Raw genomic sequence first — 112,500 nt, forward strand, 5'->3', positions numbered from 1 at the left:
CAGAGCAGTCCGATGGGCCACTTCTTGAGGCACTGATTCCATGGATGTATATGGCACAATTTGGAGAGGTAGCAGCGTCCAAGGTGGAATGTTTCGCGGCATAATACATGACACCTGAGCAGGAATCGAGGTCTAGGTGCTTCTGACGGCCTGCTCAAAGCGAGATCCTGCAAGGGTTTTTGAAATGTGTTTCAAAAAGTTGGTCTTCACATGAAGGACGTGTCGGAGATGAAACCCAAGTGTTTCTTGCGAGAACAGCACGTAGAGAGACGGGCATCGGCTACTGCTACTGAGGCGAGATCACTATACTTCTGAATTCCAAGGCATACCTGAAGACATGTCCGCATATTATATGTAGCGATTTTAACGCACATATTTTTTTAGTCTTTCCGTCCCATTTTTCCTTTCCCCAGTGTAGGGTAGCCAACCGGGCTCAGTCCTGGTTAACCTCCCTACCTTTCATTTATAATTTGCTCTCTCTCTTAACGCACATCATGAGACCTAGTGCTGTTCATAAATATGTGCTTCTGGTACGAATATTCTTGTGATATACGATAGGGATTGCCAAACGATACATGATAGGGATCGCCGATAGGGATCGCTTGAACGATGGTGGGATCGTCAGGGCTAAAGTAATTTATCGGTGTGTGTTTGAAAGTGATCGTACTACTACATGTCATATAGATACACTAAAATATTGCTCCAAAAACTCCAAGGAACCTCCAGAATCTCAACAGGAATGGAAAGGTGGGCGAGAGTAATTGAATTTATATTATCACCGCAACGAAACGGGACTCAGTGCGCAAAGACAGCGTTTGCTTGTGTACTTCAAAGTAAGCTTTGTTGCGGCGATAGCGTCGACTTGAAAAAAAAAATCAATGAAAAAAATAAGAAAAAAAGAAAGAAAAAGAAAGGGCGAGGGGGTATGAGTAACGCGGGGAGCTCTGGAATTGTTGATTGACTCGAACGAAAATTTTTCTTCGAGTGATAATCTATTGAGTGGATTTTCAATGTATAGTGTTGCCACCGAAATTAACCGAACTGCATGCCTTGTCTCTCTCTCGAGAACGCTGTCATGTATACAAACTATACACATTTGAAACAATCCTAATGGCCGGAAAATGTCTTCTAGTTACAGACCGCCCACTTATCGAGGGTAGCGTTCTTAAAAATTGCAGTTATTCGCTTTAATGGGGGACAAGCGAGAGGCTGAATTTGTATGCACAGTTTAAATCAAAAGTTTCAAGACCATTGCGTAGGTTACCGCAGCAGTTCAGACCTCATATGACCTATATAGGCAGTCTCCTGTGGGCGTTTCGTTCCTCCAGGGCTTTACAAATTGCTATAGGTGGATTCCTCCTTGCTCCCTTAGACGTTAGAGGAGTGGTGCAGAAGCACCGCCACCGTGTTTGGCTGTAGCATTTATCACACCTGCAAGGACTTCAAAACATTCATCAGAGGCTGTACGTGTCACTGGTAGGGGATATAAAGGTGAAACACTGCTGTATCTGCTTCTATGGTTTGCGCTCGGCCTTTATAACCGCAAGTCCCTACATATGTCTTAATTTTTGGCTTTCACGCTTTCTTTTTCCCCGGGATGTTTTTGTTCACTACAAAAGCCACGCCATGCATCAGTTAGCCATTTTTCCTTGTTCAAAAAGCTTCATCTTTCTTTTTCTACAGGGCATGAGAAGCCACCAAACAAAGACACCAAGGAAAACATAGGGGAAATTACTTGTACTTACAAATTGAATTAAAGAAATAATAAATTAATGACAAGGAAAGTGGATGAAGAAACAACTTGCCGCAGGTGTGCAACGATCCCACGTCCTCGCATTACGCGTGCGATTACGCACGCGTAATACGTAATCGCACAGGGCGTAATTTTTTACCATACGCGGTGTTTCAGCGGATATGTGACGTTCTGCTGCGGGGTCACGTGGTCTCGATCTCGCATCTGAACAGCGCTTGCTGCTTAGAAATCAGGTCGGAATAAAAAAACGCTCGTTTCCTTTGGATCTAGACAGCGTTAAAGAGCTCTGCGTAGTAAAAACAATGCAAATATTCTATTGGAGCGTTAACCACAGCCCACTGTGAAGCCTTCAGACATGAAACCACATATTTATTTATTCCCCCCCCCCTTTTTTTTTCCCCTCTGATTTAGCTTAAAGGCCCGTACTGGCATTGCATTGGAATAGGGGGTCGGGGGGGGGGGGGGGGGGTCAGAGAAAGGGAACTATACAAAAGACAATTTATTTCTAAACAATAGTCGAAGATTTTCATGATTTGCAGAAAGAACGAGGTCCATTCAAACAAATTTCTTTGGATAAGGCAATGAAAATAACTCACAACCAATGGTGAACGTCTCGGAAAGAATATTGCGAAACAGCACAATGCCAACACAGCACATCTTTCGCCACGAGTACGTGGCGAAAGATGTGTAGATATGTATATATATATATATATATATATATATATATATATATATATATATATATATATATATATATATATATATATATATATGTGTGTATAAGCAAGCTGTCGCAATTTGCCTATGCTACTCATTGCGCTTAACATTATCTAGCCTTTTTCTCACTTTCCTGAATTTTTGTTGGGGTAATGTCACTTGGTATTCACACTTTCGAACCTGTTTGGATATGTACTCGTTGACAGCCGAGTCATAAGCACTTTCTTTAAGCGAAACACATACGGTGCGAAATCACTGTGAGCAAGATACGTTGAGCTCGACACCGACGTGACCGAATAAATTTCTTGAACAGATGCACAGTAGGCTGCACGTAACCATACCATACGCTTCAGACATGTTCGACGCCAAATAATTTTAACGACCAGATACTACGATTTGCTAAAAACATTCTGAACGTTTTGCATCATATTTATACTTTCTCCCACGCCAATAAGATGCAAGCGCCCATCTGCCTCACCTTTCAAGGATATACGCCTAAAAGTGGTGTTTCTGAAAGAGCAGTACACGCCCCAGTGAACGTTTCTCTCGCGAGCGGAAACAGACTGGAGCTGGAAAGCAGCAACAAAGGCAAACCTTAAAACGCTGACAATCATTATTTTGTCGCGGCGCGCACGCTTTCTCCGCCGCCAACAACAACAAAAAAATATACTCCGGGGGGGGGGGGGGGGGTGGGGGTGGAAGCACCGGCAGCGGTATGGTGCGCGAAGCCGCGCTTGGCCGATGGCGCCCCCTGTGTTTCCACTTGTCGCTGTTTGTGGAAGCGGCGTGGCGCGCACTTTTTGTTTCAGAGGCTGCGTCGCACGTAATCTAGCCGGCAGCGGAGAAGACCGGCCCCAGATATATTGCCTCGCACTCGCCCTCTTTTCTTTCGCGGCGAGCGTCTCTCGATAGCGATGTTGATGACTCGACAGACGGGAGCACCCTCTTCATACATTTAACGCTCAGTCAGCAATCGACGAGGGCCCGAGCTGCCACCGTGCGGGGAGGGCCTGAATCTGAAGCAGCTTCCCCGTGTTTGCTCAGACGTAAAAACGAAGCCTGACACTCGGCCGAGCAGGCACGAGTGAGACGTTATACCGCGCCTGCCTCCCCACCGGTCTCGCGCGCCGCCGCCAAAGCGTGATATCTTGAGGGGATGGGGGAGGCGTCGCGGCGAGTATATATATATATATATATATATATATATATATATATATATATATATATATATATATATATATATATATTCATATCCCTGGTGGTTGATAACGTCCCTGGCGCTCCCTTTTCGCGGTCCCAAATTAAGCCTAACTTTCACTCTCGGCCGGTATCGCTGCGGCGAAGGGGAAGCCCTCCCTTGCGATCCCACGGCTTTTTGAGGTTGCCTCGTGAGCCGTGTAGGCAACGCTGCTGCTCGGATGCTCCGCAGGGAAGGTTCCCGCGCCCTGCTCCCCCCGCTCCCTTCTGCGGTCGCATGCGCCGCGCGACGCCCTGTTTCGGCTGCTGCTGCTGCTGCTCGCCCTCTTTGTCATTGTGAGCCGGGTTTGTTTGCCCGGCCTCTCTGCCAACAGGCGCGCACGCTGTCTAAATCAACGTCGTCCGGATTACTGTCGCCGCCACTGCAACGAGACGGCTTGCCGTCCGCGCCTGGTTATTGGTGTTCGTCCTCACGGCTACACGAATTCACAATGCCATGGTTTAGCCACATCTAGACTGAGTTTCTTTATTATTTTTTTTTCTCTAGCCCGACGGTCGCTGCAGCACAACATATTTGTCGCTTTCTCGTGCAGCAGATGGGTGCAAGCACTGTTCGTGTTGTTGACTTGGGTCATTTCGAAAGTGCGCTCGCATTTGCAGTCGCTAACACTTCGGAGGTAGTAGTCAAAACTAATTCTCTAGAAATAGGCCGTAAGGCATCTTTCGTCCACTCGTTTTCAACGCTCTTTGTGTATACTACGAATCAATACTGCTAGTGCGGTGCATGTTCGTGCGCTTGCGTTTTCGTGCCATAACCTTGCCTACTTTATAACGCAAGATCATTTCTGCAACCTTAACATGTGTAATTTCCTCTCCATTGTACATATCTATGTTATTTGTAGTGCATGCGTGGGTTTAGAGCACGATTAGATGAAAACAGCTCTATCACATGGGACGGAACTAAGCGGCGTGTCTGTGTGCTTTTTGTTTCATCCCGTCTGCAGCAGCCCTGTTTTCTTCTTATCATGCATCAACTATAGCCCGACACACAATCCTCGCTTTAGAGCACAAATTCCTGTAACCCCCACGACTCCTCAAAGTTCAAGAGAGAAAGAGAGAGAGCAAAGAGAGGAGAGACAGCGAGGTCAAACAGACGAGCGTCCGGTTTGCTACCTTACACAGGGAGAAGGGAAAAGGGAATAGAAAGAGAATTCGAAGTTCAAACTGCGTACATTTCAATACAGCTGCTACTGACACACTCTTGCAGGCAACGTGTAGGTTCTTGCTAATGGCGTTATGTGCACGAACGCTTTGCAGCATTTTTAACGCTCGGTGGCCCGCATGCACACTGCTGTTTCGGCTCCATTTCCTCGAGTCAGACTCTCACTCGTGCATGCTGTTTCTCTCTGGACAGGCGAACTTATCGAGGCGGTATCTGGTGCGCTGTTAATCGAATGCTCGCTCGAATGAGCCGCCGAGATTGGGAACGGCCCGAGCGGGCGTCACGCGCGAGGCCATGATCTGTCGATCAAATGCTCAGCCGCGTGATTTGAGGTGAGAAGGCGTGCCGGCTTCCTAATTAACGCGCGCGCCACTCCGGACACGCGTGCAGTCCTCGGGTGTCTCCCGGTGCGAATGACCGGGGCGACCGCCGATGCGCGAGTCCCTTTGTGTGCGGTGAGGTGTGAGGATGGACGCCTGGAGCGTCCGACAAACTTTCGCCGGCCTTCCCCGTGATGCCTCACGACGCTTTGTCTCGCTACACGCGCACCGTGTAAACGTCACCGGCAGAACGTCGGTGCGCGTTCGAGAAGTCGCGGCTATATACTCGCCGAAATCACCTGTTCGGTGGCAACACTATCGGCCTAACTCCGAGTGAGGGCGTGGAAAGAAGCCGGAGAAAAATAATATCCGGAGCGCCTCCAGTACAATGTCTTTCTTAGCTCATAAGCTGATCTGGGACATTGGTTCTTCATCAGTCTTTCCATGTGGCGTATACTACCATTTTGCTCACTCACTCACTCACTCACTCACCATCTATCTATCTATCTATCTATCTATCTATTGCCGACTATAAACCTGAAAGAGAGACAGATAAACGGGATGGGAAAGGCAGGGAGGTTAACCTGATGAGATTCTGGTTTGCTACCCTGCATTGGGGGAGGGGTAAAGCTTGCTTAGAAAGTAAGGACCTAAAGGCTAACTGGACATTGTCTGACAGCCTCAACAGATATTTTCAGTATCAAATGAAAATGGGCCACTGTGTAGTTAAAGTGCCCCTCATCAGGTCTGGCCATATTGAGCTGGCAAGCGCAGAGCATACACTGCGCAATAACCATCGTGTCTGCAAAGTATTACATCGCTACGCGCTGCGGAAATATCGGAAATTTCAAACCGAACGCTGTTTTTTTCCTTCTCCTCGCAGCCGCCGCGCTCCAAGCCGGAGGATGACGTACTCGTGTGCCTGCGAATACGTACTGGTATCCGTGATGTGACGTCGCTCGTGGTGACACGTGACTTCGAGAATTATTTAAGACAACATCTGTTATCTGTGCGATCTGTTGCTTGAATTGACGAATTGAAGTTTAGAGAAATTTTAAAAAGAAGTAAATTATGGGGTTTTACGTGCCAAAACCACTTTCTGATGATGAGGCACGCCGTAGTGGGGGACTCCGGAAATTTCGACCACCTGGGGTTCTTTAACGTGCACCTAAATCTAAGTACACGGGTGTTTTCGCATTTCGCCCCCATCGAAATGCGGCCGCCGTGGCCGGGATTCGATCCCGCGACCTCGTGCTCAGCAGCCTAACACCATAGCGACTGAGCAACCACGGCGGGTAAAGTTAAGAGAAATAATAAAACATGCAAACGGTATGTCTGCGTTTTTTTTTTTTTTGAATTCGTGCCGAAGCAAGAGAGATGTACTTCTGATTCGTCTGCTTGTTCCCGCGGTCGTGTGGTCACGTGCGCAGGTACCGAAACTATGCCATTTTCTACCGTGTTGCAGCGCGTGATCATGCTCTGCGATCCGCTTGTTCTGCTTCAGTATTCGTTTAGGACTGAATTATACCGCTAGTCATGTTTCATTGTGCACAGCGCGCAAAATCGTGCGCTGCGCGAACGAGACAACAGCTCGCGCGCGACGCCGTCAGCACAAGTGCGTACGCTGAAAAAAAAAAAAGAAAGCGAAGAGAAAAAAAAATGGAGGTGGGGCCTGTGACGTATGCGTCACGCGATCCTCGAGGTCTGGTATGGGAGAACGCAGAGAAGGAATTTCGCTTGCGGAGGCTAGACGGGGCGAGTGGAGAGAGCGTCTTGCTTGGCAGTGGAGCCCGCCTGCTGAAATCATGGGTTCGCGGCACTGAAGTATTTCTACCTCGGCTATTAATGAACCGATTTGGAAAACATTTGCGGCAGAACACTCCCTAGAGGACACGTAACAACGTCCAGCGTATAAACAAAATTTGTTATGGGGCCTGGCGAGGGGCCCTTTAAGAGGAAGCTTTAGCTCGGGCCGAGCTCCGACGCGGCTTATTCAAATACATGTAAAACGCGAAAACGGTTTCGTGATATAACCCCTGGACCGATTTTACTGAAATTTGTTGCATTTGAGAGAGAAAGTTAAATTCTAGTGACTGTTGGAAGTGCATTTTTGATTTATGGCCTGAATTTTATTCAAAGAATTTTCAAAAATTTGAAACATCGCAAGAAATAGAAGCACAAAGTTTACAAATTAGTAGCTCTCCATCAAGAGCAGATATCGCGATTCTGTAAACGGTGTCGATTAGATCATTCAAAGCGGACAAATTCAGTATGTGAATTTATACATTACGTGCATTTTTACGTTGTCTACAGGGGTTCTGCACAAGCTGTATTTCCATATTACTAAATATTTTGAGATTCATGCGTAACATATGATTTTATTTTGCGCTTTAGATATACTGTTAGACGCAATTCACAGAACTGTGGTATCATTCTTTATTGCAGACTTGATAGTTTCGTTTTCTAAAGACTTTCGATCTTAGCCAATTTTCGGTAAAAGACTGACGACCGAAATAAATAATTCGAAACAAACAGACGCTGGATTTGAAGGTTTTCTTTTAAATGCAACAAACCTCGTCAAGTTTGGTGGAGTGGTTGTGGAGAAAAACGAATTCTCCTTTTACATGCATTTAAATAGGACCATCCGAGCTAAAGCTTCCTCTTAACACGCGTTCGGAAGAGCTGAATGTGTCGCTCGCAACCCTGGTAGTACAGCATTGCTCAGAACGGAACCTCCATATTATCACTGGACTGCACCACAGCTAATTTCGCATGCATCGCTTTCTCCATGACTGGTCGAACGTAGACCTGTCTGCCTTGCAAGCAGTTTGCAAGCCCTCTTTTCAACAAACAGCCAGTTACACCGAACAATGAAAGGCCATAGAGAGCGCACAGGTCGTTGAACGGGTCGAATGCCTTGTTGATAAATATGCGCACAGCGTCTGCAATGCTTTCACCTTCCATTTCGTGCTCCGTGAACAACACCAAGTCAAAAATGACATCCATGTCTCATGCATGCAGCTTGACTTTCGAAAAGCAGCCAGTGCATTATTACCCAACAGCTACAGGGCGATTTCGACCATACATCTGCAATCAATGACCCTGTTTATTCCTTTCTGTATCGACGAACAAAGGTGCACATGAAGATACCCAGCTATACACGGCGTTGGAATCAGCAATACGAGAATTTCGGAGCCGTGTCAGAGGCCTGTCGCGTAAACCTCAGGTGCATATGCAGAGCTCCCCACGTCGCGTCAAGCCCTTTGCTCCAGCGCTTTTTCAAGCGTTCCCACGTAATTAACTGTTTACTGCCCGCCGACCTGGCATGACCTCGCGGGTCTTCGCGTACCGCCCAAACGACGCAAGTCCCCCACCTCCATAGACGCTCGGACATCGGCGGGTGCAACTGCACGTTGGCAGCGACGAACAAGTATAGTGACGCAACAGATAAGAGGTCGCCGCGACGGCACCATCAGCCCCATCCGTAGAACACACATTTACTGCTCGGCTTATGAGACCAGTAGCGGCGATCCTTTCCGCGACCCGGCAAGCGCGCTCGCAGGTCCAGCGGCCCACACAGGGAGCCAGCCCCGGCAGCGTCATCTTTCGGCGCGCGTAATTACGCCCTTCTGCCTTTCCCATGCTTAGCCCCTTCTTTGTGTTTGCTTTCCAACGCAACGCCAGCAGAGAGGCATAGCGCCTCCGACCTCAGCCCCTCTCCCCCCACTTGCTGCCTTCGCGCCACCGACCCATATTCCTACGTCTCTTCTATCTTTTTTTTTTCCTTCTTTTTTTCATTCTTCGTTCATTCCTCCTCTGGCATCCCGCACCGCGAGCAGCAGCAGTATACTAGCCTCTCTGTGGCGGTCATGTGTACGCCAGGGGCCACAGCGCGGGAGCCCCCATTGCGCAACGGCTTCTTAGCGGCACCCTGGTCGTGGTTCCCCCCTTGGCGGGGACCTCTCTGTTCACAGATGTTGACTACGTGTCACTCACGCGATATTGCGATGAATCCCGCGCGTGGGCCTGCGCTTCTTCCTCTGGCGCGTCCGCTGCGCGATGACAGCCGGCTTAACTCGGCGGCACTGGCCACGCACGCGCGCACGCGTACTGATCACGCGCCTGGGCACACATGCTCGCGCGCGCCAGTTGGAATCCTGATCCCGGCGCTAATCCGATTAAATTAATTAAGTTGCGTAAAGAGAAGGCTATAGCTATCCCGTCTTTTTTTTTCCTTTCCTTTTCTTTTTTTCCTGTTGGGGTCTTTTCCTTCTTGGGCGTCGCCTCTCTTGACTCTTTGTCCTCGTTTTCTCCTCGCAATATTTTTTTTCTGCCAGTTTCTGTCGACAGCAACAGCTTGTTGAGTTGAAAGGTCGTGTTTAGATTCTTTGCAGTTTCACAGAGTCATATGCAAAAGGGTTCAGCGATTGAGAATATAAAAAGGTGCAGGTATATTCTTGGCCCATCCATCAATCCATCCATCCATCCATGCGTCCGTCCGTCCGTCCGTCCGTCCGTCCCTCTGTATGCATACATACATACATACATACATACATACATACATACATACATACATACATACATACATACATACATACATACATACATACATACATACACACATACATACGTACGTACATACATACATACATACATACATACATACATACATACATACATACATACATACATACATACATACAATCATACATACATACATACATACATACATACATACATACATACATACATACATACATACATACATACATACATACATACATACATACATACATACATACATACATACATACATACATACATACATACATACATAGCTTTCTAAACCTAAGTTATCAAAGGCAGACCATCGTACTTACTTTTTGAAGGGATTAACCGGTCACCCCAGCATCTATAATATCTCACGCTCGGCCATTATGATGCCTCACCGCTTGGAAAAGCAGGCTCGACTTACACTATAGTGCATCCTACCTAACTATGAATTTGTGCTACCACGAGGGATAACCTGTTCCGCACTAGCTATGTCGAGTGTTTTAAGAATAAGTTGAAGTTGAAGTTTATTTGCATCATAACAATGCTGGAATGCTCGGGCAAAAGGAGACAAATCAATTCCCTTGAGAAGCGACGGAGCCCCCATATACAAGGCATACAAAAAGGGCTACAATATACATTAACAAGGCATTTTTTTTATCATTGCAGGTCAACCTCTAGTGTTATACGCTGTAATATAATACGAACAGATTGACAATAACTATAAATACATAAATATAGTAACAGCAGTGGTAAAATAGTTCTGACATCATGGAATCAGAAACTCTCGTATGTTACGTATGCTACACATTTCCACTTCTATGTCTTGGAAAATTAGTCCGTTCAACAGAACTGCAAGTGCATGACGTAAAATTTGCCGGCCATGCTCAGTACGATAAAATCGCGCTTGCCAATACTCGTTACTGCGGAATGGATATACAATGGTATTCGTTTTCAGCGACTGCAAACAAATAAATCGTACTATAGGACTTGCGTATATTGCCTTACTGATTCGGCCAGGAAAGAATGGTTCAGCGAAAGAATTCCGGCAGAATCCATCTCACGGTGAATGTCGACGTTAATACGATTAGCATTGAAAGAATGTAGCGACACACCGTATTGGCACCGCCGAAACGCGTCACGTACGAGGCGCGTATGCAGCCGGGCTCCTTTCTCGCGCGTTCCTCTGCACACGCTGCGCCGTCCAGCTGCGCCAACCTGAAGCCCGCGCGTAGCCCATGTCAGAATATATATTCAGACAAGATTGTGTGAATGTACATGACGTGGGTTCGATTCCGTCTAGCGCAGGAGCAATATTAAAATACTTTTTTTGTCATTCTAAGAGGTGGCACATATCCAGCGACCCAAAAGTACATGATCCATTAGCATATAATCCACCATTTATATACTGAAATGTTTGAACTAAGCAAACGCTTCGATGGCCAATATGAAATGAAGAACGCGTGCCCGTGTAGGGATTATGAGATTTGCACTGTGATCTGTATAGTATACTTGACGGCCCGTTCATTTTTATTTCCTTCAATACCCCTTGCGTGGCGTGAGGAGTGCAAGGTCAACGCAGGACGAGCCACGGATTTCCCGCAGCCGTGAAGACAGCAGTTTGAACACAACGCCACGCAACATTCTGTGGTAACATGACTGTAGCGCGGTTGCTAGGCAACCGCTGGGGCATCGACTATGCTGGCCGAAAGACAAAGTGACATCGAGGCGCGTCGGGAGCTCCTCCCACGGTGCGACACTCGGGACCCACAGCCGCGCGCTGAGCCAGAAAGTGGGGCGTCGCGAAAATGGCGCTCGGTGTCGTGAGGCAGTGACACATTGTTTGGTTTGCATCACTGTTTGCAGGTGGGCTTGGCCCGATCCCGGGAAGAGAGCAGCAGCATCCGCAGGCGCACGCTCCGCGTCGACGCGGTATGCAAATGCAGCGAGCGCGGCGCCCCCTGCCGTCGGATGGAGCCGCGTCCCGCCAAGAGGCCTCTTGATCCGCGCACTTTTCGAGAGCCGCTCCGCGACGTGCTGGCAGCAGAAAGTTGCCGGCCGAATCGCTGCCGCTTGCCCCGCACTTAAGAGCTGCTCTTCCGGAGTTATCTGGCACGCACTCGAGCCGATGCCCGGCTCTCGAATCGCGCTCCCCGTTTGTCCACAGTGAGCGCTTCGGGCGCGCGCATCGTGTTTGCCTTAGCCACTAAACGTTGTCGCGAGGCGAGTAATAAGTGTTTTAGGCGCGCGCTTAAAACGGCAGCCTACTCGACGGAGGCGGCGGGTATACTCTGCGCGCGCCAAGGGCCGCACCGCAAGAATGCCAAGTGCAGAGGCACGGGGGCGCCCGTGACGCACCGAGCTCGAGGCGGAGCTGCGGTCGCTCGTCAATCGGTGCCTGCCTATTTATCGACTACGAAACGCGAGTACCTGTTGTTTGTCGTTTCGCGCAAAACCTCTGCGTCATCTCTTATTTGAGGCCTTTCACAGCATTACGAATGCGTGACTTTATATTACGATCCACTCATGATATATGTCCCGGTGCGATCTCCGATTGTGGGACCCTCTTCTCTTTATGTCCCTGTACGTTTAAAATTTTCTGTGCTAATCAAACAAATATATAGATTTCAACAAAAAAATATTTGACAACAGCTATGCGTTGCCGCTGCATGCCTCTGCAGTATTCCCATAAATGTGTTTATTCTGAGGACGCAGCACGTACTCACGCCGGCACTTCAATAGACTTTCCTGCCACTTTCCCTTTCTCTCGCCCTCTATCTTCTTTTTTTTTTGGGGGGGGGGGGGGCTATTGTCTATCATATAACATAACTTGCAGGAGCAAGGGCTCAGCATGGATAGCTTCCATCTGCGTACAGAATATAACTTCGAAGTCGTGAGGCTTCCTCATTGTACAGTCAGATAAAATGTTTTTCAATTGGTTTGGCTGTGGTAACCGTGGAAAAGTAGCATTGTTCTAAACTTTTAGTATTGAATCTAGACTCTCATTTATGCTTGCAAAATCGTGAAGTCCCGGTCTTCAGAAGGCGCAATTGCCACTGTCATTCTGATAATACAGGAAGTTCCAATCCAAGCGCCCTGCAATATGACTGTAACGACCACAGTCCTTGCAGGTATCTCACTGCCACCGAGGACTTGCATGCTGCAGGACCTGGCGTCAAGAAAGTTATAACGACTAGCCGGTTGCTGTATGTGAGTGCGTCAACGTTGGAGCCCTAAGAACGACAAGTTGTACCGAAATGCACACGCAAACAAGAGTTTTGAAACAAGTATTTTGCCTCACGAGTACGCGTTTTTCGCATGCAAGTGACGGTTGTCATATTATAAGAGGTATATACGGAAGCTCGTGCGAACGTCCTAGGACTCTCATATATGAGGCTCTCTACGCGACATCATGCGAAGTGCGGTCTCTTGGCTCTTGGCCTTTTAATGGCTTATAGCGTTTTTGTGCATGGAATTTCCAAATTGGAACGGCCGACAACACTGCATGTGGCGAACCGTGCTTCAAGGAAACCCCCGCGGGCACCTGGTGAGCCAGTATTCGCTCACTTCCGCCCTACGAAGTGTCGTCCTTCGATGGCACTCTATAGGACAAGGCCCATTGCGGAAAAACATACACCGCTGACTTCTGCTCCGATATAGCGTCGCTCGTAACAGCGGCGAAAATGCAGCAGAACTGATATAGTTGGGCGAGTTGGTACAAATGCATAGTGAAGTATTTAGCGCGCACAATCGGCAAGGACACAGTCGTGTGTCCTCCTTCACTGTATCTTTAATTGTCGATTGTGCGCGCTAAATATTTCACTATGAAGCGGCGAAAATGTATCGGCATATATGTTGTGAAACATGCACGTCTGAATGTATGCACCGCGAGGCGCAAGATCGCACACACGCGGCGAGTGACGCCTTTGTCCTTCCTTGGTGAGAGTTGTCTTATTGCGGGGAGCAGAGTAATCAGCAGGATTGCATTCGGGATGTCTCCTGCAGATGGTGCGTGAGCGCGCACGCACACGAGCGCGTACATGCACGCAACACACGTATGCACACACGCAAACAAACAAACAAACAAACAAACAAACACATGCACGCACAAGCACGCACGTATATGCACATTATACCCACATGCATAAACACACACACAAACACGTGCATAATGTGCGCTTCATGTCCTCTCTGTCAATTTAATTTTGAAAACGTTGCATAAACGTTCCATGTTTCATGGAAAGGAAGCGTATCGCTCAGCTCGTTTACGACAAAGGTAATCACTGTCGACGGGTCAGAGAAGATAGCCGAATGTGTCTGACACCAAACAGGGGGGCAGATAGCCTTGCACCGAGGAGCGCCTTTGAAAATGAGAACACGCGGGACAGATAGAAACATCACAAGTGCTTTTTTTCCTCGTGCGTGAACGTTTAGTGAACTGCGCGTCCTCTCAAGTTTCCGCTTCAGTGCCTGGGATCCCCTGAGTACAGTAATTGGCGGGTGTGTCGCACAATGCTCGCTTCATGCATCGTTCTCTCTTTTCTCACTCCCCAATCATTAAACCTGCTGTGAACTCGACGGGGGGGGGGGGGGGGGGGGGGCTGAATTTTGTTATCGTTGTTTGCATAATTGTGACCAGGGATAACATCGAGGAAGACACGACGCGTGCGCAATGTAAGCGTGCGATTGTAACAGAGGTGGAACTGAAATTTAATTGAATTCTAGGATATTATGTGCCAAAACCATGATTTTATTATGAGGCACGACGTAGTGGTGGAGTGCGGATTAATTTTGACCACGAGGGGATATCTTTAACGTGCCCCCAATGCACGGGACACGGGCTTTTTTGCGTTTCGCCCCCATCGATATGCGGCCGCCGTGGCCGGGATTTGATCCCGCGACCTCGTCCGTAGCAGGGCAACACCACAGCAGCTAAGCCATCGCGGCGGGTAACGGAGATGGATATGAATTCAAAAGAAAGGAGGACAATTGTTGTTCTTCATGTCACTATTTCCGCTCGCTTATTTTAGCACCTGAATAAAGCTGCCAGAGTAGTTGATGTCATGACAGGCGGCGTATTTCCTGCATATTGTATTTAAGTGTACGTCAAAACATCAGCAAGAATACAACTGAAAGGCTGATAACCAGTGGTTATCAAAAGGCCACAAACTCTTTTGTAGTCCATAACCTCATTTAGGAGCCACTATGGGGATCCTTTTTTTGTTGCACAATGTCAGGCGTAGAATAAGAGGTGCCAAGACAAGTAGATGACCAATAAAAACAAGCTATATTGTCAGCCGTCAGGCTCGTGCATGTTTGAGATATTACGTGCTAAGGGCGTTGAAATTGTGAAATTTTAAAGTCGAATCGGATACAAATATTCGAAACCAGGAAAGCGGGCTTCGAATGTCAAACTGCGTGCCAAAATATTTGTCAATGCCTCAGACAAAGGAAAGGAATATACCGTGCAAGGTCACCATTCACACTAGCAGGGGAATTGCCCCTTGTTGCGGTTTTCCTTACTGCACTGAAGCGTTGAAGCACTTTATCTGCAACGGTTGTTGCTTTACGATAAAGATAAGGGAGCTTTAGAAAGTTCTACTTCGCTTGATATCCTATACGCTGCTGACCCTTTATCTATATATTGCAAATCGAAGGTGCGTCCTAATGGAACGGCTTGAAGCGGTGCTCTTTGCGACCAGCACGATGCCACGTGCTGCATGCCGTGTTATTGCTCCTTACTGTGTACTTTTTTAACCTTCCATTACTGCTGCCTCAGAAGTAAAAAAAAAGAAAGACAGAAAACAAAAACCAAAAAGCCGCGGCGCTCCTGCAAACTGCATCTTCGCAGCCAAAGCGAGGCGCCCCCCTCAGGGCGCTGTAAGAAGTCCCTGCAAACGGGACCGTTGATGCGGCCGGTGTTTGTCAGGCGCGGTGCATCAATTTCTCTTACAGAGTCATTGGTCTTCGCCATTATGACACCATTAGCTAGCCTCGGAATGTGCTGCAGCCGTATAAAAAGCACAGAAACCGTTAGCAGGGGTCAAACTTTCCCAAACAAGCATCCGGACCGGAGCAAGTGGCGAAACTTGACCGTCGTAATAAATGGTTCCACAAGGTGATTCCAGCTCATTCCCTGTGTCCACCGACAGACCCCAGCCTCTTTCTCGGTGCGATTTCTTTCTTTCTTCTGGCGCGCGGTTCGCGCCCGTAGAGCTCATCGACAGAGGCAACAACTTGCCCCGGCTTTTCAGCGGAGGTATATAGGAGGGGTCTCCGCCTGCGGAGGCCTCGGTTTAAATCGGCATGAACAGACAGGAACAAAAGATAAATCAATAGCCACTCGGAGGGGAAACCTGGAGAGCACGTCCAGCGTGTGCGCGATGTGCAGATAGAAAGCGTGCGAAGCAACAAGACGGCGCAAAGAAAACGAGGCGCGGCCAGGAGCGCAAAAATCCTGGCCGCTGGCCGAAACAGGAGGCGCTCGAAACAAGCAAGAAGAGCTCGGCCTCTGCGAAGGTGCCGCGAGGTAAAGTACGGCCGCGCCAAAATGACCAACTGAAGACAGGAACCATTTTGGGAAGAGTGATGAACTTCTCGCGCGGACACCGGCTCGGCGTCGCTCTCCCTCGGTTATACGGGTGTAGGCGAGCTTCGTACTTCATTCTCGTATCTGCCAGCAGCCCCGAGTGGTGGGAGGAGCGGGCGGATAGGTTCCGACGACAATGTGTTTCACAGTCTTTGGGGCGGTCGCTTTCTTTCTTTTCTCTTCTCGCGCTGGCGGCCTCGTGCCGGTGTGCTTGTTCGGGAGCTGCGCGGAGATCATCTACGGGAAGTGACGAATGACAAAAGAGATAAAAGCGGGCGATCAATTTAATTCTTTCTCCCTTCTGGCCATCCCGCCCGGCCTCTCGCGAGCGCCTCTATATCTGTCGAGGGTCGAGATATACGCTGGACCGCATACCGGATGCCGGGAAAAACAAAGCGACGGGCTCCGCTCCTTCCGAAAGCCGGGCTCGCAGGAGGCCTCCGGTAGCGCCGAGCGAGTCCACTGTTTATGTATACACCCGAGCGGCCGCTGGCGGACTTGTAGAACATCATTTTTCTGCGAGGATTGAGGATCTCGCGCTGTGCGATCCTCGGCCGAGGCGACAGATTTTGCGCTTGTGTTTTGGCCCTGAAGAGAGCGCAGGGGGGCCCGCTGCGCTGGAGCTGGTCAACACGACCACTTCACATGGCCCTCTCCGCTGGCCGCCGTGCGAGACATTTGCATCGCTCGAGATTTCCTGCGCGGCCCGCGCGACAGCGATGCTCCTCGAGGATAGAAAGAAGGCCGCCTTCAATTTAAAAAATAAATAAAAAGAAATTAAAAAGTCTGTTTGTTTGTTTGTTTGTTTGTTTGTTTGTTTGTTTGTTTGTTTGTTTGTTTGGTTTCTTTGAAATACTCTGCGCAGTTCCTGCTTTGTCGTCGTCTTTCTGCGGTAGCACTTGAGCAAAAGAAGGAGCGCTGACTTGAACGATGGATTGTCACACACAGGAGTAAAAGGACGTGGAGAAGGCTAGTTAAAGAACTCTGTACTGCACCGGCTATTCAAAATGACTATTCATGTTGAAAGTGACTGCCGGAATAAAAGGAAATCAGTCTTTTATTTCCGTGCTTTCAAGGATAACAGCAACGCTATGTTCACCTGTACAGCTTTCCGTCGGCATTGCAGCACACGGCAAAAGGCACGTCTCTGAGTATAGATGGCACAGGCAAATTTCCGGTTCAGTATAACTCGAGCATTCTGAAAAAGAAAAAAGAAATTCGAGCAGGATTTGATCTCAATTTCGTGTTGCATCCGTGTCAGCAAATCGCGATATTCTTATGTCATCATCTGGAATGTGTCATATTACACCTGTACACCTGAGCAAAAGTAATTGCTCTCACATTCACTGCACAAACATAAGAAAATGGAAAACAAAAGAAAAATACAGAGAAAGAAACAAAGAGGCGGAAATGGCAAAATGAATCATAGATAAAAATGCAGAGGCCTCTTGCCCGGCCCGATGAACTTGCATATCCCGCAGACAGCATCTGTTGTACTAATTGCAAACGCTGATGCTATTATTTTTTATTTCACATTTCGCTTTACCATATATGCTTCCTTTTCACTGTATTGACCTTGTGACTGAGGGCATGAATGTCTTCAAGTTTTGCTAAATACAGATAAAAAAGGCATCATAAGGAAGCCTTGCTTGTATGGACAGTGAAAATAATTTGTGGCCTACGAGCATTCTTGAGCTATTTTTATTATTGTTAGAGATTAGCATCAACCACTTAATAACGCTATGAACTTTGCATTTTTGCTTTCAGTAAGTGCGTATTTCCCTGTGCCCGGGCTGATGAGAACGAATGGGTCCTCTAGGCCCCCGGAGTGCACGGCGTCCTTGTCTCCTGGTTTCTATTCGACTGACTGCTGCAGGCTCCTATTTTCTTGCATGCAGAGTTTATGAAGAATGCTTTGGTGGATATTTTTCCGATAACTACTTTACGTCCGAATCGAGGCGGGGGATCGAAAAATGTTGGGCGTCATTTGGGAATCTTCGAACGCCTCAAGGTAATCCGAGCGCACCAAGCTACAAAAAACACGATGGTTCAAACATGTGCCAACGGTGGCATGAGTTCCGCGCGTTGCAGTTACTGACGTGTAGGTGGCGGTACTCGTAACCGCACAGTAGTAGGTGTTCCTGTATATGGCTACGGGAGCCATATTCAGGGACACCACTACTAAGTGCGCCTACGTCACTACAAGTGCCCAGCATAAAAACGGGCATTATAGAGAACGAGGGCGAACTCGACAGGCGGGCAACTCGTGAGGCGGCGAAGAAAAAGGCGAAGATTTATGGAGATATCATCCTCAAATTTCTCCAAAAAGTTGGCTTGGTTGGCACCGTGGAAATGGCAGTCAAAGTTGTAGATGGCTTAGAAGCGTACCTGACCTGTCTTTTTGAAATCTGCAACGCTGATTTAACTGAGCGCCTGTGACGGGCATAAATTCCGTTACATATTTCAAAAGAAAGTTGGATAGAGACCCATGTTCTGCCTTATATATGCCATCGCTCCATCCTGCATTTACTATATCGCATTATACTTCGTGTCTTAGTGTTTACCATAACTGAACAACCTGACAATAATTTCACGCTCGCCTTACCTCCCCTTCGCCAGTTTTCTTTATTGTAAAGAAATGGGGCAGTGTCGCCCCTTTCTGTAAAAAAAAAAGAAGAAGAGAGAAAGACAGAAACATAAAAGAAACAGACATCATGTTCATTAAAACATGTTCGTTAGGTTATTTGGTTTATTCATTTTATTTGTTACTGTTGGCAACATTGGTAACCTTGCAAGGAACGAACTACACCATGCACGATAATCACTACAATAAGAACAGACCTCATTTCCGTGTTATCAAGGTGAAGGGATTTCATTTTTCGTAAGCTTAGCTTGCTTCATTTAAACCATCATACAATACTCGCTGATCCCGAACATACTAATGCATATCATGACAAACTTTCATTTTAACCACTCACCTCATTAAAGAACCCCATGCGGAAACACGCTCTTGCAGAAGCGTCCATGCGTCAGGTCGGCCCATCGGGTCTCTCCTCATGCGCCTCCACGAAATGGCCTATAGGGTGTGCACGTGGCATATGGCATGCATTGTATCTGGCGTGCATTGTATGCATTGTATGGCGTGCATTGTATCAATTTGTATCTCGCACCGTGTTTATTTAATCTTTTTCTTTTCCTTGAACAGCTTGGCTAACTTTAGCTGGCACACTATATATACGCGCCATGTTGGCTGTAATGTGTACGTGATTGCGCCCAGATCCACATATTTCAGTGTTTCTCACTGTATATATCGTAATCATCACCCAGCGCCTGCAGTAGCATGTCAGGTAAACAGCCAGGCCAACATCTTCAGCATATCATTGAAGCTTGTTTCCCTCTTTCTCTTCGCGACTCTCAGGGAACGATTTTAAGGAAGATATCTGCTACGAACGATTTCGTTTTCACGGGGAACTAATTATTGCGAATTTTTCACATGGCCGCACACACACACACACACACACACACGCACACACACACACACACACACACACACACACACACACACACACACACACACACACACACACACACACACACACACACACACACGCGCGCGCGCGCGCGCACGCACGCACGCACGCACGCACACGCACACGCGCACACACACACACACACACACACACACACACACACACACACATATTTCTTTTTGTAAAGAGCTGAAAGAGAAAAATACGTTAACACTGCTTCGGCAAAACTTACATTCAACATTGAAAAAATATCGATATGGAGTATCTATTTTTTTAACGTTACCATACAAGGCTCATTTTTTAAAACGCTGTGCTGAAGCTTCGAGTGTTAAATTAAACATGTTCTGGGGTTTTACGTGCCACAACCACCATATGATTAGATGAGGGACGCCGTAGTGGAGGTATTGCGCGGCTGGGATTCCATCTCGCGCCCTCGCGCTTCGCAGCGCAACCCCGAAGCCATTACACCATCACTGCGGGGGCCTACAAGCGCTGTCGCGTCACTATATACCGGGTGCTTCAGCGAACACCTTGAAATTATTTATTGCCTGTGGCAGATAGCATAATTCTAGTCCATAAGCAGGTCTACTCGAAGATGCGGACATTACCTGCGCAAAAGGCTGAAATGCATAATTTACTAATTAACAAAAATCACTAATAAAGTTGCTTATCTAATTACTTTATGGCACATATTTCGATTAGCAAATTCTAGCCGTGGAATTTGCAAGGCGGATCCACTTGGAACAAATTCACAGGATGACATCTAAATATTAATTCCTGAACTTCGCGAAGAAATGCATTGGCATTCCTGTTACTTTTGTGCTTCAGTGCATAAAACGACGGTGTGTGAAGAAAGGAAGTTTAACAACAGGGCATTTTTACCGCAAGTTTGAGGGCGCATATCTCTTAAGTTGTCTCTTCCACACAATTCTTTTCAAGTGGATGTGCCTTGCGTGCAGTCTCAACCGCTAGAATTTGTAAATTGCAATATGTGCCATAATGCAATTAGTTAAAAGCTGAACTGCTGAATTTTTGCTGATTGGTTGAATATGCATTTCAATTTTCGGTGCAAATAATGTCTACCTCTTCGAGTAGACCGGCTCACAGACTAGACCTGTGTTCTGCCACAGGCGATTAAAAAAGAAATTGAAAATATTTGCTGAAACATCCTGCATAGGGCGAATCAGAAAGTCTTCGCCCCTATTTTTTTTAGCCAAATTACGGCTGTAAATGCGAAGTCAACATATCCAGCGGTGGGCCTTTCTTGGACCAGCCCGGCATCATCTGCCGGTAGCTCAGCGGCACGGAACTGCGTGTCAGTTGTTGAAGATAGTGGTTGTGCTTCGCACGTCCACGGCGAATACGAGCAACGAAGTGTGGCAGTCAGAACCACCGATAAGCTCCGGTCATTTCACTGGGAGAATCTGGACCATCTACCATACAGTCCGAACCTCGCGCCTGGTGATTTCCACGTTTTCGGCCCGCGGAAGAAGTTCCTCGCAGGACAGCGATTCACGTGCAACGATGAAGCCAAGACAGCAGTCTGGTGGTGGTTCCACAGTCAGCCGGACGCATATTACCACAGGGGAATCTCAAATTTAGTGCTGCGATGTGACAAATGTCTGAACCGGTGTGGGAAATATGCGGAAAAATAGTGTAAGGTACGTAGAACAGCACGTTATATTTGTAATTACCTCTATGTACCTCATTTTGGCTAATAAATAATAGGGCAAATACTTTCTTATTCACCCTTATATACATGTTGCCTTTAGGACACATCTTATGAGGAAGCCCATGACATATTAGCTCACATTGCAGACAGCATAAGTGATAAGAAAACACGCTTCCGTTCTCAACGCAGCGTTTACAGGAGCACGAAATTTCAGCGCCCTGGCTACACTCGCAAGATTGTTCAATGGAAAGGTATATTAAGTTCACTTATCGAAACAGCAATACAAAGTCTGCGCTGTGCTTCAAATTCCATAGTTGTCTTGTGGCCCTCTCGGCGTATCCCCTTACAAGTTGTCTCAACTGATTCTTACGTCGACACTTGTCCCATAGTGTGGTGTAACACTTCTTCGCTTTCTGTGCAGGTGCTGCTGGAACACCGCCCCCATCGCCCGTCGGCCCATAAAGCGGTGAAGGCACTTTTGTGTTTCTTAAGGACTACGGGTTTGTGCGACCATCTGTGACTATTAAGGCAATTTCTGTAAAACCACACGCGTCAGCGAACTTGCCGCAATTTCCTTCTTTCCTTCCCTCCTCTCTCTCCCTGTGATCTTTGCTTTCCCCTTTCCCATTTCCCCGGTGTAGGGTAGCCAACCGGACGTTATTCTGGTTAACCTCCCTGCCTTCTTCTTTTCTCTTTCCTCCCTCCTTCCTCCCTCCTCTTCGTACATGGAAGCTCTTCTGTAAGCACAGTTTTACCTTTGCAATATGCCTTCTTTCTTCAACAAGTTTATGGATCAAAGCTTTCTGCATGTGTGCAGAATATGCAGATTCCGAACAGGAAGGAACATTGAAACATCCCAACTTGATCAAGTGCATGGCGATCCGAAAGATGCGCCACGCAACTGTAGTAAGGGATTTTAGAGAACCGCTGCTCCCTCAATAATATATAGTGTGCATGCGTGCATGTGCGTGCGCATGTGTTTCTGTCTGTGTGTGTGTGGGGGGGGGGGGGGAGGAGGCAGGCGTGTGTGGGCGTGTGTGTGTGTGTGCGTCTAAAACATACAAACAAAAAAATTACCCGCGGCGGTGTCAGAACTCGCCTATACTCTTCACCTGCGCACCAGGAACCAAATTCAGAAATATTTTTTCTCCGAAGGCCCGGCCGCCTTCGCTAATATTATAAACTAATGCGACGATTTACTCTCACATACGCTAATAAATAGCTCTGGCGTAAGAACTTTTGTCAATAAGAACCCGGGTGTTCTGACCACTGCACCGTATATATACGGCAGTTTGATAGAAGTGACAGAACTGGAGCACGTTATTATTATAGCTATTTTTTATCCTTGAGGTACCGCCTGTAAACCAAACAAGCACCGCTGTAATATGCTGCTGATAACGATGAGGTATAATGGTGTACGTGGCAGTTACTATACCTTTTCTAGGTAGTAAATGTTACTAACCCTATGATTATTACCTGTAGTTGCTAACATTTAATGTTGTAAAGTGAAAATTCGGACAAATGGTTACTACCATAAAGGTAGTAGCTAAACGACCTTTTCCACTAAGATTGAATGTGGGGCAAACTTTCTAAATTACATAAAACGTTGGGGAGAGCTTTTTGCAATGGCATTTATCAGATGAAGCGTGGGTGCCCCGCGGCTATCGCAAGTACATTTCGCTCGCTCTGAAAACCGACAAGTGTCGCAGTTTTATATAATTTTGCTTTTATTTGTCCTTATACTAGCGCGACGCAGGGCAATGGGCTGACCCAGGAATGAATAACCTTTTTTTTTTTTTCGTATCGATAACCGCAAACTTCCAGTTATACAGGATATATTCGCGTCCACACGCAAATGCACGTGCTCTCTTTCTTCTGCGCGGAAAGAGCCAGTGTGTATAGATAACCTGACGAGAGGCTATGGTGATGAAGCCCCGAGTTAGTCATGGTTTGCGGTGTCACGCTGTCCACCCCTGTCCCGCCGTCGCTGGCGGCGCAAGCAGCAGCAGCAGTGGTTCTGCGAGACGACCATGCATATGCGATCGAGTCGCCCGAAGAAGAGCGAAGACGAGAAAAGCGGCGGCCGGCGCGCGCGCATATTACAGCCCCGTGCGCGCCCAGTGTATATACCGCCCCGTGTAAACGACGGGGGAAGTCAAGGGGGCCCGCTTCCCTTTCCTGGAAATCAAATCTTCCGAACCGAATCCAACATGCGGGCGCCGCTTGGATTTGCATATTCACCCTTTGAAGGAACACGAGCCGGCGGCAGCGCGCGGCGCGCTGACAAGCCCGGCGCGCGCCGGCATCTCCTCCCTGGACATGTCCCGCCAGAAATTGCTTGCCGACTGTCAGCGCGCGCTGAGTCAAGCCGGCCGCCGCAGATGTCAGCGTGCGCGACGGGCCCCGCTCGGCGTGCAAGCGGATCACGGCGTCGTTAATACTGCTTGCAAATGAGCGCCGCGCTGCAGATGTGCGAGCTGCTTCGTTTCCCCGCGCGCGCGCGCCGCGAAATTTGACGACGCTTGTCCCATTCGTGTGCGCGCCCCGCGGAGGAGACGCGCCCCCCAAAAGAAGCGCGCTCGCGGTCCGCGCAATCCGCGCCGCGGCTGCGAGCCCCACGCCCGGCCTACGAGATTCGCTGTCCATTTTGCATTGAAGCACGAGGGGCCAGCATCACAGATGAGCCTCTCGCGAGTAGAGCACAAAGGGGCCGATGGCAGCCGCAGCAGGAAACTTTCAGCCCCCGAAGTTGGCGGCCGTCGACGTACAAGACGTTCCTCACTATGCGAAAAATAGTGAATTGGTCCACTGCTGGAATCCCGAAATGCCTGCCAACGCTTCGCTCTATATAGCGATCGACACGGAGGACATGTGGTCGTGGATCGCTCCTAATGCGAAATATACATATTGCATATTTCCGTTCTTTCGGGTGCATTTACTTTGCCTTGTATGTGCGCAAACGCTTATATTTTCTACAGTCTACATTAATCTCGCCCAGGTTTTTTACTGAAATGTATATTCAAGAAAAGAAGGCTAGGCTTGATTAAAATGAAGTGAGCAGAAAGCTGTACGTTGCATCCATTTGTATTATATAGGAGTCATGCACGAGTTTTCACCTGGGCAATAACAAGTGCGACCGACTCACTATATATACTGCTAATCAATACTGTGCCAGCGCTAATTTGTTAATTTACTGTGGGAACTTCTTTTTTCTTTTTTTGACCCTGAATTCAGCCGCAACATCGATGCTGCTGCTTAGTTGTCTTCCGACGACGCTAATCAACGCTAAGGATAATCAAGGTGTGACTGTCGAGTCTCCGACGTTGCCTTCCTCCCAGAAAATCTCTCGCCGGAGCAGCGCAACATGGCACTCGAGAGGAAGCAGAAAGAGCGAGAGAGACATGAGAGAAACTGGCGAGTGTGGCAAAGGCAGACAACCAAGGCTGGTGTGCAACACAGCATTCTTGTCCAGCTTTGCATTTATTACAAGGTCATGAGGGTACAAATAGACAGTAAAACGGGACGGAGCGCCGGAGGTGGCCTTACCACGTTCTCACATCGGCCGACGGCAGCGTGGGCGTGTGGCGGTGCACGCCGGAGCGCGCGCTCCCCGAGAGTTCGCGACGCGAGTGCGCCGGCTGCAGCGCAGCCGGAGTCCGCCTCAACCGGCTCGCGCTGCTGGTTGCGTCTTTCTTTGTTTGACGTCTTGCCCTCCTCGCCCATCGGCGCGTCGAATTCTTGGAGGGAAAGAGACGGCGAGGAGAAGTCGGGGGCGGAACCGCGCCGCACCGCCATTGGGCCAAGACGGTTGCGGGGCGGGGCCGCCGCTTCTCTCCTCTGATCTCGTTTGCGTCAACCCCCCCTCCCGCCCCCCCCCCCCCCCCCGCCACCACTGCTCCCGCCACCTCCGTGGCGGCGCGGGGCGCCCTCGCCATCTGCTTCTTGCCGGTGATTGACAAAAATTCCCTTTTCATGCAACGTCTCCGGGTTGTGCTTTCTTTCTTTTCCAATCTGGCGAGCATCCTCGCCGCCGCCGGGCGAGGAGGGAAGCCCAAGTTTTCGCCGAACGCTGGTTGGCCACGTTGTGGAACACTTCGTTTTGGGGATCGGTTGGTTTCCAAGTCGAGGAGAAGGATGAGGAAGAAGAGGACGCGGGAGGGATGCGACCAAGACGGGGAGGAAAAGAAGGAAACATGGCGCCTCGCAAAAAACCGGAGACGCAAGCGCGAAGAGGCGACGACGACCGTTGAAACGAATTATGATGATGCCCGACAACGCAGGGCACCCTCATTGCGATCTGCAGGGCGACAGATGTTTGGTGTTTGCTCGACGCTCAGCCGGGGACCAACTCGGAGAAGGGGCGGAAGGTCGTTGACCAGGCACGTTCCCGGTCCAAACGCTAATGGTTCGGCCGCGGGTTCCAGCGCCGGTAGGGGCATGACATGGATGTGCGCGTGCACCGATCGGATCGGGACGAGCCCAGCGACGTTGTGGTGCCTCCAGAGTAGGTTATCACCGATGTAGATAGAGTCACATATGCCATGGGAATAGCGCTTCGAGAACAAGGCTTCTTAAACTCACCTTCATGCGTGACAAGGATTTCTCTTTGCTTGAGCGGCTTTCTTTTAGCTTCATTGGTCGGCGCCATGCTGAGAGTACAGCAGAAAGGGAAAGAACAGCGAGGCACTGGCATACTATAGCTAGTTACCGCTATAGTGACAGATGACGATACCTTATGCGCGCTGCAATGTGTTCCTTCAGGCGGCGTGGATGATGTTCGCTGCGAAGCACTCATGTGGAACTAAAATGGCCAAACACCTACGAGCGGTGATCATGGGACACAGCGGCTCTTGATGTAATTACGTTGTGCCAAGTAGCCCCGAGCTTGAGCTTGATAAATGCTCTCCACGAATAGCCAACGATGGGTGCCATCATTATCACGTTGTTGAAAATGGGCAAAGAGAACATTGTGAATAATAATAATAATAATAATAATAATAATAATAATACTAATAATCTAAGCTGTAACGCTCGATATCCGAGGCCGACTGACTTTTCATTTTCATCACTTAATTCCGTTGAAATATCAGTAGAACATCAGTTTCCTTGGATTTTGTTTTCACAACCGTAAACCACAACACGAGCATGCGCTGAGTATGAACTGATTTAGCGTATGGAGAAATCAAGTCTGCGAGGTGCTCAAATATTCAGCGGCTTGCATGAACCAACTGAGGTGCTCATAGTGGTTGAAAAATTGCATTATGCGTAACTTATTCGATAATCGTCTGCCACGCCTAATCCGATCCGAATTACTCTGACGTGTGGGTCTAACTCAAAATAATCAAAATGTCAACGGATGGTAGCTACACAATTTACCGTAATTGTCGTCATCTCCGCTGTCTTGTACCGCGACAAAGTATATAGCTTTACGTTATGTAACCGAGACATGTATTGGCCATTTCAGTCAAAATCAGAATAATAAAGAAGTGCACGAACGACTTCGCCTATGTAGCGGCATTATCAGCTTTATCAAATAAGAGGTTCTAATATCTAGCACGATATATGAATCAGTGATGTGCGCGTGCTCTCACGTGGCAAGAAGCTTCAAGGCATCAAGCTTCTGCACCGGCTTTTGTCTTTTTTTCGTCCCCGCTATAACGTGGCCTTATCATTAAATCACCGCTTTTAGAAGGCGTCACTTCTTCAGCGAGAACCACTCATATGGGTATTCAGTTAATAGCTCAACAAAGTAAAAATCTGGAAAAGTGAAAGGGTTTTTCTTTGTCTTCTTCTTTTTTTTTTTTTTTTAGGGAGGCGAGTGAATGGAAGAACAGAGAAGTGGGTGGCGCTTATAGAGCACAAAAGAATGCTGCGAGGAATCACATTTGGAGCATTAAGGTTTGTTCTAATTTGCTGCTGCCGCCTTAAAGCTTTCAATTTTCGTTCAATAAACAATCGCGCTGCAAATCCTATTATGTAACTCCCGGAGGACTATGTTCTTTCTCCGGGCTTCGCTCCTTCCGAGGCGCGATAATTTGCCGAGTGGAGATCCTCTTCTACGATTCGGGGGCCGCGGCAGTCGCGCTGCAATCCATTCTTTCTTTCTTTCTTTTCTCTTTCTTTCTTTCTCTCTTTCTTTCATTTCCACGACCAGGGGTGCTATCCCTGATGCCGAGCGGCAGTATCTGCGGCGCTCTCTCGCCGGCCATGCTCGGCCGTGGGCAGACAATGGCGAGACAATCTGTTGGAATAAATTCCGCTAATGAACACCGCCAAGGATTTATTCGGGCGCAGACAGCCGCGGCCGGACCGCGAGCTCCGCGCTGACTGCGAAACGCTGCGGCCGAATCGAGCTCGAGGAGTGCGAGAGCGTGTACTCCGTGCCAGTGTGTGCGTGCGTGCAGGAAGGTGGCGGGGAGGCGGTCGTACCGAGCGTATTACAAAGAGAAAGCGAGCACGTATATTCGTGCGGCCAGTCGAGCAAGAAAGAGAAAGCCCCGATAAAAGGCGAGAGCGGCTGCTATACGGAGACCGGGCCACCGTCGCCGTCCATGCATGGAGCGGCGCAGCGTGGCACACGCGGCTTTAATTAAAGAATTGAGTTAATACACCACCGCGGAGCAGCAGGGGGGTGGGGGGAGGACGTCGCGCCCCTTGCGAAAGGCAGGTGTGAAAAAGCCCGCGAATCTCTTCGATACGGACCCCCTCCCCCTTATTCATTCCGAGAGCTCGCCAGTGCTGCTGCTGCTGTTGCTGCTGCTTCTTCCACTGCTGCTGGAGACGCGCTCGTTTTGCTTTCTGGACCGCTCGTATTCTGCCCCGGTCGGCGCGAATCGCGCGGGTTTTACTTCGCGTCCACTTTATGCTCCTGACGGGTACACTCGTCGGTGTAGGCGACGTGGCTGCCTCTGCGCAATGGGATTCTCATGCGGACCCGTTCTTTCTCTCGATCCCTCTGCGTGCGCATGCAGCATTGCATCGAAGCCCGGTGCGCGGTTTCACGGCGCAGTGTGTAACGCGGTAGAACGAACGTGCGCGTATGCGTGAATTTGACGAAACTGGGGAGGACTGGGATTGCGCGACCGAGTCGAGTGGGCCTCATGCATCAATTGAAGTATCACGTGTTTCACGCTGGTGGATACCCGCCGTGGTTGCTTAGTGGCTATGGTGTTAGGCTGCTAAGCACGAGGTCGCGCAATCGAATCCCGGCCACTGCGGCCGCTTTTCGATGGGGGCGTATACGAAAAGAGCAGTGTACTTAGATTTAGGTGCACGTTAAAGAGCCCCAGGTGGTCGAAAGTCCTACGGCGTGCTTCCTAATTAAAGATCTGTTTTGGTACGTAAAACGCCATAATTTTTTTTATGCTGGTGGGAATTCTGTCAGACATTGTTGCTTCCTCCTTTCAGCTGTTCAACCGCAGATTTCAAAATCCCGCGACCACTGCCTGAAAATGGCGTTGTCTGTACCGAAAGCAACAATAACGGTGGCCTATAGTTGCATGGCTCGAGAATGAGTTTGGTAATGTCACCATGCTAATGTGATGAGTCCTCGTGTATGTATGTATGTATGTATGTATGTATGTATGTATGTATGTATGTATGTATGTATGTATGTATGTATGTATGTATGTATGTATGTATGTATGTATGTATGTATGTATGTATGTATGTATGTATGTATGTATGTATGTATGTATGTATGTATGTATGTATGTATGTATGTATGTATGTATGTATGTATGTATGTATGCATGTATGTGATGCTCACCTAACGTCATTTGGGCAGTTACATTGTCATTGATGTTCAGCAGCACGACGTGTGCGAGCTTTACGCCTTTCTGTCCCACACTTTCTTCTATGGCTACGTTTACATAGAGCTACTCACCCGGAGGCGTGCATATATTGTAGACGCTGGTTGATAAGTCGTGATTAAGCTGTACAGAGAAAATTTGATGCGATCGATGCAACGTGGAGTTCAGTGGTCACGGATAGCATTCAACGAATGAATAAATTCATAATTAAAACTGGAGCTTCAAGCTTGCCACAAACCATGCAGCCTTCGAACGTTATACCTATAGCGTATGCATATGTTTCAGTAAGCACGGAACTGTCTTCCTGCAAACAAGCGTGGTTTTCTTTTCTGCAGCACTTCGCGTTGTCCCCTTTGAAAGAAGACGCCCCGTTATAGACATAGCGAGACCGAGCGTGCTGCGGCAAGGCATTCCAGCCATCGGCCGGCACAAGCTGTGGGCGACATTATTTGGGCGGCCGCAGTCGCGCCGGAGATAATTTCGCGCCCCTGAGCGGGCGACGTGCGCGATGATCGCGCTGCGGAACGACGGCTGCCGGCATCGACCTGCAGCAGCAGCCATCGATTCTGGCCGCGGATCCCTCTTTGTTTCGGCGCCCAGTTGAAGCGGGGGCCAGCGGCGTTAAACTACGCGCGCCCCCGGGCCGATCGCTTTTCGAGGGCGCTTTAGAGGAATAAAATTAAACTCTCCCCGGCTCATTTCACGGCAGCTTTCCTCCGATACGCGCAAACATACATCTTGACATTGGGCCGCGTTCGCAATCGACTCCCGGAAATCCCTCTTATGTCTCTCCCTCTCGCGCCTTGGCGCGCTCATGTAAAACAGCTCGGCGACTCATGAATAAGCGGAGCTGCCGGCGCCGCCATTACCGCGCGCGCCGTCGGCTCCGGTTGCGCCAGATTCCGCGCGCCAACTCATTTATCAAAAGGGGTAGAAAGGGCCGCCCCTGTAAAAACATTAAAGTCCCGGGGCCCCGGGAAATAGGGAGCCCGCTGGATTAAGGTGCGCCGCGGACCAACTCTTTGGGCCGATAGCGCTGCAGTTTCCGGTGCCAGGCGGCGCCTCGCAGCACCGAATCCCGCCGGGGCGCGCTTACACGCCATTGGACAAACACGCGCGGCGGCCGGAAAGCGTAAAATGCAAAGCAGACCGGACGGGAAACACGCGGCCCGCGCGTAAAAGTCGCCGCTGGCGGCCACCTTTTGTTTCGAGCCGGGGAGCCATGAAGACCGGCCATATGTTACCCGCGATCGCCGATTCCGGCCCAGTTGGCAAGCGGCCCGCTTTATGCAAGCGTCGCCGGATTTTGCGTCTTAGACTCGGACACGGAGACATCGTACGAGGTGTGTCGGGCATTCCGTATAAATAAAGTAGCGCTGGGGGAGGAAAAGAGTCCGTTTCCCTTCGCGAGCGCTGTTTTAGGGAGTAATATATTCAAGTGGTCGACCGGCTGCAGCCCCCTTCTTCCTGACGTGACAGGAATGGCGTGGATGAACCCCTCGCCCTGCAGGACCTGTATAAATAAGGAGATGTCTTGTTTCGGCCTCCAGGCTTTATAGATGCTCCGAGGCCGGGGATTAGAGGAGAACTTTCCCAATAGCGTGTGCCCTCTCTATTTGCCTGCACGCGGGCTTTGAAAGTGCCACCTATACAAAGGAGCAAGCGCTCTTTTATACGCCTCGCGACGCAGCGTCTCTCACTCTCCAGCGCTGGCGTCACGCTCCTTGCACTGCAGTGCCTCACTTTCAAGTCGTTCTCCTTCTCTCTCGAATGCCCTTTCCGTTCATATGTACGATACACACCGCCCCATGAAAGCGAAAGCCCGCTCATCATTGTTCCCTTGAATCGACACAGACAATGCGACACGGTGCGACTAAGCGTAACCAGCGGGGCAGTATTGCTTCTATCTTTACGTGGAACTTGAGTAAACTGAATGAAGTACAGTGTAGAACTCTACGCAGAGTGACTGGCGGGAAATAGCTGCTGTTCTTCGGGGAGGAAACGAATAAAAACGCAGAGCTTAAGGAAACGAAACGTGAGGGGGAAAAAAAAGAAAAAAAAAGAAAGATGCCGATCCCACGCACTACGGGAATCGATGTATACAAGCGCAGCTTTCTTTACTACTTGCTTTGATTGACGATAATTAACGGTGATGGCGACGACGAATGTGTAATTTCTTCAGCGTTTAGTCCAATTCGAGATTGGTGAGCTGGTGTTACAAGTTACTTTGCGTGCACCACTGCTGTTTGTCTGCATAGTACACAGAATGCACAGGGAGACGTGTTTGCTTGAGGCGTTGTTTGCCATTGTTCATAATATTTGGCAGAGTTGAGCATTATTATCGCCTCACATGCAACATGACATCGTGGCAGAAGTGTTAAACTTGAATTGAATTATGGAGCTGTACGGGCCAAAACAAATCACAAATCAGGCGACGTAACGACCCCGTCCAATTACCGGCCTATATCCCTCACATGTACCTGTTGTAAAATTCTTGAGCACATCTTATTAAAATTTCTTAAAGAACATACTGAGACTAAAAACATCATTCACCAAAACCAGCATGGCTTCAGAGCAGGGTTGTCCACTGTTACCCAACTGGCAGAAATCTTTCATGACCTCGCAGAGGGAATCGATCATCAAAGACAAACTGATATAATTTTCCTTGATTACTCAAAGGCTTTTGATCGTGTGGCACATGCTAAACTGAATTTCAAACTAAACAAAATACTTGGCGATGGTCCCGTTACGAGGTGGATTGCCAGCTACTTATCAGAACGCCGACAATATGTGCAATACAATGACCATGCTTCTGATATCGTTCCGGTCATTTCTGGCGTGCCGCAGGGCTCTGTGCTAGCACCATTTTTGTTCATTTTATACATAAACGACATAACATATCACGTTGATGTGAAGGTGCGTCTCTTTGCGGATGACTGCGTGCTCTACCAAAAAATAAACACTCATGCAGACCAAATAAGGTTAAACACAGCTTTGGGCAACGTCATAAAGTGGTGCAATACATGGCAAATGTCAATCAATATGGAAAAAACTGTAGTGATGTCTGTCACAAATAAGAAAACAAAACTTAATTTCTCTTACGGTACCTGCAACGGCGTTCTCAGAACAGTAACTGAAAAGAAATACCTTGGTGTGATTATTTCTGATAATCTCAGCTCTAAAACCCAAGTACAAAACATTACCAAAAAAGCAATGAACAGTTTATACTTCCTTAAGCGCACCTTGCGCTTTGCGACTCCAGATACCAAGTTACTCGCTTATAAAGTCCTTATCCGTCCAATCTTAGAATATGCAAACGTCGTCTGGTTTCCACATATGCAAAAAGATGTACGTATGCTCGAATCAGTTCAACGAAAAGCTGTTCATTTTATCTACCATAGATACCGGCGCACTGATTCTCCCACAGAGCTGCTTTCCTACGCAAGCCTAGACACCTTATCAAGCCGCGCCACGCTCCATAGACTCAAGTTTCTTTATCAATTAATTCATAACGCATTTAACATGGATCCTGCTACTTACATTAGTTTTAATCGTTCTAGAGAAACACGTCACAAGCATGACTTTACGATTAATGAATACTCTTGTGCTAACAACACATATTACTTTTCCTTTTTCCCTCGAGCCATAAGAGAATGGAACGGGCTAGATAAATCTATAACTGCGCAGGATTCCTTAAAAAAGTTCGCTGAGCTCGCAGCCTCGTCAGTCTTGTCAACAATCCACACCTGACGATCATGTTCAGACTGTATTGATATTGTGTTGCCCACACGGTGTGTAACTGGCGTATTACTGTACTGTACTGTATACTGTTTGTATTGTTGCCCGCTTGATGTGTAACTGGTCTATTACTGTACTGTACTGTATTCCTGTATTTTTCTGATAAATCCACTCCTGTAACAGTCCCAGTGGGACTAACAGTATGTTAAATAAAAAAAAAAACCACGATTGAATTATAAGGCACGCCATAGTGGCGGACTCCGGATTAACTTTAACACCCTGTCGTCCTTTAATGTGCACTTAAATCTAAGTACATTGCGTTTTTGTACTTCACTCCCATCGAATTGCAGCTGCCATGGTCGGGATTGAACCGGCGACATCAAGCAATGCCATAGCCGTCAATCTATATACCGCGGCGGGCACAGAATTTGAGATCCACTGCAGGCACTGAACGCGCCAATATACTGTTTCCATGTAACTGGTTACCGATGAAAAGTAACTGAATAACAGTGAGTGTTACGGAGTCAAAAAGTAATCGATCAATTACACAAAAAAATAATTGATTACAAGTGATTGATTACATATAAATGTTCACGTGCAAGTCTGCTTTTGTTGAGGGGTTTCGGACGATGTTCAAGCAAAAAGTTTGGAATTCCCAATAACAATGAATGTTGTTGGAACAGTATACACTTACTTCTAGAAACATGTAAAACGTTATCAAAGAAAAAAATAGTGCGAAAGCGATAAAAAAAAATTCGCTTATATCATTTTGCTTTAACTTTCCTTCCGTTTTTTTCTTGTAGATATTCATACTTCATTATTTATTTCTTTGGAATGAAACGCAATCTTTATCATTGTGCAGTATTTTCGCCCTTTACATTTCGAAGGTTATATGTAGGCTATGTCAAGCCGTGTCTGAAATTGAGATTCGCAGAGTGCACTGTCAAATTAATGATTTACAGAGCTTTATTTTTAGCAACCGGCATAAAAGCATGCAAGACTGAATCATCGCAGTCTCCCACATCGTCTACCGCATGTATTAGACAGAGAATGAATGCGCCATTCAGATAACAAGGGTGTGCGTATGAGACAGGTTGTCTGTCATAAACGGAATCTTTTGCATTGCACCAAGCAGTATATGTATAGCACCGGCGTACAGGAAACAAACTCATTAACTTTTGCAACAACAACAGAAGAGCGACAACAACAACAACAAAGAGGGCGTAGAGGGGGGTACACATGTGTTTCTTGATTATTTTTTTTAATTATAGAAGATGAATGAAGAGATACTTCGCTCCAGCAATTAGCGTTTATTGTGGCGCTCAGCCCTTTGCTCAGTGAGACAAGTAATAAGGTTATCTAACTCCGTTCTTTTTTTCTGTTTGCCTTCTTATCTTTCTTTGTTTTCTTTCTTTTTTTTAAGGCGTCTCGACTTTAGTCTCTTCTTGTGAATGGAATTAAAAAGATGGAAATCGGTAGCCTTTGACATGCAGGCAGTCGCACCTCCGCAGCAAGGGAAGCCAAGCGCCTAGTTCGACCCTTAACCACTCCGAATGTTGAGCACAAATAATAATATGACAAGTTCTATACGAAAAAGAGGGAGGGGGTGCTACCGATCTAGTGATAAGTACAAAGTGAAACGGTTTTGGTTAGTTTTTTACCATAATACAGGCCAAATGAGTAAATCGGCGTACTATGGAGGTTGACAGAAGAGGAAAAACAATTAGACATTGCGCACTAATAGTACGGCTATAGCTACTCTATAAGAGTGTAATCATGAATAACTATTATCACTCGACGCCAGACTCGATGACATCTATGAACGTCGCTATTCCTTGCTCAAATTTTTGAAGCTGTTGAGGCCTGTAAGATGACCCAGAGGTACTGTTCTTCATGACATTTGGGTGATGGACAAGTTTACAAAGACACTGCTGCAGTTCTTGCAAGATGCACAGTTGAAGAGATTTTAGTTAGCTTTATTTTTAAATTCTTTATGCCTTGCGCCAAATCTTCTGGAATAATAAAAAAAAAACAATGTTTTCAGTTTTTTTTTTCTGTGTTTCCGTCACTCGCACTATTCCGTCTCTTCAGCTGCGTCGTGACGACTTCTGCTACCTCGCTGAAGATAAAACCACCCTGCGCTGATTTCTTCATACGTGCTAAGGAATGAAGCCGGTTGAGAAGCTCTGGGGTGGAAAAACAAAAACAAAAACACGAACACAGTCTGAGGACACCTAATCACTTATGAGTTGTGAATGCGAAAGCATTAATATCCAATTGAACGCCGCTGAGTGGTCTTTCGAGTTTTGCGCTGGGAACAAAGTACCTTAGCGGCACGTGCTGACTGAGCCAGCACGTACGCAACGGCCTTTGGTGCCAACGCCCCATGCCACCGACGGCCTGCGCCACGAGAGACCGAGGAAGCAGCAGCGGCCACCAAGGCCGGCAGGCGCGGGCAGCAGCTAAGCCCAGTGGGGCTGAGAGAGAGAGAGACACGAACCGCGCTCCTGCTTCCGAGAGCGAAAGCAAGGGTGACGTGGCGTTGCGGCGATGACCTCTCTCCTATCGCAACAGCTGGCGTGCTATCGATACGGCAGGTGCTCTATTTCGCCCGCTTTGCTCCACCGAGATGCGCTGGTGACATGGCATCGCAGCCACTGAGAACTCCGTTAAATCGCTCTCATGATGTGGCGTCGCAGCCAATGTTACGCAGCCAAGCACTGTAGCAGCCTGTAGCAGCCAAGCAGTTACGGTGCTTTTTGGCTGCTACAAAATACTGACGACGACTTCTTTTTCTCGATGGGCCATTCGACGCTTTCGCATAAAAAAGATAAGGTTGAAGAATTCAAGGTAATAACGCATTATAGGGCGGCCGGGCATCGCGGGCACACGTATGTCGTGTTGAGATAGATGTTGTATGTAAAATCTCTAGATGCACTGCTTTGGCCAAGTGCCATCATTTTTTTCTTCAAAAGCTTGCTACAGCGACAGCTGCATTTTAGAGTGATTCAGCTGCAAAATCGCCTTTCACGTTGACAGTGGCAAAACATAACGCACCAGAATGAAGAGTAGTCAGAACATAACACAGTGATGCCAGATCCTTAGGCACTTCTGCTTTATAAAAGCCATTTATCAGATGCTTTAGGAAGAAGGCAGCGGCCAGTCGCGCTTCAATGACTGTCGCTGCATATCTCTTTCGAAGCGCTTTACATGGTCCGTTAGTTGCATCCAACATGTTAGCAATGGCAACATGAGAGGGAAGGTGCTAGTGAGAAACTGTAGCTTGTACGAAAAAAGGAGTTCATGGCCTCCTTAACGTTTTGTTGGAAAGGTAATCTTGCCGCGTTTCCTGAAACCTGGCAGTGAACACTATAGTTCTTATGCAGACACCAAAAGAAAACTCGTACGAGAAAACTTGCCGGACAAACCCCTTACATGCGATTTGCCTTACGAATCAAAAGCCACTGCTTCGGTTAGTCGCAAATTGTGATAGTAACTTAAAGGTGAGGCGATATTTGCTGTGTATTTGTCGTGGTATTGTTCATTGCATGGCTGAAGCGTAACCCTAAAACTTGGGGTCATAGCGGAGATCAGCATGGATGTCTAATCGCCTGCAATAAGCTTCCACCGATCGCTAGATTGCCGGGCTAAACAAAGTGCACCAACTATTCTACACACAAGTCTACTAACTTGCGCCAGACATTTCACCTGTCGTTAGTCTTTACTTTCCTGATCGTTCATGCACCGAGCCCTGATGCATAGGGAGGAGGAGGGGGCAAAGAGGAAAGCAGGAGGCAGGGAGGTTAACCAGAATAACGTCCGGTTGGCTACCCTACACCGGGGGAATGGGAAAGGGGAAAACATAGAAAGCATAGAAAGTCAAAACGGCGTGGCAGTCGATCCCACGCAGCTTTATTACGCGGTGCGCGCTTATACATGGGATAACGCGTGATTAGGACGGAGAAACAGGACCTCCCTGGCACTGCCTTTTCATTGCCATGATTTTATTTATGTCGTGCTACTGATGAAGACTCTGACTATGCAAGAACGGGCAAAGCCACTGAGAGAACCGATCCTTTAAGAGACCTTTTTCTGCATTTTCAAAAAAAAAAAGAACGTGAAAGCTATCGAGTGGTTACAAAGCGTACAAAAATAACTAGGAACGGTCAGTCCGTCTCATGGGTTTAGGCGTTAGCCTAAATCGGTGAGAAATGCTGAACAACCTCAAAAGGGGCTCGCGCATCCCGAGGTCCAAGACAGAAAACAGAAAAGCGTTTGGATAGAAATCTTGCTCACTGCCTGTCTAAATGATGCAGCACGCATAAAAATCGATTAACCTGCGGGCTGTCGGGTTGCTTTGGGCTGTTGTGACTTCACCGCTATTACAGAAGGATAAGAAACCTGTGACGATGGGGACAGCGAATCTGAGCTGCTGGAGAACGGAAATATTATATTCTTAAAACTCTATTTTACAAGAAAACCTCAGTAAAAACTAAAAACAATATATAAAAAAAGATATATGCAGAAGACGAAGCAGCAGAATAAGGGTAGAACGAATGTGGCGGGGTGCCTTCAAGTCCTTACAGTGAAGGTCCTCCCGCCGGAAAAATGTTAGAGAGCTCACCGCGCCATTTGTACGACTCAACGAACAGCCGTTGCCGCGAAGACACCACATAACACGGCGCGACCGCGGAAGCGCATCAGGCAGGTGTTCGTCCCTGTTTTCCCGCAAGCTTCGCCGTTGGTCCAGCGTGCAGTGCCGTACGCATGCGCGCATGCTGCAGGGTGGTACGCCCGCTCCATTTAGCAATGCGGATCCGGCTGCGCTTTTGATTTACAACTTCGAGGCACCGGGAGACTGCATCCCCACTCCACTCTTATTCTTTCGTTGTACATTTCTCCCCCTTTCTGTTGAAGTTCGGGGAGCGGACAATCGTGTTCCATATATATATATATATATATATATATATATATATATATATATATATATATATATATATATATATATATATATATATATGCTCTGCGTGAATGTACGTGTACATGACGTTCTCTCCTTCTCTTCTTTTTTTATGTCCGCATCGTCTTTTCTCTTAGTCCGCTTGTAGACGTGAAGAGAGGCTTATTTTGTGGATCGGAGGGAATAATGAAGGAAATAAAGAGCCAGAGAAGAGCACAAGACACTGGGGAGTAAAAGAGCAGCGCCAGGTCGTCGTTTTTCACTCCGAGGTCGCTGCCAATGACACGACCACAAAGACCTGCCGTGCAGAACCGTGCGCAGTGCGGCGCTCCCCAGGTCTCTCCGGGCGTCTGAATTCGGCGCTGGTATTCGGTGATCAGTACAGGGTCGTCTATTTTCTGGCTCGGACCATGTGCTTGTTTCTCGTCTTTTATCGTTCCTTTTTTTTTTTTTCTGCGCCCGCTTCTGCGTCTCGCGCAGACCGCATAGGAGAAAGAGTTCGTTCGCAACAAAGAAACAACGATGAGGGCGGTGGTGATTTCATCAACAGCTTTCGACCAATAGTGGTGAGCCATGAAACACGTTGGCGCTGACGTACCATGCACGGTGAATGTAGCGCCTGCGCTTGTACCTTTGTTCTCCGGGGCAGCGTCTCTGCTGAGTCAGGCATTGAGCACGTGTTGCCCTCGTGAGACGCACGCAATGGCACGTACGCTCTGTGATACAGCGCGGAAATAAATCGAGTCGAATTACGATGACTGCGATGATCATAATGTTGATGGTGATTCTGGAAGTGGTGTGGGTGGTGGTTGTGGTATCAACTTTGCACTAATTAGGGTTCTTGTTGGTGCTTGCCAGAGACTAAAGCTTTTGCCGTTAGCCAACTACTCGGAATACCGAGATGAAAGTTCGCAAAACTAAAATGCACGAAGTAAGAAAGAATCTAGGAAACATTTTTAAGGTTGTTTTTGTATTGGGGGTTCCCTTTGAGATTTTAAAGATGTCGTTGGCGGCTTTGAAGCGCCCTTTAAAGCAGGAAATAAATTTTGTGATTGTTGCGGCAAGCGAGTGTACCAACATTTGTGCACGGAACTGCATCCGGCAGACGCTCTATACTTATAATTAACTGCGGAGAGTACCTTCCTAAGTTCAAGACTATCTATATGAGAGCGTTTCATATGCGGTCGTGCGTTCAACATTGCCACCGCTAGCGAAGCAGCTTTGACACAGGGCGGCGCCTGGAGGTACTGATGGAGAATGCTGGAACGTTGGCGTGTATGTTCCACGGGAACCATAAACGCCTTGTCGATGGGAAAACGATGGGAGAATTTAAAGTGAAGTGCCGCAGACACCGCGACCTCTTCGTCCCGGACTATGCTGCGCTGGAGTGTGGACTGTGATGCCGAAAGGTCGCGAAGGCATGCCGGTTCTTCTTTTTCGTTTTGTTTTAATCCGGTTTTCACCGATATGGAAACAATTTTCCTGACAGTTTACAGATTCTGAAAGCAGGTATCGCTCAGGGGACCCTTTATTAGAGACATCCTCTTGGAAACATGGCAGCAGTGGGCTTCTCTTAACACATCAAAAATATTCAAGAAGCGGATGCCAATAATAGTCAAGTGGGGTTGCTCAGGCTACCCAATATGTTACTTCTTTGAACTGGAGGCGACGACATGACTAAAAAATACCTGACCTAAAGCATAAGAATTACATTTCGTTCGTTTTTGACTGTTGAACAGCAGCACGTAAAGTTGCGGTATAAAAAGAAGAAGAAAAAAAAGCACGAGATGTGCGACGTTGTCACTAACGATGATCAGGCTCAAATTAACCCACTCCTTTAGCGCTGCTCCTCGGACTTGTAAAGCGGGCGCCGGGTCGTTATAGGAGCAGCCGCTTCTGACAGCGCCGTCATTAAAGGAAATTCGATTTTCACTGTCCCGTTTCGGGTTCCGACAGCCGAGGCCTCGCGCATCTCGCCGCGACGGAACCCGACATTCGCTCCAGCTCTCCTCGGGGGACGCCCTCCCCCCCGCTGCGCTCGGCGCTGGTACAGCGATGAAGGCGCGGCGTTACATTGCTTCTAAAGTTACGCGAGGGGGTGCCGGGGACTGAAAGACCGTCTCGGGGGCGCGGGTGTCATAAGGGCCGCCGTACACCGAGCGCAAAGAGAAAAGGAACAGCTTGTCCTAATGCGCGGGTGCGGGTCGCACTAGGTATAGTACGTAGAGAACATTCGCCCCCCCCCCTTTTTTTTTTGTTCAATCATTGATTCTTTCTTGCTTTCTTTCCTTCTTTCTTCCTTTTTATTTTTTTAATTTCAGATGAAGAAGAAGTAACGGTGCGCACATTGTCTTCAGTAAACGTCGGAAACGTGAGCTGAAAATTGATGTAGAGAAAGAAAACCATACAGCTGGAAAGAAACATTGCGAGTTTTGTTTATGTCACTGCAAGACTCATATGTTGCCCGTGGAATCAGCAGGGCTTCCTCTTCTTTAAATGTAGATAAGTAGTGAATACAGCAGCGCGGGATAGCTCTACAGAACTACGTTGTGTCAAAAGAGAAAAACGTTATATCTATATACCACGACAGAGGCGTAGCGTTCCCAGTTTTCCAGAGGAGGGGGGTTGAGGGCGAAGCTGAACTAACTGCTGCTTTGAGGGAGGCACAGAAAATAAATCAGTCATTATTGTGATCAAAATTTGGAAGCTTATTTGCGCATGGTTCATTCCTTTGTACCAAAATAATATCCTTGTTTAACATTCAACCACCAAAGTAAAGTGCCAACAGACACATTTGGTGCTTGCTTCGCCCTTAATTATGCGCCGAAGCTTGTTACCTACTTTCTAAAGCACTTCATCCGCAAGAACACCAAAAGGAAAAGTACGATCCATTGCAAAGTCCAAGACAAACGCACTTGCACATCGAAGTTGACTTTTTTTCTTTTTCTTTTTTTTCCTTTATACGAGTACCTGCAGCGCCACAAGTGCGTTACTGCAAGGGGAACATTTGTTGCGAAAAGCAAAACATAAGCAATTGAAGTGATATAAGCCACTGATGGGCGGTTTTGGTTTCGGATTCACCATTCTTTCGAATTTTTAACCGAAAGGTGCAGTCGGTGATGATCCAGAGTAGAAAAAGAATGTAAGAGGGCTCTGAAGCTTTTTAAACAGGTTCTTGCAAAGCTCACAAAGACTTCACGAAGCTGAAACATGCTGATGTTTGTATGTTGTTTGTTGAATAATAATAATAATAATAATAATAATAATAATAATAATAATAATAATAATAATAATAATAATAATAATAATAATAATAATAATAATAATAATAATAATAATAATAATGCTTACTTCCATCTTGAAACGCCACAAAGACAGAGGAGCTGCGAAAAGCTGTCTTAAACAGTTTGACAAAGCTGCGGTCCCCATTATCTAGGCAGCAGGGGAAAAAGAAATATGTAATAATGACATACCCGGGAACCTCCGCGAATCCCGTTGGGGTGATAAGATTACAGCAGTATAATACGCACGTCCAGGCTGGAGCCAGTAATTGGGGCTGCTTAAGGTTTGCCGCCCGGGGAGTGTGCGTGTATGTGTGAAAGGGTGGGGAGGGGACACCCCTGATCCCCTCATAATTTACGCTCATGTACCCAATAGTATGAAGTATGTTCATACCGAACATGCTATCGAAAAAAAAAAGAACACGATAAATGGGCAGCGGGTGCAGTTAGTACATTTCAACGCCTTCATTTTCAGGAACCTTACGCACTAGCATGCGCCTGCATACATAAAGGATTGTCTTCCATAATATTCGGGTTCTCGTATAGTCAAGCGCAGGACGATTTGTCAATATAGAATCAGCCATATGGATGATACATCATAGGGATCAGTCATCGGCACATGGAATATGTTGATCAGTAGTGATTATTTGTGTGGTTATAGTACTACACAGGCTTTTTTCTGGTTGGTCCACAAACATGAAGAGCTTACTGTAGCCTAGTGCATCCGCTTCGGCCATTCCTGCACGTTGTGACCACATGAGTAGGAGGACAAATTACCACACGATTTTCTCGTTTTACGCCTTTCTGTCTTCCGACTGTCGCCATTGAGGTTCTTTTCAAGGGCATAGAGAGAGAGAGAGAGAGAGAGAGAGAGAGAGAGAGAGAGAGAGAGAGAGAGAGAGAGAGAGACTTCGTTAAAACATCTTCACCTGCGTTATACGTACTAAAATTGCATTTTATACTTTTTGTAAGCGCCACAAAGGAAAAGAAAAGGAACACGTACCTAGAACAGCGAGCGAATATCGAACAAAAAGTGAACAGTCCGGCAAACTATGCTAGGCAAATTTCAATCATTCCTCATGCACCAAGGTTGCCTGAAAGGAGTAGAAGAAATGGGAAAGAAAACTGATGGAGTTAACGAATCTTATAACCCCCGTAGTAATAATGCAAAACAGGTGGACCTCCACCAGTGTGCGCACTCGCTTATAGTTCGTAGTCTGATACCCTTTATATAGGCTTATGTGGTGCAGAAAGAAAAACCGCTACAAGGACAGCAACTTGCGCTGCACTTGTTGGCTCCCCTGAATGGCAAATATTACTCGGCAATTTTCAACGAACTTCCGCATCAAGTTCCACAGAAAACAATTGGACACTCGGAAGCAAGTTTATTGCTCAACAGTATATTGTACAGCTTTCCCTTTCCTTGCCCCACGAAAGAAATGCGTGTACGTAGACAAGGGAGACGACAAAGGGCCGCGTTCTTCAGTTCCTCCTGCCGTGCCTTCGCCGGCAGCCGGGGAAATAAACAACGACCAGGCTTCGGACAATCTAGCGGCCGGCAGCTTTGCGTGGCGTGTAAAGCCTCTTCGGGAGCAGAAGCAGCATCAGCTTCGAGGGCACCACGACCACTGTCCCTTTGATCATTACACGACTGCACCGATGTCCCACAAATATCCGGACAATATCGCCACCCCCTCCCCCCCCACTTTCCCCCTCCGCGTCGTCCTCAATCTTACGTCTTTCGGCACGCTCGTCCTCTCGGCCAAATATCTGCCAAAACTGCTGTCTGCTCAGCGATGACGCTTATCTCGAGGGAAAGTGCGTCTGCTAGCGCGCAGAAAACGCCCAGAAGTGTGCGCAGCCGCGGCGCGAATGAAGGCAAAAGAAGAAAGGAAGCGAAGGGAGAAATCCGGACGAGCAGGGGTAAGAGGGCGCCGCTATCCCTCTAATCCCAACACATAGCGTGGCTCGTCGTCTTCGCTCTCGGCGCAGTACATTATTATAGACTATATTGCACAAGTTATAAGGTTGACGTGTCACCCATTAGGTGATGAGGGCGCCGGTGTCGTCGAGGACGGCTTTAATACTCGGACGTGCGGACGCCGGCAGCCCGCTCGCTCCTCTTCCTTTCCCGCGGTCGGCGCGCCCTCCCGCGGCGGTTAGCGGGGGAGGCGAGTTGACGTAATAGCATTGTTCCCGTTTTGCTGTGCGTTTTTGTGGCCCCCCCGAGTGCCGGGGATTGGGCACAGCCCGGCGCAAATGTCGCGCATGCCTTGGCGATGATCGTCCGCCCACGGTCCGGGAGTGGCATCGGCCCTCCAGGAAGGAAGCCCACTTCCGGGGATTCTTGCGTCGCCCCGGCGAAATCGGGGGAAAGCGGGGGGGGGGGGGGGAGGTTGGACGCGTGCGCCGGCAGCGTCCATATCGCTGTGCTTTAAAAAATAATCATCGGCTGCCCAGAGCGTCGCTAACGGCCTCTGCGGTTGGGAGGGGGGGGGGGGGGCGGGGAGGCGGAAGGCGCTTTTCTACATGGCAGCCCAGCAGCGCGTGTGTGTACACCATATACGCGACGACCGGAAGAGCAAATCCGTCGCTACTGAGGGACACCCAAGTGCATGCGCACCCACGTGCGCTGATGCTTCTGCGCTTCGACGCGCTGGTGAGTCGGCAGCTTTATATGGACGATTGCTTGGCGTCTGTGTCAACTGCATCCGGTTAAGGGAAAACTTATAAATAAAGGAGGGGAAAAAAACTCGCAAGCTTTCGAGGCGTGCATCCATGCTGGGAACAGTCTGACGCCATGAGAAAGTACCGTGAACATCAAAAGCGTTTATAACCGAGAAGAAACGTTTAACGAATGCCCACTTTCAACGTTACATGTACCGGGACCAGCTGGGGCAGCATTATTTCAGATATGGAGTCATGCGCCCTCTCTGGTCGTGCACTTATGGTGCTGACCATGTGAACTTGTCGACAAGAGGAAAGTCTAGCTTGACGATGTCGGCAGAGCCAAATGAAAAAAAAAAGTAAGTCAGCGCTTAGTCTGTCGTCCTCAATTCGTCCCGTCCAAGCGCTGTTTCTACCCGTCCTAAGCAACAGCAAATTGCACTAAGTGCGAAGAAAAGAGAGAGACAGAGCTGTTATGATGGACCTGTGAGGATCGAGAAGCATTCAAACGGGCTTCCCCACGTCAACATAATTGCGCTCTTCTCTGAATCGACGCCACCTCGTTCTCCACGAGCTGACACAGAAGGATAGAAGCAGAAACCGAGCGTCATGATGACGTCACGCTTTTCCCCGAGCGGACACAAGGATGGGCAAAGGGGAAAGACAGGCTCCGGAAGAAGGCGGCGACGATGACAGGACCGCCAGAGGTTATTTAAGGCCGTGCTGGCCCACGTGTTAATAAGACCCGCTAAAGACTCAGATGAGAGTCACATGCATATACCAATGAAGTGAATACAACTTTTTCTTTTTTTTTTTTCATCCTCACTATGTCGAGCTTCGTCGTCGTTTCCTGATTCCTGCGGTGGAGACCCACCTCATCCTGTCGAGATTATATCCGATCCAACCACGAATTGCTGGTTGCTCAAGGTAACAAAGTTGCGTGTAAACAATAAATGTTAGTAGATAATAAAATATTTTAACAGCATTGGAGGATTAATTTGTCTCCAAATAATAATCGTCATGTATATTAACGCTCGCAGCTCTCTAGGTTATTGTCAGGAACGCTGTATGACGTTGTTACGAGCCTCCGTATGAAGCCGTCGTTACGAGCCTCCGCATGAAGCCAACAGATAATGAAGCCCAGGAAAGCATCAGGGTCAGAGTACAAAAAAAAAAAAATCATGTCACGAAATCGGACATCCGTGCTCCCCTTTCTGTCACTTTGGATCCCGCCACACCTGCCCTGCGTAACCAGGTGGCTTCCGTCGAGAGAAAGCTTTGCTACTGCGTCGTATAAGGACCAGATTTGTATCTAATCCTGCATGCATAGTTATTTAAGACGGGACGTACCGATTAGCCATTCCGTATGTCATTCGAAGAGGCAGGAGACATCGAACACTTTATATGGTCGTGCCCAAGAAAACGTGGTGATAGGGACGCTTTTACTGAGAATCTACTGAAGAAAGGCTTTCCACATACGTACCTGCAATGCCTTGTGTTTCCGGAAGGATCCCCTATAGCTCGCTAGGAAGCTTCACGCCATCTTCCTACATGTTTAAGAGACATGCGCTCATCCGATTGACAGATGGGAAGTACCCAGTGGCACTGCAAGAGAGGTTCAAGCGGAGCATTTGGCGGCATCAATCATCAGGCTAAACCCGCCTGCAGGTACAACACGCCACCACCGTCACCACAAAGCAAACAGAAAATTATTTGTTGTCTTCATTGAAATGTAGAATATATGAAGTAAAAGGAAACTAAAGAGGACCAAAAAGCAATACGCCGTCAATGGGAGGCGAACCTACAACCTCCGCATTACCCGTGCGATTCTCTACCACTGAGCTATGGCGATAACTGCTCCTAAGTCCACATTTTTGAGTATATTTATGTATATGAACCGGAAATGACCCTGGAAGTGTTAGCCAGCGCCACTCATGGTCATGGCGGCGGATGTGGCAGATCCTTTTTGCCGCTAGCGTCACGTAGTACACTCTAAGAACAGTTTACACCCTTTGGCGTGCCCCTTCTGCCACACAACAATAATCGTCATCTGCCTTGATGCGTTTCCTTTCTTTATCGCTGCGAGCCCGGACCTTTCCAGTAATGAACTGCACGCGCGTTATCAGCATAGAACGGTTTACACCCTTTGGAGTGCCCCTTTTGATAACGCGCGTGCCGTTCGTTACTGGAAGGTTCCGGGCTCGCAGCGATAAAGAAAGGAAACGCATCAAGGCAGATAACGATTATTGTTGTGTGGCAGAAGGGGCAGGCAAAAGGGTGTAAACTGTTCTTAGAGTGTACGTGAACTTTTTAGAAGCAAGCAGCTGACCACTAAATCCTCGTATCCTGCCTGAAGGCGTAATACTTGCCAGAGTCGAGACCCTCGCCATGCAATGAATGAGAAGAAGGGGAGGAACATTTTTGTGTCACAACTATATCATGCCAAAAGATAATGAAGCCAAGAAAAGCGTAGCTGCAATTATTTGTTTTGATTGAAATCTAGAAATGGTAAGGTAAACGGAAATGAAAGTGGACGAAAAAAAAAAAAACACCGTACCCCTGGTGGAAGACGAAGCCACAATCTCCGCACTACGCATCTGCTTCTAAAGGCTCACGTAACATGTGACGCCAGCGGTCAACATGATCTGCCGCATCCGCCGCCCATGAATGGCGCCGACTAATACTCCCAGGGTCAGATCTTCTGCATATATATACTAGCGGTAGGCGAACATTTGAAGTTTCCAATAAGAATCGAATATCACACACTAACTATTCGTATTCGTATTCAAAAATGAACAATTCGGTAGTTTGGAATATCGAAACTATACAAATATTTCGCAACAAGAGACTGTTAAACTCGGGTTACGGCCCTCCGTTTGCTAAACAAGGTATCGTTAATTATCAGAAATTAAAGAAGAAACATTTTTGAAGCAATTCAGAAACAAAATAGGTAATGCGAGCTTTGTTTTCGCTTTCACGGAGGGAGCCTACATGACAACCTGGGATTCTTGCTTGTAGTCTGTAATCTAGTGTTCCTTGCAGTCCAGTTTTGTAGCAGTTTTATTTTTTACACTGCAACTAGTAATGTTTTGCTTGAAATGGGTCCTTTTAGATGTGCCTACGGCCCACAAGTCCTTCAGAAGCTTTTTCTTTTCTTTTTTTCCGCAAATTCTGATATTTTTTTGCAACAACATTTATTTAGCGCATTTGCAAGCTAGTCATAACGACAGCCATTAATTCTTGGAAATATTGTTTGCTATCAGGCTTTGAAGTTGTTCGAAGGCTATTGATGCAGTTTCTTTATGGACAATTAGTGATGTGTTTAAGACTGATTTTAATTTTCCTTAGTGACTGGGTGGCTTTTTGTTTTTCTTTTCTCTTGTTAGCACAAACGCGGTACGTAACTATATCGAAATAAATATTCCAGATATAAATATATGTGTCTGCATTTCACTATTAGATATTCGATGGACACTGTTCATATTACATTCGAAAAATTTATATTCGCCCCCCCCCCCCCCCTAATGAATACCCAATATGGCTGTCGGGAACAGCCGTCGCCGTACATAGCTCAATGGTAGAATATTGCTTGCGTAATGCGAAGGCTGTGGGTTCGGCTCTCACCTGTGAACAGCTGCCGTTGTTCGTCCACTTTCATTTCCCTTCATCTTATCATTTTTACATTTCAATTAAAACAACTCTTTTCTTTGCTTCATTATCCTTGGGTTTCATATTGGGACTGTCAAAGATCGGGCCCCTCGATTTCCCCTCTATTTGTCGTTCGCTGATAGGCATCTGCCGTTCCTGACGTGAAAGTATCAGGAGCGCAGCCTTAAAGGAACGACCGAGTATTGTTTGGTAACAAAACGACTTTAAAGGGTGATTTTTTTCTCTTTAGTTTAAGAACTGGGCGTCAACTCGTATCAACAAATGAGAGGTCAAAGGGATCGCGCCGGTACTGATTATTCTTACGAATGATGGGACCTACTGGGCTGGTTACTTTGGCGACAGCTTTACTACAATGCAACACACTAACGCAAAAAGTTAAAGACGTATAGACAAGCGTTCGTCTTGTGTCCTAAACTCCTTGTACTTGTACCGCGCGCCGCACTGATTATAAATCTTCTCAGCGAAAACCTCCGTGAATCCGGCTACCGAGCTTTCATGCTGGCATTTATTTCAGCAAACTTGCTCAGGGAAGTGTAGGAAGGGTGTCTGCTATATTTGTATGTTTGTCTGTGACAGCAACTATTCCTCTTGGGACCGCTATACGGATCTAAGGACACAGTTTAATATGCTGCGGAGTTTCAGAAAGAAGTAAAGAGAAAAACATTTTCAGCAAGCTTAACTGATAAGATGTGTGTTAGTTGAGACATTGAGCCAGATTGTGCGCAATGTGCAAAAAAAAAAGAAAAGAAAATAGAGTTTCCTTTCCAGTAGAATTGTTATTGCACTCAGTACGTCAGCCTCAAGCAGACAAGCACGTGAAGCGAGACCATAGAGACCCGACGCATTATCTTGAGATCCTGCCTAAAGACGCTTGCTGTTTGGTGTCAGTTCTTTGGAAGTCATCTACAGTCGTGCGCACCCAGTACTACCCTTTCTCCATTCGCGCCACAACAGCGTACGTTTCTTTCCCTTATTTATTTCCTTATTTTTCAAGCAGAAACTTCTGTGGCAGCGAAGTTGACTACAGGCTTAACCCACTTTTTCTTCCCCTCGGAGAGGCTGTACGACATCTCCACGGCTGCTCAAAGTGTGACGTTGGTGCAGGCAATTGGCTGGTCTAAAGCCAGGCCAGAAATTTCCGGCGTAGCCTGCACGATGCACCGTTCTGTCTTTCTTTGTGCGCTGCTTGCACATTTTTTTCGTCTGTATTTCTCTTCTTAGATCCGCACTGTCAAACACACGAGCGTCCGGAGCGCGAGACATAGATTGCCTCGCTGCGAAGCTGTTGTTTGCGCGCAGCGGCGCCGCCATTTAGAGGCGCGTCTTCCAAAAAGTGGTGGTCATTCAGGCGCCCCTAACACCTAGAGAGGCTTGCCCACCACTTGGCGGATTAAAAAGCAGCCCAAGAAAAGCACGCGAAACCGCCAAGATCGGGGAATTTTTAAAAGATCCGCCATCATCTGCACCAGAAGATGATCTACGTCGCGGAATTATACAGTGTCATTGTTACGAGGGCCGACGTGTCCTCGAGCAAGGCGCTGAAAGATGACCCCTCAGGGCCACATGGCCCGGTCCTTCAGTGCGACAATGGCGTTGCACTTGCTGACAAATGATGTCGCGCCATCCGTTACTTTCACCCGCTTCGCCTTTACATAATGGGATGGGTGTCGCTGCGCGATCCTCCTGCTCTTTCAGTAGGCGAGCGCGCCAAAGGGAGCGGCTTTTTCGCCGCTCTTCGGTCATCCGGGGCCTCGCGCCAAGTGCCCACGCACGCGCCGAGGGGCTGCTGTCGCCCCGAGGCGCGCACAAAGACGCGTCCATGTGTCGGCGCTGCCTCAATGACCCGGAGGCGCGCCCCTTGCTGCTGCGCCACCTTTCACGAACGTGCGCATTCCTAGGTGTCCCCTTTGGCCTCTCGCATGCTGAGCGGCGTCGCCCCAGGCTGGCCGCACAATGAGTCCACTTCACGTCGCGCCTTCTGGGAGCCATGTTAAGCCGAGCAGGTCGCTATGGCTATCTGGCGGACTGAAAAGAGTCCCTCTAAATTTCTGGTCTCGTTTGTTTGAGACAGAAGCCCTCGTTTTTAACTGCTATGCATGGTTGCATGGCGACAACATGAAACGCATATCAATCACTTCACCGTGAGACTCGGCTGCGACCTATTCTGCTCAACAGAGCAATAAATTATATTTGGTGTTGTCCTGTAAACCTGTGTGCCTGTCTCTATCATGCGTGTTGTGATTTTAAATCACCACTGTGCTCACCACATGGTAGTCATAGAGTGATTTCCTCGCTTTATCTCATTTCTTTCAGATAGAAGTAAGATCTATCTCCTTCTACAGCTCTAGTTATCACGTTTGATCGTCGGAATCTGAGGCAATGAAAGGAAATGCTAAAATAAAATTAGTCTGTTTCACAGAGACATGCCTTCAAGCACATATTGCATTGAATTTGAGCAGTTATCATTTGCATTCTGGCCAGGTCAACTGGTTTTGATTTCAAATGCATAATTTTAGCAAGATTTGTCGCCACCAATATCCATTTATTGCCGCTTATTTGGCGGAAAAAGAAATTTTGTTTTATGTCGAATGTTTCTCTGGTAACACCTTGGCTGTAGCGCTGCATATGAGGCATCAAAATTTTCCTTCTCTCCAGCTTCGAGCATGTCCTGTGGGGCTTCGCCTATGCCGGGTCCCCCTTTCCCCCAAGAGGAAGTGATGAAGCTTATTAAGGCCCAGGACCAGACTTCTCAAATCCTGGCAGTCCAGAGGGCCCACGAGAGCGCCGTCAGGTTTGACCTGATGGTCCGCGAGTGGGCCTAGCCCGGTGACGTTGAGTTTACTCGCGTCTGTTGTGGATCGAGTAAAGTTGTTTCACTCACTCACTCACTCACTCACTCACTCACTCACTCACTCACTCACTCACTCACTCACTCACTCACTCACTCACTCACTCACTCACTCACTCACTCACTCACTCACTCACTCACTCACTCACTCACTCACTCACTCACTCACTCACTCACTCACTCACTCACTCACTCACTCACTCACTCACTCACTCACTCACTCACTCACTCACTCACTCTCCAGCTGCCTGTGCCGTTGTTCTATGTGCTAGAGCTATACCTGAGCTGTTTGTGTATCACAGCATACAACATAAGCAGTTTGCTGTTCCCCGAAATTTATATCATCAATGAGGAAACCGATGGCGCTCGATTTTATTAGTCATATCATAGGAAGCCAACAAACAATAGCACCAAAGACAGCAGAGGGGAAATTATCTGCAGTTCATAAGTGAAATAAAGAAATGATGAATAAATGGAAATGAAAGTGGAAGCAAAACATAACTGGCTTTTATTGCATGAATAATGAGAATTGGGCCCCTCGGATTCCGTTTGTGTCGTACGTTACAAGCGAGGGTCTGGAATCCGGCAGTTTTTATGCCTTCAGGTAGCATGCGTGCGTTTCTTGACCAGTTGCCTTCATCCAGAAAGTCCGCGTAGACGTGACATCTGCATGCGGGAGGAAAGATGTTCCACATCCGCCGACAAGGCCGTGAGCAGTGGCGCTGGCTAACACTGCCAGTGTTAGTTCTAGTAGATAAACAAAATACCTCAGAAAGTGGATTGGAAAATGGCGCCGCTGTAGCTCATTTGGTAAGAGCATTGCACGCGTAATGCGAAGATGTGGGTTCGTATTCCGCCTGCGGCCAGTTGTTGGTTTTTTTTTCATCTATATTCATTTCCATGTATTTATCAGTTCTTTAATTGAATTGAAAACTGCAGATAATTTCTCCTATGTTGTTGTTGGTGTCATTGCTTCTTAGCTTCTTATGATATGACTATACCGGGTATTTAGATAACTCTAGCCAGAGTTTAAAGATATGCCGGTCGATATATATGCCGATCGAGATATGCGAAGATATGCTCACTTTTGTATGTAGTATGTCACGCTATTTATTGTATTTTGCTTAATTAGATAATTAGTCAAGATGAATTAACAAACTTTTGAAGCAATGAAGCTAGGGAAAAAATTTCAATTTAGAAAGTTACAGAGCGGTTTGCAATACGTCCGAATAAACAATTTCTGTCTTTCGATCCTATTGGGGTTCTTCAGCTTACGGCGGATGCCCGCGAAATACAATAAAACACCACGTGACATGCCCGCTTGCGCGTCGTGATTGCACTGCCCCCAAGCGTTCCGCGGGCAAACGAACATAGCATTTAGCCGGGTATTCTGCCGCTGCGTCTGCTTATCGCTATCAGGAACCGCCGCGAGGGCAGCACATCGCTGGCGTAAATCGCACAGCCAACGCCTTCGTCTCTGCCTCGTCGCCTTTTAAGCGGTAGCGCCTTTTAAGTGGTCTACCGTCTATAGCTTGCCTTTAATGATTTAAATACTTGTAATTGTGGAGCCTTTCATGTTTGTTTGTTTGTTTGTTTATTTGTTTGTTTGTTTGTTTGTTTGTTTGTTTGTTTGAAACGTAGTAGTGTACCTTGCTGACTCCTTTTTGGACAACACTCTCTGATTTAGAGCAGATAATTTTCGTTCAAAGCATGCTTGCGTTTCAGTCTTGCCTCCGCTTAGCTTTCATCCTATGCCTACCGATTCAGTTTTTTTCTTGTTTGGGTGTGATTCTTCCCTATGACGGCGTCTCTCCTGGAAGACCAAGCAACTTCTTTCTCAGCAACTTACCCGCCTCTTAAGCAGACTCGGGAGGCACCTTTACACACGTTGCGAGGTAGCGAGAAGGGTCGTTCAGGACAGGCTAGCTTCAATTGGCCTCGTTTGTCTGAGCTTTGTGTGGTGCGAACTGGATTAATGGCTCCCATTCGTGTAGTACACTATGTAGCAGCGATATATGGTCGCACAAAGCAAAAAAGAATCGCCTTCGCGGCGTCCAAAATAAAGAGGGGCCATCGAAACGACAAGCTCCCGCACAAACGAGCTGCTTGCTCCCGCTGTCTCTGCAGCGGCCGCGGCGCGGCGGGGGATCGCGCGGGCGGTGTTCATACGCGCTGCGCGCGCAACCGGAAGGCAGGCAGGGCGAGCGTCCAGACGGTGCGGCACTGGAGCATTAATGGCGCATTGAATGCTCAACACGCTGAAACAGAGCGTGCTTGAAAACTTGAAAAGCGTCTCATCTGCTGCGGCAAATAAAAGTCGTTGTTCCGAGATGGTTCCCTGGTCATGGAGCCTTTTTTTCTGATTTTCTAAGCACGACTAGATGTGGCCCCAGAAAAGGAAACAAACAAATACTACAAAACCAAAACAATGGCTCAAGAGAGCGTCATATCCCGAGACCGTCTAACAACAGACAGGAATACGTAATACGAGAAAAATATATAGATATAAAGAGAGAAAAGAGGCAAGGGGAAAGGAAAAAAGTTCATGTGGCATGCATGTCACAGATATACGAAGCTCTAAACGAGAAGTTTTAATGCCAATAGGAAGACTAAGTGTCATTAAATGACCGGCGAAATCACTTTTTGCAGCGTAAGCTGTTATAAGCTCGTTCCAATGGCCGTTTCGATTGGTGCACGAGAACGATGCCAGTGCATGTATCCCAAATATTTGATAGCGTCAGGCGCGTAGATATTTCGAGGTTGCCTTAGGCTGGCCGTACACGAGCATGCGCTCTTATGTTTTAGTTCCTGCGACAAGCGATCAGATAGTGGCGAGATTTTCTATTTCCTGGCAATACACAGACGTTGAATTAAAACCGACACACCCAAAATAGTTCACAACACATACACACACCGTGGCCAACGATGCGCCTCACATGGTTGCGCCCCCAGGAGATATTTCCGCATGCTATATTTACCGATGCACCGAAAGGCTACACAATGGTTCCCCGACGACCTTGTATGAACGGATATTGCGCAAATTCCACCCAGTACGAGCTAAAACACCTCCCAATCATTTCGCAGCACGCGACAGCAATACTTTCAAGCAGCCCAGCGCCAGATCGCACAAGCCAGAGAGGAGGAAACACTCGCCGCGCGCCCTTTCCTTCTCGCCCGATGAAAAGGTCTATGCGGACGCCCTTTGCATTGCAGTTGCATATTATTACACCAGGTGGCACGCCATGTAGCAGTTGCATAGGTAGCGGCACAAGGTAGATAGAGAAGTCGTGAGGAAAAGAAAGATTATGGAGATGTATAAATGTTGCTGTAATGAGAAACATGTATGGCATACCTAATTAAGTCAAGCAGGCCAGGTGATTGTTTGTCACCATCCAGTTTTAAAGGAAATTCCATTAAATCATCATCATCATCATCATCATCATCATCTCGTGCCATTTCACACGCCATGTGACATGCGCGTTGCGTAGCGTAGATACGTAAAACTTTGCATTGCAGTGCCGTTATATTCCGCCAGCTGTCCCGACATGTAGCAGTTGCATGAAGCAGTTGCATGATGCATGTAGCTGGATCTGGTTAACTCAAGCAGGCTAGGCGACTATTTGTCACCACCCCGTTTCGAAGGGGATGCCAATAAACCATCATCATCAGCAGCAGCAGTAGCAGCAACATCAACGTACTGTGTCACGGGTCAACAGATGTGACATGTGCGCCACGTAGTCTGGATACCTGTGTTTCGGTAGACGTTATGGCGCTTCCTCACAAGGTAGGAACCGCTGCTGAAGAAGCGATTCGTCGAGCTACGCGCGCGGCTGCAACCAGGCAACGTCGGGCTCAGCAGACCGCTGTGCAGAGAGCAGCACAAGCCGCAGCTTGGCCGTCGATGCCGGGCGGACAGTCCAGATCGTTCTCGCGAAAACGACGCGAAGGGACTTCGCCGCGAAGACCCTGTGGTGCGTGGTGCCGAAAATGGGGCTCCTATATTTACTTACGCTATGACTGAGCCGTGTGTGCCGCGCAGGCCAGCGACTTTTTTTTTCTGTTTTTGAAAATTCTGAACACCTGCATTCCTACATGCATGCAGCGTCGCTGTTATTGTGCTGGAGGGGGACACGCAAGAGAGGGTCGCATTAAGGAAGGCAAAACGTTACAATGCTCATTTTTCTGACCCCGCCCCGCGTACAAAATTGAATTGTGTGTTTGTCTTCCAGGGCTCGATTGGAGCATAACTGATAAGCTTTCACAAGGCGTTATGGGGAGCTTACAAGGTCTAACACGAGTGGAAGATATGTTCCGGCTAGAGCAGCTGCTCGGAAGCCATCTTTGTGTTTTTCCATCGTATTGTTTTTTCTTTTTTTAATTTTCTTGCGTACTTCCTTCCTGCTTCTAATTGCTAATGCCAGAGTTGCGCTCTGCTCGTCGATTTCACAACACGCCAAACTTTATAATCGCATATCTAACTCCGAATGGTCCTGTGCGGGGTGCGCTTCGATACTTTTGCTTGCACAATTTTCTCGAGCCAAATCGCTCCCACTAATAGGCAGTGTCGTGTTGTCTCTCTTAAACGGGATCTCGTATAATATTTGCGTTGCGGCTTCCGCTCAAGAAACTTTCGAAAGCGTTCTCCTCCATGAACTCCGCACCGCTGCTGGACCGACCGTCCTTAACCGTGCTCTTCCCTGCCATTTGCGTAATGTGCGTTTTGCATAATGTCCCGCGGCTGTAGTTGGCTCTATCGCCTGGCATCTTTGTTTGCTTCTTTCAATGGCCACGCAGATATGAGAAGAACACGCGACCGGTAATTACACGGGACTTTAGCGACAGGCATGCGCGCTTACTGACTTAGGTGCTTGGCTTGTTTGGTGACTGTTGGGATGCCCCGCCCGTTTCTTATTCTCAGGCGCGCAGGGTTTCTTTCTTGCTCGGGATACGCTTAATACGTGCATTTAAAAAACAAGAGGAAAGAAAATGTGACAGAGCTGCGACAAACGCACACCAACTCTTCCTTGCTCGCACGCACGCACATACGTAAACAGCATCTCCATGCCATGAAGGTGAAATGGGTCTTTTGCAAACTAGGAAAAGGAGGAACCATTGGAAGACACGTATCTAGCTCTCGAACCCCTCGAGCGTCTCTTTGAGCGCTCTCGCCTCCACTCATCGCGGTTCTTCAAGGCCTGTCGACAGGGTTGTAATGTCGATGCACTCTTTAGTTCTTTATTATTTCCTTGAGGATACGGGGTAGCAGAGAAGGGGGGAGGGGGGGAGACATGTTATTTTTTTTTCCCACGAACGGCAAACGATAGTTGGCTTCAGCAGCGCGCGCGGATATCGAACCGAAGGTGCTCTTCTCCTGGTTTGTTTTGGCTCGCTAAATTCTCCCACCTGCGGTCCTACCTCACAGAAAATAAATAAATAAATAAATAAATAAATAAATAAATAAATAAATAAATAAATCAACATTTACGTTACAGTTGCCTCAATCTCGTTAAGATTGACACACTCTTGACTTCGCATACCACTCCCGTACACCGTCGTTTCGAAACACCTTTTTATAAAAGGGGGAGTGATTGCGCAATCTGTACCACATGCTCGAACTAGCTTTTAGAGTCAAAATCGGGCTGCCATTCACTGTCGGCAGATGGTCTAGCCACCTTATATATCATCTACGTGCCTTCCGCCTGCTAATGCGACCTACACAAAAAACATGAGCCATTCCGACTCTATGAAAGTGGTTGACCAGCGAAGCTGTTTAGCACACGACACGGAGTTGACGCGTAATTTTGAACAAAGGTACGAACTCATTTATGCTCTTGATGGGTGGTCAACGTGACAAACGGTACGCACACACATTTATTGTCTTGATCGATGGTCATTATTTCACTCGCAACTGCAATCACATTCTTCAATAATGTCAAATCGATGCACGTACGACGCTGGGTGGTCCGTTAGGCCGGATCGGTGTGGCATCGCATGGGATATGTCTGCAACACGGAACGCGTAAACCGCTCCCTTTTCGGTACCGACACATCCACATTGAAATCACCGACGACGACAACAGGGGCAGCTTCCACGCAGCTAGCCAGGAACCTTACGGGACTATGAATCATTGCATTTTTTGCTTGCTTACGGGGGTATGAGCCATTGCTGAGGAGCGTATGAGCCATTGATGATGACAATTTTCGACTTGCTGTTCTGTATGTTGTATGCGTGGTTAGAAATAATTTAAGCACTGTTCGCTCCACTTTGCTGAGTGCTTGCAGCCTCTGCCTTCCGGGCTATGAGCCATTGATGATGATAGTTTTTGTTCACGGAGAACAAAAATGCACGGAACCCTAGCCATATACACAGCTTCGCTGTAAGATGCCACCCACAGCAGCGAGCCCTTAAATGCTCAAGCATTAATACTAGGGGTTATAAGTATAGCATTATGGTACTCATTGGTTACAGGGGGAAGGCCAGCTCGCTGAATACGCTAAATGTTTGATATATTTACAGATTAAATGTTCCCTACCATGGAATGTCCTGTACCACGTAATGCATGGCGTAATGGAATGCACTACCGGCCACAGGATAGCGCATCGGGCAACAGTAGGCAGTGTAACAAACAGTGTAGGTAACAGTGTAGGCAACAGTAACAAGATCAGTGACATCTGCGTTACGGCGGAGCGCAGAAGTGTTGTAGGTGGGGAATGCACCACAGTTATCTTGAACTCTACTCAAGTTACGAGTATGCGAAAGCGTTTTGAGAAAGACTTGCTGAATTAAGGGTATAAAGTGAATAAGAGGCTCTAAAGTTATCAATATTTAAATATGGTGTTGCTGATGGTGCTGATCCTGATGCTTTTGTTAACTGTTATAAGCTACACTTTGGAAAAAGTGGGCAGATAGTAGTGATATAAACCGTAGGAAGGGGTGGGGGTGGGGGGAGGGGGGTGGATAGGGTCCAATTCACGAAGCTTTCGGTTCGCAATATGTGCGCCACCATGATTGGCCAGCGCATATTTTTACAAACTGCTCTGGATTACGAACTGCTTTGGGAATAGGGGCTTATATGTCGTAAGAGCCGTTTGGGGATTGATGTTTAAATTATGTTCCTTTCCTCCGTAAATGTTGAGGGCCACTGTTAACAAAAAGTTATAAATCTAGAACCGTTCGAAAGAAAAAATTCCAAATCCTGAATCTGGACTTAAATTTATAACGAAGGCGAACGGCCAATGGCAAATAACACACGCGAACGAAAATTTTTGGGAATTCGGCCGCAGAACTTCTCAGACCGAATTCAAAAAGGTTTTCGTTCGTAAGTGTTTTTTGCCATTTGCAGGCAGCCTTCACTGCATCAGGATCAGGATCCAGCGTCAGGATTGGCTGAAATTTTCTCTTACGAACTAATCTAGCGTAATAACTTTTTCCTGAATATGGGCTCTGGGCTCACATTCACAAAAATTGGCCGGCGTTCGGCCGCTCGCCACTCAAGGTATATCGTGACAAGCAGGAGGCGGAGATGATCACCGCGTCGACAGTCAATTGCCGACGGCACTTAGGAAATGGAAGTTTTGTGAACATGGCCCCTGATCTTACGGGTGGGCTCAGCCTATGACCTATAATGGCGTCATCAGTGACCGTGTGAAGCATACAATAGGTGGCCTCCAGAATGCTCCTGTTGACCTCTAGAGTGGTGGCCGTGAATCGACTGCTGCTCAGGCCCGCCCCCCTCTGGCGGTCCTTCCCCTGCCATCGATCGTGACACGGTGCGCGCGCTCAGGCGATTGCCCAAATGGCAGCACCTATACCTTGGCGCCAGTGCGTCCAGCCGATTTCGGCGGGCCGCTTTCCCTCCCGTGTAGAACACGTGTGAAGGGTGGAAAGAAAATGGGGGCGGTTCTGCACCACTGACCCCCCTTACTGCGTCCCCATTCCCTTACTGCGTTCATCTATATTGGCTGTCTTGCATTGGGCAGACAGAACGTTTAAGAACCTCATAAATGCAAATATTGTTATTAAACAATTTTTACTGCGCAAGTTTATGTGATGATGCCGCGTGCATTTTATAATAATATTGTTTCTTTCTCTACCATAGCGTGCTGCTATATTCTTTTGTACTGCAATGAATAACGCTGTTTCTTTACCTATAGTGTTTTCTATTCTCTCGTCTTCGAATGTTTGTTTGTGTGAAAATTATCTTGTTTTGTTGGTCCGCTTTATTGCCAAGTTAAAAGAGGGCAGGACCTCTGCCATGCTTGCGAGCTTTTAGTCCTGTCTCCTTCTCTATATTAGAGAAAATAAAAGACTGATTGATTAAAAAAAAAGTCAGCTAGCTCCTTGCTTTTCTCAGTGAAATACTATACGTGTGAGCTTCTGCTCCGTTCAGCGCGCTAGTTTTACGGGTGCGTTTGTTTTCTTTCTAGCCTATTCTTTCAGGCTTTCTTTCCGTCCTTATCTCTACCACAGTGTTGGGTAGCAAACCTGAAGCATCTCTGCCGGTTAACCTCTCTGTCTGTCTCATCTATTTCACTCTCTGTCTCTGCTCTGTTAAACTTGCGCGTTTGAATTATCGTTGTTGAGCTTTTCATTCCGGGCTTTGGACTTCTTGTACGTATTATGTAACAATGATCTTACTGCAAAAGAAAGTTAGACAATTTTAACTGCTATCGTGTTTCTATAGTGTAGTCGTCGTCTTAATTGAAGGACATAAAGGCCACCTCATCATTGCCCTTTCGCAACAAACTTCGTTCTAGTTCTTTGGAAGCTGGCACACCTCTAGAACAATTTCAGCATTGTAGGCAATTTTAGCGTATTTGTGGCAAATTGTAACCGTTTTACTTGTCTGTTGACGGGGGATAACAGTCGCATAATCCCTTGCGCAGTGCAGACAGAGATGACCAAGTCGCTCAACAAAGCAGATGTTAAATGAGGGAGAGGCACAAGCCCCACAAAAGTACAATACTTACGAAATGCTCTGATTGTTGTACCTGGAATCGTCAGCGTAAGCCACGGCCATCCTTAACCGTAGCGGCGCTCGAAAATCAGAGCATGAGTGGGTCGCGTGATGGTCGTGAGCGAGCAACGGTGCATCGCTCGCCCATGTCTTAAAGTAGACGGAGGCCGCATTTCGTTCTGTCTTATTCGGAAACGTTGATATAACTGTGCGGGGGAGGCAAACCAAGGAGGTCTCCGCGACGTCGCCACGCGTACAGCGGCAACGGGGCGATGTGGTCGGTTCAAATGATGTCCTTTCGGCCACGCACACACGACACACGAAAGTGAACCGTAATAGAGCCGTGGTTCCCGAGCCTATATTTAAGGACAGCATAAAGAGCTGCGTGAGCGCCCCTCGGCGTGCATGCAGGCCTGCAACGGCTTGTCGCGTGTTTACTACTGCGCCTCGTGCATGGGCCATGTTATATGCGTGTATATTTTCGAGCTCTTTCAGGGGAGAGCACCACGCACACAAAAGTTGTTTGGAAACGTGTGTGCCGGGGGCCCAGATATGTCGCGACATGACAGGCGGCGTCATGATTTTTCATGCGCCTTTTGTTGTGCGGCCGTGCACCACGTGGTTGCCCGCATGCTCGTCTCTCGGGCGAGCCGGGCAATAAAGGACACGTATTGACAATGGGGGCGGACGTCCGTACACGGCCGAGATCCATCCGCCCCAGGCCCGTCACGCGAGGCCCGAATGCGCGTGCGTGTCCGGCTCCGCGCGACGCGCAACGCTTGCGTGCCGCCCCGGGCTGTCACCTTAAATGGTGGGCGTCGATCTGGGCCCCCGCTGTTGGCTTTGGCGATCGACCGGGCGCAATTCTTGTTCGCGGTGCCTGTGGTGCGGGACGCTTCGATGCCGCGAAAGCGACGCAACAGCGAAATGCAAAAGAACAGTACCAGCTTTAATGAAGCGGCGGCTGCAGTATTCCGTTTCTTTCCAGGCCAACCATATTCACGCCCTTACCCAACAAGAATTTAAACAAAAGACAAGAAACGAGAAAACGAGATATTGCAGTATAAACGAAAAAGAAAGACGCTTGTATAGACTTTTAAGGCTGAATAAGTGGTGCCAGACGGCTATTATGAATAAATTACGTGTTTCGCTCTTGTAGGTGTATGCCTCACGGGAGGAGAAGCGAGGTGCCCCGACAACACTGCAAGGTAGCGTTAACCAGCAGCCCGAATGTACTGTGAGCCACGAGTTCTGACGGACTGCGAAAGGTCGGCGCGCCTTTTCGATGCATCGTCGGTGAATGCCCAGAGTAATAGCTCCATCGTTGCCGTTCTTTCTATTGTTGTCGTACCGCCATTAAGTTAGCACATCTTGTTCAACGACGCTCCGAACATAGCGCCACCGAAGTCGTTAAGTGAAATGAAGCACTTAGTGACCCATCTGGACCCGGTTCCAACAACTTAATTAAGAAATTAAATTATGGGGTTTTGCGTGCCAAAACCACCTTCTGATTATGAGGCACGCCGTAGTGGAGGGCTCCGGAAATTTCGACCGCCTGGGGTTCTTTAACGTGCACCTAAATCTAAGTACACGGGTGTTTTCGCATTTCGCCCCCATCGAAATGTGGCCGCCGTGGCCGGGATTCGATCCCGCGACCTCGTGCTCAGCAGCCCAACACCATAGCCACTGAGCAACCACGGCGGGTGCCAACAACTTCACTTGGTATTAAAGTTCCAGGCATTATTTATTTGTTCTGTTTTATTATCGTGGATTCAAAAACTGCCTAACAAACAACATGTTTATGCAGCTGATTTTATTTCTTGCCACACACATGCAAGAAAATGTATTATTGGTAAAATACTCTCCCTGGTTCGTTATTTTGATTTGTTTGATGTTGAGAGACAACTGTTGGGAAGAAAAAGCTGTCGCTGCATAATCTCATTTGTACACTCTGAGTGCAAATGACATTTCACTAATAAAATTTATGCTGAAAGTAAATGAAAATGCAGATGAAATATTCACCGACTTCATGAAAGTGGCCATCAGGTGGCACTGTCATTTCACGAGCCTGACGCTTTGGTCACAGTCAAACTGGACCAAACTGCCCCTACGCAGATGGGTGGGATCAAATTAAGATTTGGTCAAATTGGGTCAACACTGTAGACCACATGACGTGCAAAAAAAAAAATTAACCAGGCAACGAAGGGCATGATCTTCAAAGCCGGTTCCCACAGCTGATAGTCAAATTCAAGAGCATGTTGCGTCGTTTGTCCCCTTCATTAAGTTTTTTTGTCCTGTCTTTACTGCGCCACATTATGCAGCCGTCGCAACTTCGACGACATAAAGCTTTGCATACGACCATGGTGACAACTCGGTGAGTAATCCCTACCACTTTTTGAATGTTAAAAAGTACTTCCTTCGAATAGCTTGCATTGTTTACGTTTCTTTTTCTTGTATGACACCCCCATATTGTTATATATTGCTTTTTGTTTATTTTTCTCATTTCACCCCTTCGTTCATTTCCTCTAGGCAAACAGTAAATTTAATTCTAATCACTGTTTCATATTTCTAATGAACTTTGTGTGTACTCATATCGGTCGCACTGCGCACGGCGTTCTCACAGCAGCGCGGATATAAGACGTCGATTTCTTGCTTGTCGAAACTTGCACGATGTGATGTAGAGGAGTGGCTGACCGCAGCATCGCGATCGACCGTACGTTAGCCCGCCGTGATCGCTCTATAGCGGAGGGACAGCTTATAACCTTGAAGTAACACATGTGTAGTTATGGAGTTTTTTTTTTTCTTTCGATTCGCATCGGTGAAAAAGCGGAGTCCGTTGCCATGGCTCGTGAGCGACTGCGCCAACTGCCTTACTTTCGCTGGGAAGTGCAAGGGCATAAAATTGCGACAAGAGTCGAATTCGTAATCGTCATTCCTAGTCTCTGATGGCAACGCTTTATTAATGCATGAGCGCTGGGCAGTGTCTTTCGTGATGCGTGGCCAAACACCGTCGAACAGCGCAGTAAAACCTGTATCTGAGAGTTTTATCTAATATTAGTCCCAAATTTCGCAGATATTCTCCGTAAAAACATCATGTACTTATTCTTACTGTGTCCTTGTGTGACACATTGCGTATCCCCCCCGCCCCCGCCCCCCCCTTATGCGCACTACCTTCAATCTTTCTCAAAAATTCACTCGGAAGTGATCACGTAAAATATTCCTCCTGGATGTAGAGTTGAATTAATGCGCTGCTGTATACGGAAGTGGTTTAGCACAGTCTTGTCACCAGCTTTCGCGAAAATTGCCACCAATTTCATCTTTTTCATTTCATTTATTTCATTTCATTTATTGAACCCTCAGCTCCAAAGGCATTAAAGAGGGGAGTGGTTACAAAACAGAAATACATAAATAAATACAATGCATATTACAGAACAAGTATTATCATGTTCCTGTTATACAGTGTTAGCTAGTGCAGAACGAAAATGTTGGTTATCAATTATGTTGACTATATCTGCGGGAAGAAGGCGGTTCCATTCGCGTGATGTGCGAGGCAAGAAAGACTGAAATGCAGTTTTAGTGTCACATGTTTCAATGCCAACTTTGTGACGATGGTCAATGCGATTTGACACGTATCTGGGGGACAAAATGAGGGAATCGCGTAGCATGGGGTGATGGTATAGCTTATGAAAAAGGCTCAAACAAATTGTCTGCCGGCGGGATGCTAAAAGAGGTAAAGAAAGATTAGCTTTCATGCTTGTTACACTTGCGGTATGGTTAAAGTTGGACAGGATAAAACGAGCAGCGTTATTTTGAACCAGCTCAAGTAAAGTTATCAGTTTTTCATGATGCGGATCTCATATCGCGGCGGCATATTCCAAATTAGAACGTATTAGTGTTTTAAAAAGCAGTAATTTCAAAGAAGATGGAGTTTTGGAAAAGTTACGGCGCACGTAGCCCAACATGCGGGTAGCTTTGTTAGTAATGTATTCAATATGGCGCGTCCAGTTAAGGTCAGTAGAAATATGAACACCCAGGTATTTATATGAAGTAACCACTTCAAACGCAACGTTATTTAGGTAGTATACAGGCGGAGAGTTGGCACTTCTTGATATTCGCATAATTTTGCACTTATTAGTATTAAGTTCCATAAGCCATTCATTACTCCAAAGAGAAATGTTAGAGAGGTCACGCTGAAGAAAGTTAGCATCGTCGGGGGATTTTATTTCGCGGAAAACAACACAGTCAGCAGCAAACAAAAGAATGTTAGATGATACAATGGAAGGGAGATCATTGATGTAAATAAGAAATAAAAGGGGTCCAAGCACTGACCCTTGTGGCACGCCCGAGTAAACTTCGCTGAAAGGGGAGTTAAAGTTATTAGCGTAAACGAACTGCGATCGGTTAAGAAGAAAGTATCCAATCCATTTCAGAACATTGTAGTAGATATTCAGTTGGGTTAGCTTTAAAAATAATAAGCGGTGACATACCTTGTCGAATGCTTTCGAGTAATCTAGGAAAATGCAGTCAGCTTCTGATGCGCGATCTAAAATATGGTGAAGTTTGATAGTGAAACTGGCAAGTTGTGTTTCGCAAGAAAATTACCTACGAAAACCATGCTGTGCGGGTGTAAAAAATGAATTAGACTCCAGAAAGTTCACAAGGTTAGTGAAAATTACATGTTCTAATAGTTTGCAACAAGTACTAGTGGGCGAGATGGGGCGATAATTTATAGGGGATGTTCTACTTCCTGACTTGAATAATGGAACCACCTTCCCGACTTTCCATTGTGTTGGCAGAGTGGAACTATCGAGAGTCTGCTGAAATAACTTTGTTAGTATTAAGGAACTGGAGACAATTGTATTTTTTTTTAAATTTAGCATGAATGCAGTCAAAACCGGGCGATGAATGAAATTTTAGGGCATCAATAAGTTTAGCGACGCCTAGCCCATGTTGTCGTCACAGACGACGAAAAGCACCCGGGAAGTGCGTCTGGATTACACCGCGAGATGGGGGGAGGGGGGGGGGGATGAAAATCCACGATGCAGCATTGGTATGTTACGTGATGTTACACATTGAATCTAAGTTTAGGCGAAGAAAAGTTGTTTTTAACGACAAGTAACAAGACGAGGTGGTCACTGTAATAACTTACTGGAACACCAACGCATTTCGACGGACACACTGAAAATGAATATCTCGAAACTGGTGCTGTCCATAGGATTCGTTCTAAGTAGATGAAAAAACAACTTGCCGCAGGTGGGATCGTTCCTCACCTGCGGCAAGTTGTTCTTTCATCCACTTTCATTACCATTAATTTGTCATTTGTTTATTTCAATCAGTAAGTAGACGTAATTTCCCCTATGTTGTCCTTGGTGTCTTTTTTTATTGAAATGAATATTAGGAGAGGTTGACGCCTTTATGGTGGCACCGACTACTCCTTTTCACTTGGCAAAGGAAACAAATTTGCGTAAAAAGGGAGAATAGTGACACAAAATATGACACTCAGTAGAACACTGATTGAATAAAAAATATACAGTCCAACAGTACATGAATCGCAAAGTTTTGTGCATGAGTTCAGTACACGTACGCATATATAAAGTCAGATATTTTGAACAGCCAAAACACACAACGCATGTAATACACTGCAAGCACAGAACAGAATTATACATATTGCGCAAAAGTTGCGATCACCACATAAATCAATTTTGAACCCAGAACAACACTTATGTTACTCACTTAGCGTATTAGGATCATCTGAAACCTAATGCTTTGCCAAAATGTTGGTGTTTTCTAAAAACGTTTTCAGAGCAAGAAGTGCTCTTTTCTGAAGGCCCGCAGTTGGCCATGAGCCAAGTATCCTTTTTAGGGTGAATGGTCTTCTTTCTAATATGAACAAATTTGCTTGCAGTACCCTTCTTTGTGGATCGTATATCGTGCACTCGAGGAGAAGATGATGCACATCTTCGTCTGGATGGCCACAAGAACACTGCGGACTAGAGACACGTTTTATCCTGTCCTAGAAGTGTCTCGCAAATGCAGTACCAAGACGCAGGCGGTGTACCAGTGTTTCAAGTTTTCTGCTGTCTCTTAGATTTTCAGGCATTGATAAGTTTATACATAGGGTCTATAAAGTATAACTCCGAGTTCTTAGTTTGCTGATCAAACCAGGTAGTTTTGCTGAGGCGACAGGAAATCTGTCTCAGGATCAGACGGACTTCACTACGCAATAGGGGAAGATTGGTTGTCTCTGCGTTATTGTGCGCCCGATTCGCAGCGGCGTCCGCTGCATTATTTGTTTGTTGGCTTCTCCTGATATGATAATTAAAAATCGGGCCCCTCGGTTAACCACCCTTCTCGTTCGCATATATATATATATATATATATATATATATATATATATATATATATATATATATATATATATATATATATATATATATATATATATATTATTTAATTATTAATTTATTTATTTATTTACATGCACACAGAGAGATACAAGCTTTCTTCTGACCTCTTATTGCATAGAAGTATATGGGCAGTGCGTATATTTGGCTTTACATGTATAGTACTTATAGCTATATATACCAGCGGCAAACAGATTAATCCCCCTCCTATTCCTTCTCCCTCTCTAAAGCGAAAAGGCGTTCACGTTGAGTCCGTATCGCGGACGATGAATATTATGCGTGTTTGCAGGATCGGGTGCACCTGGGTCGGTTGGCAGATGCCTTACTACAAGCGTGAAGGAATGTTGGGCCCTTCCTTTATTGACTGTCTCGCCTTCGTGCTGTCTTTCTTTTCTTGTTATTACGTACGTAGGCCTCAGATGAATTCACACTCAGTTTCTGTCTTTTTTGAAAACAGAAAACAGGAAAACATGTTTTCTGTCATATGCTATGCGGTATACGTAAATCTAACGTGCAGCGCAATATGATCAAATACTATGTGGAAAACACAGAATTGCCAATAAGCAGCAGAGCCGAGCTAAAGCAATGCTAGCGCGCGATATGCGCTATCCCAGGTCACTCTTTTCACTGAGTGAAGGCTTCACGCATATCAGGCAATCAACCAAGGCTGGAGTTAAAGCAAAGCTTAATTGACGGAGTGTTTAAAAAGACTGTTAAAGCGCTTTCTCACGGAGTAAAAGAGGGGGGAGGGGTATAAGTGGGTAAAGTCGACTCCTGTTGAATGAACCCTTGCAGGAGCGCAAGGTTTGGTCGAATTATCGGAAAGGTCGAATTAACAAACGGCGGCAAAATGAACGAATTGAAATATTTTTTATTGTTTCAAGTAGTCTGTAATTTCATATTGCGTCTTGCTCTTGAAGCGCGACTCAACCAGCACGCAGCAAAGAGGGCTGAATTAATTAAGAGAAATTGTTTAAGCGCTGCCTCAGCGGGACATGACCTGAAACAAGCGAGATCGGATAGCTTGACTGGTGGAAGGAGCGTCTACCCCTATAAAATAAAAGTAAAACAACGCCATGCCTGAAGCAGTAGCGCCGCCTGCTGTATTTCTTGTGTTGTCAAGCTTTTGGTGACCCCTTGCCGCATGAGGTGGCCCCAGTGGAGATCCAATTAACCGATGGGGCATGCTTTCGCGTTCGAACTAAACGCCCTTTTCTTCCATAGCAATCTCTGGTTTATGGCGGCCGGGGATGTTTCAGTGCGTTTTAATTAAGCGGATAGTCGAATTAACCGAGGTCAAATTAACGGGAGTCGATTGGAGTCGCACGTTGACCTGACCCACTCGCTACCTCATTTCTATCTCCTCCCAGTGATCAACGACGCATCCAACGCGTCTGTCGATAGCTATACACGGAATGCTAGCTCGAGAGGCTGGTTCCGGGTGACGACATAAAGAGTGCAGAAAAAGAAATCCATAAGACACGCCAACGCGAGGGCACGAAAACAAATCTTCCGGTGCCCCGCAACATCTGCGTTCTAACTTTACTAGCCTCTAATGGGTCACAGGTAGTAAAACTCAGCGTTTCGAGTTCTCTTCTCTTGGTTCAGATACGCGAATCCGAGGTGATGGGATCGCCAGCGTACGGGCTCCGTTGGAAGGGGCGTTATCTGTATAAAGAGCCAAGGCTGACATGCGGCCCTTGAGAGCAATAAAGCAAGTTCCGCTTTATTGTCTCTCTTTCTATTTTGTTCATTTTTTATTTTTCATTTTTTTTTTGCGGGGACGGGCACATGGCGAGGGGAATGGGGAAGTTGCGGAGATGCAAGTATTCGCATTACTATTCACGGAACCAGTCTACGAAATTTTTATCGGAGATCCCACACCATCACAAAGAAAAACAGAATCAGAGAGCATTTCACGCGAGTGCTGTCACGCTAAGTGTTTTCAGTCCTCCGTAAGATTTTTATCGCTCTCCTCCTTCTTTCGTTTTTTTTCTCGCAGCATTCAGCACCAGTCGAGTGTATAAATATATGCATGACGCCTGCTGTGGGGTAATGGAGGGAAGTAAGTGCCTTTGCCAAACGAGCACTTTCCTTTGCTTTGCTTGACCCTACAATTTTGAACCGCATTTATCGCATCCCATGTTGACAGAGACCATAAGCATGGGTTTAAACCAAACAAACATTCTGCCTATTAGCATGAAAACAGCATTACGGAGTTTTTTTTTTTGAAACTGGCTAGCTTTTTTGCACCCCTGTATTTTTAGCCAATAGAAAGAGACATGTGTGAAGAAATGAAAAGGAGGGAAAAAATCTGTGACACATGATGGTTTGCCTCCTCCCCCCCCTTCTTCTTATTATTATTCTTATTCGCACGCAAGGGTACATGAAATTGAAAAGCGTTGGTTACTTCTTTCGCAAATTTCAGAGGTTGAAGTCTGGTGATAAAGGACTCACTAAGGTGTTGCCAAGTTGACGTTGCGACGAGCCTAGGCGTATCACTTTGTAGGTGTCGTTTTTACGTATTCTCATTTGCCGGATGCAGCTAACCAGAAGCAGGTCGTCTTTACGTCCTCACATATGAGGCCTTTGAACTTAGGCTGTGCCCTCATGATAAAAGACAAAGTCCTAAATGAGCGATTACTGTATACAAGCATTGTAGTTGCCAACAAACTCTAGGCGATAAAAATAGGCGATAGCACAAAATATTCATGAAGTACTCAGGTTCTCATACCCTATAGAAGTAACTGAATGCTCTGTAATGCCTGTCTTTGCGAGGAGACGCTGGAACATATTCTGTGCGACTGTCCTGAATATAATGTTCAGCGACAGTCCCTGGCATCTGTTCTAGTGCACCTTTGACAGTAGAGCGTTGCCCCTCGACACGATTTTCACATGCCGCCGACAGAAAACATCGCAGGTGAAGGCGACAAAGGGACTTCTTCGGTTTTTGAAAGAGACGGGATTGGACAAGCGGCTGTGAGAGTGATGTCACGTACCATGCCAGATTGATGGACTCCAACGGACGATGTGTGTGTGCTGTTCTATGTGCTCTCTCTCCCTCTCCCCCTTCCCCATCTTTAATCTCCCCCATCCCTCTCCCATGTGTAGGGTAGCAAACCGGTTAAGCTAAACTGGTTAACCTCCATACCTTTCCTTCTCCACTTTTTCCTTCCTTCCTTCCTTCGGTAAGGGCGTGAAATATCTCTATAGAACACGCAAGACATGATTCTAACATGTTTGCCACGCATATGCTGCCAAAAGAAAGAAACATTGGCGGTTATAGGGAGCCACTTGTAATGGCGTCAAAACTGCAGACCGTTGTATGCGTCCAAAACTCCGTCATTTGCTCTTCCTTTTTTTTTTTTTCGAGAATCGGAGAAATACAGTTAACATCACATCAGTGCATAACAATATGATTCAGGGACCGCTTACACAGCACTTTTTATCTTGTGTATGTTTAGACACGCCTAAAAAGCTTACCGCAAGTGACGATAACTTGTCACAAAGAAACTTTTCTAGTGATAAAGGTAAAAAGGTTTGTGCAAGTGCCACTTTCTTGTTATTCGACCACTACTTACATGTACGACAAGCTTCCGCCACACGCGCGACGACTTCTCCATTTGGTAAATTTACTCAAAAAGTAGAGCTGTTGAATAGCGAAATTTACAAAGCGAATCGAACACGAATATTCATTATTTTGTCATCTCGAAGCATAGTGAAGTACAAAGCTTGCGCCGAGTCCGTTTGAATAAACAACTTAGGCTTGTTTGGATTATTTGATACATGCATGCAATGCCGTTCGCAACTGAAACACTGGCCAACTAAGGTGTTTGTAATTGAGAAACGACCACTTTCGCTTATCTGCTGCGCCATGACAATAATAAAAGATGGGAAAAGCACAATTTCCCCAGATACACGTACAGTGTTGAGTTCGTTAAAGAGTAAAAGTTTGATAGTATACAGCACTGCCCATTGTGAGACAGCTTATAAATAATTATTTTGCCTAAATGTAAATAACAGGCAAAAGCGTATATAAGCTGCGTCAAGGCGAGGCATTCTTCTTGCGTAATTTTAACTTGTTGAATAGAAGTTATCTGCTACGTGTGAGAGAGACAGAGGAAAGGGGAAAGGCAGGGAGGTTAACCAAAGGGGAAGATCCGGTTTGCTACCCTACGCTCTACTCTACTATCTCTACTTTGTTAGTGATAACAAAGTAGAGATAAAGAAAGAAAGGCGCATAGACACACAACCACAGTCGGTGACTGTCACCGCATACTGTCACCGCATACTGTCACCGCATAGCACAGTGACACTTGCAGCACTATAAACACCTGTTCAGGCTACAGCCGCTCGTCCAATTCTGTTGCCCTTAAATACTGCAGCAGTGCCCTCGTCGCCCTCTGCTGCGATGGCTTGTGATGACGGCATTTAAAAATAAGTTCCTCTGTTAGAGGTCTTCGGTCAAAGTGCGCTGTCGCGATTGCGAGCGATCGTTACGTGTGGTCCGCTTAAGAACACATGCCTCTGCGCAACAACCGCGGCTCTCCTGCAGCAAAATCATTCGAAACGGTCCTCATTTGCATCGATCTCTCCACCTCGAGACTTTGATAAGTGTTGCTATACCTTGTATTCGAACAGAAGCGAATATTCCATAATTCCGAATATTAAATTCTCGGATCGAGTACGAATCGTATAGCAAGCACTATTACAATTGAATTCGAATGTTCGAATATTCGCACGAACAGCAAAAATAGCAAAAAGGCTTCGCGCAAGCTGCCCCATGGGGAACAAAAAGGCGTCAAAGTGTGTCCTGCATGGAGTGATACACATCTGCCGCCGTACAATTTGCGGTGCCTGAAGCGCTTTGGACGTCTCCTACCTCAAACAGCTCGGTTGTAAATACCGAAACCTCGTCCAGCCCCAACCCCTGCACAACACAAACACGGTCCCAAAAGGACGAGTGGGCTAAGCCTGACCGCTGTCGACAGTCAGCACTAGTAGCACTCTTTCTGCTCTTCAGTCGAAATGCATGCATAGCGGTCATCCCGTTCCTGGCTTTTCGACTACAAATGTGCACAGTTTTCAGGCATTGTGGCTCGGATTGAAGAGCGAAGATTAACGGCTCATTCTCTCGCATTGGATCCAGGGCGCTGACAAATTTTCACGGCCGTCAAGATATACACAAGAGCCCATAACACGCGTCAGACTTTCGTCTCGCATGTGGCAGCTGCAAACGACGACTGCTTTCACCACCCTTTCCCATTCCCTCGCGTTTTTGCAATCCATTGAGTGAGTCGACCACATTTTCTTTTTTATTTAACCAACATAAGGAGCAAAAGAAAAACCCAGGCACAACTTGCCACGTCTAGGCACGCGCTGAAGCTTGCCTTCCATAAAATCGGGGTGGGTGTTTGCGCAGCCTCGGGCGCGCTTTGAGCGCTTCGGTTGCAATCTGGGCACGCACCCGTCCATCTGGTGCTGTCGTGGCTCCGTGCCAGGCACGATGACACGAGATATAGAACAACGGGATGGGAGCTCGATCAACCGGGCCGCGGCACACACGTCTGTGAGAGCCGTGTTCCACTCCTATTCTTGTGCGTGATTTCGCGTATACGCATGGTATGCGACCGTGCCCGTGCAGGATGATGAGTGATCAACGCGACGAAACGGCGTCACCCTCGCTCTTTACGCCCTGACCACCGCTAGCTTTTTGCGAATAGCGAAGCGAATTTTGTCGCGGTTCTGGTGTTGGACGCTGCCAAACAATTGTGCGGACATGTGAATGCTGTGTTCTTTGAGCAGTCCACTGGTGACTGATACGTCCGCCATGGCTTGGATGCCTACAGAATTATTGCAACTGTGCACAAGGTATGTGCCGGCATTATTGTCCCATTCGCTCCAATATTTCTTTATTTTGTAAGCCATGAAGGACAATGAAGAAAGCACACCTGAAACGCGCAGTATTTTTTCATCAAGTCTCAGACCGTCACTCTGCCTGAAGTTGCGATCACCAATCACATTAAGCATAGATCAGGACAACGTGTGTCAGATCTGCGGACAGTACAAGCACAGGCATTATGCTCGAGTTTTCACCTCACGCCGTCTAATCACGCCCGTGCCCAGATATACCCACATCTCTTACACTTGGGACTACTGGACCCTTCACTCCAGGACTTCTGCAGAACCTTGGCGGCTCCTGGTGCGCCACGTCTGCCACAACTAGTCACGTTGGCACCCAGTCGCTACTCCGCCACCAAGGAGCACCGCATGCATAAATGGACACGATTCGGTCTGTAATTGTTCTTGAATAAAGTTGTCTTCCTTATTTTTATTATATTTGTTTTACAGGAATGATGCAAGAGCAACCTTTCGCTGTAGCGGTACCAACCTTACCGACTTATGCGGCGTAATCACTGGGAAGAAAAAAAAAAGGAAAGAAAGAAACAGACACGCAACATGAAATAGACAAGACGGACACAGCATCAGCTTGTGCGCTGTTCAACCCGGAGTGCATAACGGCACTAATACTGGCAGCTAAATAATAATAATAATAATAATAATAATAATAATAATAATAATATAGTAATAATAATAATAATAAAAGCTGGCTATATAATTGTGCTTTTGAACAGCGCAGGCTCTGTCTTAGGTGGTGCACTGTTTTGAAAAGAAAGTGGGTGTGTGTGTAGTAGGGGCTCTCACCCAGTTTCCACGTTCCCCTTAAAGGCATGCAATATGCTTCAAATATATGTTCAAATAAATCGAGTGGACTGCGTTTCTGCCTAAACAATCTTGCCGTCTACATGTGTTATACCTAGTTATGTGTTATACTTAGTTATGTTGTTAAATTTTTTAGAGTATAGGACAGCTGGCCTTTCTGCGAGGCTATCTTGTGCCTCAGGAAATTGCCAGAATTTTCTTTGGAAGTTGCCTGCGTCATGCATTCCTCATTAAACAAAGAAAAAAATACAAAAAATGTATTACCTGCAGCTCTGAGGGGAAGTTCTATTGAGTGCGGAACGCAGAAGTTATACCCCGAGAACGTTCGTGTGATTAAAGGCTGACGTTGCACTCAGTTCACCGGCAAGTTCAACATGCAACGCACTTTCGCACCCTGCTGCGAAGGCTTTGCCCTGACGATTTTGAATGTTCGTTGTAAACAAACAGTGCACCTTCTTTTATTTCTTTGTTCATTTGTTTTTACAACTGACCTTCCGCGTGCATGTTGAAGCATTTCAGTATATATATATATATATATATATATATATATATATATATATATATATATATATATATATATATATATATATATATATATATATACAAGGCAGTGGCAGAAGCGGGGACGCATAACATGCGCTCCAGCATATCACCATAAACGCCATTTTGTTTGTTCTTTGCTGTTCAATATTGTTCGCCGCTGCTGCCGTTTTCTCTAAAGTGTTATAATTTTGCTGCATTTGTGAACTATGCCAACTGAACACGACACTTGTTTGAACGTGCCATGAAGGATACCTGAGAGCCAGTCTATTACTTGTTCAAGTTGCGAATATGTTTATGTTGGAAGCTGCTCAGGTTCGTCGGGTATAACTCTGAAAAAGAAAAGTAATAAGAAAGGTGACGGTACCATTAGTCAGTGAATATGTAAGACGTACAGGAATGGTTCACGCCGTAGTGGTACATATCGTTCTGATCAGGTTGTAACAGAAGACCGGAACTTGAAAGATGATGTAGCAGCAATTCGGGAACAGCTGAATGCACACGAGCCACTAATAGGGAAAACTCATTATCTGTTTGAACTAAAGGGCATAGTGTCAGAATTTCAAAAGTCAGTTGAACCCATGTATAACCAGTACAGTCAACTAATAACTCGCTTAACTGCACAGGACTTAGAAATCACTGAAGTCAAAGCACGTATTGCTCGAGTAAAAGGCACTACCGAAGACAGTGAACTTGCTAGTCTGAGAAGCCAGGTTAATGATCCTGAGCAGTATGGGCGCAGACAAAACCTCGAGATACACGGACTTGCTCGTAAGGATAATGACAACTTGCTCACTGTGGCACGATATAATATATCAGTGGTTGCCTAGTCACTGTGGCATACATGGCAATGATCGAGCAGACGCAGCTGCCCGATCTGCCCATGACGGCGTCAACTGCGTTGCCATTCCTCTTTCGAGAGCCGACGCAGCGAAAAAACTTGCCACACTTGCGCGTGACCTGACATTAGCCCAGTGGAATTCATCCGATTTCACAAGTGCACGCCTCCATACTCTAGACCCTAATTTACAGCTCCATATTCCGTCCGAGCTTCCACGACGTGACTGCACCCTTCTTATCCGTCTATGGCTTGGAGTAGCATTTTCAAATGCCTACTCTTTCCTTATCGGAATGGCCAACAGCCCACTGTGTGACTTCTGCGGGTGCAACGAAACGATTGAGCATCTTCTTTGTCAGTGCTCTCGTTTTAACCCACAAAGAACTGTCCTCTCAGCCACCTTAGACAAACTGGACAAGCGCCCTATGACAGAAGACAAGATCCTTGGAACCTGGCCTACGCGAACATCAGCGCGATCTGCTATGAAGGCGCTGCTGCGATACTTGAAAGACACGGGACTTTCTGACAAATTGTGACAGTACACTGTGTGACGCAGGACTGTACGGTGACACTGCGTAAGACTAGGAATGCCTTTGCGGGTTGCGTGACAGTGCCCACAGAAATAGCTCGTGTGTACGTGCATGTGTGTGCTTAGGTTTTTTTTTCCCCTTTTTTTATCCTTCTTTCTTTCTCACCTATTGCATCCCCTTTCCCTTACCCCAGAACAGGGTAGCCAACCGGAGATAATCTCTGGTTAACCTCCCTGTCTTTCCTTTGCCTTTCTCTCTCGCTCTCTGCTCACTGTGGTCAATGATCTCCGAATGCCCCTTGGTCTAGCACTGTGACTGAACCAGGAATCGATGGCATACATCGTCTACCTGTAATAAGCATACGTGTTCCGTCTTTACTAACCAGGTTTGTTTACTGGGAACAGAAAGAGAAGCGGCAATTAAGGGAGTCAAAGCTTGACGTGTGTTTTTATGATAATCTGACATCACAGATTGAGCGCTTCCTATAGTTGACTCGCACGAAGGCTCCTTCAATGGGCTATCGATACGTATGGAAGACAGATGAGAAAATACTGGCATGTAAGGGTTCTGGCTGATCCAGTCCTGCGTGTCTCAAATGAGTCTGACCTTTCGAAGCTTAGAGCTCTCAGTCAGAGACGGTAGGCGCTCGCGAAACCCGGCCCCACATTAAATAGATAATAGATTCTACCGTGTGGTTACGGCACACTGTCACCACGACGTACAACTATTCCTCTAACAATGGCTATTATAGCGCAACACAATTTAAAACAGATTTGACGCATTCAATCTGCCATTTGAACAGGTTTCAATGCGAAAGCACTATATGCCCCATTGAGCGAAAGTCCGCCGGCGTCGTCGGCGTGACCGAAAGATGGTACCAAAAATGGCCGACAGTGCAAAGAACGAGAAAAACGTAAAAAAAAAAAATTCTCGGGTTGACGTCAAATTTATCAAGGAGGTTCCTGTAAACAAAGTAAATTAATGGCTTTGAAACGAAGCTTTGGTAAAGTTCGGTTTGGGTATGAATTAAACCCGGGCCTCCGGGGCGCGATACGAGCATGCTCCTCCGCCGTCAAGGTGGCTCCACGGTTCAGGCTGACTAAAGATGTGGCCTAGTGCGTGCGTCATTCGGTACGTGACGGTGCAGCCAGTGAGGAGGAGGTGCCGCCACATCATGAGTGTATAACATGAGAGCGTTCATGGCGCTCCGAGGTCTACAAACGGTATAATGCGCTCGCATTCCCACACGTCCAAAGCAGTCTTACTTGTCTTTGCCGAATATTTTTTTCTGTCTTTTGTTTAAACACGGGAATCTTAAAGAATAAGATAGATGTAATATTGTTTGGCACATAGACAGCATACTTGCTGATGCAACAAAAAATTAAGAACCTGCAGTATTGTTGGGTGACTTTAACATTGACATTCAGTCTGACTCTTCTTAAAACACACTTCTTGACGTAATATCTAGTTATGGTTGCGCGAACACTATTGATATACCAACTCGTATTACTGCTGACACGTCGACTGCAATTGATATGTGCTTCACAGATTTTTTGTCTACTGATGTACACTCTGGAGTCATGATATCTGATATAAGTGGCCAGTTGCCGTTCTTTGTTTTTCTTCCAAATACTAAATCAGCGCCGCCTAAAACTCTGCCAACTATGTATAAGAAAATCAACGATGATACAGTTAAAAGTTTTCGACGTGTGTTACTAGAATACGATTGGGAACAAGTATACAATGAAAGTAGCCCGAATCCAAGTTACACAATCTTCATAGCAAATTTTCTAAGTATCTGTAATACTGCGCGTTCCCGTTAGTGCCCTACGTTAAATAAAGAAGTCTAAAAAACATTGGATAGATAAGGATTTGTGGAAACGAATTCTTAGTAAAAATAAATTTTGTGCTGGCTTCATAAAGTCTAAGGATGCAATTATTCTCAAGCTTTTTAAACAAGTCCGTAATAAGCTATCACCTGATATAAAGAAAGCAAAAGAGGATTACTATGACAAGATATTTTCTAAGAAATTGACCCCAGACAAAATATGGAAAGCGTTCGTTAACCTCATGTCAAAAACAACCAAAAAGCTTTGCACCAAATATAACCCTGTGGTATCAGTACTCGGGATTTTCCTTGTCATACTAATTTAACGAACACTTTCTCACTGTTCGCAGCTGCGACACAAGCGTTGATGAGGAAGACTCATCACCGTATCTTCAAGAAAAATTAGGTAAGAGCAATTTTTTTTTCGCATACATCACCGACGATATTAACTGCCCGGCAGGAGTTGACCGCATTAAATCGCAGTAGGCCAAATACGCTTGCGATAATGTGGCGCCATTGCTTTCACACATTTGCAACCAAATGCTAACAGTACAAATTTTTCCATACAAGCTGAAGATAGCACGGGCATTTATTGTGCCCAAAGGAGGCGATGACAGTTAATTCGGGAACTATCTTCCCATCTCTGTTTTCACTATTTTCTCCAAAGTTGCTGAAGATGTTATAAACACGTGTTTAGTTGCCTTTCTTGAGAAACTCAATAGAAACTCAAGCCAACAATACGGTTTTCAGAGGGGAAAACGATTGGAAATGGCATTATTTTGGGTAAAGAATGAAATAATTAATGACATAAAACATCATCTTCTGACGCTAGGATTGTTCTTGGACCTCAAAAAGGCTTTTGATTCTGTGAATCATAAAATTAATTTACTTAAATTACGGAATGATACGGATAAGAGGCACTCCGCTCGACGAGATCAAGCACGCCGTAGCATCGAGTACACAATGCACCAGTGTGAACGGCGTTTCATCTATTCACATGAGCATATGCACTGGCGTTCCGCAGGGTTTGATTCTGGGACTACGTGGGAGTCGCCCGCTGGTCGTCGACGCGTGCCTTGCCGGACCTGAATAAAGTTTTTCAACCAATCAACCACTGCTGCTTCTCCTGCATACCAACCAGTAAACACTCCACACACTCCCTCAATGGTGATGTATGCAGATCACGCTAATATTTTCTTTTCTGGGTTTGACTTACACTCTGTATCGAGAGATGCAAACCTGTGGCTGACTGAGCTCTCGAAATGGCTGACACAGAATAAAATTGAAGTTAGTGTGCACAAGACAAAGTTTATATTAAATAGGCTAAAAAACAAGATCCTAGAAAGTGAACCCATTATCATTTTTTGCAATAGTGCTCACACACGCATGGAGTCAATACGATTTCGAGGTGTTGTTTTTAACAACGAGTTAACATGGACAGATCGTGTTGACGATTTACGCTTGGAAGTCTAGTTCGGTAGGTATAGTCAAAAAAATGAAAATTTTTTTGCCGTTATGGTTAAGGAAGCAAATGTCTTATGCTCGTGTACATTCATACCTGCATTATTTTTTATTAGTCTTGGGCAGCACAACACAAACTTACATTCGTTAGTTGTTTCACACAAAAAGTGACTATTAAATCCATTAGTGTATTACGTATCCGGTCAGCACCTAAGAATATTGGAACAAACTGGGCGTACTATACCTACATAATTTAAAGATCCAAAGGTTAGCTGTTGAGGTACATCATTTACTTAATAATGACCATGCCTTTCTACTGCTGCGATATTTAAAGCTACCGGATTGAGTCACTGTCTGTGATCCGGACTGAGTGACCGAATGATATCCCCAGTGGACCTTCTCTACTTCCTTTAATCTTTCCTTCCCCTTTTCCCTTTCCCCAGTGTAGGGTAGCCAACCAGGCTCAGTCCCGTTAACCTCTCTGCCTCTAATTTATCATTCGTTCTCGCTCTCTCTATTTATGCCTTTCTACTCACATCACAAAAACGTTAGCAATTACTGCCGTACATAGTTCCACATTTTACTTACAGGAGTAAGAAGGACAGGACAAACTATGACTCCCAAACGCTGCATTCCCAGATCACACGAGTCTTAAAGAACAATAAAGCTATGGAAGAAATAATTAGAAACCATAAATTGGTCAAACATTTGCGTTCGAAATAATGAAAATAACGAAAATGCCAAGCTGCCCTGTATACTCGTGTCAGGGTCACAAGTCTTTCTTTCTTTACTTAAGTGGCACGAACATCGAGTGACACTCTTTTTCTTGCGCAGCACTTCCGGTTCCCCTCCTGAGACGACCGGGGAGAAAATTGAAAATAAATCAGAAAAAAATAGAAAAAATTGTACAGGGCCAAATTCACGGGTTTTGTTATAGATATGATATCAGAGCATAAATTTAGTTGAAAGTTGAGTTACCGATGTGTCTGTAATAATGAGAATTAATTATAAATCACTGATTACCGCATACCAAAGCACAGAATTGTAGAGTTTAACACTCGCTACGTGAGCGCGACATTGACGAAATTCTTGGAAACCCTGAAGTAGAGAGCGGAAGTAATGACGTCACTAATGACGCCACAAACAATAAGGTGGTATGATATTTAACCGGCTAATTAATGGAAGACAGTTGCCTCTGTGTGTTGCGTTCGCCTAAACTCTACCTAAAGAACGCCAACGCGGAGGTGGGAGTGCCACTAAAAGAAACCTAAGTCAAAGATTAGGGTCGCCTACCATCTTTTTTCATCATCCTGGCGAGGTGCGGCCTTTACATGGGACTGGCCATTTTGGTCCAGTTTTTCCAGCAGTGCGTAATCCTCGTGATTCCTTTGTGCAAAAAGAGCGAATGCTGTCGCTTTCATAATGCATCTATTGCTTTACTCATACACGCCACGTACCTGTAGTGTCTATAGTCCTCTCCACTGTCGCTGCCCCCACTGTTCAGGCCTGGTTCGTCAACACACTCATGGATACAGTCGTCCTTCGTATAGTACATGGCGTTAGATATGCTTGTGACTTTGAAGCTTTTCACAACCGAAGACATGGCACGCCACGGTCTCAGAATCAAAGAGCAGACAAGCTTTCGTGTTTATTTATTTATTTATTTATTTATTTATTTATTTATTTATTTCCAATTTTAGGCTTTCAAGTTGAGGGTGTGGCTTCTACTTGAGTGCGGCCCTTAAATGAGTGTATATGGTATACATAATGTCTTATAACAGTGCTGAGAGACCTTCAGAGTACAATACAGTGACCGATTATTAAGATAGTATGCACGAACAGGAAGCAAACATTTCCTGACTGCTGTTTTTCAGATGTGTACGGAATGCAAAAACGTTCGTGCACCTATACAACGTAAAAATGTTTACACGTAAGGGTGTTTGCTTGTCACACGGGTAAGTTGAGATATGGGGTTTTACGTGCCAAAACTACTTTCTGATTATGAGGCACGCCGTAGCGGAGGACTCCGGAAATTTTGACCAGCTGGGGTTCTTTAACGTGCGCCTAAATCTAAGTACACGGGTGTTTTCGCATTTCGCCTCCATGGAAATGCGGCCGCCGTGGCCGGGATCCGATCCCGCGACCTCATGCTCACAGACCAAAACCATAGCCATTGGGCAACCACGGCGGGTTGTCACACGGATAACACCCTTACGTTAGAGCCTTACATAAATTCATAGAGGACCACAACGGAGCTCTAATCCGATGTGCGAAGACAAAAGACAGTTGAAAACTATGCAATCATTCTCGGAGCCTTGGGCGCAGAGAAATATCCGAAAGGAGAACTTCAGAGGGATAGATATGAAACTTTTTAACGCACTTTTTATGTCGCCTACCACAGCTGTCATCATTTTTACTTGCAAGAAAAAGTCGGTAAGCAAAATGTCATCATTGGTTTCCAGCAACAATTTGATCTTACCCTTTAAACGTGAGGGTGTTAGCGACTACGGAACACCCTTTATAGACCTATAAAGGCGTAAAAATGTTTAGAGTGTAGGCTCAAAGTGAGAGAGAGATAAACAGGATGGGAATGGCAGGGAGGTTAACTGAATAAGATTCTGGTTTGCTACCTTGCACTGAGGGAAGGAGAAGGGGAAATGAAAGACGGAAAGAACAGGGGAGAGTAAAAGAATATAAACGAAAAAAAGGACAGGGAAGGTCGTGAACGTCCATGGGAACTACAGTTTCTCCAATATATAGGCCACTCGAACGTAAAAATTTCAAGAGTGCCTTCACTGTCTTGTGGTGTGACGACTGCATAGGTCTGCGTTGCAGGAATGTCTGCTCCGAAAATGGCCGGTCGTCAAGACGCGCCATCGTGGTTGTGAGTGACGGGCTGTGTGCGCTGTATCGGGGACAATGCCAAAGAACTTGTTCGATAGTTTCCTCGTCTCAGCAGTGGTCACACGCAGCACTATCCTGCCGTCCGATGCGGACAGCAAACGACTTCGTAAATGCGACGCCAAGCCACAGTCGGCAAAGTACCGTTGTCTCGGGTCAGGATAGTCCAGGTGGAGGATGAAGTTGCAGACAGGGGTCCAGTCGATGTAGACGTGTGTGCTGGAAACTAGGCTTGTTCCACAACAATTGTAAGACACTATATGCAAGTACTCGAAGTTTCGCTGCTGCATCTTTTCTTGACAGCGGGATTGGTTACTGCACGCAGTCTTCTTGAGCAGATCGAGCAGCTTCATCGGCATGTTCATTGCCCATTACGCCACAGTGGCTAGGGAGCCAATGAAACGTGACTTTGTGTCCTTGCTCGACGAGGCGATGAAGGAGCTCCCGGATTTCTAGCATTAGTTGTTCGTAAGGTTTACGGTCTAAGGCAGAAAGCAAGCAATGTAGAGCTGTCTTGGAGTCACTGAAAATGCTCCATTCTTGAGGTAGTTCCTCTCGAATTATGCAAAGTGTCCTACGAACAGCGGTAAGCTCCGCGACTGTCAATGTAGTCTGATGGGGTGTCTTGAACTTCCAAGCGGCGGCTTTCGCAGGAAAAACCACTGATCCTGCAGAACCGTCCACCGTAGTTGAACAATCATTGTATAGATGGGTATGATCGTTGTATTTTTCGTACAGAAAGAGCACCGAAAGCTGCTCGAGCGCTGGTGATAAGAATTGTGTCTTCGTTCGATTTCCTGGTACTGTCAGTCGAACTTGTGGCTGAGCCATGCACCAAGGAGGAAGCAAAACTCTTGCTGCAGCTTTGTAATCTGATGGCAGGTATACATGATAAGGCAGCATCGTCTGACAAAAAGAGGCACGTGGTCGGTCTCCTGGCGGCGAGGCAAGATACTGGAGAGGGGCGCGAGCAAGGTGCCTGACGTGTGCTCTGAGCGTCCCCATAACAATGTGAATATCGGCTGGGTAGTCATGCGCAATCGCAATGGTTTCGGATGTTGATGTACATCGTGGCAGCCCTATAGGCAAACCCTGAGTGCTTGGGCCTGAGCACTTTCCAATGCACGGAGGTTAGTTCTGTAGGTATTGCTCAGCACTGCCAAGCTGTACCTCAGATACTCGAGAAAAAGCGACCCGTACAGTTGCATCATCATGTGTACTGAAGTACACCAGGCTTTTTCCCAAATAAACTATAGGCTCAGATGCGCACTAAAGAACTCCAAGAGGTCAAAATTGATCCGGAGCCTCCACTACAGTGTCCCTCGAAGCAACAGAGCAGCTTTATGACATAAAATGCAATCAATCAATCAATCAATCAATCAATCAATCAATCAATCAATCAATCAATCAATCTGTTCTGCAGTTTACGTTTACTTTCGTTTGGTCAAGCTACTATTACTGACTTAACTACAAGGTGATTTTCTCAAAAGTTCAGCGCACAATTCCAATTTCGTTGGTGATCTCCTAAATTGCGCATAATTAAGCTGTAGGTTGCCGACGCTACTGCAATCTTCGTTTTCCAACACTTACCGCACCACAATAATTGTCTTGTTGACCGCGTTACCGCAGCAACACCTTTTTTTTTTAATTTGCGCTGCAGGTTATAAAAATCTAGAAGTAGCAGTGACAGTTTCCTTTCTATCTTTTTCCTTTCTTGCTTTCTTTTTCTGTTTTTCTTTTCTTTTTCTTACACCGACGGTTTTATTGAATAAGGAAGGATCATGTTGACAATGCGCAGCGAAGTACTCGGCGAATGCTCAGTACTCGCCGTTGCGGGCGTCGACAACAACGCGGCACTTGGCGTTGCTCGTTCAAAAAATTTATTCTCGCCTTACCGTCTCCGGTTTATTTGGCCTGCGATCAGACAAAGCAGGAGGCGCGCCGGTGTATTCGGAGAAAGGAAGGTGAGGGAGTGCGAAAACAGGGCCACCACTGTTCATAAACCGCCTCTGCTTTGTCTTTAAGCGCGGCAAGCAAAAGATGGGGAGAAGGGCGTCAAGCGCGGCGTGGCCGGAGACGTATATAGAATGCGCGTTCGACGCCGCTTTCGCAGCTTCCACGCTGTGCACCGCATAGCGGCGCCCACCTAGCGCGCAGGTTTGCCTCGCGTCGCGCGCTTGCAACGCCACTGCCGGCACCGCGTTGGCGTGGACGCAGATACAACAACGCGCCGCCTTTATTAGGAGTCGCGCTTCGAAAGCGGGCCGACCCCAATAACGCGCGCCGCCATATGTACAGCGGAGCGTTTTTCAGTTCCATTTAGATGCGCATACGAATGCAAGAGAGCCGCCACGACGTCGCCCGGATGATGTTTCTCGTGACTCTCAATATATACCGCGCGCGCCACGCTGTATGCAAAGTCAGGCCCGCGGCAGCCCGATTTTGCATGTGCCGAGCACCGCGTCGCACGCTGTGTTGTTCTTCGTGTTCACCGCTGCGAAGAACAGCGGCGCGTGAATGTTTAGGCTTGTCTCTGTTGTTGCGGTAGAGGTTATCTCTATACAGAGGTCGTCACGCGTATGTCCCTTGCTATGTTTTCCTTCGCCTTTTTTTCTTTTTGCACAGTGTTTCCTCCCTGTTTGAATGTGTGTGCCGCAGGCCTTTTGAGTTCACGCGTTCTAGCGGCTTCCTGGCTCCGTTTGTCTGAACCTGTATTGAGAGAAGGGAAGCAGCCAGCAACGCATAAGCGTCATCATCAGGATTGGCAGCATAGCATCGCCTCAGTGCGGCGATGCAGTGCCCAGTATAATAATGAGCGATTCATACCACAAAATGTGTTTTAGGAAATAGAAACAAAAAGCTTACAAGAATGAAAACTGCCATATATATGCTGTGCGAAAGTGCAATTTCTTCCCTTTCTTTCTTTCTTTCTTTCTTTCTTTCTTTCTTTCTTTCTTTCTTTCTTTCTTTCTTTCTTTCTTTCTTTCTTTCTTTCTTTCTTTCTTTCTTCAACCACTCCCTTGAGGAACCTGTGGCGTGAAACAATGAACATAGCAGTGGGTCTTTTGTTATTCTTTAGGTTGTTCAAATAAAACCGCAGTGTATTGCGACCACTGAACATATCTCTCTATTTTGTTTGAACAAACTGAAAAGGAGCAATACAGTTGTCTGCAACTGCTCTGCTGTAGGTAGAGTTACTTTTTCAACAATCTTTAGTACTCCTTTTCCAGATCACAGTACTAGGGTAGTCAACCGGATATATCCTCTGTTTAACCTCCCTGTACTTCCTTCACTTTTCTATCTCTCTCTCTCTCTCTCTCTCTCTCTCTACTATAGCGCATAAAACATCCACAAGGTGGTGACCTTTCCACTTCCCACATGAACCATCTCATTCAAACTGAAAACAAGATGACATACTCATTAACCGAATCAAAGGAAATTGGTATAACGTATAAAGGTAAAGTATAGCAGACACTTTAGTTACTCCTTACTGAGTGTGCTTACGTATGTTGAATACATGTGTACTGTGTTCTTGATACATGTCATCAGCGCATTCATAACCGGGATACAAAAAGAAGGCGCAGACACCATTACGACTATGAGTGCTATGTATGAATGCATCGTTTCATACGTCCTCCTCGTATTCGAGAGTCGATATATAGCATACTAGGCGTGCCGCCAAGCAAACACCTCCACGCAAACACCTCCAGCATCCATTGAAGAGAGTTTCTCTCTCTCTTTATGCTGTAGGTAAATCGTTAGCATCCGCGGGCCTTTCTTCGTTATCAGCGGACTTTTGTTTCCGCAGATGATGCTCTTGAGAAATCAAAATTCGTGGAGCGTTACTGTATCTGTAACATTAAGCGCTGGCGGTGTTAATAGAGAGTTTTCGAATAGGGGCCCCAATATTTTGGGGCCCCAAAGAGCTTTGCGGTTGTTAGTGTTGGGGCACGCAGGAGTGAAGAGTTTTAGAATAGGACTTTGCGTTTGCGGATAGCGTCTTGTGCTGACAGCGCCACTACAGCGTCTAAGAGAAACGATTAAAAATAATTAAATAAAATATACCATTTTACGATATGAATAGTAATTTTGACATGCGTGTATTCGCGTTTAATTACAATTTAGAGGTTATTCTTCAAGCAGCAAACAATTAGTTGTGTTTAGTTTTGAGCAACAAAACCAACTTTACGTGCCTTCACCCGCCAAGCTTAGCCGTGTTAGGCCTACGAGCATAAAATCCACACTCGAATTCGGAATCAGCGGCGTCTAATGCATCAAATCTTCATAACACACGCTAGTTGAGAGAAAGCGATAACTGCAGTCATTTCTCCTAGCTGGCGAACTTCACGCGTTACCGCGAATCGAACCCAGTTTGGTGCTAGGTTAGAGCCGTCGCTTCGATGGCTGCCGCCATGTTTGTTGACGCAAAGCTTTTGGGAACGCTATTTGAGCTCCCGCTAAATCGGTGAAATAGCGTTCCCAACGCAAAACCCAAACGCAGTTTGCGTCTCGCGCATGCGCAGTGGCTTCGACGCTATTTCTTTGGGGCCCCAAAACGTTTGGGGCCCCTATTCTAAAACTCTCTAATAAGCTGATAGGATTCGAAGGGGCTTCCGTGGTTTGTGTGAATGTATGCCTGTATTGCTGCGCGAAAAGCTGTTACCCTGTTCACAAACGCACCACGTCTTCAACGTCGTCCTCGACTCCGCTGACCATGCAGAGGGCTGCACTGATTCATTCCGACAGCAATGAATGCTTCATGCTTCATTCCGATAGCATTGTCTCATTCCTGTTGGTGTAATGCTTAACTTATATTGGTCACTTAAGAAGCTTTAGATGCATTTTACTGGTAGTTTGATTTTGAGCCATGACTACCCTTGTATTACTATGTGTATTTCTGCATATTGCGTGCATTACGTATTACTCAGTATTAATTTTTGTATTCTTTTATAGATATGAATGTTTAGCGTAGCTAGCTGCTTCACTGCTGGGGGTTTCCCTTTTTACTTAGTGCAGTTTGTCTTCTAAATTGTTTATGTACATTCAGTTAGAAAATATTTGGTATTTCTGCATACTTGGCTTTTGGCATTATTTTCACGTATGTGAACTACTCCCCCTCTCCTTTATTTTTATGTAATGCCCGGGGACCCTTACGGTACATGAATAAATAAATAAATATGCTACATATGCACAATCTAGATGAATCAGTGCATTACGTAAGAATATGGGCGAAAGAGAAGAAAAAGCGAAAGATAGACAAAGGAAAGGGGATAGCCAGGGAGGTTAACCAGAGGAGAGATCCGGTTTGCTACCCTACGCTGGGGAGAGAGTGCAAAGGGAGGTAAAGTGACAGGGAAGTAGAGAGAGACAAAGAGTTGGAGCACAGATACACAATCACAGTCGGTCACTGTCACCGCATACTATCACCGTACAGGACAGTAGCACTTGTAGCACTATAAACATCCGTCCAGGCTACAGCCGCTTGTTCAAGTCAGTTCTTAAAAACTGCAGCGGTGATCTCGTCACCCTCTGCTGCAATAGCTTATGATGGGGGCATTCTAACATTATTTCCTCATTTAAAGGTCTTTAGTTAAAGCGCGCTAACACGATTGCAAGCAATCGGCTCTCTAAATTGTAGCGAGAACAGTCACACAAAGAAGATGTTGAAGAGTCTCCTCGCTACCACAGTCACCCCATGAGGCGTCGTCCACTCATCCGATTCGGAATGCAAGAGACTTCGTAAAGGCCACTCCTAACCATATTCGACAAATAAAGCGAAGGATTCTTTAGAAGCATACTTTCAAGACCGTGCCTACTGGCTGTGCCAATCAAAACATAAAAATGCGTAGCCCCGGAATTGCAGCTGTATTAATTCTTGTAATAGAAAAAATATCGAATTTTTAACGAATTTGTAAATAAGTTTAGATAGGGGATAAATATGCAGGTAACTGCATCTTGCTAACAAATGCTCACAGGTTCTGTTTTGTGATGTATTGGATATTTAATCACAATTATTTTCTTTCTTAGCATGGTGCAATTCAAGGAACGTAAATATGCGTCACTTAAGCAGAAGCTAATTCTGTAACACCTGAGACGGGCAAGGAAGCGACTTCTCCCAATCTTAATTTCATTCAAGCACGGAAACCCCTTTCTTTCAGCCTTAAATGCGAAGGCAGAACTCCAATGTGCTGGTGCAACTGCGATGCGTTGTGAAAGTAGGATTGTGAAATCTTGGAATATTGGAACTGAAAGAAAACAGAGCAAAGCGTTCGCGTGAACTAGTTGACCTCTCTTCAATACCCGATTTCGAGTGTCGCTTGTGGGTCAGATTCATGTGATCAGCTCAAGAACATTAGACAAGGGTTTGGACAAAAATAGGAGCATAGTTGCCATATTAAGCGGCCTCTTCTCAAACGCTATCGGCCGCAGTTACGGCGGCCATTGACTTATTGGCCTACCCGGCTACCAGGCATCGGTGGCTGTCGCAGGAGTTCAGATTGCGTTGTGCTATCTAGAGTACACGTGAGTGTCCTTCGCTCAGACGCATATTGAGGGCATACGCAAAGTATGTAGTATATATTATCTGGAGTCTGGATACATATATATATATATGTGTGTGTGTGTGTGTGTGTGTGTGTGTGTGTGTGTGTGTGTGTGTGTGTGTGTGTGTGTGTGTGTGTGTGTGTGTGTGTGTGTGTGTGTGTGTGTGAACGAAAGAATGGAAGCCGATGGCCCAATTTTTATTAGTCATATCATAAGAAGCAAACAAAGACAGACACCAAACACAGCATATATAGGGGGAAATACATGTACTTATTGAGTTAAAGAAATGATAATTTAATGACAATGCAAATGCACGAAAAAGACTCTGGCCGGAGGTGGGGCACGAACCCACGTATTCGCATTACGCGTGCGATGCTCTTCCCAAATGAGCTGCCACGGTGCCTATTTCCCATCCCCTTTCTGGGGTATTTATGTTTATCTACTACAACTAATCCTGGAAGTGTTAGCCAGCACTAATATATATATATATATATATAACACGCTATGAACAAGGATATACAGAGGATTTCTCGTATACATCTAGTCACTACAACCAAAGATCTTTGAATGGAACATTGTTAGCCCTTTAGAATGCCCCCGGGCTTCTTTCAATTTAACCACGTCTCCTCTATGGGAACTCAGTGGCAAACGCACATACAGAGCGCTGTGTGTATGTGCTTGCCACTGGCTTGTCTCGTCGGGTCACACTGTTTCCCTCAAAAATGTTGACGTCGTACCAACTAGCTCGGATTCAGACATCATAGCATAGTCCAGCGTTAAGCCAGCGCTCTCGCTTTCGTCGAGAGCGGTGGTTGTTTTATTTAGACCCGTGCTGCGGTAAGGTAACTCCAGAGAGCGCTTGTTGAACCTGCGCTCACACGAAAAGTATGCTATAAAGAGTCTGTGGAAGGTGTGGACTCAGCTCTCACCGGCGGCAAGTTGCCTTCTTAGTCCACTTCCTTATCTCTTTAGCTCATCATTTCTATACTTCAATTAAAAACGTCAAATAATTTCCCCTGTATACGCTATTCTGAGCTTCATTATCTGCTGACAGCATATGCTTATGGGACTAACGAAAATTGGGCCCCTTCGTTCGCCTTTCTCGCGCAGGAGGCTTGAACTCACTTTGGTAAGTTGGGAGTTCCCTGCTACGGCATTCATCACAGCCCAGTTGCTGCCTCGCCATTCACAATGCACTTACGTCGTGGGCGTATCTGTTGACTCGTCAAGTAAAATTCCCAAAGGCTAGGCACTCCCGGTTGGACTTCGAGTCGTAACCTTTCTACTCACCTCAAGCTATTTGTACGCCGCCGAGATTTCTGCCCCTACATTATGAATTCTTCACAGATATGCTTGCTTCTCGCGCAGTTTATACGGAGTATGGGGCCATGGTACGACCATCAGACAGCAGCACTGGTTGAAAAGATGCATAACTTGACTGGCCTACGTATAGAAGCAAACAAGGGCCGCCTCCACAAAGTATACCGTTCGTAAAAGGTATTTGACATTGGCCGGCCGCATTCGTTATAATAATGTGTCAAACGTCGTCATTCGCTGGCCCCTGCTCTTACGAACGGCGTAGCGTAAGAATATTTTTGTGAATACGGCAGATTATTAAACTATGCCAGTTTCTTATGATGGTTGTTTATAAAATACGAGAAAGAACACCATGGCGAGCACTCCAAAGCTCGTGCCACGTTTTGTGCTGCGGATGTATATATACATTTTTTTTTTCATCCGACATGCGTGCCCGGGTTTTCCGCGCGCGTCCCGCACTCGCCGCATCGTGAGCCCCAACGAGGCGGCCGCAGCAAGCGAAGCGGCGTGTTATACCTGACGCGGGAAGTGCCCGCCTTTCCTTGTTAGAACAGCCCTGGAACATCATCGTTAGTAAAACATTGCCGCTGCCTTGTGATTTCGCCCAAGACCCGACTTGTTCGGCGTCGTGTCCGAGGCCCCGCAGAGGGCAAAGGCCACGCGATTGCGGGCCGTCTGCGGTCGGCGCTTGGGCAACCGCTCAACGGCTCGACTTTGTCGGTACTGCTCAGCGCGGGCGCGTAAAAAAGCCTCGCTGACCCTGGCGCGCCGTCACACGTGAGGTCACGACTCCGCCTCGCGTCATTATCAACACCGGTGATCAAGTGGCGCTCGGGGTAGAAGAAAGTGCTCGTTTCGTTGTCTGCTCACAAAGGCGCCGAGTGTTACGAGATCACCGTTTCCACGGCAAAGCCCCGCCGTGTCTCTGCGGTAGACAGAATGGCCACGCGATGTTATTATGCTCCTCCAGCTCTGTTGTAACGCGCCGTGTCACGTCCTGATCATGTGGTCAGTGGGTCCACAGCACGCAGCGCCATGTGAACTCATCGTACACCGGCTGCGTTCTCATGCGCACCAACGCGCTCCTGGCGGCCAACGTTCGTGATCAATTCGCAACTTTCACGGCCTATAGGGGGCGCCACCTTAAATCCAACATGGCTGTCCGAGAGATTAAGAACTAGAGCAGTCGGTGCAGTGCTGCGGTCGTCTTGCTCAGTGGCATGTTGTTTCGCGTCCTCATGCTGAAATGCCTCTTCAATTTACACGCCCGCTGTCGTTAGCCTGCGTAATGGCTCATATTGGGCGAGCAGAACCCGGGATTCGAAGCCAGCTTCGCTGATCATCTTGCGTGTTGCGGCATAAAAGCGTGCACGTCGACGTCTGTGACTGTTGAAGGCCTCTGCATAAAAACTTCGCGACTTCGAAGCAAGCCACATGAGCTGTGGTTTCAGTTTTACCGCGACGGTGTTATTAAGAGAAGTGACCGTGCTTTTTAATTGCTATTCTATTAATTTGACCTCTTTGAGTGGGTACCATGAACTTTTATACGGTGTGGTGCTCTCTGCAAGTTGGTACTTAGACCGCTTGAATAAGCCGCCGTGTCGAGAAAAAAAAAAAACCTTCCTGGTGTCGCGCGACCGAAGTCATTTACATCGACGGCGTGAAAAGCAGCCCTAAAGCAGCGTTTTGTGTGCGAAAATTTCTTGTCTAGTTATCCCTGCCTGTGTTCACAAAGCTGTATGTTGAACGTCAGAAGTAAACAAAAAACCATATCTGACTGCTTTCGCGAGCTAATACGATAACCGTTCACCCTTGCAATTTGGTTATTGCGCTTTATGCGTGCTGTGCAAGCTACAGCCTTACGGTAGTTTTACAGCCTGCGTGAGTCCTACCGCGTCTTGCCTATAGACAGATCAAGCGATACATTGCCGACATTTACTGGTCCGCGGTAATGCTCGCTTCATTCTTCCAGTTATCTTTATAAAATAATATACACGCAGATCAGCTGAGGGTTCGCTACGCAAACACTGCACAGTAGTTTAACGTTTGTTGGACTACTATTTGTTACCGTACGAGTGCAGTCATGCACGCCTGTGCACACGTTGCAGCCGCGCATCGAAGTGGCACACGAGGTACGAATTCCAGGTCCCTCTACGCCTGCGTCACTTTGCTTCGATGCACAAATGAGAAACTCGTCTCTCTGTTCGAAAATGGTGGAATGCCAAGCCGGCGTTGCACAGCACGAATGTATGAACGAGAACAAGAAATTTTGAAGCAGGTACAAGGCTTCAGGGAGAATGTTTGCGCTCCAACGTAGCCGCAAGGGCATGAGTGGCAAGAACGCAAGCATCAATCATCCTACAACACATATGAGTTAAAATTGTGCGTTATTTCTTTCCCTGCACATAATATAGTGCTATGCCTGCGTCTTTATGGACGTGCGTCTATTCGTGATTTCAAGTGCTCGGAATTGTCACTCATCTGTCGTATTAAAAAAAAAAAGTCCTCCGGCATGAAGTGCGCACTGCAAACCTTCATCGCTTCTGTGAAACCTTTGCCGATCCGCAGCTTAATAATCAATTTCTTCTTCATGGACGCAGCCGGTGGGAATGAGTGAAGGCTCACAGCACCAACCGCATAACTACCGCTCGGCACCCATTGCGGCACGCAGCAAATACGGTTACTTCTATGTTTGCTCATTCTGAGCATGTAAAGTGTCCTTCAGGATCCCACGGGAGCATTGAACGCGTTAAAACATCAACAAAAGGGAAGGAAAAGCGTAGACAACACCAATACGCTACACGAACGGGTGGCAGCCAGCGGCGAGTATAATCTTTCGATTATTTCCGGCCGCCGCCGCATGACGGCGCCACCGTACGTGAAAGTTGCGAATCCTCTCTCATGCTTGCACAAAATTTTACTGCACAGGCGCTGCAGTTTGTACACCTTAAGCGCATTAAAAATTTTGCACATTTAAGCGGGGACGTTTGTCCCACGGCTAACAGCGTTACCGTGAAGGCTCTAAAGAAAACTTATTGTACATGCCAGAGAGCTCAAAATACTCCTGAGATGAGGGAAAACGTATAGTTGAAGACTGTGCAATAATTCTGGCCACGTGGTGCGCCCCAAATTACGACATAATAGCAGTGCGTCATCCTTTGTGTCTATTCTTTTCCTCGATCCCCATACGATATTTGGGATGCGGTGCAGCATCCAACGTAGCCATGCGAGCGTGACTGACAGTTTAAGACTAGACGTTACCTTCATGCGACAATATTTGCATCATATCCAACTCGCGGACTAGCGAAACTATAATAGGTGCAGAGTATCTGAGACAGTAGAGCGCATACATCTTACTTGTCCCCAATATGAATGTAGACGGCAGGCAATGACTTCTTCGTTAGCGCCAATTAACAACAGACCGTTGACTGAAAAGGGGTTACAGGGCTCTTGGCCAGTGTCAAGAATGGCGAACTGCGAAACAAGATTGCCACACAGTTACGACAGGGCGACACGACGCGCACCTCTTCCTCTCCGTCGCTGCAGCTGGGAGGCGTTCAAAGAAGCGGCCTTTGCGCTGGAATCCGCCGCCTTCCACCCGCCCCATCGACATTGTGACGGCACTAGTTCGGCGTGTGTGAACAATGATTCCGGAGTTCCCCAACGCGGAGCTGATTTGACACGCATGGACAAGCTGCCGTGGGGACGACGTATTTTGGTGCGTCTCACGCTTCGGCCTAGCACGGAACAACGAGCGACCCTCGATCGGCGCCGATAGTTCCCGGAACGGCACCCCGCCAACGCCGTCGTCGGGCATCAGAGCGCGGTTGCCTTTGTGTCTGTAAACTGACCTGCAGAGCAGCGGCGAGTTGGTGATGAGTAAACGAACAGTCGCCGCGTCGTAGGACCGGCGGATCGAGTGTATAAAAACTGTGGTTGTGCGAATGCTGAGGACACTTCTCTTGAGCAGTCATGTTAGACTGAGTCACTTCTCTCATGCAGTCATGTTGGACTGTTACTCCTTTTCTCAAGCAGTCATGTTAGACTGATTTAATTTCTGTAAATAAACCCTTTTCCTCGTTCTCGATGAGAAACAGCTCTTCACTTCATCAACGATCTCAGCGTAAATAAGTTGGACGACGGCATGGGCCAGCTACCTTCGAATTCATGCCGTACTCCAATCTTGGCAAAGGACCACGGACGATGGGATTGAGCCCCCAATCCTGACAACTGGCTGACAGCGGTGAGATGGACTTTGCGACATGGCGCTGTATCTGCGGTGAGTGCTTGGTTTTTGCTTTGACTCTCTAGGCTTCATTTTGTGGTTGTTCTGTTTAGAACAGTAGGGAAGCTAGATTGTTGTGTGTTAGCTAGGTTGTGTTTTACTAGCTAGATTTAGAGAGCAGAATCAAGGCAGTAAAGCAGCAGTCATGGAATTAAGGACACTGCTGAGAGACGAGTTGTTGATTGTTGGTGAGGAACTGGGCCTAGATGTACGTAAGGAAATGCTAAAATCAGAATTATTGCATATCATTTCCGAACAGGCCAGTGAGGAAGAAGTTGAACTGGGGTTTGAACTTCTGAAAAAGAGAGAAGAACGAGAGAGAAAAGAAAGGGAGGAACGCGATAAAGAAAGGGAGGAACGCGATAAAGATCGCGAGTTAAGAAAAATGCAACTTGAACTTGAAAGCAAACGTTTGGAGTTGTCTCAAGGAAGTGAAGGCGCTCTGGGACGATCAAGTGAGGCAGAATCATACCGCATGGACAGGCTATTAAAGCCATTTGAGGTCGGGACCGACATAGGCTTGTTCCTAAGCAATTTTGAAAGGACTTGCGAAAAGATGAACTTCGGCCCGAGTACATGGCCACAGCGGTTGCTGTCTATGTTGCCGTGTGAGGCGGCGGAAGTAATCGCCAGACTGAGTGTGCAGGATGCATATGATTATGCAAAAGTTAAGGCTAGTCTCCTGAAGAAATACCGCCTTTCAGCCGAAGCTTTTCGGCAAAGGTTTAGGAGCACAGGCAAGAAAGATAGCGAGGGCTATCCGGAGTTTGCATATAGCTTAAAGGCCAACCTAGTCGAGTGGCTTAAAAGCGCGGAAGCGTACGACAGCAGAGACATGATCATTGAATGCATGTGTCTAGAGCAGTTTTACAAAACCATCCCCCAAGCTGTGAAACTGTGGGTGCAAGACAGAGGTAATGTAAACACTGTGGAAAGAGCGGCTGAATTAGCCGAAGAGTACGCAACCCGTAGAAAGTTGAACGCCGAGGAGGGAAACTGGGACGGTCGAAATGGACCGCGGAAACCATTTCCGTTCAAAAAGGGTGCGCAAACTAGACGATCCGAGCCTGTAGACATGGCGGAAAAGCCCGCAGAAAAGAGCGAGGAGAAACTTAACGGAGAAACCGCACAAAAAGAACAGAAAAGAAAATTCGAATCTGTTAGACCAATTCGCTGTTACAAATGCCACAAACTGGGACATATAGCTGTAAACTGCGAGAAGTCTAGCGTAGTTTTTTCCTACGCGGAGGAAAAAGATGAGAATATGGAACTTTTAAGTCCATATCTCCACGACCTGCAAGTTAACGGAAAACCATGCCGAGTGCTAAGAGACAGTGCCGCCACGCTGGACATTGTCCATCCGTCTTACGTGATGGTAGATGACTTCACCGGAGAAGTAGCATGGATAAAACAGGTTGTAGAAGAACACAGCGTGTGTCTGCCCATGGCCAAAGTCAAAATCAGTGGACCATTCGGGGAGCTAGAGACTGAGGCTGCAGTTTCCAAATTTTTGTCACTGCAGTATCCCTACATCTTTTCGAATCGTTCGAATCAGTTACTGCGTGACAGAGGGCTCAAACTGGGAGAGGGCATAGTACAGGCATTGACCAGAGGCCAAGCTCGTAAGATCGCGGCGCTTTCGGCTGAAAATGCTCAAGCTCCTCCAGCTGAAGCAGAAAAGGGGATAGCTTCAATACCCGAATCCGAGCTAGGCCCGAGGGACAAAAGAACAGTTGAGGAGAGCCTGCCAGTTGACCAGCTCAATGAGAGCGTAGCACTAGAGTGTCAGAGTTCTAGCCTGCAGGAAGAGCAAGCAGGCGCGCTCACAAGCGAGACAGGGTCGTTATTATCACCGGCCTCAAAGAACTTTGATCAACTCTTACGCGTGGATAGAGAGTCACTGGCAGCTGAGCAAAAGAATGATGAGAGCTTAGCTAAATTACGTGACACAGCTAAAGAAGGCATTGCTAGGCGCAACGTAACGATACATGAGAGAGGAGGATTGTTGTATCGGCATTACAGAGATCGAAAGGGTAGGATTTTAGATCAGTTAGTCATACCTACTAAGTATAGGGAGAACCTTTTGAGTCTTTGTCATGGAAATGGGTGGTCCGGCCACCTAGGCATAAACAAATCAAAGGAAAGATTGCTTATGGAATACTACTGGCCTGGCTGTTTCAAAGATGTAGAAAACTTTGTAAGATCATGCGACGCCTGCCAGCGTTCTGGTAAACCAGGAGAGACTTGGAAAGCTCCACTGAAGGTAGTGCCCTTAATAACAGAGCCTTTCAGACGACTTGTAATAGACACGGTAGGGCCTCTTCCAAAAACAAAATCAGGCTACAGGTACTTGTTTACCATGCTGTGTCCGGCCACCAAGTTTCCAGAAGCAATCCCTTTGAAAGAGCTCAGCTCCACCGAAGTAGTAGACGCGCTTTTGACAGTGTTTGCACGAGTTGGGTTTCCAGCCGAAATTCAGGCAGATCAAGGGTCAGTATTCACGAGCGCACTGACTTCCACATTCTTGCAAAAGTGCGGGGTAAAGTTAATACACAGTTCTGTCTATCACCCTCAGTCAAACAGTGTAGAGAGGTGGCATTCGGTGCTTAAGCGAGTTTTGCGTGCGCTCTGTTACGAGCACAAGGAGGACTGGGAGAACTGTCTGCCGGCAACTTTGTTTGCTTTGCGAACGGTTCCACATGAGGCGACAGGGTTCTCGCCAGCAGAACTAGTGTATGGGAGGACACTCCGGTCTCCACTGAGAATGTTAAGAGAGATGTGGGAGGAAAGAGGGGAGAGTCCAACCGTGGTTGAATACGTGCTAAATTTACTGGAACGGCTAAGCGCAACCCAGGAACTAGTCGGAAAGAACATGGCACTAGCTCAAAAGAACGCCAAATTCTATTACGACAAGAATGCGAGGCTTCGTACGTTTAACGCCGGAGACCAGGTAATGATCCTCAAACCTTCAAGAAAGAACAAACTTGAAGTTCACTGGGACGGGCCCGTTAAAGTGTTGCACAAACTTTCAGATACCAACTATGCTTTGAGAATGCCCGGTCGCAGGAAGGAAGTGAGGATATATCACTGTAATTTGATGAAGCCGTATGTAGAGCGGAGCGGAGTCGTTAACTATACTGTCAAAGAGCCGGATGGCATTGGTACCAAGTTTAAGGAGTATAGGGCAACCTCCAACTCTGAAATCGGCCTAGAAGAAGTAGTAGAACACTCGGTAAGCTCGCATGCTCTAAGACCCGAGCAGCTAGATGAGCTAAAAGGGGTGTTAGGGGAATATCTCGACAGATTCAGCGATCGGCCGGGTAGAACCGAACTGATAACGCATGAAATTGAGCTGACCTCTACCGAACCAGTAAGATCAAAACCTTACAGGGTGTCTCCAAGACAGAGAGAGATTATGGAGGCAGAGATACAGCGCATGCTAGAGTTGGGAGTTATTGAGCCCGCTGAGAGTGACTACACGTCACCGCTAATACTCGTAGAAACCCCTAACAAGGACCCTCGTCCGTGTGTTGACTACAGGAAGTTAAATGCGATCACTAGGGATCAGCTGTACCCGATACCCAACATTGAGGAACGAATTGAAAGAGTTAGCGCTGCTAAATACATTTCAACTATAGATCTCGTGCGGGGGTACTGGCAAGTTCCCCTTTCAGAAAGTGCCAGCCGCTATGCCGCATTCATCTCGCCTGTAGGCACTTTTCGCCCTCTCGCACTCAGCTTCGGGCTGAAGAACGCGCCGTTTAGCTTCTCTAAGTTAATGGATATTGTCCTAAAAGACTTGCAGGAGTTCGCCTTACCTTATCTTGATGATGTAGCCATTTTTTCGGACAGCTGGGAACAACACGTATCGCACCTCAAACAGGTGTTCTCACGGTTGAGGGAGGCCGGCTTAACGATGAAAGCGGAAAAGTGTAGGTTTGGTTGTTCGCAGGTTACTTATCTGGGCCATGTTGTTGGTCAGGGCATGAGACGGCCGGCTGAGCTGAAAATAGCGACGATTGGAGATTTTTCTCAGCCGCGCACGAAAACGGACGTTCGTTCATTTTTGGGGCTTGTGGGGTACTATCAACGGTACATTCCGAATTACTCGCAATTGGCAAGTCCATTAACAGACGCCCTCCGAAAGGGAGCACCGAGTAACGTACACTGGGATAAGGACAAAGAGAACGCTTTCCAAAGTTTGAAAACGCTATTGGTTTCTCGCCCTGTGCTTCGCGCGCCAGACTACACAAAGGAATTCATAGTTCAATGCGACGCAAGCGACAGAGGTATGGGCGTGGTACTTAGTCAAGTCGGCGACGATAACGAGGAGCATCCTATCCTCTACGCCAGCCGTAAACTAAATGTAAGAGAGGAAGCCTACAGCGCTTCAGAGAAGGAATGCGCTTGTTTGGTTTGGGCCGCCCAGAAGTTGTCGTGTTACTTGTACGGAGCGAAGTTCATCTTCGAGACCGACCACTGTCCTCTGACGTGGCTCAATCAAATGTCACACAAAAACGGCCGCTTGCTCCGATGGAGCCTCACTCTCCAAGAGTACAACTTCTCCGTTAGATATAAGAAGGGAAAGTTGCATAGCAATGCGGATGGTTTGAGCAGGCTAATTTGAATTCTGCGTTTGAGGGTCCCGCCTAAATTTTGGGGTTACTAGTGTTAGCTTTTCTTTAGGCGAAGAAAATCCCCTCTCATTCAGCAGAATTCCCTCCATTAATTGCTGAATTTGTCAGCAGGAATTTGCTTCAGAAATTGGCATAGTGAAATGTAGCATTTTTTTTTTTGTTTCTGCACTTATGTTGTTGTTTTTTTGAAGCCTAGCGAGTCTAAGGTGAGAGCCAATGCACGTCATCTCGGCGCAGAGCCGTATTGTGGGGTTCATTTTGCAGTTGCCTGTCCTTGTTGGATGTTTTGGGGCGGTGACATCAATGCACAAGTGGTCGCTGCGAGCCAAGACATCAATCCCCCCCCCCCCCCTGACCAGCAGCCGTTCTCTTCCTGCCTAGCGGTTGTCAGCGCTAGACAGTCGAGACTTTCCGGGCCATGGAGGCGCTGTCAAGAATGGCGAACTGCGAAACAAGATTGCCACACAGTTACGACAGGGCGACACGACGCGCACCTCTCCCTCTCCGTCGCTGCAGCTGGGAGGCGTTCAAAGAAGCGGCCTTTGCGCTGGAATCCGCCGCCTTCCACCCGCCCCATCGACATTGTGACGGCACTAGTTCGGCGTGTGTGAACAATGATTCCGGAGTTCCCCAACGCGGAGCTGATTTGACACGCATGGACAAGCTGCCGTGGGGACGACGTATTTTGGTGCGTCTCACGCTTCGGCCTAGCACGGAACAACGAGCGACCCTCGATCGGCGCCGATAGTTCCCGGAACGGCACCCCGCCAACGCCGTCGTCGGGCATCAGAGCGCGGTTGCCTTTGTGTCTGTAAACTGACCTGCAGAGCAGCGGCGAGTTGGTGATGAGTAAACGAACAGTCGCCGCGTCGTAGGACCGGCGGATCGAGTGTATAAAAACTGTGGTTGTGCGAATGCTGAGGACACTTCTCTTGAGCAGTCATGTTAGACTGAGTCACTTCTCTCATGCAGTCATGTTGGACTGTTACTCCTTTTCTCAAGCAGTCATGTTAGACTGATTTAATTTCTGTAAATAAACCCTTTTCCTCGTTCTCGATGAGAAACAGTTCTTCACTTCATCAACGATCTCAGCGTAAATAAGTTGGACGACGGCATGGGCCAGCTACCTTCGAATTCATGCCGTACTCCAATCTTGGCAAAGGACCACGGACGATGGGATTGAGCCCCCAATCCTGACACCAGACGTAAGATAATGAACCGAGCCACCAAATCTCTCTTAGAATTTTTAGTTAACACTTGCTTACATTCGAAGCTGTGAACGGGCCCTTCGGAAACGAACTTGTATATAGTCGCATAGTATACTGTGTATCATCATCGTCATCATCATCATCAGTATACTCGTACCTCTCAATTTCGCCTGTTGTTTCCTTTGAGCAGAGTAGCAGGCTAGTAGAATATTAGCTCACGTCGACATCCCTGCGTTTTCTCGATAAACTATCCTCTCTTTCTCCTTTTTCCATCGTGTTCTTGACTGCCAGATACACTCCTCGTTCCACAATAAAGTCGGAATGCGTTCGTGCGTGTCAGTTCTTTCTTTTGTGTGTACTTTGCGTGTGTAAAAGTTCTCAGTAAAAAAAAAATACTTTTGGCCAATTCAGTAAGTTCAGGCAGTTTCGCCCGTGCCAAACCCTTGAGGATTGCGAGGTCGGCTTGAAATATGTTCTTGAGTGAGTATGATCCATAATATTGTGCGCTAGACTTAACCCGCTTTCTCCTGCGCTGAAATGCGTCTTTTTCGGAAAGAGTAGAATTGTTATAAATTTCTCCAGGCCAATTAAGTAAGCAAAACTACTATTTCGTTTCCTTTTCGCTGCCTTCGAGACTACACCTCACTTGTCATCGTAATTTATCTGCAAGGTCTTGTAAGGTCTCTTTTTTTCGGTTGGGTATAGGCAGGATGTACTTTTCCCCATAAACGTCAAAAAATTTTCTAGCAGCGAGAGCTCCAAACTTACGCGCATCTTATGGAAGTATGTGAAGTTCGCAAAACACTGCAGTGTTTACTGTGCTCATTCCTTCCCGAGATCTTTCAAAAGAGTTCAGCAAAAAAGAAAGAGAACAGAAAAGAAGAAGCGCTGATAATTTAAGATCTCATAGTGCATAATTAATTCCTTCCAATTTTATTGTAGTCATCTGCTTCCGAAGAATAGCTTAGACAACCTACTTGTTGCTAGAAGTAAACCGCCACAAACAAATGGCAACAACTACGAGCGGAAACAAAGGAAAGCATCGTTTGGAACTTTTTTTTTAACGCTGATGTTGGAGCTTTAGTCTCCCTGCTAGTTGCAGCACATTAGAAACCTGCTCTGAAATCAGAGTGTTTACACAATACCCCCCCCCCCCTTTTCTTGGCTATCAAATGTTTGATTTTATGCCACTGGCTTAGTTATTTATCTCTAAGTAGGTGTTTCCGCTGAACTAGATGACTGAGTGTATGCAGCTGTTTATGTGCTAATTTACTTATCAATAACGTTGAATTGAATTGAAAATGTAATAAATACCCTATAGAACGACGTGGCGTCGCTGCTGGCATGTGAAACGGCGTCCTTGCGCTAACCAGGATTGAACAAACCGCAACCAGGGGCCCTATAACCTAAAACTATTCCAATATGTTTCTATTCCAATTTCCTGACGTCAAATTTGCGTAACCACCGACGCAAGCACCGGCGGTCACCCATAGGGTTGTCTGAACAGACCAATCAAACGCTCTCCTCGTTCATAGGAGGTCCCTTTTGTTTACTTGAAAAACGAATAACATTGCCTACACTGAGCGGCTTGTTGTATCTAATTGGCTGACAAGAGGCGAGGAGAACGCTCAAGTGGAGAGGGATTCACTAGGGCAGAGCCAGTGCACTGAAAACCGATAACCGGATGAAGAGGGTGGTGCCGGCGTCTGCGATTGGTCGGCTTTCCCTTACTTAGCTTGTGGTGGCTGCTCGAAAATCGTGGTGGCATGCAACGGAAGCTTAAGAATGACGCTAAAATTGACCCTCAGCAAAGAAGAGTTGGCCGAATGAGGTAGTAAACGTGTCGAAAGTGCTTAAAAACGTTGCACGGTCACGCAAGAAGTTTTATTATACGCAAATACACCCATGCTCTCCGGCAGGTGCGAGTAGCCAGCGTCTCAGCGATCGGCGGCAGCTATCTTTTATTCCTTTCGGAACGGGGCAGCCTGCGGCTATTCCGAAAAAAATTCAGTTTTGTTCGGCATATTAATGCATCTTTATCGCGTACACGTCACTTTGACGCGGTGAGTTCGTGCGGTTTTGTGACGTCGCGTGACAGGCAGGTGAAGTGGGTGCAGCCCGAAAACATTTTACCAATAGCCGAGGGCTAATGGCGAAAAGGGGTCGAATTAGAAATAACTGTTTCTCTTTCTTCTGTGAAATCATGCATAATCAGTGTGCACGCATCATATCAGATGGGGAGGTATTGCGGTTTTTGTAACGTCGCGTGACAGACAGGTGAAATGGGGGGTGGTCTAAAAATGTTTTTGACCAATCGCGGAGGGCTGATAGCAGAATTGGAATAGAAAAGTTTGGAATAGTTTTACGTTATAGCGCCCCAGATCGCTCTGCTAAAGTACCTATACTGGCCCACTCACGGCCAATATGTGAAACTTGCAGCGCAGTAATGTACAGCTTTACAATTTTGTGAGTCACAAGTTACAGAGTTTGCACGTTGGTCTTAATTCGTTCTGTAACGCGCGTTTTGTTCGCTACGTAAGCCGATATTCTGTTGTGAAAGGTACACAATAAACTAAGCGACCCGGTAAATATTCCAGCTGGCGGGCCTTTATTTTAGACATTTAACGGCCAGCGAAGACCGCTCAATTGTCTCCTTGGAAGCCGCCAGAGAACGTGGTCTTCTTTGCCTGTTAGTATTTATCAGGCAGCATGGTAAAAATCACTGATGGCGAAATTTTAGGTATAGAGGCCTCGTTTAAACCACGCTACACCTTAGAAGAAAGAAGCGTCACGAACAACGAAAAAAAAAAGAGAGAGAGACAGAGAGAGAGGGAGGAACATACAGATACCACGTCGCAGTGACAAAGAAACGGGAGCATAACATAGGAAGACAGCGACAACGTTGCAGTTGGGAGCTGCGTTCATTAACACTTCACGCGAAGGTACGCACACACACATACAGAGAAAGCGATGGACACAGCGAGGAAACCGCAACATCCACGTCGGTGCGATACGACGACGGAGGAATGTTTGGCGCGTACTGAAAGCGCACTCGGCATGCCGGATAGCGTATGCGCCTTTTCCGCATTAAATTCATGTTTACGACCGACACGACACCCGCATTCCGAAGTGTATCACCCCCGCGGATGCAGCGCCGCGACGGCAATGCTGCAAATTCCGGCTGTTGGCGATATATTGGCTGTCCGCAACACCATCCTGGTGACCAAAAACGGGCGCCAGGCCGCGGCCCGGCCTGCTTTAGGCATGCAGCGCACGTCCGGTCAGCACCGAGAGAAAATCCCCTTTTCTTCAACCTCAGACGGCCCGCTATTAATATGAACACGTGATCGCGGCGACTGAAGAGGGTGGCCCGGGACGCTGCGGGCGTTGCAGGAACGTGCGGCCGCTGGTCACTGCGAGCCCGCGACGGCAACGATGCCGCTCACTTTATACTCGCCTTCCGCGTTGAGTGCGCAGCAAGAACACCTTAGCACACGGTGCCTTAGGACGCCCGAGAGGGGAGGAAAAAAAAAAGAAAATGTGGCTCACACAGCGCCGGGTTTCCTGGTGGTGTTTGGGGGCTCGCAAAAGATCAACGTGAAGAAGGGGGCTCCTGCAGAAAAATGAAAGTCGCGCGTACCGTTCTCGTCCCGTGCTGCTGCTCTTGGAATCTGAAAACTCAAATCAGATTATCTTTCGGCAGGGTGTCACTCTTTTCGCTCGGCTATTCGCATAGAGAAGCTTTCTGCATTACTATTCCTTCGTTTTTCTCCTTCGGGCAGTTCCCTTCACTTTCTTTTTCCCCTTCGCTCATCCCAGTCAGCTTTAGCACCACGCATGTATTTTGAGAAGAAAAGGTGATCGCTACTCCACTCTGGTGTAGTTCGTGACGCGGGTAGCTGAGCGTTTCCACGGAGTGCTCTAGACTTTATTCCACAATTTCGGGGAGCGGATTCCTACGCCACCCGCTCGCTCTACGTAGGTGGATTAGAAGAGGTGATATCCTGTGCTCGCCACGAAGATCTTCCGCCACCAGCTTCGTCGAAGAGCGAAATGTATTCAATCCACCAAGTGATATTCTGTTTCTTGCATTTTGTGTGCATAAAACGATGATATCAGTTCAGAAAAACGCTGTAATTCAAGAAAAAAACGTGCGCAAAGTTATCTGCCCCTTGAGATATATATGAAGTGATATATATGAAGTTACTGGTGTACACTAGTCGTAAAATTAGGAATGTGGCGAGTAGCGTCATACCCTCATCGTTTTTCCGTTTTCTTATTCTGGTGATTCTGGTACCTCCCATTTCCACTTCTTCCCCTTCTCTATTTCTTTTTTTCATTATGGCTGTCGCACAACGTGACAAAATATCGAGCTTACACAATGGAAAGAGTCGGAATTTGGCTTTCGCGCCGTACGAAGCGAAGGCGGTGCTCCGGCGCTCACGGCAACCTGTTTTCCGATCGAACCGAGAAAGCGGGCCGCTCTTATGACTCCATTTGGGCGCGGGCGCCTCGCGTTATTGGCCACGCATACTCGGCTGCCGCGAGGGTATCGCTCTCTCCTCGCCGAGCGCGTGCCATATACAATGACGGCCGATAAGGCCTAACGCTCTCCAGCCGCCTTCCGGCGGTGGAAGGCGCAGCTGCGCGAAGCACGCGTCTCGAGGCGATCAAGCCACGTCCTCTGTCACGCGCAGAGCGAGAAAAAATGTCGTCCGTTGGACGCGTTATCGAACTGCCTGTGTGCGGTAAACAGCGTGCACGTTGCATCACCAGCAGTCGGGGGAAACGGCTGCGGATCTCTCGACGGGCCACCCGGTATTGGGCCGTACACATGTCGGCGTCCCTGCTGCTCCTATCTCCCCCTTCTTTGGGCCGTGACGCCTGGAAATGGCGCGCGCACATGTATAAACACGGGGCTTTCCTCGACGAGGTGCCGAGCCAGTAGGCGGGCTTCGTATCGGTCTCCCTAGTTGGGTTGTCTTTCACCCTCTGTCGCTTGGACCTGGGCTACATAACTCAAAAGATGGAGAGACGGACAGTTCCTCTCGGCATTCTCGCTGTTGTCGCAACGTCATGTGTGGCCCAAATGCAACTGTCTCGACATGGCCGCCCATTCGTTTCCACCCAGAATGATATTCACTCGTTTAAACCGGTTCGCTTTATTCATTCTTACCCCTCTCTCCTGCCTGCCTCAAAGCAATAATAAATCTTACACTGTTGCTTGGGCTTCTGTGGGCATAACTTTGGTGGAATGTATCCAATGAGTGGCGTGCATGACCGGCTGATATACGCTTTTATCACTAACTCACGAATTACCTTTGAAAAATAATCACCTTAACGCACATAGGGAAGTTCACTAGTATAGTAGCCGATGGGGATTCCATGCAGGCACGCTCATTTAGCAGGAATGCTGAGGCTGGCGCCAGTTTCGATATATGTGCGTTCCCTTGGAGTTATAGTTAAAAATTTCCTGCATTGCTTGACAAGGCACTTTGTAACTGGTATAACAGCGCATTTTGCTGGACGTTCGGCGGCACATATCATCAATGCCAAGACACTTTTGATTGAAATCGCCACAGTGGCGTTAGATCGGAGACCTTTCATCGTATAGAAATTAATGGGACCGTGGCCACCAAACGCTATACAAAAATGTGGTCTAACAGCTCCGAAAAAAAATTCTTCAACACATGCAGTGGCATAGTTCGGCGCTATAGCGGGTATGTACTATCGTGCTTGGTATGAGCTCCAACGCGCGACCACTTTGGCACGCGCTTTCGCGCTGTAGCTCATACTGAGCGCGATAGGACATACACCAGCGTATACATACATCCGTTTCGACAAAAGTCTTCTTCATATCAGTATATACCGTCTACTATATAGCTATTTAACATAAAAGATTAGCGTTCCTAGCATGTCGCTATTTTCGGGCAGGAAGGATTACCAAGACCACACTGAACATCAAGAACCAAGACATCCCTGAAACGTACATTGTCTGGACCCCGGGACACGAATCCTTGGTCAAAAACTAAGTTGCTCACACCTCACACACACAGACAAACCAAGCCGCCCGAGAACATGAACCCGGCCAACCCCACCAGGACATCGTCTACCGTCAGACGAAGACGAAATGATACAAAGCAAATACTACAACATTCTAGAACATTACAAGACGAACAGGGGGGAATATCCGCCACTACACTGTCAGCTTAACGTAGAAGAAGCCGTCATACTACGTCGACTTCAGATGGCCAGTTGCCTTCGCGGCACTCTATATACTACACGCAATGTACCCCTCAACGTATAAAAGGGACCCCCAATTCTGGAATATACCAAACACCCTTTACCGCATGCTTTGGGAATGCAAAAAGAACCCGCGGACAACGCATATCCAGGCACCAACAGAAGACCAGTGGAAGGCCCAGCTGACAAGCCCCAGACCTCAGGACCAGGAACAGGCCTAGGCTATCAGCATAGGGCCAGGCGTCTACCTGGAATAGGGTGGCCGCCCACCTTCGGGCATTAATAATTAAGTCTCCGTAATAAAGTTTGTTCACTCACTAGTGTTCCTGGCAATTGTGGCATTTGAGTAAGTCCACGTTGAAATGCACGACAAATCTATTTCACGTGTACCCTCCGTGGTAGCCTAGCGGCTATGGCGTTGCGCTGTTAAGCACGGAGCCACTGGAACGAATCCCAGCCACGGCGGCCTGATTGCGATGGATGCGAACACGCTCGTGCGCTTAGATTTAGGTGCACGTTAAAGAACCCCAGGTGGTCAAAATTATTCGGGATACCCCTCGACGATGTCTCTCATAAGATATTGTAGTTTTGGCCCGTAAGATACCCAAGAATTTTATTAAATGACTTTATGATCGTTCTGGCCACGGACTGCCCTTATTCAAGAAATGAGTCCGTTTAAATGAGTACGTTTAAACGTCCGTTTAAGATTGAAATGAAATACGTGATATATATTTTTCTTGTTGAGAACTTTTGTTGTAGCTACGATTTTGGGACTATGGGTCTTTAGTATCCAGAGTGCCCAGTTTTTCCGCAGTTAAAAACATGCTCGCTATCAAAAGGTTCGCTCATTAGAGAGAACGATTGTAAGACATCGACTATTACGAATAAAAAAATATGTAATATATATAATAAACAATACAGCCACAACATGTGTAACAGGTGTGCTATTTTCATTAAATTAATGGTATGTTTTCTCTGCATTGCAGCACATTTTCCCGTTATGTTATGAAGCTACATGTACAATGCCCTCACCCCCCCCCCCCCTTACCGCCCCTCGTTCGAACCCATAGGTTATATACTCCATGGTATGCGCACCTCCCACTCTTTGCCACTGTGATCGTTTGCCAACCATTTGATTTGCATGTACCATTTAAAGTGCAATAATAATAATAATAATAATAATAATAATAATAATAATAATAATAATAATAATAATAATAATAATAATAATAATAATAATAATAATAATAATAATAATAATATGATGATAATGGGGCGTAGCACTTATATCAATATAACTGCGTTCGTAATGGTAATGCTACGACGAGTATTCTGTAACTGAATTCCGGAAGACTTACGTACACTTAAACTCCATGATTAAGAGATCGAAGAAAAATTACTGTTGCATAGAATCCCGAGTACAAGAAGAACAAAGCTATGAGAAATCCAACAGTTTTGTCCCACATAAGTGCGTTCGAGGCGACCGTGCTTCTTTAGGCGCGTCAAGTGACGCCTGAACGTCCCAATATTTCCGACAACCCCACACATCGTGCGCACCTCTGTTGTCCAAACAGGAGCAAAACGAAGAACAGAGTTGCTCTAGGAGAGGGCACGCAGCGATGGTAATCACGAGCCAACGAAAACAAGTAATGATGGTCTGTGGTTTGCGTTGCAGATGACCCAGCTGCCGGGCCGGGACAGACACCAGGAGACAGTGTGACAGACAGAGCAGCGGCTGACTGGGTCCGCGCGCAGTAACGCGAAGATGAACTTCAATTCTGTGATAATTGGCCCCGCCTGGCGCCGGCCAGGGGTCCGGCGAGTCCCATCGATAAGGCGGGCAGCGGACGTGGCGCAGCTGTCCGGTGTGCGCGGTTGACACAGCGCAGGCCAAGACAAGCACGGCGGGAGGAAAAGGGACGCGCGGCGGCCACTGCTGAACGCCAGGAATGCCTGCATGTTTCATTACTCCTCCGGTTCCTCCCTCGCCGCAGTCCTTCCTTTCTTCCGGGTCGGTGCACGGCTTCCTCAGTAGGCTGCTGTTCGAGCACGCACGACACCGGGCGAGCAAAACAGGCCCAGCGCGCCAGACATCGCGTCGGGATGACTGCGCGGCCCGGTGCTCTTACACGCGCGTGTGCTGGCTCAGCTTTCCTGGGATCGGTGCCCTCTCGACGCCGGGCGTTCGCAGGTTGTCCGCGACACTGCACCGTCACTGTAGCTGGTTGTAAGCATGACCTGCGGCTTCCAGGCCGGCCTGATTCATGGGTCAATCCTGAACTCCAAGGGGAGGGAGGTTGAAAGGAAGCAGACGTCGCTGCACAAAACACCGTACGAAGCATAGAGCACCGCATTGCAGCGTCCGGACGGCGCCCCACCCGTGCGTTCTTTCCTTTCTCGTTGTATCGAAAGCTTTGCGTAGCACGTGTAAAGAGAAGCAGCCACTGTGTTCTATATCTTTGAACTCTATCACAGCGTTGCGGATAACACTTTTATGCAACATGCGGGAACAACAGACGGTGAAGCAAACGAAAGCACAGGGGGAAATGAAATTTGCTTTCTTTATCCTGACTGACGATATAGTTGATGAGAAGGGTTTCATGTGCGATAATTTAAGTAAATCCTAATGACGGATAAGGTCAATGAAAATGCAAGAAAAAACAACTTGCCGCGAATGGAAGCCGTATACACCATAGCTTCCACATCACGCGTACGGTGCTCTTATAAAAATTCAGCTGTGGCAACGGCTGTCACAGGTCCACTTTCTTTGGTATATACGTACATGTAATTGCAAACTAGTCTTAGGAGTGTTACCTATAGCGCCCCTGGCAGCCATAGCAGTGGATGTGGAACCTCCATTCGCGCGGGCGTCGTGCAAGCGTCATGACGGCGCGATCTGGTAAGAGCATGAGGCAACTTATAGAAGATATTCCGATTTCCAGTTTGCACTATACTAAAGCATGGCTGCGGGCACAAACTTGAGAAATGCTGAGTTTTTCGCGAACCCACACCCCGGAAACTTTTGACGCCGACCGCATAGGCACTTCTAAGCATAACAAACCACACGAGGCGGAGCGAACGAGCGGTCGAGTGCCAAAACCTCGACATGTATTGCTCCCACGTGACCACCTTCTGTTCCATGACGTCACGATACATACACCTCCAGGATGCCAATACCGAAACTGGTCCACAGGAAGCTATTCTAGCAAATTATTGAGGGCTCTCTGCGCCTTGGCAGTATTTTTTTTCTTTTTATATATATAGAGTTTCGAGGCTCAGGACTTTCATTCATCGCAACAAAATTAAAGAGACTAAAACTGCGTGTCAGAACTGATTTAAAGTATGTTCTTCGTTCTTTTTCCACGTACCATCCGAATGAATGAATATTAAAAAAATAATGCAACAAACGAATGATGAAATAAATATATTAATCGATTTAGTGGGTTTAATGTCCCGACGCAACTTACCAGCTATAAGAGTGTGGCCCGCGATTAATTTTGACCAGCGGGCGTTCTTTAACGTCCACTCAAAGAATGGCACACGAGCGTTTTTGCATTCCGTCCCCGTCAGAATGCTGCCGCCGACAGCTAAGAATCAAACCCTCGATCTCATTTTCTAAGTAGCAGATGGCCATAGGCACTGGTCCATCGCGGCGGGTCACCACAAAAAGATGAACTGCAAGAAGCTGTTCCCGGGCATCGTATCGAGCTTGCGTTGTATTGCAGCTGCGGCGATAATGTCAACCAATGTTCCCGTCGCGTCAGCTGTAGTTTGACAAAGCTGTGGAGAACTAGTGATTACCGAAGCCACTGAGACACCCAGACGGCAGCGTGTTGTGCTCATTTTATGCGGTTACGCTGAATATTACTGTTAGTGTCGACTACTGCGTGCAAAGTACCTCACCCATACCTCACCATGGCTTTCTCCAGACGTTGCAAGAAGGGTGTTATGTGCGGCGTGGGATTTCATTTTGTTTCGTGCAACCTATCATCAAAGTATTAGCAGCGCGCATATCTTTGAACTTTATTTTGATTTCCGTTTAAGTGTGACATTAGATCATCCACTATATACGTATTTTTGTTTATGTTCATGAGCAGCATCTTTCTCGCGTAATTTTCACCACTCATAGGGAGATGGGGTACAGTATACGAAGCACGTGCTATCAACCACTCCACCTCATGCCCCAGCTAAGTCTATCTATCTTCTCCTGTTAGTGCCATTTCTTTATTATCATATCTAACTTCTCAATTTGCGGCAAGGACTCATTTTACCTCGCGTTCTAGCTGCTTTCATTCACAAAATTTAACGTTGTGGGGAGGCAGCGACATACTGTTGTCAACATTTGCCAAACATCGCAATCAATCAATACCTCAATTTCCAGTTATAAGAAGATCGTAATCGACATTACCACGTTTCTGTATGAATACATATGCTACACTAGGGAAATATAAACGCGAATCGTCTGGTTGCAATGATGTAATGTGAGAAACGAGTTCCTCAAGTCTCGTCACTAGGGGTTCCTGTCAGAGGGGCTATATTATTTCGCTGTCTCTCAGCAAGGGGAATTCCCGAGAGTGTCAATGTGGACAGTTTGGGCGGCGCAGCGCGCGGGCTCTGAACAAAGCGACCTTAAACATCAGCGGGTGGTCTGCCCCCAGACACTTCAATAAACCAGTTTATCATGGCGGCCTCGATTAATTATAGCTCAACAAAACAACACATGCCTGGGTGAGGAGGGCGCTCATAGGAAGAGAAAATAATCTTCGCGCCGTTCATGCCAAACGGGCCCGGGTCCGAAGAGTGCCTTAATCACCCAGAGCCAGCTGAACAAAAGCCGGCAGAGGCGTGTAGCATTGTGCGCGCGTTTTAAGGCAAGCGCCTGCAGAAAAGAGGGTCGCCTTGGCTGCCGCACACAAATGACGAGACAAAGGTGCCCCGCGATGGTCGCGACAGGGCATCTGGGAGCACCGAACGTGACTCGCGGGCCAGCCGACAAGTGTTCTCCACGGCTCATTGTTGCAGCTCGGCCCTTTGTTGCTCGCGCCCTGTGTGTGTTCGTAAGCTGTCTGTTGGCGTTTTGTCTCCGAGCGGGCACCGGAAGTCGTGCCCGGCGTCATGGATGCTTACGCGGTCCGGCTTGTGTTTCCGACTGCGCATACGCGCGCCGCACTCGGCCGCCGGTGTCGGCTAATGAACCCCCTGATATGCCCCGTGCATCCCCGGCCGCGTTTATCAGGCTTGACTTCTGCTGACCTCAAGACTGCAGCCGGCGTCGCTTGTTACGCCGCAACCGAATGCTGTCTGTGCCGTGGGATTGTAGTACCTTTGTGTAACCCGTAGGCCGGCCGCGGCGCTCAGCGTGGTTCAATGAACAACCGTCACCTGCGCGTCCTCCGTAACTGCTCCTCGTGCGCCGCGACGGCCTCGTGACGCAACGCCACGCTGAAGGCTGGTTCCGCTCACTGCGCTTGATGACAGCTCACTGCTTCCCGTGAAATGTGGTGCGTTGTGTTCCTTTCTTTGCGACAACCAGTTATTCCTATTGTCAACATTCAGCCGCAAGGTGTACGCTGCAGCATGCGTGTTGGCGGCCAGTCACTATGTCCTTTATGAGTTGCAGCGATTCGGAGTTTCAGTTGGCAGTGGCTATGGTGTTAGGCTGCTGAGCACGAGGTCGCGGGATCGAATCCCGGCCACGGCGGCCGCATTTCGATGGGGGCGAAATGCGAAAACACCCGTGTACTTAGCTTTAGGTGCACGTTAAAGAACCCCAGGTGGTCTAAATTTCCGGAGTCCTCCACTACGGCGTGCCTCATAATCAGAAAGTGGTTTTGGCACGTAAAACCCCATATATTATTATTATTATTATTATGAGTTTCAGTTGGCATGCTTCTTTCCAACTTAAGGCTGAATACATGTGACTCTTTGTTATCTGTCGATTTAGTGTAATGCTTTTTGTTTTTTATCACAAGCAAAAGATACAGGAGGCAATTAAAAACCCAGATACCACGCAGTACGGAGTCAACCTCAGCACAATTGATCACCATTTGCAAGATCCCCGACCGCTACGCTTATCTCAGCGCGGCGTTTGCTTGAGGCACGGACATTTGCTTGGCACTCGCCCGGTGGAGGGTCGCTCGGCTTCGCCCGTGGATCCCTGCCCCGACAAGAGCTGGCGAAGTATTTTTACATTCTCCCCGCCTTCTCCTCTTTCACCCAAAACAAGATCGCCAACATGAGTCTAGACAAAGCAAGGCACCGGAAGAAAAAGCACGACGCGGTCGATAAGGCCGTGTCGCTCTTTACTTGACCAGCTTGCACCAGTGTGCGTCATGGCTGGACGTGCTTCGTTATCTAAGTAGCGAAACTCTGGCCGCGGTGAAGGCAGCCAGCGCGGTGGGCCGCCGCGAGGGCGGGCGCAAACAGGTCCGTCGCGGCCCAGACGCCGGTCGGCTGTGGAAGTTGGTGGGGCGTCCCGATGCGCTTCGACAATTCAAGAGGCGACGACTCTCGCCGAGCGAGACGCGCATTAATAAAAAAAAAAGAACGGGAGGAAAACAATTCGGAGAGATAAAGGCCCCCCGAAAGGGACTCGTAAAGAAAAGACGGGGCCGGACGACGTCTGCGTGCAGCCCCCAGCGAGAGCGTGGCGCCAAGTGCGGCCACAGATAAGAGATGCCCCGAGACGACACGACTGGCGCTGCTGGCCCACTTGGCGCCCAAACACGCACGTAACACAGCCCCCTCCGGAGACGCGCGCTCCGAGAGCGATGCATCGCCACCGCCGCAGTGCTACGCGCTACGCCACGCAAGTTTTCCCAGAAGGCACCGCCATCTGTGCGCGCACGCGCGCTTATCGGCTTGTTAGGGAGAGGATGCGGTGATGATGAAGCGTTCCTGCTGCGTTCTACTCTCGGCGCTGTGCTGCCTTCACTGCTTTGTCTAGACGCTGTCGCACCCATCACTGACCAGGACTTTCGCGGACAGCCGCGCAGTCCGCTGCTCTGCTATAGCGTCCCCTGCTCCAGCGCTCCCTAGTTGTTTTCTTCTTTCAACATCGCTTAGCTTGGCCAACAGGAACACTCGTAAACTAACAGGGGCATCGATGCGTATGTAGAATGAGTGAAAACAGTGACAATGTTTTCCGTCTCACATACAGCAGCTCAACGTGCATTCTTTCACTACAAAGGGTAGAAAGAGAGAGTGCGAAAGGGACAAATACAAAAATCTGAACGTCACTGACAAAAATTTGAACATTTTAATGCCTGTATTGTTCTTTGCTCGCGCAAATATTTACATTTTAGAAATTTGACGGTTGTGAGGCCGAGTTATCCTTTGACTGCAAAAGGGTACGCATTTGGGCTGGTTGGTTCATGATTCCGAGCAATAAAAACAGCGCTAAACGACAGGACGAGTGAAGGGACACAGACAACGGCGCTGACTAACAACCAAAGTGTGTTTATTCCGTCAGTCAGCATATATATGCTCCGCCGCTATCTGAAACTACAGAATCTACAGGATAGGGCATGCGCAGGGGGAATACAATTAATGTGATAAGAAG

General features: G+C 47.1%; 1 long non-coding RNA gene across 1 annotated transcript; it reads left to right on the forward strand.

The window, feature by feature from the left end:
• The first annotated feature begins 21,999 nt into the window (after nt 1–21,999).
• On the forward strand, nt 22,000–77,496 carry LOC139054123 (uncharacterized). The gene is made up of 3 exons (XR_011511034.1): nt 22,000–22,017; nt 76,695–76,750; nt 77,369–77,496. It is a non-coding gene; the product is annotated as an uncharacterized lncRNA (long non-coding RNA).
• The last annotated feature ends 35,004 nt before the right edge of the window (nt 77,497–112,500 follow it).

The sequence above is a fragment of the Dermacentor albipictus genome, chromosome 1, assembly GCF_038994185.2.
Source record: "Dermacentor albipictus isolate Rhodes 1998 colony chromosome 1, USDA_Dalb.pri_finalv2, whole genome shotgun sequence".
In the NCBI taxonomy this organism is placed as follows: Eukaryota; Metazoa; Arthropoda; class Arachnida; order Ixodida; family Ixodidae; genus Dermacentor; species Dermacentor albipictus.